Source organism: Stegodyphus dumicola, chromosome 10 (genome assembly GCF_044657685.1).
Source record: "Stegodyphus dumicola isolate Sdum_Otavi_A_Nest chromosome 10, ASM4465768v1".
In the NCBI taxonomy this organism is placed as follows: domain Eukaryota; kingdom Metazoa; phylum Arthropoda; class Arachnida; order Araneae; family Eresidae; genus Stegodyphus; species Stegodyphus dumicola.
In genome coordinates this window covers 140,983,511-141,105,406 of record NC_140777.1, presented here as the reverse complement: position 1 = coordinate 141,105,406, position 121,896 = coordinate 140,983,511, and the positions used below count along the sequence as shown (strand labels likewise).

Sequence of the window (121,896 nt, the reverse complement as noted above, 5' to 3'; positions counted from 1 at the left end):
ACCCCCGAAATTTCAAAACATTGTTATATTTGACAAAGTTAAAAAAAAAACTTTAGAAATAAAAAATTTCATATTATTTTTAGGGAATTTAGCAGCTGATTTTAACTGATTGGGGAGAGGAAGGTAACCCAAAATTCAAAACTGGAAGAGTTCTAGATTGAGCACAATAGTAGGATGTTACCTAACACTTTACTGCATCAATTAGTATTCCCTGAAACATACACTCAGCAATGCTCATCTTACATGTATGATATGTAGTGTTTTTTAATTAACATTTTCATAATATGTAAACAAAATGATAAAACATATTAGAGACGTATGTTTTCATAAAACATATTAGAGAGCAGGCCATTCTCGACTTACTGCCTCTCATTCCCTCCCCCCCCCATATATATAAAAATTCATGGTTTATTTTTATTTAATACATTCAGCAAACTCTGTGTAAACCAACCATGCCATCCCATGTGGTCTGTGGAGATGGTTACCTTAAAAAGAGAGACCCTGTTCAAATCAATGTTTTATGTTCACAGAAATACTTGTCACTTTACAAGATGACTGTGAAGAAAGGATTCATTGTGCTTATTAAATATAAATTATCACATTCAAAAAATGTAAACAATAATGTGCTTCTGTTGATTTCACTGTATTTATGTGATGGCTGCTTCTAACCTGAGGCTGACTTACAGATCTCCGTTTTACAATAGCTAAGGACATACTGCTTCTTAATGCAAACACTGCTGCATAAAGTACATTAGAGTCAAATATTTCACTTACTGTTATTATATGATTAAAAAAACTCAATAGACATGCAATGTACTGATGTTTATTATGATGAACAACAAAATGTTCCCAATATTCATACAAATCCAAAATATGCTGGGTGTGATAATATACAAAGAAATACACCATTCTACAATCATATGCATGTTATTTATGAATAATGTTTAAAAAAGTACTCAAGCAGAATTTTAATTTAAAACCCTTCTTGATATTGACGAGATTGCATTTTATTTGCAAGAAATTCTAATTGCCTCTTCGCTTCACAGGCTGGGAAATTACTAATATCATAATAGTTTGTTGCAATTTTCAATAGCCTGAAACAAAGGGGGGAAAAAAAGATTTAATGTAATTCAGTAAATATACAATATTGAAATATCACAGAGCTGAATTATGGAGCCTATACAGATTTTAAGCTAACTTCCACAAAAAACAAAAATTTCAACTACAGTAGCTTTTTGTTAAATTATTATATTTTAAAATAAGTAAGAATGACTAGAAAATATCAAAATCATTAAGGGGGCTGCTGCAGTCAGATCACTTATATCAAAGAAGTAGTAATAAGTTAGATTTCTAGTTCATAACACCAATGTGGAAATGTTGGCGTAAATAATTTAATAATTTTTTCCACAAACAGGGAATGAAGATAAAATAGGATATTTTCATCAGTTCTGCAAATTCTATGATGTGTTTAAAGTATAAGGGCGAGTCAAATGAAAGTGAGCCAACCCCTCCTCAGCAAGAATGGTTCGGTCCATCATCTGCGGCGCATGCGCGTAGCACAGAGACAGCCTTCATTTACGAAAGTGGCGCGAAAGTGTGAGGTTAAAGTTCTTTAAGGCGCTCTTACACTGGGTTGAAGACGGTAGCGTGACATAATGGACGCTCCAAAAGAGGAACAGCGTGGTGTGGTCAGGTTTTTGACAGCTGAAGGTGTTTCCCAACATGAAATTAGTCGCCGTATGACTGCTATGTATGGTGAACATTGCATCGCATTGGCCACTGTGAAGCGTTGGAGCAAACGGTTCAGAGAAGGACGTGAAAGTTGCAAAGACTATCCAAGACCAGGCCAAAGCCACCTTGCAATCACCCCCGACACAATTGCACAGGTTGATGAGCTGATTAGACAAGAACAGAGGATAAGCATCGATGAATTGGCAGAGCGTGTGAACATCAGTCACGGTTCGGTTCACACCATAATTCATGATCATCCAGGTTATCGGCTTTTGTGTGCTCAATGGATGCCCAAGATTTTGAACGACCGCCAGAAGACGGAGAGGTTCGGCGCTGCTTTGACTCATCTCATCCGGTATCACAATGAGGGTGACGACTTCTTGTCTGCAATTGTGACCGAAGACGAATCATGGTGCCACCACTACGAACCTGAAACACGCCGGCAAAGCTTACAGTGGAAACATTTGAATTCACCACCCCCGAAGAAAGCAAAGGCTGTCATTTCCTCGGGAAAGGTGCTATTGACTTTTTTTTTCGATCGTCAGGGGCTATTACTGATTGAATTTGCTAAACGTGGAGAGACTATCAATAGTTCGCGATATTGTGCAACGCTGGATCGGCTGCATGTCGCAATCAAGAACAAACGACCTGGAAGATTGACGAATGGTGTGATCTTGCTACACGACAATGCTCGTCCCCACGTCGCTGATGTGGTTAAGACACAACTGGCAAAGTTCAAGTGGGACACACTGCAACATCCTCCATACAGCCCAGATTTGTCGCCATGCGACTTTCACATTTTCGGGAAACTGAAAAAACATCTCAAGGGTACCAGATTCGTGTCGGACGACGCCGTGAAGGAGTCGGTTACAGACTTTTTGAATCGACAGCCCAAGGAGTTTTATGAGACAGGGATCACGCAGCTCATTTGTCAATGGGATAAATGTCTCAATGTTCATGGAGACTACCTTTAAATAAAGTACTCTGTTTGTCATATATTCGCACTGGCTCACTTTCATTTGACTCGCCCTTATACTTCATAAAAATGAAAACCAGTAAATTAGATACTTGATTTTTTAAACTGTAATCCCTCCAAAAAAGAAAAGCGGCGAGAAAACATGGAATTTCATTAAATTCAAACACAGCACCTAATGTTCTGTGCCACACACACACATGCAAGACCGGCACCACTGTGATTAGTGTAGTGATAACACTCCATCATAAGGATTCTATTTTACTTGACTACGGTTGGTTATTTCAATAATATATGACATATCATATTTTAGGATAAAAATATTTTTTTGGATAAATGATTAAATTTGAGTAAAAAGGCAATGATGACACAGATAACAGTACTACAAAGTCTCTTGAAGAAGCATGTGGTAATCTTTGTCATTTGTGATGGAATGAACCTGTCTGTTTAATTTGCAATAATGTTTTAGCTGTCCAATGTAAAAAATCCTCATAATTAAAGAGGCATCTTGAATCCAAGCATCCTTTGTACATGAACAAACCAAAACAATATTTCCAACAACTGTCCTCAAAATATTTTGAAATGTTTATGATTTAGCGAAAGATATTTCCTAGTGTCATATGAAGTTTCATATCTGATTGTTAAAATAAAAATTCATACACCATTGGAGAATATCATGCTATGAAAATGGCAGAAATATGGAAATAAATATGGTGATGAAATTCAGAAAATGTCTTTGTCAAACGGCATTGTCATTAATAGAATTTCTGAAATTAGAAATGGACAATTCAAATAACTTATTAAAGAAAATCCCCAAAATTTACAATTCAATAAGATGAAACAACATTTGTGAAAGCTGCTGGTAATTATCATGCAACTTTTACACAGTCTGATTATCAAGAGGTCCCCTACTGCTTATTAGTAATGGAGCTGAACAATGTGCTATCAAAATCATAAACTATAAATTATAAACAGACAACATTATAAACTTTTTTACTGGCATTAATAAGAAAAATCACCTGCCATATAAAACCCAAGAGGAATTTTTAAGATATCAAGTGATTAACTTAAAAACTTGAATTAACACAAAAATACTTGACTGAATTTTGGACCAGAGCTAGAACTGAATTTCTCACAATTTCTGAAGAAGTAAATGTTCTGCCAAACACAGCATCATATACTTATGTCAAATTAATGTTTAAGCTTCAATGCTCATTAAATTCATATTTCATTAAACACTGGAAAACAATGAAGATCCTTTATGTCCAGAAGTGTTAAATATTGCACCAAGATTTAATTTATTATTCAGCAAAAAAAATAAGTACATCTATCTCAATAAAACAATTTTTTTCATTAATTTTTGTACAATTGAAATACAACACTACTACTTTTTATAAGCATATTCTTTATCAAAGAAAATAATTATTTATAGGAAAATATTTATATTTTCATTTTATATTTAATATCTGAGGTCACGAGAACATTTTGATGATAAAAATTGGCAATGAATGAAAGCGCTGATTCAAAGAGTCCATAAAGAAACATGTCTTGCACTTCTATAAATGGTAATGAGCATTTAATTTAATGATCACAGGCTTATTTGCTACAGTTCCACCTATGGTATCTAAGTGCAATCACTGCCTCTATACTATTTGTGGAAACTCCACAAATGGTAAAACTACTGCCATTACTTCTAAATGCTAATCAAAAGTCAGTAACCACCATTTTGAATAAAGCTTGGCAGTTTTACTTCATCGCATATCTGGAGGGAATCATAGTTGAGATTTTTAATTCCTTCACATTTCTATTTCATCACTACATCATTCACTGTTGCACGATATTCGAATTTCCCAAAAATTCCACAAACACAATGTATGATTTGACGCACACCGATAATCATGCCCTTTTCAGCCTCATTCAGCTCTTACTGTATGTCCCCTTAAATGAGCAGGTAATAACACATATATGCTAATATTCAAGAGCTTTATAAGAAGGAATATGGCAGAATTCAACATTCATGTGTGCTGCCAGCTATCCCCATCAGCAATGCAAGTTATACGAACAGCTTCATCAAAAAAAAAAAAAAATTTTAAAGGTTTCAGATTTTAAATTACGTCCAGTTTTTTTTTTTTTTTTTTTTTTTTTTTTTTTTTACATTTTCTGTGTTACCTTTATTTATTAAATATCATGTTCTTTGCACTTAAACCATAAAATTCAGTTCAACAGCAATGTCGCAAAATAATTTTAAAATGAGCATATCTTTAGAATTTATGATAAACAGTTCCACATGCTGGAGATAAGATACACTTTTTTCTTTGAGAATAGGTCTAAAAAATGGGGTGTGTCTTATACGCCGATACTCAATTTTTGATTACATTCATTTAAGAAGTTATTTATTAAGTTAAATGATTTGAGAAGTGCGCATTAGTAATGTACTGGATGGTACAGAGGAAAATTTGTTGTATAAGGATTAAAATGCTGATTTAGAAGATGTTTCAAGAGACTCTTCATTTAGCTCTGGAGCATTTAGCATCTGGGTTTTTGAGGAAGAAGATTAAAAGGTGTTCACAGATAGACTGGGTATTTACAGAAAGTATTACTTTGTATTACTTCTATTTAAAATACTGTAAATTCATTATAATGATTAGTAATAAAGTTTTATGCTCCAAAAATGTGTATAAAAGAGGAGGTGCTGGCAAATACAGTACAGTCAAAAGTCGTTAATCCGGACTTGTTGGGACTTCGGCGATTCCGGATTATAGATCTTCAGTTTAAATCTTCTAAGATGGCATGCAGAAATCATAAAATTAAAAATATGAAATAAAGAACAATTATGATCTAACGGGTATCAAAATTTACAAAAAAAAGCTTAATATTTATTTGTTTACTTTATTAAAAATTTCTTTTAATGCAAGTTGTTTAAGTTGCTTCATTTTATGTGATAATACTTTCTCTTTAATTCTATAAACAGACATAATTTCTTGTTCAGTTACAAAGTTCCGCTGTTCAAGTCCTGTAATTGCCGTGTCGAGAATACCGACTAATTTGTCAATCGAAATTTTTTCGTTTTCAATAACCTCTGTGTCACTTTCTTCACTATCGGAAGAGAATTATAATGACGAGGAATTTGATTTAAATCATATCAAAGACGGAGTACATTGAGATGAAATACTACATTTAGTAAGGAATTATAAGCCAAATAAAATAACAACATCTGCATTGAAGATAAGGATAGTGCTGACAGATCAACTTCCAATTCATTGCGTGCTGCGGCGTTCAAGAGACTCTTCATTGAGCTCTGGAGCATTTAGCATCTGGGTTTTTGAGGAAGATTAAAAGGTGTTCACAGATAGACTGGGTATTTACAGAAAGTATTACTTTGTATTACTTCTATTTAAAATACTGTAAATTCATTATAATGATCAGTAATAAAGTTTTATGCTCCAAAAATGTGTATAAAAGAGGAGGTGCTGGCAAATACAGTACAGTCAAAAGTCGTTAATCCGGACTCGCTGGGCGATTCCGGATAAAAATATGAAACCGTAATATATGAAACAAAGAACAATTATGATCTAAAGGGTATCAAAATTTACAAAAAAAAAAGCTTAATATTTATTTGTTTACTTTATTAAAAATTTCTTTTAATGTAAGTTATTTAAGTTGCTTTGTTTTATGTGATAATACTTTCTCTTTAATTCTATAAACAGACATAATTTCTTGTTCAGTTACAAAGTTCAGTTCAAGTCCTATAATTGCTGTGTCGAGAATACAGACTAATTTGTCAATCGAAATTTTTTCGTTTTCAATAACCTCTGTGTCACTTTCTTCACTATCGGAAGAGAATTATAATGACGAGGAATTTGATTTAAACCATATCAAAGACGGAGTACATTGAGATGAAATACTACATTTAGTAAGGAATTATAAGCCAAATAAAATAAAAACATCTGCCCTGAAGATAAGAATAGTGCTGACAAATCAACTTCCAATTCATTGCGTGCGGCGGCGTGAAATTGATAAACAGATTTTGGAATGGTTAGAGAAACAAAGGATATGCCTTTATCCATTTTTTGCAGCAATTCCACTTTTTGTTTAATGGACTTCGAAACATACTTTCGCTTTGTAGATCCTTTACATATTAGTAAATATATATCAGAAATTCTATTTGACATAATCAAAAGTTCAAGCTTACTTTTATAAAGTTGCTCTAACAGTCTGCAAAAAATAATAAGCCGGATCCAATTCGAAGATTAAGGATTAACACAATCTGCAACATTAACTGAATTAAATAATTTTAGCTTAGCTTATACCGCCCATTATACATTACATGCGCACACGCATATTCGCAGCCATAAAGGTGTTATGAACATGCACAGAAAGTTTGTAGCTTTTAGGTCCGGATTATATATCATTCCGGATTATGGGTGTCCAAATTAACGACTTTTGACTGTATATTAAATAACTATACAAACATTCTTTATATACTTACCACTCAGGTTTAATATCTGTGACAGTTCGAATGTAGTTTTTGGTTGTCAATACAAATTCGTTGTAAACAACCCATTCAGGCTTATGGTCTAAACATGTGGAAGGATGAAGCTGTACAACTTGATTATCTTTAATGGTTAGATAATGTCCAGTGCGTTCCAAATGAGCAACCTAGAGAAAAGATTACATTAATTAAAAATAGAATGGGAAGGTATATGAGAATGGGAGTGTATTATGTTAGTTAAATATTCTGCATCTTGAAAGATACACATAAAATCCTTTAATTTGAAATCAATGCAAAAATAAGATTGAATTCTCTTGCAACATTTTTTTTCCTTGTGATAAACCTTGCATTGATCAGGATTGCCACTCAAAGAGGAGAATGAAATTTCCTGACTTTTTTTTATAAAATTCCAGTCAGTCTGTGTAGTGCACGTTGGCCTTGCTGAGAGGTAAATTAATTATAGTAACACTTGAACACACAAAAATTTGCCAATTACATATGATATATATATATATTATAATCCCTCAAGCATTTCTATTATAACTATAATAGGAGTTATTTTCTTCACTAGAGATTAGAATCTGCCCAATCTGGATTAAAAAATATGATTTTGTGGAGACATTTTGCAGCTAAACAAAAGAAAGAAATCTACTTGATGAAATTTTAAAATAAATTTAGGCATTTTATATTTATTTAGCAGCACACAAAAGCAAAAAATATGTGCATTAAATTTCATGATAGCATGTCATCATATTGCTAGAAATAGTTTCAGGATTATACCAGAGAAAATTGCCTGAAATTTGAATTTATTATTAACTAATAAATAAGTAAATTTAGAGGGAAGAAGCCACATTAAATTATACGAATAACATTAAAATAAAGTTAATTACTTAAAAATTGAATAACAATAATCAGCGATATTTTGGCAAATACAATATTAAATGGTTAGCCTAGATGACTGATTACTATTTTACTACAAAATGACTAACACAGCAATTATTAAAAAGTAAAAAAAAAAAAAAGTTTTAAAGATTTTGCGATAAAAATCCTAGTATACGCCACGGCCTTGGCACGAATTTGAATATTGTCACCAACACCAAAATGACCCATTTAATGCTCATCATAAATAATGTCACCAAATACCGTGTGTACCGTATACTAGCATTAAATCGATTTTGTTTTATAGGAGAACGGGAAGGTATTTTCTTTAGTTCAACATGCTCTGCACATGTGCAATCGAGTCTCTCAATTCTCAGGGCCATTCGCTGCCTGTGTACTTTCCTAAAATAGCCGCCCCCAGATTTAAAAAAAAAAAAAAAAAAAAGTGCTCAATGACTAATAAAACTTTTATTGCATACTCACTAAGCACTTACATATGATAAATTGTACAAAAAGTACATATATATGACAAGTACTTACAACGAATTTAAAATAATTAGGCGTGCTATCACGAGAGTTAGTCCGCCCGCATACGTGCTGCACCCCCATCAGGTACGGCCCTGCTGGTTCTTGAAGTTACTGGAAACCAAAATGCTTGGAAATTGCCTTTCTAAAAGACAGTTTGATTGGAGCTGCGAAAATCAGCTCTAAGCTAGCTGCCTGAATGACGCTGGCGCGTTACATAATTTGCCAAGAAAGTTATCTCTTCCAGTGCTGGTGCAAAACTCGCTTTTTGGGGTATCGTCGTATAAAATTCCTCCACTCTTCCAGATTTTGACTAAAATATTAAATTCCCTGACATTTTTGGTCAACTTTTAAATTCCCTAACTTTTTACAGTCTTCCAGGTAGCGTGGCAATCCTGATTAATGTTTGCTACGTCATAACTGGAAGGTTTGTTAATGTTTATTTCAATCCTAAAAATACATATTATAAAGATCTCAACAATTTTCAAAAACATTCACCTGCATAAAGAATCCAGCTACCAATGCTTTCCTAATATTAATGTAATAGTCTTTACTACTGAACTCTGTAGAGGTCCTCTTAAGACTGAACCTGTCCATAATCCTAGACAGTTGTTGCCGTACATTATCTGCACTCTTCAAAGATCGATAGTTCACAAAGTTGTCATAGCACCACTGAGGATCTTCATGATCTGAAAAAGATTTTTTATTTGTTCAAAAATAAAAACTTTATACAAACAGCAAGTCAAAATGCTGTAAATTTAGGTATTACATTGTTATACAGTCGAATTTCAGAAATCTGCAAAGCTTGGGACCAGAGGTTGTGCGAATTTTAGGATTTTGCGGATTTCAGGACAGAAAAGATAAAGCATAATATTTGGACTAAAAGTGCAAAATGAATAAGGCATATTAGATACATTTAATTAAATTATTATATACATTATTGCAATAATTTATTATATGCATTAAAGTATTATTACATATATAAATTGATTATATTATTCATTGTATTATTATAAGTACACAGCATTGAGGTTTGCCGATTTCGCCTAATGTAAAGATTTCTGGTTTCGTATTCCGGTGTTAGAATCACTGTTGCTGGAAAATTTCAACAGCTTTTCTATATTTTTCCGTATATCATACACAATCGTGTCGCAATTCCATACCATTCTGCTATAAATCGCGGAGTAGTACCTGCTTCCATCTTTTGCAGAATTTGCACTTTTTGCGTTACCGTCAATGCAACGTGTTTACATTTTTCAACTTTGCAAGCAGTAAAATCACGAGTACGTTACTTATCTGTCATTGTATTAAAAAAGGGCTGAAATTAAAAATATTCTTAATTTATCCACAAAATATCCAGATAAAAAAAAAAAGGCAGCGCCAAACAATCTTGTGAAATGAAATAACAAAGCTCAGAAAAGACAACAACGTGAATTGTGAACTTGAACAAAGAGTTGAGTGAATCGTCTGCTTTTTTAACCTCGAAGCAGATTAGAAGGGAAAAACTTATTTATTTTACCTTATTTTTTTTACTTTTTTATATCGATAATTTGGTACTTCCGTTTTGACTCATTATTATTCAGTAATTATGACGTCATTATTCGGTAAGTATTTTTTCTTCGACATTTCGTACTCGATGTTTCAGTTTCCGGAACCTATAAACTGAATGTTTATATTCTGAGAGGCAACACAGATTTCAGGTCGGTGGATTTTCAGTATTTGACTGTATTATAATCACCTTTTCAAGCATTTATGTTTTCTTATAACACATTCATGAAATTACTTCACATAATTTATTCTGAAATTATATATGAAAATTAAAACAAGTTATTTAAAAATATATAATATTCTCTTAAATTTATCTGCAATACAGCCTTTTTTTTAATTATAAATTAAATCCTTAAATAGTATTGTAAATAACAGCAGAAACATTTATGACTTAACAAAAAGGAGAAAAATCAAAAATACAGATCTTGTTCATGTTTATCTGGCACTTTTATTATAAATTGATATGCAGTACTTTTGTCCCTGATATCATTCTACATTAAAATGTAAGTTTAAAATTTAACAAAAGAATCATTTAATAATAAAAAATTACTTCCATGGAGGGGACATATCAGCTACATTAAAATCTTAGATACATTTATCAGCACATACGTAACAAGATCTAAAATTTCAGGGACTGTATTAACCTGGTGATAACACAGGTTATAGTGTCTAAAACATGATTACTTCTAACCCCCTGATTATTTCTTCCTGTCTTAACTGACAGTGAATTTGAAAACATAAAGCATAAAAGGATAATCTTTATGATAAAGAAATATTTCATGGTGTAGATGTGGAAAAATAAGAATTGCAGCGATGCTGAAGATGACAGTGAAATAGACAACATGAAAAATTAGCCTTACCTAAATCTCTTTTTTATTTAGATAATGGCCAAGCACACAAGGATTATCTCCCTAAAGGGAAGGATGCTATTATAGATGACTTTATAACTCTTTCACTCTGAAGTCACCCAAAACACCCAACCATTCAGACATCGGCAGGTCACAAGCATCATTTTCTACCAGGTGTTTTCCCCCCATCACCTTAGTGCATGGTTCACTTTTTTGGGAGTTGTTAAATGTCATGCCAATCATTCCTTTCAAGCAACTAAAAGTAGTTCTGTTATTCCAAATGCACCTTTCCTCTCCTTTGTTTAGCATCAATGTTTATCTACTGATGTTCACAGTTGGAATCCTGTCCTAAGGGGAAACTGCACAAAGATCCCAAGAGAAAAGCTATCACTTCACTTAAGTAGGTTATTTTGTTAGCGCTGTAGCATTGGCATGGGAAAAGGAAATCTATTCCAACAAAAATACGTATATACGAACATTTTATACTTTTGAGTGAAGCAGATTTTGGCCTCTACCAATGCGAAATAATTCATGAAAATTAGCTGTAGTGTTACACGTAAAAAAAACTAAGGTTAATGTGACATGTGGGAAACCATTTGCAGACAGTCCCTTCATTAGTATTGTTCCTAGTCAAACTACTAGTCTGATGGCTTTCACTACTCAACTTTAGTGGGCACTGAAGCCTTAAGCAGAGCCTTTTAATATTCACAGCAATGTCCTGATGCTTCTCCTATGCGTCTTCTGTTGATCAAAAATTGATATGATCATGCAGTAGCTGATAAGAGTTACATGTCTGTCGTAAAAAACAGGTAATAAACTTTTTCAAAAAATATTTAAAGGAATTTGACAAAATTTCACAATTTGTATCAATTTTAATGCAATTCTTTTATTCCAGATTTACCATGAAATGAAATCTCGTATGGATTATTTTTTCATTTAGGGAAGGGCTATACAGTTTCAAAAGAGTTTATTAAAATATTAATAGTTGTTTCTGTGCACTCATTTTTAGAACTTCAAATAAATAACTTAAATAAGGCTTGTCGAAGGGGGGGGAAAGCTATGATTTAAAACTTAGTCTCTATTAACTGAGATTTTGACTGTCTGAGATGGTAATGGATCCAGAGGTTCTTACTGTAATTAAATATTTTAAATGCTTCAATGCATTTCAAAATGGCATTCAAATTTTAATTCCTACTTGCAGAACATGTAGAGGTGTAGCAAGGAATCCTAGACTTTTGTGGAAAACAGTAACAGTTTGAACAATACTGAATTAAGTTACTGCTTCCAGAAGATGTATGAATACTGACAGAAATGTATAATTATCCAAAGGGATTATTTGAAAGATGGCCACATATTAGTAACTTGAATTATCTGCAGTAAAGAGTTACATGCAAAGTCCCATGAACTTTTTGATCTTATTATGTATATTAATGAAATATTTGAAAAATCAAAGAAATAATTTTTTAAATAAATGGTTATAAGATACAATAAAATAAAAATTCCAAAAAATTAAACTGAGCAAAATTATGTATGAAATTTGTTTAAAGAAAAGATGCATTTTTAATTATAATTTTTTTTTTAAAAAAACTAAATGCATTTAAATTTTTAAAAAATAGAGAGTATTATCTGAATTAACAATTTAATCAGCCATGACCTGAGAATAAAATACAATAAACTGAATATATTGCATATATCCCTGTCCTTAACCCTTTGCGGCTCAGTGTTCCACTAAATTGAATCGCTTCTGAAACCTTTAAATTCAACCGTAAATAAATAACAATGCCTTTACAATATACTTTGAACTTTTCTTTTTAACCCCTTCACGCCGACTGTCACGTATACGTGCCAGCAACAAACACACTTACCTACCGGCCGACACGCAGGCGTGCCAGAGCATTTTTGCGTTTACTACCTACCGACTGTCAGTACCCTGTGCCAGTACCCTGGAACGTTTTTCAAATTATAATTTCTGCCACAAGATGGCACTGTATGTCCATATGGTTTCAGATACATGTACATTAGACCTTCTACTCGAAATGAGAGAAGAATGACTCACATACACGTGTTTTTGATTATATAAACAAGCGGGGAACTAAATGTTTCCGAATGGCGTGATTTATGACGTCTCTTTAAATCGCACTTTATTCGCACGTGGTAGTTGTTTATTGTAAGTAGAAGTTTTATATGCGCTAAAGCGTTGAGTATTTTGGTTTACAGTTCAGTTTTTAGAAAATAATTAGATCTTGTTAGACGTGAATTCTTTCTGTTTTTGCTGGCTGTACTCCAAATTATCTGTTCTATATATTTTTTAATCTTTCAGACAAAAAACATACCCAAAATCATTGAATAAACGCGGGTGTTCCATTAGCGGGAACACTGCGCCTTTAGCGATCTCATGCTGTTAGGAATCAGAACATCTGTGCTTAGGAGAGAACATCCGTTGTTTATGTTTTCTGTTTCCGTTGCTTTGGGGGGGGAATGAATTCAAACAATGCAGTATTGAGGGGTGAGGTCTGTTTTCTGTTATGAAAGTCCTAATATTGGCATCTCGAATTTTTTGGAACTAGTTTTTAGGCGGGAATTTTATTAGTAGCTTGACTCATCTTTACTTAGACCTGTGCAAATTTTTTGCTGTCGCTTTTTAGTCTCATTCACGTTTATTTTTAATAATTGTGTATATATTTTTCGTGTATGTATATATCATAGGCTTATTTTTCTTCACTGTTAATATTAATCGTAGTTAATTTTTTTTATTATTAATTTTCCATAAATGGTGCGGAGAGGTCTAACTCTTTCCGAAAATTTATAAATATTTTTGTATATAGGATTTGTATATATAGATATTTATCTCATTTATCCGTATATATTCAAGAATATTGTGTATATCCAGAAAACCATGTATACAGCCATAATACAGAGTTTTTTCATTCTTATACAAATGCTTCTACTCATTTTCGTGCTTCACTGCAATGCTCGCTTAGTCGCACTTTTAAAAGCTCTGGCGGCGCAGTGTTCCACCCCATGGAACACCTACAGAACTAAAACATTAAGTGCATCTTTTACAAAATTTTACCTGTATACTCCTTTAGGACTAAATAGACAGCATACAACTTTTTTTGTTGAAATTCCGACGTTAACGTATAGTGCGCCGCAAAGGGTTAAAAAAAGAAGAAAAAAAAATTAAAGAAGTAATAAATTATTTCCTTTAAAAAATCCTAGCATTTATAAACTGATCATGAATTTGGAAATTTATCTATGCAATATAAACACTTTGCAAACATTCAACAACATTCACTTAAACTACTGTTCACCATGAAGTTTTTAAAATTTATTGTGCTCACATTCAGTAAGCTTTTATTTCTCAACAACTACTTCTTTCCCTGATGACTAAACATCTTCAAGGAGCTTCAGATGAGCTGAGCAGCACTTAAATGTGAAATTCTGAGTAACAAAATAAAATAACATTCTAATATAGAGTATTTCTTCTTGTGAGAAAGCATTAATAACTCTTAAATTTATATCATCCCGAAAATATAAACAGCAAGATTTACAAAGATCTAGGGAACGACGGAAAAAAATTACCTTATATAGCAGAAAATTTAATTTCTGTTTTACAAAATAATTTTTAAGCATAGTTTAATCTTTCAACACAAATATAATACTGTACAAATTCTCTAGTCCCTTAATAAATCAAATATATAACACTATTTTCACTCCATTTTGTATAAGTAGTCCAACCATCCCAAAAAATTTGCTATTAATACTAAAGCAGCAACTAAATATCTTAAATGTGTACATTTTTCTTATCACACATGATTTTAAAGGCTTCAGAGTTTTTCATATTTCTGATTTTATGCAATTAATATAATTAATTTATACAATTAATTAAGTTCTGAACACTGGGATTTGTGCTCATGCACCCACAGAAGAAAGGGATGAATTAGAAAAGGACAACTTTTATGATTCACTTGCAAAGAGCTATAAGAGACTAAGCTTGACATCGGAGACTTTGATGCCAAGATTGGAATAAAGCGATATATGAGATCCCAAACCCCTGGTGAGGGCCTTAATGCCGACACTACTGGTAATGAAGCATCAAACTTCTTTAAAAAATGAAGTCACCTCTCAAACAGAAAGAAGAATATGAGAGAAAGAATATGTTTCTATAAATTAGGTTTAAAAACTCAACAAAATTACAAAAATGTTATGCATAGTATGTCAAATAAGATTAATATAGTGTTTGAGCATTATTCCACAGTCTTTCATTCGTATGATACATTTGATGGTTTTACCTTGCAGTTTAATGCTGGAATAGTGTCCAATTTATTACTAGAATCACAGTTCATCAGATCAAGTCACATATTACGAATCATCTCGCATCAGATTCCAAAATTCAACAAGATGCAGAATCCTGTATTGTCAGCGATGACATGTGGGAAGTTAGAAATCCAGAATAGGCAGAATCTTTCTCAGTCCCAAAGTTCATGTTTCTGCATACTCCTTCACAAAATACTACAGTTATTTATGGCAATAGCAAATGACGACTAGAAATTACAATGCATATCAATTGCTGTGATGATCATTAATAGCTTTACTCTAGTATTAAATACCGTAGGTTCCCCCCCCCCCACTAATTTTCCAGCATACATACAAATTGCCAAATGAAGTGTGAATTTAATTGCCATTTCTAAATAGAATGATTAATCTCAGAGAAAGGTACGAAAACAGCATAATTCAAAGTTGCTTAAAAACCTAATATGCAACTTTAGCAACAAAAGCCTCAGAACCAACATATATCACTTCTGAATGTACATAATTTGCAAATAATACCATTTACAGCAATGATGGACTACATCCAGTTTATCTGGCACTGGTAACAATTATTCTTTTGAAAGTTCAAGCATTAAGTGCTATAAAAAATTATTTTACATTCTTTAAGATTTACATATATGATCTATGTTTAATCACTACATAAAACAATTTAAAACGGAATATAAATTATACTATTACAGCAAACATGGGCAATAACTAGTAAAAATGAGCAACAGTAATTAATTTTGAAAAATATAAGCATGCATGTACTTACTCTGCTTGAAGGCGTGGTATACATTAAGCAAGGTCAAGTGATCACCATCGATGTGGGCAAACCTCATCTTCGCATCATCTGCTGCTTTCTTGGCTTCATTAGGCCTCACAAAGCACTGTGGAACTAAATAGTGTTGGGTGGGGGGGCCGCAAAAATATCAGCAACCCCACATCCACTAAACTTAATGTGAATGCAAATTAAAATAATCTTAAACAAGCTCATGCTTGCTTAAGATTTGTAGTAAAAGATGCATTTTACACATCTGGTTCAAAATAAAATAAAAAACGTTCGATTTGCCCCCTTTCCAATTTCCCGATTTTTGTTCATTTGAAATGTTATGCAACCTACCTAGTTGGTATAAATAATATACTAAAAAATCATAAAATTTTGTGGTTATGGATTTATCGCCAGTAGAAAATGGCTATTTCTACATCCAATACAAATATTTAAAAGGATAAAAAGTATTCACTACTAAAAATTGCCTAAATTAATACAAATTTATTATGATGTACATAAATGAACTTTTAAATCTTCAAATTGAAAATAAATATTTCTCTTCTCAGTATAACAAATGGGAACAAGAAAACTATAAATTGTTTACACAATGCATATTTTAAACGACCCAAACTATCCAACTGTTAATTACATTATTTTAATACTTAATTTAAATCATACCCACATAACAAACAATGAAAATGCTTTGTTCAATTATAATATTTTATTTTAAGACAAAAATAAACCCTTCTTCAATCTTACCAAGGAATAATTTTGATTAAAAATAAAAGCTACATTTTAATTTGTCTCTAACTATTTAAAATAATTTTTCTCCATTCTAACATTTTTCGTGTTATTCTTTTTTTTAAGTTTAATAAAACAACAAATTCGTATTTAATTTTTGTTCTTATGTCTTTCATTAATATTACATTCTGAAGACATATAATAGTTTATACCTAAAATTACTATAGATTTAATTACTTCATGCTAATATATTATAGTTACAATAATAGTAAGAAAATCAAAATAATAACTGACTTTTGTCCACGGGAAAGAGATAATTCGACCTCCCATGAATGAATCTTTTATACTATTGAATTTAGAGTGTCGTTACATGTTCTGAATCATACTGCCTGCAAGGCTTGGCACATCATTTATATCTGGATAGAAATTCAAGGGTACCAACTCAAAATGTTAAAAACGGACTATGGAAAAAACATTAAACTGTAACGAGACTACCTTAAGTGAATTCTTAAATATAAATTTAGTTGAAAATTTCATAAAAACCTTTCTTTTAAAGTATTTTAATATTATTTTTCACGTACTTGAGCTATACAACATTTAAAAAAGCAAAACAATTAATCACAATAAAAGATTATTACTAAATTTAATTAAATATTAAAAAAATATGCTCTTAATCACGAAACAAACAAAGGAAAAATAATTTTCACCTACATTAAATTTTAGAAATTATATCCTTGCAAAATTACATTTATATATGTACATATCTACTATAAGAATCTTTTACATAGAAAAATGGAAGTACTTATAGAAATAATTTTAAAAATACCTTACACTTTTAAGGTGAATCCCAAACCAAACTCAACTTAGAATGTCGATGAGGATATGTTATCAAGATTATAAAAAGTCAATGTTAGAAACCTAGTATACAAAATAATGCTACAGAAATTTGCAGAACTAGCTTGTATATCACAAAATATAAATATGCTAATATTAAAGTTTTAATTACATAATTAACCCCTTTGAGTCTTGAATATCTACTGCTTAAAAAAAAAATGCGTAAACATAAAAGTACATCGAAGAAATATCAAATAAGAAAATACTGTCTTAACAAAAATATAGTACTTAAACTGAGTATTTCTTTATTTTGCTTACTTAAAAATTATACAAATGTTTATAAGAGTCAAAATAAAATGTTTATATGGAAACTGACAAATAAGTAATAATGGAAATTAACAAGCTAACAAAGCACAGAACGGCTGTCGGCCTAACGAAGGAATCTTAAATGGAGGAAAAGAATTTCTAAGGAAAAATGGCTCTCTTAATGAATGAAAAAATTTTTGTGGCACTTATGTAGCAAACTTATTTCACAAGCAATCAAACAAGAGATATAATAATAAGTATTAAGAGGTTTAACTCAGTAAATCAATGGCAAAAAATGCACAATATCTATATGATAGTCTAGCTACTCCACATTTATAAAAATCAGGTCTGAATTTCATTACCTTGAAATGACTTCAGGAACAAAAACATGAGGACTAACATAAAAGATAGAGATAAAAATAATTAAATTCAAAATTTTTGAAAAGAGATTGCTCCTAACAAAATGTAGACGTAAGCAACTTAAGCTATCGAAACATTTCGGGAAAAGAAAAGAATTATCTAAAAAATTCTTTATTATTAATTACTCCCATTATCAAATTTTTAATAATTAGACAAAAAAATAATATCAAATATAAGATTCCACCAGCTCAAAATCTTCTGTATAATAAAAATCTGATAGCTAGACAAAGCAATAATTCCTAAAAATAGTTATAAACTATTATTATTAATTGCTGCTGAATGGGAAACTGCATTTCTGAATGAGCCTGTTTGACAATTTGACAGAAAGAAAATTATTAATCTTTTAGAAAAAATTTTCTGCCTATAGTTAAAAAAAGTGGATTCAAATGGAAAGATTCTATTTATAACCAGCTTGCTATATGAATGAAATTAAATGTAGCTAGTATCAAAAAGATAATTTCCAAATGTAAACTACCATCTAATGCCCCAATGACTGATTTTAGATTCCACACATTATTAGAAATTTTATAAACTGCAAGAGAGTAGGAAGCATTTACTAAATGAAATGGTTAAAAAGTTTCACACTTTAAGAGCAAGATTATGCATACCATGAATGATGATTAAATGTTATTTATGAGCTGATGCATGCTGTTAATTAAATTTACTGCTTTTACAAAGGACAAAAGTTGCAAACCTTTGCAATTGTAACCCCCGTGACTTACTGTCAATATTTTCAAAAATATGCTGGTCAGATGATTTTTTAAAAAATAAATAGCCACCTTTGTCATCATATAGACAAACAATCTTCAAGCCTATTCGCATTACCTACAGCCATTTATTATGACAAACTTTATAATTTTAAGCTAAAACAATGCAGCAATAAAAGAACAGCCACAATCAAATAATTTCTAGAATGAAAACTACAGAATGATTTTTCCTCAGTAATTCCTTAAAGAATTCCATAATCTCAATCAAATCTCAATCAGTAGAATATACTAACTTATTAAAGATTAAAATAAATTGCTTCAAACTTATGTTCTACAATACCTGATAACATAGCTGTTATTGAGAGTATTTCATTTGAACAGTTGTAGTCACAGGAAGAAATCAGCATTTTTGCCAACTGAGGATCCAAAGGAAATTCTGCCATCACTGCTCCAAGATCTGTAATGTCTCCTTCATCATTCAAGCTTTGTAAATAATTTAATAGTTCTAATGCTCTCATTAACGTTTCTGGAGCTGAAATGCATAAATGTATGGCAATTGCATTACAAATTATTTATTACAAATTCTGTTTACTAAAAATTTATTTACCTTCACCATCAATAAATAAACCTTAAAAGCAAGCTTTACTTAAAAGCAAACTATTGTTTCTTTAGTTTCAATTAAAAATTTCATGGCAACTGGTAAGAACAAATTCAAAGCAAGTTTTTTTTTCCCACCCCCCAGCAATTTTGCAACAAAACAATGTATTCCTGCAGAAATTACACCCATAGTTTCTTCCACTGTAGATAAAAACCACAAACACATTTTAAAATTGAGTTTAACAAAAAAAAAAAAAAAAAAAAAATCTTAATTTGCCTATAGAAATCATTGAAACTTAGAATAGAACAAAAAGAATGCATATAAAATTGGTGTCTTTGCTTGCTGAAACTGAAAAATATTATTTCATGGTTGCCTGAAGAATGGTCACAAAATCACATGGTTGCCTGATATTATGTTCACAGTTGCCAGTAACATATTGTAACATAGTTGCCAGTTCATAGCTGCAAGTTTTAAACTATAAAATATTTTTATAAAATCTGCATTTTTAAAATGCAGCTATGAAAAAGTATCAATAACAATATATAAAATATTCAAAAAACATAACTAAAGTTGCTAACTGCAAAGCTTCTTAAAACTAAAAGAATATTTTAAAAGCGTTTTTTGAGGGAAAAAAGTCTTTAGGAAGCAAAAAATTAAGCTCCACTTTCTGATTATCTGCACACCCACCGAAAAGTCATGAAAACATATTCACGAGACAAAGAAATATGTCACCAAACTCCTAAATGTGGCCAAAATTTATACATGGCAACCCAAGAATGAAGAAAAACCTGGTGTAAAAAAATCTAGGGGCAACAAAATTTTACTTAAGTACTTAGGGCTCTAGCCCTGATGCTTTCCAGCAGCTTCTTTCTATGATAATGCTTCCTTCTGTGATACTTTCCATCAAGATACTCAATAATAATAAAGTTTCTGCCAATCAATTTGGAACACCAACAAAACCACATTCATTTAATTCTCTGCACAATACACCAAAAACACACAGTGACCAAAGAACACGCCTGATGCTGCTCTTTCTTCGAGTGAAATGGCTTTCATCTACTTCAATAACTTTGTCACCTCTGCCAATTTTCAACTAAATTAAGCAATTAAATATGTTGCACATACCTCACACATGTAACTGTTCCAGTCTACAGTTGCATTGTGGATATCTTCAGCTGAAATTAGCAAAATTCAATAGATATCAATTCCTTTTAATAGCTTTCATTTAAGAATTTATCCCTCTCACATGAGATTCATGCCTGTAAGGAAATGATTTTCAACCCTTTGAACTAGTTTTCTGTTCTTAATCCTTTCTTCTTATTACAGAATTCTTTCCTGCAGTGCTAATTTGCCGTTAAGTTATGTATAAAATAAAATTTCATTTTGTGATTCTTTAAACATAATTTTCTTCTATCATGAATAATGCCTTCTTTTTGAACAAAATCTATTGCAGACATTTTGCACTGAGCAATTAGAAAGTTGTTGGATCCACAGCATTATCAAAATATTCTTAAAATAAACCAGTATTTCAACATAAAAATCTAGAACTACCTAAATTAACGCAGATTCTTAATTCCCACGTACTTAGAGAAATCTAAATTTAGCTGCAATTTAAAAAGAAAAACATACCTGGAGGGTCCATAAAATCAAAATGCACCAGGTCATCAATTCCAAGTTTTTTGAGTTGTAACACAACAGTCCCAAGATTTGATCGTAGAATTTCAGGATAAGTTTGATCTTGCATTTCTACCTTGTAAGCTTTTTCGGTGTACAATCGGAAACACTTTCCTGGCCGAGTCCTTCCAGCACGACCAGCTCTCTGCTGTGCACTAGCTTTACTTATTGGTGATACAAGTAAGGATTCAACTCTTATTCTTGGATTGTATACCTAAAATAATAAAAAATTTAAAAAAAAATAAACGTTACATTTTCTTACATATGTTGTTGTAAATTTCAGAAAATATTTTAATTCATTGACTGCACTGCTGTCTTTATTTATTATTAAAATATTGTGTATTATTTAGTTATTTGCTGCTTTTAGGATAATATTTTTTTGGATTTATTTTATTTGTAACTGAATTTATGGCCACATATTTGGCATATAATTGTTGATTAGGATGTAAAACACAATCTTATCACTTTTAGTTAGTTGGTTATTTTTTAGATAGTTGAAACTGGTTGTTGTCATAATCATTTCTTTTTCCTGTCATTTTATCACATTCTAATTTAAAAATAGCATTTATGTGGTGCTATCTAAAGAATAATAAGTGTTTATTTCTAATACAGAATTGTGCATCTTTCAAAAATGAGTCCAACAGAATTTAAACTGTAAAAATAGCTCAATTAGAAAGCCAGATAAGGGCAAATATGCTCTCGACTGGCCTTGGTTAACACTTTTTGTCACCAATTTGGTAATTTCTTGCTGACTTTCCAACTTTTTAAAAGATCTAGGAAAACACATTTTCAAAGTCCTACAGTCAACTTTTTGTAAAGCTTTCAGAAGCCCGGGCTCTTTAATTCAGATATAACTTCCTGTTCATTTAAAGTTCTATTGCTGTGCCTAGTGCAGTAATTGCTATGCTGAGAATTCTGACCAACTTGTCAATCGAAATTTCTTTCATTTTCAATAACCTATCTACCACTTTCATCCCTATCGGTAGCAGTATTTTCTGGATCTACACCCATATTACAGATTTCGCTATCCATTAACTGACTGATGATTAAAGCACTGTCAAAACTTCTGTTATATCAGCATTTTTTACCACTTCTCTATATTTCTTTGCAAAATCTATTAATTGGAAAATTTCACCTTTGATTTCAGATATCCGAAAGCCTTAAAATTCGTAGCTACCATCTTCATGATCCTCACTATGAAATATGGTAGCTGGCCATAAATTATGCCAAGCATTTTTTAAAGTATCTGGAGATGCATCCTCCCACAGTTTTGGGATGCTCCCCACAACAGACTTTATGCTAAAATTTTAAACAAATTCTTGAATAGTCTTGCCATTATTCAAGAAATTTAACACGGATTTTAAAAATGGTACATCATATTTGCATTTCAGTGCACACACTATTCCAACATCCATAGACTGAATGATGGACATACTATTTGGAGGAAAGAATAATATAGACACATTATCTTCAACTCCAGCATTGGCTTTTCATTAGTGTTTCTTTTGTGAATTTTTGGATAAAGCTAGCAATTCTTAAAGGAACCCACCTGATTTTGATAGCATCTAATGAAGGTCAGTTTCTCATCTTTTGGCAAATCACAACTGTCGGTCAAGTGATTTTTATTACACTCAGGCACCTCAGAGAATTGTTATAAAAAATTCTCCGTGCCCAAACCTTTGACAGGGTAAGCACATCATGGTATTTCAAATAGAACTAAATATCTGGATACTAACTTGCAGGTCAAGAATAGTCCTCTTTTTATAGATGTTTCTTCAGACTTCATTTCTCAGAGATGTGAAAAATACTGGAAGTTTCATTTCTATTTCTTGCGATTTCTTGATAAACTGTGTGATAACACAGTGTCAATCATCACAGAGTTCTTTTGTAATGTCTTCAATGTTAGAGTTCTCAGGTAGTTTTCACAGGGTTCATAGCCACATTTTAGTTAAAAAAATAAGCACTTTTCAAGCACATTTGAAGGAAAAAATAAACACCTGTCTAATGACATTATACACAACTGCATAACCTTAAAAGAAAAATTAGACTTGTAATTTAAAATATGAGCAATGCAATATTTATTAAGAGAATGAGCATTACCCAGGGTTGCCACTCAAACAGGAGAATGAAATTCCCTGACTTTTCCAGGTTTTCCAGGTGCGTTTCAAGAAAATTCCAGTCTATCCGCGTAATGTACGTTGGCTACGCTAAGAGGTAAATTATGGTATTACTTGTATTGTGTAGCAAATTCACTTAATTATTCAATAAATCCCAGAGGACATTTATTCTTAATTATTCTTGGTATACTTTGTTTGATAATGTTGTTTACTTTTCCACTTAAGAAACTTAATAAAATTTAAGATATATACATTGGATAACAAATGTATGTTTTATTTAATTATTACTCATGATCATCACCAGTTCAACATGAGGCTAATCCGGTCCTTATAAATCACAACGCAATGCTAAATAGTTAGGTTAGATTTTAGGTAAATTTAATTTGTGTGAGGTATGTTCTTAAAAAAGCACCTTAACACTTGAAAACACAAATATAATTATAATACTTGTTGTTTTCTCCTTTGAAGATTGAGATTAGAATCTTCTCAATCTGGAATAAAATAAGGCTTTTTTTGCAGACATTCTGCAGCTAAACGAAAGAAAGAAATCTATTTTAATAAATTGAGGTATTTTATATTTAGTTCGCAGCATACATAAGAAAAAAATATGTGCATTAAATTTCGTGATGGTATGTCATCATACTGCTAGAATTAATTTCAAGATTATGCCAGAGAAAATTTCCTAAAATTTAGAAATATTATTTACTAATAATTAATAAATTTAGAGGGAAGAAGCATCATTAAATTATACGAATAACATAAAAATAAAGATAATTACTTAAAAATTGAATTAGAATAATCAACAATATTTTAGCGAATATAGTTATATTACATGGTTAGCCGAGGTGACAGATTACTATTTTTTTATTTTACTGCAAAATGGCAAGGTATTTATTAAAAAGAAAAGTTTAAAAAGATTTTGCGGTAAAATTCTAGTATACGGTAAGGCTTTGGCACGATTTTGAAAATTGTCGCCAAGACCAAAATGACCCGTTTACTGCGCATCATCATGTCGCCAAATCCATACATGGAGATTATTTTAACCAAAAAACGTCTATGCAAAGAATCTCTAATTCTATGGTCTATGTAGAGAAGAAAATTTTCCATACAAGTAAAATGCTATTATGCCGCTAGAATGTGGAGGGAAAATTTGCCAAGGGATTTGGCGACGGAACCTGGCGGCCAGAATTTCCCTCTCCGCGATGTGTACTGGAAATTGAGAAACGTGTTAAGAAGAAATGTTCTTTGACAAAAAGAAAGCTACGAAAATCCGTTTTTAAATTATTGCGAAAAATCCAAGAAGAAACGTTTTATCAAAGGACGTTTCTTCTTGGATTTTTCGCAATAATTTTAAAAACGGATTTTCGTAGTTCCCCCCCCCTGAAAATTACTAACCTATGAATTAATTTACTTGCGCCAAAAAATATTTTCTTTTAATTTAGAGTTTAACTACTTGCGCTAAGACTAAACTTCACGGTTGCGGTGCCGTGCGCTACAATATAGCAAGTGGTAAAGTGTCTCATTTACGCCGCTCCGCATCTGCGAGTGCAATCCAGAGCTGTAACTCGAGAAATAAACAATCTCGTTGTTAGGCGACGTGTGCACCATGTTATTTTCATTTTTGCGATAAATGCTTATCGACGTGGTGTTCACGTTGCTCGCAGTTTGAAGCAAAAACATCTCGACGTGCATGGCACTTCTTTTTAGCGCAAGTGGTTAAAGAAATTTTAAAGGATATTCATTTAATGAACTCTTGATAACGTGACCTTCGAACTTCGACACCGGTTTCCAGCTTTGGCGGCAGATATATCACGCATGCACAGCTGTTTCCCTCTATGATGGAACGGAGCCACGTCTGTTGCAGAGAGGTTTTCCTTCTTTACAATACATATTCTTTGATTCTAACCTCCATGGTACCGTATACTAAGATTAAACCCATTTTGTTTTATACGAGAACAGGTACTTTGTTTAGTTCATGCACTGCACATGCGATTCTCGAGAATACTGGAAACCAAAAGTTGCGGGAAACTTGCTTTGCCTTTCTAAAAAGCAATCAAATTGGAGCTGCGAAAATTGGCTCTATGCCAGCAGACACTCACGTGATAGGCAATTTGCCAAAAAAGTTATCTCTTCCGACGTCGGCGCAAAAATCGCTTTTTTTGGCGGGATCATCGTATGAACTTCCCTGACTTTTCCAGATTTTGACAAAAATACTTAAATTCCCTGACTTTTCCCTGAATTTTTTGGTCAATTTTCGAATTCCCTGACTTTTCCCGGTTTTCCAGGTAGCGTGGCAACCCTGATTACCTCAACAATGGAAAACAATTAACTTTTTTTTCTTTTATTTTAAATGACAGTTCAATTTACAGAATTAGTTTACAATGAGAGAAAAAAAAAACTATGCAGAACTAAACTATATTACAAGATTTAATGATGATATTTCAGTTGAAAATATAGAAAATAAATAATAATAAGCTATATTAATTGTATTCATTTGGCACCTAATAATAAATACAATTTATTTTTCCACTCATATTAATATTTAAATAATTTAACTTAAATCAAAATTCTGAACATTTTCTAAATTTTCATTGCATAACAGTTTTCCCTTAACATATATTCCAAGCAAAGTAATTTAAATAAAAAAAAGAGGCACATTTCTGAAATCAGAAGACGGGAAATTGCTTCATCCAGTCATCCTTTAACAGTAAAAGCTTAACTAACCCACGTTCTCGGAAATTCCCGAATATTCCAGATAGTAACTGGAAAAAGAGGAGTGAGGGAGATTGTAGCCGTTCTTTAGATTTCTCGGCCAAATAAATGATTTTGACGTTTCGATATGTGCATCATATAAAAATAGACCAATGGAACTGAGAAATATTCTGCTTAGAAAGTACAGTAAAACTCTTTTAAGTGTTCATAAACAAATCTCAGACTGAACATCAAAATTAATTATCAATGCAAAATACCGCAAACATAATTGCGCAATACGGCAAACGTTATTGCGCAATACGTGTGGCATAATTCTTCATCCATATGTGATATTACACAATCGGAATCAACACCTGCCGGTATTCGGAGAATAAAGAACTAAATGAAGGGAAAAAAAAAAGAGAAAGAAAGAGACTTACTAATCTGGGGTGTTTCTGATTCTAATTTTCAACAGACTGTATTAAATTTCCGGAATAGAATCAATCTTCGCTTGGGTTGGGTAGACCGCAAACTTTTAGTCCTATTCAATCCAGATTGGACAGTGACAAAAAAAGTCCGCTGCTTCAATATTCAAGATTTTGCCGAGAAACTCCCAACCTCCGTACTGTATAATGTATTGGCAAAGAAAATGAAATTATTTTGACTATTCGATTACTTTCCCTTTATTTAAGCCATTCCGAATATTATTCCTTAGAAAGCTAATCTGTGTAAAAACACACCCATTTTTGGAAGTTTATCTATACTTCAGCAGTTACTGCAACTATATTATTATAAATATTCATACATATGCTCATAATATAAGCATAACGATCATAATAAACATGAATATGAACTGACCACGCGGAACGAGAATGCAAATTATTAAAATCTTGATAGAAATTCAAACATGTGTGCAGTATTTGGGTGGGAGGAAAAGAATACCAAATGTACTGGAATTTTCTACCGTTTTCAATTCTTTGGCCAATAGAACGACGTGCACCTGTCTGTACTCTCGTGCGCACCATAGGTTGTGTTAATTCAGAGGAAGGGGGGAAAGCAATTTCCGGGGTTATGATTCACCATCTGACATTGCATATAAGGAAGAAAAGTTGTTTATTTAGTTTCGGCTTTGGTACGGGGAAAAAATGCGCGTTCATTAAAAACAAAGGATTAAAAAAAAGCACTAAAAGCAAAAAATAAGCACTAAAAACAAAAAAATAAGGGCTTTAAAGGAAAGGTAAGCACCTATAAGGGCCTTTATATTTTATTTTCAAATATAAGGACTTTTATAAGCACTTGTAAGGATTGCTACGAACCCTGTTTCAGATAACAATCTTGTTTGTAGACTCTTTTCAGCCTAAGCATGCTGAAATGAATTTCATTCTTTAGGAAAATTGCAAGCACAAGTTCACAATTAGTAGCAGAGATCATGGTGGTGTCTTATCCTTAGTCAAAGGACCAGTATAACCTTTGAAAACATGCTTGGAGAACAAGCCTCTGATTTCATTCCAGGTTACCTCCAGTCTGGGTCAAATGACTGGAAGCACTCTTTCATTCTTCTGATCAGTCACAAAGTTAATAATAATGTCTGTGTGATTCTCTTCCTTAGCTGAATTTTTCCCATTACAGTCCACATTTTCTCAGAAGAAGAAACTGCATTCACAGCTTCTGAATTTTTCATCGTTAAAAATGGAGGAACTTCCTTTGATGGGGGTGGCGTCATGTTGGTACCATAGAGCTGTAATGTACTAGAGAGAGAAACGGCAACCCTGAAGGGGAACAGGAATACGAACCACGTGACATTTGGTACATTTCCCAGATCGTATTTCCCACGAATCTTCCTTACCATTACAGTTCTATGGAGAATTTGTGAGAAGCAAGCGTTTTGCGTGTAAGCGCATTGTTTCGGACTTCAAAAATGATACTTTCGTGCTCCGCATATGGATGTAATTCCAGATATGTGAAAGATGGAGGAGTAACATTTCACAACTGAGCTTTTTCTAATGTTTTAAAACCTAATTTTATAAAATGTAGAGGTTTTTTTTATCCACTCTACTTGCCTTTTTCTAATAAAAAATAGATTTTCTAATTTTATATAATATATGCATACTTGAAATAACATTTAAATAAAAGTATCTTAATATATATGCATGTTTCTAATAACTGTTTTCTGAAAAATGTTAAAATTTTAGTAATACAATATAATTTTAATTAGTCTAGTATTCTGCTGTGGCGACATTTTTTATACGCCAACAGACTGCTTTGAATGCGTTTGTTTATATATTCTTTGCGTTTGCTCATGTGGACATGTGCGAAGTAGTAATGTATGTATTTAATACTTGGTAATGTTGATGTAACACTGTGTAAGAACTGCATAAAATTATGTTTTTTTTGGGGGGGACATGAATGACTTTATTTATATCCTTTTCTTGCATCCAAATATAACAAATTTGTTTACCTTCAATCACGTATTTTCTTTCTTATATCATGTTTCTGGCATTTATTCAAATATTAATAATTTGTTAAGTATTAAGAAAATAGCAATTATATAGCAGTTAAATTTCAAAACTTTAATAGTTTTAAGTTTCTTTTTAAAAATAATGAACATTATTTAAATTTTACTTCTAAAATTATTTAAAATAAGTGCGACTACATTGTGCAACGTGCATTATATATATATATATATATTTGCTAGTAAAAGGAAGTCTTAATTTACCACCTTTTTGTTTCATAATTTAATTATTTACCACTCTCTCTCTTCCTTTTAACTTATATCTGCTATATTGACATTCATTTTTAGTTCATTTTATTTAATATCTTTCTCACTTTGATTTGCCTACTCTGTAGTTCTCTGTAATACACCGTATTAACACTAAATTTCCTTTTCGTATTAACATTAAATTTCCTTTTCGTATTAATATTAAATTTCCTTTTTGTACTATTTTCTGTTTTCACTCATTCTTCTTATGTTATCTATTTTTTTATTTTTTATTCTGTCCTGAGTACTAAAAAGCCTTTTTTATTTATTTATTTTACTTATTTATATTTTAGTTTGCTATTAGTTTATTATTTAGTTATTAGTTTATTATTTAGTTTGTTCTCTCCAGTTTTTTTAATTTTATTTTAAATTTGGTAGACGCCGATGGACATATTGCAAAATATTATTCTACAGCATGAAAATTATTTAAATTTTAAAAATTAAAATTTAAAATAAAGTGTTCAATTTTAGGGAAAGTATTCATTTTGGCTGGTGTTTATCGATCTAACCTCTTCTGCAAATTCAACGGCAGCTTCTGCAAAATGACGTCTTTCCAAGTTCGCATTTCGAACTGAGAGAAAAGAGAGAAAAAAATCGCCAGCCGTGGCGATAGTACGCCAAAGTCTGGATTCAGTTCCATTTCATGCCCAAACTCCTGCAGCTCATTCCTGTGCCACTTTTTCACCCGGTTTTGAATGGCGATGCTCCATCTAGTATATAACAGGTCTATGGTTGGTACCTTCTTCATCTTGGATTAAACTGAGCAGGCAATGGCTTAGCAGCTGGTAATGACATAATCCATTATTCTTCATATGACTGCAGTGTAGTAGCTCTCGAGTCCAGCTCATAGTGACTAATAAAGCTGACTGCTTATAGCAGTGGCGCCCAACCTTTGGCCTCCCGCGAGCACATTTTGGCCTATTACGAGCACATTTCCAAAACATCAACATTTTTGTTAAACATATCTCTAATCTTATGTGATACATCTGACATATTAATTTTGGCAAATGGTTCTAAGATGAATAATAATATTGGTTGAACTTTATGGAAATCAGAGAAGCGGAGTTTAAAATTATTTTTCAGTGCATTTAGGTTTTCCGAGTATTTCTCTGTTTCAATTGCCTTGTGGTTATTACTATGGCTGGATATATTCTGAAAATGGGTGAAATTTCTTACTTTCATATGATTTATCCACAAATTTAACTTTATCTGAAAAGCAGTTACAGTCCCAGTCAACTGAAAAAGTTTTTTTTTTTTCTTTTCCCTGGAGATCTTCATTCAGTTTGTTCAGTTTAGCTGTTATATCTGTGATAAATTACAGATCAGATAACCAATTGTTATCGTTCAACTTTCGTTTCCGGACTCCAAAAACTGCTTTATTGGCGAAAGAAGTTCTAAAAATCGGTGAAGTGATTTTTCCCCTGCTGAGCCATCTAACATCGAAATGAAGCAATAAGATTCCATGTTCGCTATCAAGTTCATCAGTCAGCAATCAATTATGTTATAAAGTCTTGAACAATATCTCTTATGACTATAAATGCTTACCATATTTTAACAATTAAGAAATATAAATGAATGGTTATTTTAAAAATATTTTTTGTTCATAGTACCTACTCAAACTGGTGAGCACATACAAAATGATCAGCGAGCACAAGGTTGGGCAGCGCTGGCTTAAGGTCTCTTATTATTCCTTTTATTCTTCTTAGAATTGATTTCAATAATTAGAGGTTCAGTTTTCTGAAACTGATTAATGTACTGATTGCCAGAGAACTGGTCAAGATCCATATCTTTCGCATACACCAAAGCAAAAAGTTCCATTTCTGTTTTTAATAGATTCACTTTAAAAAGTTTTAATTCTTTCAGCTGCTATTGTAAATCCTCAACATTTTTAATTACTTTTTTATCCTTATCTTGGAAAAAAAATTAAGCAGAATTGCATATACCTGATTAACTAGATCAGAGCAGTATTCATGATGATATAATTAAAGCACGTGTATGTCATTTTTAATTTCTGCACAATTTTCAGTTTTCCTTTTTAACTCTAATATACTTCCTGCATTATTTCGGAAAGGTGGAAATTTTTTGGCAATTAAATATTTCATACACATATATTACAGCACCACTGAATTACTAATGCTATCAGCTGGCTACCAGATTTTTGACATCAGTTTGAACTTTCCTAGGCAGCTATGAAGCAATTAGCAAGGCAAATTAAAGATAGCTGATATTCTGGCAATACTGCATTTGAAAAATTGCAATGGAAAATTGCAATGATACATGTCACTGGGTACTCATCAGACCTTGTACTATATGTCAAGAGTAACATTTGATTGCTGGGTATTAAAAGATTTGAAATCACACTGCATTTCATCGCAGCCAGATTGTAGGGATCAGACATTATGCAGCATTCCATCCTTACAGTCAACGAGCTTTCCAAGAGTCACCATATCAAGAATCTATCATGAGTCTATGGATTCTGATAACAACATATTGATGAAAGAAATCTGCATTGGCAAGGCTGAATGGTAACAGCAGATCACCTATCAGCCCAGCACTGAAAAACAAGGGTGAATAGTTTCGACTGAGGGTGAGTCCTCATCTAGTACTATCTCATTACTACTGAGTATGGAAACCATCATCCCACTACACTAACTCTGTTCACTGATGCCAGTGGCAAAGTACAAATACATCACAAAGCTTACGAGGTGTAGATTCCTCTTTGCCATCTGGGTAGATGAAGGTGGTATCCTTGGGTAGGGACTATTAATGAAAAAATAAAATCTCCTAGCAACTACTGGTAACTATACCAAGGACCATATTAGATCATTTGCACTCATTTGTTCACCTACCACACCTTTTAGATCTTTACCTATAACAAAACAATGTGCCAGCCCATCACTCCCGAATTATTTCAGGAACACTCCGTAAGGGTGCTTGGCTGTGCCCTGAGGACAGCTGACTTATTAAAATATCTATGATGCTATCTACGATATTGAAATAGCTACTCCTACTGAAATACCCATAATGCTCAAGAGAGATATGAATGCATTAGATAACATTCTCCCCAATCGCACAGTGAAAAGCTATACAGCAGGCAATATGACTCTCCAATATTTCCATCACCTTACCAGTCTATGTCAAAATGCATCAACACTATCAAGAAGAAAAATTAATCATAAATGCAGTTTAATCATAGCATTAACATTATTTATATGATTCCAGAAATAACACTATATTAGACATTTTTACATTGTTTTACTGCTGGTACAAATCCATATTGCTAAAACTAATGCATGATATCTTTCTCCATCAGAAAAAAACTCCAAGAATTTTTTCCTCAAACAAGTAAATGAATGGGAATTATAGTGCAATTAAATTTGGGGGGAGGGGAACTAAACAAGAACCAAAAAAAAATCTTTGGCACTAGCTATGTAAGTGAGTGTAATTTTTGTAAAATCACCAGTTAAGAGACAGAATATTATTTCAGGTACAGGATATAGGTTAATGGGACAGAATATTCTGTTATAGGTATATGTGTGTCTGTGTGGCATTTTTTAAAAAATTCTGTTAAGCATTTCTTAAAAAAAAAAAAAAAAAAAAAAAAAAAAATCCTGACAGAACAAGTCAACAGCACATATCTACCATATTCTTTTTATCTGTACATCTGATCAAGTACTTCAAAGTATATAACCATAAACTTGCATGATTAACTCAACATATAATCATAAACTTACTTTCTGTTTGGCAAAGCCAGGGTCAATGACAAATACAACACCATCAATTGTCAGAGATGTTTCTGCGATGTTAGTGGAAACTACTACTTTTCGACCAATGGCACCACTTGGTTTATTTGGTGGAGGGGGTTCAAATATCTTCTGCTGCAAGTTTGGCGGCAAAGTTGAATATAATGGAATGCATTTCAGGTCTCCTACTTCTGCACTCAAACTATCAGTTTCTCGTTTTATTCTCTTGCAGGCCTCTTCAATTTCCTTCACAGAAAAATTTAACATTAAAATTGGTGTCAACTTGCATACAATACATACCTTAAATTCATTAAAACAAGCATATAAATTATTAAAAAAGGGTGGTAAAGTTGAATATAATGCATGCATTTCACATCTCCTACTTTCTGCTTATGTCTTTCCATGAACTCTTCAATTTCTTTCGGAGAAAAATTTAACATACATGAAACTGGTGTCAACTTACACATAATACATATCTTAAATTTATTAAAACAAGCACATGAATTATTAAAAACTGAAACAGATCATTAGAAGTACACCATTTTTCATAAAGATAGGTTAAGATTTTACATAAATTGAAATATATATATATATATATATATATATATAAAATTTTTAAAATTTTAATATGTGAAAAAACTGTATTAACATCGTCATCTACTACAAGTTTAAAAAATGTATTTGAACTTGAGTGGATGAATAAAAAGCCTTTTATTAACAGATTAAGATTAATTAATAATAAATTTTAAAAAAATTTTAAAAACTTTAAAGTCAATTCCTACTTAGGTCAACAAAGAAGAATTTTTAAAATACAAAAATTGAGTGGATGAATAAAAAGTATTTTATTAACGACTGAAAATCTGAACAAGATATAGGGAGTGTGAGCTAATAGTATGAATTTTAAAAAAAAAAAAGTTTAGGGGAATTTTTTCCCCCTAAACCTGCTTGCCTGATTATCACGAGTTATCTCGGGTTCATATTGCAGTTAATTATTATCCTGAGAAAACTCGGGCGAAACAATTTGTCAGTATGATTTGTTTTATCACAGTTTTACTACTCCTCAGCCTGGAGGAAATTAAAGGAAATATTCAGCTTTGATTGGCAGTTAGCCAAGTTTTGTTGGTTTCGCTATATGTGTTTTCCTTATTGTGTAGTATATATCAGCTTGTGCTTGTGTTACTAAACAACAAGGCTTTCCTTACTGTATAGTAATGTATAAAGAAAGATAGTTGCACTGAAAAAAAGTAAAACCATGTCGATGATGCAAGATAGTGAATGCAATGATTTATTTCCAGCATTAGTTCTTCATCACTCAGGTTAACTTTAAGGCATTTTTCAGATGTTATTTCTGCTACTGAAAATAAAATAAAATCCAACGAGACAGTTTACTCTGTGCTCCCATAAAAGAGATTAGAGGTAAAACAGTAAGGAAAGAGACCAGACATCAGTGTACAGAATGTCGGGTATCACTTTGTGTTGCCCCTTGTTTCCAAAACTATCATACAAAGACTAATATTTAACTTTTTTTTATTTGCCCGAGATAACTCCGGATAGCAAACTAACTATATTTAACTTTTTTTTATTTGCCCGAGATAACTCCGGATAGCAAACTAATGTTAAAACTAAATGCTTTTGTAACTGTAAAAAATTCAACTTAAAACCTACATATTTGGTCTTGTTTCCTTTCCTTACATTCAATAAAATAAAAAAATATGATTTTTTGCAATTTTTTTTCAAAACAATTTGTCAGGGAAGTAGTTAATAAAGGATGAACCTGAAGGCCATTTAATTCATAATCTTAACTGTACTTAATTTAAAGCCATGAATATTCATTACAGATTGGACATTTGCAATAAAAATACTTTCAAATGTTAAATGCTGTCAATTACAAAATCATTTTTTTGAAGTACAAGACTTATATTTACCAAAAAATGAACAGCAAAAGAATTTAATTATATGACAACAATGGTATATAAATTTTCATACCTCTTGTCCTGTAAGAAAAAGAAGGATATCTCCTTCTGTTTCCTCACACATGTGTATTTGAATAACTGTTCGAATAGCAGCTTCCAAATAATCTCTTTCTGGCTCTTGGGTATAAAAGATTTCAACAGGATGTGTTCTGCCTGGCACAGTCATTAATGGTGCATTGTCAAAATAATTCTAAATAAAGAAAATATATTGCAAAATCAGTAAATGCATGAAATTCATATTAAAATGATAAGTTCTAACAAAAATATTACTCAATAAACACACTGAACATGAACTGAAGCTGCATAAAACACAATCTAATACACAATACTATGGCAATATTTCTGACCTTTCTTACTCTAATAAACAATACGTTACCATTAATGTTTCATATCGCTTCTTACGAATAACTGCACACATTTGCTCAAAAGTTATAATTTTAGATGCATTCACCACTAATGAAATGACAATTGTAGATTACTAGTAAAGAATATTTTAAGGATATAAATGAAATAAAATAATAAACCTAAGTATCAAAATATATTTGCTGAGAGTGATAATGCAATTCAGAACACTAACAGACTCGGTAATTAGCTAAAATTTATAGCATTAGCTGAATTTTTGGATGATGGTGTATTTAATTATGGCAAAGCACACTAGGGCTATCTGCCTAAGAGGAGGGATGCCTTCGTGGAGGACTTTCTAAGGGAAACTGGCTCGTATACACGTTACACATGGGGAAAACCACGAAAACACCCATGCAGCCAGCCCGTTCGCGGGATTCGAACCTCAGACTGAACTACTAGTGTTCAGCGACTTTACCACTTAGCCGCTGGTGGGTGATTTTTTGGATGATAACAAGAGGCCTGAGATACATAAAAATATTCGCTCCATGTTGCTTAACAAGTAAATTACAGGTTCGAAAATCTGAGCCAACACTTTTTTAAAAAACCAACATTTATTTTTCACGCCATTTCTTATTCTACAAAATCTTAAATGCAACTAACTATCAAACAGAAAAGCAGACGTAGACGTAATGCATCTGGGCATGCGATCCTCATGACAGACGAATTCTTTAGGGTTGGCCACAGAAAGCAGCGTGTCACCACAATTCTCCCACCTTTTGAGTGGATGGCTACACACTCAAAACATAAAACTTCAAAACATAAAACTTACATCAATATAAATGAGGGTTATATAACAAAGAAAATTACTTAATACTTAAATCATAATAACTCAAAGACATGAATTACATTATTCGTGATTTTACAACTCTACCACTACTACTGGTGGTGAAAGGAACTTGATCATTTTGAGTATTATCTATTATACTATTCAGTTCCAATCTAAACAATCTCATTATTGGTCTCAAGAACTCTGAATTATTACTTTTTACAAGAGCAACTCTTATGTTGCCATCTCGAACAGGGATCACGCGAATAACGCATGCTAAATTCCAATATGCACGGTTTTTATTTTGATCCTCCAGCAAGACAATTTCTCCTACAGAGAGAGGTTTATTTTTGGAATTTCTGGTAGACTGCTGTCTTAACTGCCCTAGATACTCTTAACAATATAATATAGAAATCTCATTCTTAACAATTCTCTCATTCTTTGGAGATACTTTGCTCTTCTACTCAATTTTTCTTTGTCCAAATTGTCAATATCAGGTACACCCGACTGTGGAGTTTCATGCAGAAATTTTTCCGGAGTTAAAAGCAAGGGATCTTCAATATCGTCAGATACGTACGTGAGTGGTCTTGAGTTGACAATTCTTTCACAATCGCATAAGATGGTGAGTAACTCTTCATAACCAAGAGAAGCACAACCTAAAATTTTTCTTAATATTTGTTTTACAAATTGTATTAAACGCTCCCACCAAGCGGCGGATGGAGGACTAAATTTCCATTGTATTCTCTTTTCAGCAGCCCTAGAGCAGAGGCAGTCCCAGTCAATGGTTTGCAGAACTCTCCCTGCACCTACAAAATTTGTCCCATTATCGGAATATATGGTGGTAGGACGTCTACGACGTGCAATAAAACACCTTAAAGCCTGAAAAAATGATTCAATTGTTAATGAGGTAACCAACTCCATATGGATAGCACGATAAACCGCACACGTGAAGAGCACAATATATGATTTTCGTCCATCCTTTAAATGCAAGGGTCCTGCAAGATCACATCCTACGATTTCAAAAATGGCTGAATCACGAACCCTATCATTTGGTAAAGCGCCTGGGGCTGTCTCACCTCTTTTAGCCTTAAATCTCTGACATGTTACACATTTTCTTATACAGTTCCTTATAGTTTTACGTGATTTTAAGATCCACTATCTTTCTCTTAAATGCGACATCAATAATGTAGTACCTGCATGCAACAAATCTTTGTGTGCACTTAATATCAATAATTCGACTACTGGATGTTCAGAAGGTATGATGGGGAATATGATGGGGAACTTAAAGCTGCTACAGTCGTCATGATAAGCAACATTAGACTTAGCTCTTATTAGACCCTGACTATCGACAAATGGTCTCAGTCGTCTTAGCTTATCATCTGTTTCACCACTAAATGACTCTTTTTGTATTAATAGCATTAGAGCTATTTCTCCCCTTTCTATTTCAGATACAGTCGAATCCTTAAAATGGTTGTTATTATTATTCTTATGTACATTATTATAAAATCTGAATATCCATGATAACATTCTTATAATTTTCTTAAATGATGAGAAATACTTATAGTACCATCCAATACAATTATCATTCTTTACCAACATAACAATAACTGTCTTACGTATTTCTGAATTAACTAAATCCTCATCTGGTTCATCATTAGATTTAGGCCAATTTGCATCATCTTCTCGTAACCAATCAGGTCCCACCTACCATTTTTGTTCTATTAATTGATCTGCATAACAACCTCTAGAAAGTAGGTCAGCAGGATTGAGAATACCAGGGACATGTCGCCATACAGTGGGGGAGGTCAAAGACATGATTTCCTGCACACGATTAACAACGAATGCTCCCCAATGTTGATTTCGCCATATCCAACTTAAATCCTACTTAAAGCCGTCGAGGAGTCAGTCCAACAGTGAATACGAACTTCATGTAGGCCAATATCATTAATAACTGAAGACAATAACCTAGAACCAATATTACAAGCAAGAAGTTCTAATCGAGGAATCGTAATAGGTTTCAAAGGCGCTACTCTCGATCTTGCGTGTACCAAATTAAACCTTACCTTTTTGCCACTCTGTACTCTGTACTTTGCCACACTGTAAAGACGCATGCACCATACACACTTTTACTACTGTTACAAAAAAGATGTATACTCACAGCTTCATTAATAAATTTGAGACCTACCCATCTAGGTATTTGAATACTGGATAGCAAGTACATCTTTTTACGCCAAAACTTAAACTTTTTGGTAAATTCATCGGGAAGAACATCGTCCAATTTAAGCCTTAAATTCCAAGTTTCCTATAAAATTAGTTTTGGAATCAACATTACAGGAGCTGTATGCCCTATAACGTCAAACACCTGATGAGCTACTGCTAAAAGTAATCTTTTAGTAACTGGGTCATCCAATTTTATATCTTGACTTATTTTGCAAGATAAGGTATCTGTAACTGTATGCCATACAAGGCCCAAAACAGACACATCTCCTTCCATGGTGGAATCTTCCTCTGGCACAACACTTCTTATATTGGATTTCTAGAATCTTAAATTAAAATGACCTGAAACCATAATTATTTGTGATTCATTTACAAGCTTTCTCATTTCTATTTCTGAATCCATACTAGCCACACAGTTACCTACGTAAAAGGATGTTTTCAAAATCTCCGCTGTATGACTTAAGCTTTCGGGAACTACACTCAAATGATATTTTATCGTAGTGGCCAATAAATACGGACTACATGTAATACCAAACACTACCCTTCTATGCCAATACAATTCAACTTGTTCTCGATTATCCCTACTGAACCACATAAATCTCAAAAAGTCTCGATCTTTTTCCCTTATAGATATTTGAAAGAACGCTTTTTCTATATCTGAAGTGATACCAATGTAATTCTTGCGAAACCGATTAAGAATCGAAGGTATAATTTCAATTAAATTTGGTCCAGTAGATAAACAATCGTTCAATGATGGGTAACCATGCAATGAGAACTTGCGTTAAACACTGGTCTTATACTCGTGCTACTATTTTCTTTAACAACCGCTCTATGAGGTAAATAATGTACACCCTTATATTTATTCTTATCCGGTACTTTTTCAATTATCCCGAGTGCTAACCAGTTCTGGAAAACGTCTCCGTAAGCGTCAAAATTTCCCGTAGTCATTAATTTTCTTTTCGTACTTACAAGACATTTCGCTGCTTTCACTTTGTTTTCAGGTAAAAGCGAGCTTTCCGACACCCAAGGTAATACTACTTCATACCTTCCCTCTGAATTTACTGTAAGAGTCTCTTCAAAATATTTTTGCATATCCTCCTGTAACTGAGTTTTGGTTTTACTTACGGAATGTTCACTAATACACAAAACATCTAACTTCCAGAGATCACTTATACACTGACCCTTCACTAACAGAGAAGAAATTAGGAGGGATGCAGTATTTATCATAGTTGGCTCAGTGCCAGTAAATTTACCCATAACAGTCCAGCCTAACTGCATATGCATTGTGCTGACGCCACACGTAAGGGGAACAATTTTTCCAGTTAGCAACTTTCCGCACCAATTAGTAATTTTATCTCTTTATCGACATTACATGTACCATTTTCTAAATCACTTAATTTGATACCATGTGACTTAAGTTCGCGTAACCACAAACCAGATGGGAGTTGTTCAATTTCAGAACAAATTTTGTTTTGACCAAGTACCTTTAATTTACACTTATATTTACTATATATATTGCTTACTTCAATAACATAGTTTTTATATACATTTTCTGAAGTCTGAACTCCACCAAAAAGAAATTGCTTAATTTGAGATTCACCAATACACTTACAATTTAACCTTTGAGCAATATCATTACATAAATATGATTTCACAGAGCCACTATCATAAACTGCTCGTACAAACATTTCTTTAGAACCATTCTGAATTTTTACAATTAACGTTTGAAGATATACATCTGATACCTTAACATAGTTATTAAGAATTCCTGTTTTGTTTTCGTCATTCCCTAACTTTGTGACACTTTTTGTTTTGTTAAAAGACAAATCAGGGCACATAATCACAAAATGTCAATTTTTACATAAGGTACACCTATGTTTAGCTGTGCACTGATTTGCTCTATGGTTTTTCTTAAGACAAACAAAACAAACATTCTTTTTTCTTAATGAAACCTTTCTAACATTCTAAACTCATTAAAGATGCATTAATTACTCATTAAAGACAAACTCATTAAAGACAAATGGGATTTTTCACAAAAAATACAAGTATCAGACTTTTTATACTTTTGAAAATTTTCCTTACACTTATTACTATTTACGTTAATTAATTCACATGCAGTTGGAACAGGTTTTGTGTCAAAAAACTTATTTTTCTTATTATTTGCTTTATCAGAACCCAAAACTCACGGGTCAGTTTAACTCTAAATTCAGTTTCTACTTCCCTTTTTAGAAAATCAATTAATGACTCCAAATCACTCTTATCTGTTGTTTCAGGTGACATACCTCATTGTCTTTCCCAAATTTGTATTAAATCATTAGGAAGTGCTGATTCCACTAAAGGAAATAAAACAACTGCAAATTTATCTTTAGTTAAACCGAGTTAAATCATATCCGTTCTTCCAACTTATTAGCTGTTTTCGTAAATGCACTCCTAATTGCTTTTCGCTTCTGTTTTAGTGTTTCTAAATCCTCCATGTTTGCACCTAGGAACTTCTCTTACTTTCGTAAATTATCAAGCGTCGAAATCGATAATGTCACCCTGTGACATTAATCCTGGCAGGTTCGCCAAATTTGTTGCTTAACAAGTAAATTATACATTCGAAAATCTGAGCCGGCATTTTTTAAAAAAACCTACATTTATTTTTCCCGCCATTTCTTACTCTACAACAGTGCTCCGCAACCGGTGTGCCATGAGTAGGATATAGGTGTGCCGCAATCAAATACATGTATTTGACATTTTGCAATTTTTTATCATGTATTTAATACACAATGACAATTTTTTCCCTTAATAATGTCTATTTTAAATGTTTTTATATATTTCACTGTTGTGTGGTTGTGTGTGTGATTGTGTGTGTGTCAGCATTTGAATTTTTTCGGCACTTCCTTGATAACTCGAAACTCAAAAATATATAACTTTTTTTAAGCGCAGGTATCACATTGATAATTATTATGATTGCATATAAATAAATATGTTATGGTTTTATAATTGTATATTTTTCAAATTAAAAACAAAAATTTATTGCAAATTTTGTGTATAAATCAATACATACATACATTAGCTTTTGGTGTGCCACGAAATTCCAGAAAGATTTTTTGTGCGTCGCAGGTGAGAAAAGGTTGCGGAGCACTGCTCTACAAAATCTTAAATGCAACTAACTATCAAACAGAAAAGCAGACGTAAACCTAATGCATCTGGGCACGTGATCCTCGTGAAAGAAGAATTCTTTAGGGTTGCCACAGAAAGCAATGTGTCGCCACACTCCATTCATTTCCTTCCCTTTTATAATGAATTTGTACTTCCCCCACCCTCTCCTCCAAAAAATCAATTTTTCCTCACAATGCAAGGACTAAATTTGTGGGGGGGGGAATAGATATTTCATTCACAACTACATTAAAAAAATGTATAGCAAACTGCTTAAAAAACACAATGTATAAAATGATTACAATAAAATTGCAATTGTTGATTGCAGGAATTGCATAAGTCACACTTACTCAATAAAAAACTATTTGAGTAAGTGTGACTTATGCAATTCCTGCAATCAACAGATATACTTCTTCCATCATACCTAGGCTTTATTGCCGAATTTTCAGCTTCTTTAATCCTCATGACTAAAACTTTCAGACTCTTGACCTTTATGATCACAGCAATCCATTAGCTAAATAACTTTTTTTAAATAATAGATTATTTTTTACTTATATTTTATTTCCAATATTTAATTCATATCACAGCAAATTTAGACATGTAATTCCCTTATAATTCCCTTACTAAAAATTACCTGGAATTTTCCAGCATCCAAAGTAGCACTCATTACTACTATTTTCATGTCTGAACGCTTTGATACAACTTGCTTTAGCACACCCATTAAAATATCTGTTGCTAGAGTACGTTCATGAGCTTCATCAAGAAGAACTACACCATAGGCTTCTAGTAATGGGTCACTCATAGCCTCCCTCAGTAACATACCATCAGTCATGTACCTAAATTTTTTTTTTTTTAATTACTAAAAACAACTAAATATATAAAAAACTTTAAAAATAACATTTAAAAAAGCATTAAAAGGATATTAAAACTGCATGGTATTTGCTTACTTTAGTATTGTCTTCATAGAAGAGCAATCCTCAAAACGGATACTATAACCAACTTCTTGACCCAACATGACATCCATTTCCTCTGCAACTCGAGCTGCAACACTCATGGCTGCCACTCTCCGGGGCTGTGTGCAAGCAACACCTCGCCGAATTCCATTCTCCCGCAACCATTCAACACACCACTGTGGTATCTAAAATTGCAGAAATGTAATTTTAAATTATTGAATGAAAAATAAAAATGTTACAGAATGCAAAAATACTCTAAAAAATATTAACGCAACAACATGTATTTAAAATGAGTTTCTGTTTGGGAACTATAACAAATTACACTGCATAAAACTACGCAGGGAAAGATATTTTGTTACAAAACAAGTGCTAAAAAGTTGCCATAATCTATAAACACCAGTGCTTATTAACACATAAATAAAACATAATGGATATCACTAAGTAAAATGTTGACACATTTAAAAACCCTAATGATTTATACTTATTTTACACCAATTTTTCTATGTTTCACTATGTGCTAGGCAATGTAAAACAAGTAACCTCTTAAAAAAAAGTAAATATTTTTTTTAATAATCACAAGGTAGAAAATAAAGTAGCAGAAAAACATGCAAATCAGACAATTTAGACAGTAATTTGAATCGGACAGTAATTTGAAGCAACTTCACTGAAATATTAATAAAACTACATGTAGCGAGAGAAAAATAATGATAATAAAGAACTGTTTTATACAAGCATCTAAAATGTCATAGTGTCAGGATACTATCCAATAATCAATAAATATCTTATAATTACAGCAACCTAGAAGTTTGCTGCTAAAGCATTAAAGAATCCCCATACCCAATCAGCTATTAATCCTGCCAGTTGCTTCGAGTTCCCGAAGGCATACAAAAGCATAACTATCAACTTTGAAATATGAAAAAAAGGGATTTTCAGAAGATGTTCACGATTCAGAGAGATGCCATTTCAAAAGAATTATAAACTGACTTAAACACTTTATAGTGCTGGATTCAGATTACTGAATTACCTGTAATGTGATTATGATGTAAAATATATTAATACTGAATGAAGACTTTCTAAATTTTATGGACTTATTATGAACAGTTAATTTGCTTTTGTAATTTTCTGACTTTTAAACTGAACAAAAATTCTGATTAGGGAAGAAAAGCTTTTATTTATCAAAATCCTTTTAAATATGGTGAAAACAGAATTACTAATTAATGTACCATACTATTGACAGGGTTTGTACACATTTCTGCGCATGGAAATTAAGGACTTTTAAGGACCATTAATGAAAAAAATTAAGGACCTATGAGCAAATGTGAACTGAATAAATTCAATTACAAGCTTTATTTATGCCTGAATTTCATCTTTGTAATACCATTCTAAAAATACAATAGATCCCTAAGTATGAAGCACTATTATTAACCATGAATTAATTAACATTATTATTAATAATTTTGAGAATAAAATAACTTTATGCAGTTTATCAAGTAGCATTAAATACTTTACACTTATAATAGTTGGCCATAGTTGAAAGAAGTGACATTTACAGTTTATTAACAGTACATACTTGTTCAGTCTAGAGGTTTAGTCAATAGCAGGTAGATTTTACGTCAAGCGCCATAGTAGAATGGAGTGGCACAAGATTTTAGATCCATCATGAAGACCAGTAATTAAACAGCATTTATGCAGCAGTTTGTATTACTTATTTTAGTCTGCATGTTCATAAACTTACATTCATTAAGATGATATTTACATTATTAAAGAAAGTAAAGCAAAATATCTTAAATTATAAGCTAATATATACCAAGTAGCCAAACTTCTAATGACCAGATATACCCGGTCATAACGCTCCGAGGGTTAAAATGAAAAGTAAGATCATAATCAGCATGATTCATAACAAAAGACTGAATGTTGTCACTGCTGCTGCTTGTCTAGTAAGAGACCTGCTGATTAGAACAAAACCTGAAAGGCCTGATGTAGGCACATTTGGCAAGTTTTGAAAGTTAGTTGGGCTTTGTTTGATGCAGTTACTGCCGTAGCTTCATGTAGAGTTCCAGGAGCTGTAACCTAGTTAATAATAAAGCCTCTAAAGCACCAGAGATGATAAAATATTCTGTATTATTTTAAGTATCACTAGATGCAAAGAATAGTTTTCCATGAATTCTTACATTTTTCTGTTTTATCTTGTGACCACAGTAAGGATAAGGCGATAACTCTAATATACAGAGATAATTTTTAAAGGTAAGCATTTAGTTATAAATAATTAAATTAGGTAGTTAGATAACCTTCGTCATTATGGATTTGCATGATCACTATAAAATTTTCTTTCAAGCCATATTAAAATTATAATCTAATAAAATTTCAGTTTAAAATATATGTAAATTATGACATTGATTGTTAAGCAATATTAGGATAATTAGACATTAAAAGCTGCAAAACATTTATGTCTTTTAACAAAATACTCAACAAAATATTTATGCGTCATTTTAATTTGAAGCCTTCCCAGACATTTTGGCTAATTTTCATCAATTTCCTTCTCTTTACGCATCTTTTCTAACAATCAAAATTTTGTCTCAATACGCAAACCAATGTTCTGACTAGTTTCTGCATGCTTTACCTGCTAACTTGTCAACTTCTCCCCAATATACCTGTGAGGGTTTTACTTGATCTGGTAAAAGTTAAATAGTTCCAACCCCCCCCCCCCCCCGACAGACAAGAAGCAAATTATTGCTATGTCTGAAAGTAACTATAATATCAGACAAAGGTTTAAATAAACCTTTTATTTAAAAAGAAGTTAGAACAAAGGCATGTTCTGATGCTAACAAAATCAATTATAGCTCATGGTGATGTTATTAAACAAGAATAGTCAAATTCAAATTAAAAATATGGACTAGTGGTCAACGATTATACAATTTAATTTTAATTTAAGCTGGATCAGTAACTATCATATGAGGAAATAGAAACAGGAAATTATAAAAAAGGCTGAAATCATAAACAACTGGGTAATTTACAAAATAACTGTATATATTCTTTGAAGAATAATTTTCTTCAAGTACAGTCAAAAGTCTTTAATCTGGACTCGTCGGGACTTCGGCGATTCCGGGATTATCGGTTTCTCTGGATCATAGATCATCAGTTTAAATCTGGTAAGATGGCATGCAAAAATTATAAAATTAAAAATATGAAACCACAATTTATGAAATAAAGAGCAATTATGATCTAAAGGGTATCAAAATTTACAAAAAAAAAAAGCTTAATATTTATTTGTTTACTTTATTAAACATTTCTCTCAACGCACGCATGCGTAAAGCATACATTACGCATAGTCAAAACTAGAAAATTGCAACCAGAAAACTATTTGATGTGTATTCGTGATATTTATAATGACGAGGAAATTGATTTAAATTATATCGGAGTACATTGAGATGAAACACTACATTTAGTGAGGAATTATAAGCCAAATAAAATAAAAACATCTGCCCTGAAAATGAGGATAGTGCTGACAGATCAACTTCCAGTTCATTGGGTACCACGACATTTACCCCCTCCCCCCGCAGAAAGCGTGAAATTTATGAAACAGATTTTGGAATGGTTAGAGAAACAAATCACCTCTCTGTCACTTACTTCATGCCTTTATCCATTTTTTGCAGCAATTCCAATTTTTATTTAATGGACATCGAAACATGCTTTCACTTTGTAGATCCTTTGGCAGCTCCAGAATTGGAAACTCTTTTTGGCATAATTTTAAAGTTCAAGCTTACTTTTATAAAATTGCTCTAACAGTCTACAAAAAATAATAAGCCGGATCCAGTTCGAAGATTAAGGAACAATGCAATCTGCAACATTAACTGAAATGCCTTAGATAATTTTAGCCTAGCTTATACCGTCCGATTTTGGCAAAAATTAAGAACTTTTAACGACCAAAAATCGATTTAAAAAGACTTAAGGACTCTTAAGGACCATACGAAGCCTGTATTGTGTGGATAAACTTAGTAATGTATCATTTACTGAAGTAAAACAAAGTAACTGATTAAATATTGGTTGATCTACTTAAAAAGCTCTAGAAATTCTTTCAGTAGATTAAAACAATTCAGTCCATATGAAACTTAATACGAAAATTTCTGCTGAAAATCACTATGGCTGGAGTACAGACTCTGTACAATTTATGTTTCATCAATTCCTTAAATTTCATTCATAGCTAGGAAACATTTTCTTTGGCAGTTTTTCTCAGTAAAGATTAAAAATTTAAAAAAGGGGATAAACAGTGATCTACTGGCAAACTCTAAGATATGTAAAAAAAAAAAAAAAAAGCGAGAGAATTAGTGACTATGTAAATGCATTCAAATTCCACATAGATCAACTACATACGACTGATCATACACACAAATGCTGATTTTGAAATTTTAAAAAATTTAAATTTTAAATATTTGTTTAAGCAATAATAATTATCATCAAAACATTAAGTTCTTAGAATTTTTTATTAAAATAGATTAGCTATATATGTTATTTTCCTAGTGTCAAGTTTAAAAACAAAACAAAAAATATTTCTTAAGATGGTATATACATGAAAATACAAAAGAATATATCACATCAATTAGTTCCCATATATAAGAACTTTATACGTGCATTTACTGCACTAAATCACTAAGTTGTTAATCGCTATTGGAATAAATTAGAAAGAAGAATTATATATCTCATACACTGCTAAATCACAACACACTGCAGTGTGGAAGATAAAAATATTTTAATGCGGACGGTGTTAACACTCTTCTTTTAAATAACTAAGCTTGTTAATTAACTCTTAACTGCAGAGGAAAATTTGACTCGCTGCACAGTGCCACCGTTTTTTGTAGAGGCATATGTAATAATGTGGTGTATTGGGGAAAAAGTAGAGATACAGTTTGCAATATAAAAAGCATTTAATTTTACAAAAAGAAAATATAAAATTTAAAGTACAGAGTAACAGAATACAATAAAAAATAGGTGTTGAAACTTGGGTGCCATGTGATATATTCTAAAAATGGTTAAACACACATCCAACTCACATTCAGCGTACTGATAGCAGGATTCATAGCAATTTTTTTTCTTTGAATAAACAATTTTCTCAATGCATTTTGCTTTGAGGAATGATAGTACTAAGCCTGAAAAGTATTTAGCACTCAAGTTGCAAAGAACATCACTTTGTAACTTGTGTCTTCTGAAGGGCTGTGATACAGAAACATGGAGTTTCTCAACTATGCATTCCACCGAATTCATGTGAAAGTCATAGTTATCAGTGCTTGGGTGTTGTTTCTTCTATAAGATGATGACATTTCAAATAGTTATATCTAAAAGATGGTGAAATATTGTTATAGGATACTCCTGTATTTTTTGAGTTGTTGGATAAGAAACTAGTACCTGGCCAGATCTATTTACTTCATTTATCATCAACTTATAATCTACACCTGCAACTAGCTTCATAACTTTCTTATCTGTTTCACAACAGTTTGTAATATGAACAGAGCTAAGAAGTGAGACATATTTTTTTGCCATGCCAGCTTCAATACAGTAATTTTGCCTCACTGGAAAGCAGAATTTTGCCTTCCTACAAAAGTATTGTTAAAACTTTCCTGCAAATCACATCAATTAGGATGAGTTTCATATACTTCAATTTTCATTTGGGTAATTCCGCTAATTCTCATGACAGAGAGAGAAATTGTCTGCAATAACTCAAAAACTTTTTCCCAAAAAAAGGTTCAACGAGCGTCATCACAGATTTTATACTCAATAGTTCTCATAACTTTTTATTTAAGACACTTTCCCTGTGAACACAAGTGTATCATGAACATATCTTGATTCTGCTTCACTCAAAAGAAAGCTCTTTTCAATTCCATGAATTGTATCCATGATAGCCTGCCTGCCTTTCAAAAGCATCAAGCTTTCATCACTGCTAAGATCTCTTTCGGGTGTATGAACACTTGAAAATTTCTTAATTAAGTCAGAAGAAACAGGCCATATTTTTTTGAGAGTTTTGAGTGATTTAGGATGTGAATTTCAATCAGTGCAAAAATTTCATAATAAGCTGGAAACAATTTCTGCTCATTTCCCAAAATTTGTAGCTTCAATCAATTTACTTTTAGACCAGTAAAGTGTCAGGTTTTACTGTTATTCCTTATAAAATTAGTATACCTTATTAAAAAAAACATACATATCTTCTGAATATGTTGGATACTCCAACTTCATTCTTGATTTCTCTCTTCCAGGACATTGGCAGATGTAATCGTCAGCAAAACAGATTCCGCAATAATATGAAGTACATAGAATTATTGCATTTTGGCAAGTTGCAACACACTTCTTTGATATAGCTGAGTTTTCTGATTAAATTTGAAAATACTTAAAGCTTTGTAGAGTAGCAACACAAAGTTTTAAACCACAAAATTTTTAATCAGAAGTTTAATAAATTCATATGATATACTAAATAAAAACAAATTAAACATTCAGACTTTGAGATGCACTATGGAGAACTATGTGTGTTCAATATTTGGTGGTTGTAAGTGTTGCCATTTTTACACAATGCAAGGATGTACAAACATACAGATTATTCATTATTTAATAACAGATGTAAGTAAAATATATATTTTGTACCTGTGTCGTTTTCCCAGATCCTGTTTCACCAACTAGAACCATAATCTGGTTTTTCTTCAGCATTTCAAAAAATTTTGGCTTGTATTCCCATACTGGCAATGTTATCCTTTTTTTGAAAAGCTCATAGTAATGAGGTGTATGCGGCAAACCATTAAACTGGTTGATAGACTGGAAATACAGAAAATACATATTATTAAAATGAATACATAAATAGAAATCAGATTTAAAAACTTTGAGTTTCCAGACCAAAGGTTCCCAACCAGGTAGCATTCTATGAGGTGCAAGGTATTTAAAAAAAGTACATTCAATTACTGTTTAAAAATTATTCGCATGACACCAGTGTGCATGCAAATTATATTTCAACTTGCTGATGCGAGTCTGAATTTGGTGCTCTAAAAAAAGGGGGGATTTCCCCTTTTTAAATGTTAATTTTTGCAATGTTTTCTTATTTCTAAGCTTCACTTTTATTCATTAGATTGATAATACAACTTTTTTTTAATTGCTTTAGGGCATACAAGAACATATGATAAATTTTTAGGGGTGCAGGATATGAAAAAGGTTGGGAACTATGCTCTAGACATATTGCTTAGAACAAAACTTCAACAGGACAAAAAATCCTCCCCTTATTTTCAAGGTAATTATTATATATACTTATCCTAAGTAACAAAATTTTTAATGTTACTTATTTTAGATTCTTTATAATTTCAGCATTTTTAGTGAAATATTCATTTACACAGTTTTCTGGCTAATATGTAATTAACTAATTTTTGACTAATTCATAATGCCCTACACAAAATTATGTAAAAATATTTCACTTTATTTTATAATAGTGGCATTTAAATTACTTAAAAACATGTTTGAATTAGTTCAAAGTTATGATTGTATCAATGTGTTTTTTACAAAAAGTCTGATGCCTTTAAGATTACACCACAGCCTCGGGAAGTGTGGGAGAGAGCAAAGTTACATAACTAATTTTTCTTGAAATCAGTTAAAAATTGGTTCCATTATCAAATAAAAGTCCTAATCATGGAACATTTTGTGAAAAATCCATCATTTTCTTTTTTGTGGGAAGTGGAAGGCAAATGATATCGTATTTTTAAACCCATAAAAACTAAATGTACTCACATTTAAACACAACCATTGTAACAGAAGTCATGAAATTTTCAAGACACTCAAAATCATGTACACGGGAATTTTTCAGTTTTAATAAGTAACACGGCCATTTTTATTAAATTTTGTTGTACATTTTATTTCCTTTAAGGTCATAATAGAATGTTTTGGTTTGAGAGAAATGATTGTTTCATCAATATGGAGGTATCAGTGCTGAAGTGAAATTAACAACTGGGACTCTCCACATGTTTTATTACAAAAAAAGTATCAAATGCACATGCGTAAAGCATAGATCATTCCGGATACTGGGTGTCTGGATTTTGGACTTTGTACCATATTGCCAAGAGTGCAATCATAAATGCTGCAACTTTTTCTTTTAAATTCTATTTCAATATATATATTTGTGGAATTTATTTACAATAGAAGAAACTGGGATAAAATATCTGTAGAAACACAATAGCAATCATTCCAAAATTTCTACAAAAAAAGGGGGAGAATTAGATTTGCTTGCAACTTTTACTGATTAATTTTTAGGATAAATACCTAGTTAAAATATAAAATTCATATGTAATATATAAGATTTTGAATTATAAGTCACCATTCATCTTTAAAAAATCACCAGACTGTACCAAGGCTGTTATACTAAGACATAAATACCAAACTAATTTTCATCACTAAAATAGATAAAATAAACATTACTTACCTTTACAGTACCAGTAGTTGGAGCTGCTACTGGTGGTTCTAAATAAGGAGTATTAATTACATTTTCTTTGTCTTTTCTTCTTTCAATGTCCTCACCATTATTCTCCAGCCTACAAAAAAAAAAAAAAAAAAAAAAAAAAAAAGATTACAAATCTAATTTTAACTGGTTTCTTGAAATATTACTTTTAGGACTACACATTTTTAATGTTGCTCTAAATTAAAATGAATTTTTGATTTACTTTAATCAAAAACAGATTACAAGCAAATTAAATATTAAAAAACATTTGGAAATATGCATTCAAAAATAAAAAACTCATTTATCACATATCAATTCCAAATACTTTTATAGTATTCATAAAACACTTCTTAAAATCTCTATTTATATATCTTTGCTATCAGAAAATTAAACGGAAGAAAAAAAGAAATAAAATATATCAAAATGTATGTTCCTGAAATCGAAAAGCTTAAGAAGAAACCTAAAACTTTAACTACAGAGAATTTTTATTTTGCATTAAAAAAATATTTTTGAAAGAAAATTGCTGCAATAGCATAACAACTAATTTTCTATAAAATTCTGCACAAGACTTACAAAATATAATTACTCGGGAAAATTTACTGAATCTTATTTATTTACAACGGACGCAAAACTTTTGATTATAAACATACTAAAAATTTCACAAAATGATGTATTGCTTCTAAGCATAGATAGATGATATATACAGATCCAATTGTAAGCACCACAGAGAAAAAAAAAATTTTTTAAATAAATTTTAATAAAATTTCAAAAATTTGGTTAGCCTATATTTTAGGTTGCTCCTTGGATTATTACCAAGTTGTTTCATTTATGGTAACCTAAGTAGTTGAATATTATGAAAACCCTATTATGATGTGACTGGTTGTGTGATTGCTGTGAACTTGGCTGATGGGAAAGTATTTGTTGGATGTCAGTTAGGAAGTACATCGCATATTGTGTGCTTTGCATAGTAAAATGCCTGCTGTTGACAAAGTGAGTGTTTGGTGGTATAGAAAGAGAGTATAGAAAGAGAGTTTATCTATATATATATAAGTGTTCGAGGAAAAACTTTGTTGGACAGAACAAAAGAAACTTCATTGGATGTAATTCAACAAAATTATATGTGTCCTGTTTGTACGAAGGAAATGCGTATGGTCGAACGTAAAGGTTGTTCAGATCGCTTTGAATGGGTTTGTCGCAAGAAAGGTTCAAATGTTCATCATACAAAGCATTCCATTAGAAAGGGAACATGGTTTGAGGAAAGTTTTCGGATGCTGTTAAGGAATTTTGTGTGCCACAGTCTCAACACACAGAAATTTATAAATAAGGTAAGTGTATATTTCCTTTGTGTTGTGCGCAGATACGATAAGATGTATTTCCTTTATGTTATTTCATTGTTTGATTTAAAATTCAGTTTATTGAAATTATATATATATATATATATATATATATATTTTTTTTTTTTTTTTTTTTTTTTTTTGGCTCTAGTGTAGAATTGGGTGTTCATCCAATTTTTAAGTGAAAGTAGATCAATGTGTACATGGACAAAGTCACGTCAGTGTGCAGTGCTGAGTTTGTGCTATTAGCTGATGTTTTCTTAAGTGAAAAATGATCGATGTGTACATGGATACTGAGATTGTGCAATTCTTTGACTTGTTATTTTGGTTTTGTGTAGTGGCCATCTTGAAATTGCGGCCAATAGCCAAAAATTACCAACTTTAACCAAGGGAAACCCTTAAATATACTTTTACCAAAAATTCATCTGCAAAAATACTCACTTTAGCCTCCTAGGAGAAGAATCATCGAATTCTTTGGTTTTCCTATAATAAAGAGATCATTTGGTAAAAATCAGTGAATAAAATATTAAAACGAAAATAAATATATTTATATTGATATCCATGTACTTTATTCAAGGTTGAAAGCATAATGTTAATAAAAAAATTACTCATTAATCGAGAGGATCAACCTTTAAGTTGATGTAAGACAATTTACAATATTTTGGTAATCCACAATTATAAATTGCAAATTTAATATTTCCATTATAATGTACATAATACATAAATTATACAAATGTGTGATACAATGTGTTAAAGAAAAAGTGCAAACATCTACCTGTTATATTACTAATTTAAAATTTCAACAAGATGCAAACTAAATGTGGAAAAATCATATTTTAATTGAAATCTGACATTGAACCATAAATCAAACATATACTTTTGTTTTATATTTCTTTTCCCACTTATCATTAAAATCTAATTGTTATTACATTTTTTTTCTTTTTTTCCCTGACTCATTTAATGACAAGATTAGTGTATTTACAAAATCATTAATCTACTGATTAACATACACAGAAGAAGTGAATGTTTTTACGCCTGTATGAAATTACAAAATCTGTTACTTTATGTACAATTTCGAGAATTGGTTCCAAGTTCGCTGTCCTGTTTTTATGCAGGCTGCTGTCTAAAAGTGGTGCTGTAAAATAACTAGAAACAGAGGTAGCAAACCTACAATATGCACATCGTGACATACAAACCCATTTTGAGTGGCACACCCGATGCATTTCCAGAACAATCGATGGAGACAAAAAATTGCAAAATATAAAAATATTTGTCTCTTGCAACATCACTGTCAACATGTGGTATGCTTATCTCAGGTTCGCTATGTTCATGTTCATTTTGTTTTTATATCTAAAGATTCTTGTTTTTTATTTTCATTCGCTTTCCTTTAGCCTTTTCAATATTATCCAAAAATATTTCTCAAAATCTAATTCATCCATGGAAAAGGATGATCAAGACTCAATTGCAATGTCTGCAGTTTGACTGTCCTGATTCGAATTCTCCAATTTTTCTGAGAATAATTTCATTCTTAATGAATATTCATAGATGGCTTTCTTTGCCTTTTTAACATGTTCGTCAACCAAGAAAATTCGGTGTTTTGGATCTACATATATTGAACCCAGCAAGATCTCATCATCTAGCAAACTAGTTTCTCTTTTCTTCATTGAAAAAACTGACTCCTTCTGCAATAAACCCTCCCTTTTAGAAAGAACAAACATCCCATTCTTCCATTCTCGCTTCCGGTCGATTCTTCAGATTGCAGCTTTTTTGTAGCTATATACGCTGTAGAAAGAAGAGTTTCCAATTCTGCAAAATCATTCCACAGTCTTTCTGTTAGTGAAATTTTAGGGTTATCTACATCTTCTAAAAAAAATCTTAATTTTAAAAACCTCTTTATCATCAAATATGTATTTTCTTATCACATTGTTTGATCAATAATTCCTGCTTGCTTCCTAAGAATGGCATCAATTTTGGGAGTTCTTGCTGCTATCGCTGCTTACCTAAATTTACCAGCGAGATTTGTAACTAAATGAATTAGTTTAATCACTAATGGCAAATATCACATCCATCCTCCTCCCTTATACTTATTTATTAATATGACAAACTAAAAAATAACTATTTATTAATGTATACAGTCCATAAATAAAAATAATAACTCAGCTTGTCATTATTTTTTTTCAATTCATTTTAATTTAATTTCAAATTCAAACTGTCCAACAAAAACTGGAGTCAGAGTCGACCTGTTTTTAGCGACTCCAGCTCTAACTCCTTTTACCCCAAAATCTGTCTGACTCCGATTCAGACTCCACAGCCCTGCTTTCAGGGGACTTGGTCAGGAGCACCTTTAAGTGTGTGGAATAACTGGAATTCAACTTCTTTTTCTCTTTTGGTACTTAACTTCGCAACGAAAGGTGCAATGCGAGAATGACCTTCTGATATGGCTCACATCCCTGCATTAATTTATGCAGAAATTCATTTATTACAATAACAATTATTATATATGATCATATATTTTTCAAATGTCATTTTCAATAAATGAAAATAAGTTTAAAAAAAAGATTTTTTCAGCAGTAGGTTTATACTGTTATTTATTCTTAAAACAGGTTTGATATTTTAAAATGTCACATATATACTGCTAAAAAAATATGCTCTGCGTTTGAGGAGGCATTAGTAAGTGAGCACACAGCACAAAAGTAGTTCAGTCGATTTCCATCGAGAGATGAGGGCTTTCAGGACAAGCCTCGATATGGGTGTCGATCCACTATCAACAAAAAAGACTTGCTGAAGGAGGACATTAAACGTAATCCACATCTAACATGCAAGAAAACTAGCACAAAGGTTTTCAGTGTTGCAGAAAATCACTTGATTGCATCTGCAGAGATTTGGAAAGATACAAAAGCCGAATAAAGTAAGTTCCTCCCATTTTGACAGAGGAAATAAAACTCCAGTGGTTCACAATTTGCTTTTTACTGTTGTGTGACAAAAAAAGCCTCATACCTACAGCAGATATTGACATATGACAAGAAAAAGGGTATTATACAGTAACCGCAAAAGAAAACGCCATTGGTCATTCCAGAGTTCTGTGGCATTAGCCCCCAAACAGAACATTCTTTAACAGCTTCCATTACAAATTCTTTTGAAAAAAATTTCAAAAAATCATCACATTTTTTAATTTTATTATTAAATACAAGGAAACAAAACAAAATATACATGTTTTAAGTTAAATTTTTAATTTTTTACAGGTGTATAAGCATTTAGTTTTAATATTAGTTTACTATCCCTAGTTATCTTGGGCAAATAAAAAAAAAATTAACATTAGTCATTATATGATAGTTTTTGAAACAGGGGACAACACAAATACCTGACATTCTATACACTGGTATCTGGTCTCTTTCTTATTGGCTTACCTCTGAAATCTCTTTTATGGGAGCACAGAGAACACCGTCTCACTGGATTTGACTTTTTTTTTTTTTTTTTTTTTTTTTTTTTCTCAGTAGCAGGAATAACATCTGGAAAATGCCTTGAGGTTATAATCACTACCTGGAAAATCATCGCTTCCGGTACCTTGCATCATCGCCATTATTTTACTTTTTTCAATGCAACTGTCATTCTTTATATATTACTAATCCACAAGCCGAAGTATACTAGACAATAGGGAAAACACATCACCAGTCCCAACAAAAGAACCACAAAACCAACAAAACTTCACAAACTACCAATAAAAGCTGAATACAGTCAAAAGTCGTTAATTTGGACACCCATAATCCGGAATGATCTATAATCCGGACCTCAAACCTACAAACTTTCTGCGCATGCGTCGCGTTGACGCATGCGCGTAAGACCTTTACCACTGCGAATTTGCGTGTGCGCGTGCGCAAAATATGTTTACGAATGCGCGTTTAATGTATAACGGACGGGATAAGCTAAGCTAAAATTATCTAATTATCTATTTCAGTTAATGTTGCAGACTGCGTTGTTCCTTAATCTTCGAATTGGATCCGGATTATTATTTTTTGCAGACTGTTTGAGCAATTTTATAAAAGTAAGCTTGAACTTTCGATTATGTCAAATAGAATTTCCGATATATATTTACTATTTACTGATATACAAAGCGAAAGTATCTTTCGGAGTCCATTAAACAAAAAATGGAATTGCTGCAAAAAAATGGATAAAGGCATATTCTTTGTTTATCTAAACTTTGTTTATCTTTAACGCCGCAGCCGCGTGCAATGAATTGGAAGTTGATTTATCAGCACTATCCTTATCTTAAGGGCAGATGTTTTTATTTTATTTGGCTTATAATTGCTTACTCTATGTAGTATTTCATCTCAATGTACTCCGTCTTTGATATGATTTAAATCAAATGCCTCTTCATTATAATTCGCTTCCGATAGCGAAGAAAGTGACATAGGTTATTGAAAACGAAAAAATTTCGATTGAGAAATTAGTCGGTATTCTCGATACAGCAATTATAGGACTTGAACAGCGGAACTTTGTAACTGAACAAGAAATTATGTCTGTTTATAGAATTAAAGAGAATGTACTATCACATAAAAAACGAAGCAACTGAAACAACTTACATTGAAAGAAATGTTTAATAAAGTAAACCAATAAATATTAAGCTTTTCTTTTGTCAATTTTGATACCCTTTAGATCATAATTGTTCTTTATTTCGTAAATTACGGTTTCATATTTTTACTTTTATAATTTCTGCATGCCATTTTACCAGATTTAAACTGATGATCTATAATCCGGAAAAATCGATAATCCGGAATCGCCGAAGTCCCGACGAGTCCGGATTAACGACTTTTCACTGTATTTCCTTTCATTTCCTCCGAGTAAAACCGTGATAAAAACATGATACTGACAAATTCTGCTTCGCCCGAGTTTTCTCGGGATAATAATTAACTGCAATATAAAGGAACTCGGGATAATCAGGCAAGCGGTTAACAGAATTTAATCAATATGGTATATTCTGTGTATAGCGGACTAGTGCTCGTAAGGCACTCTAAACCACTAGAAAATGGTAAAACTGTCACAGCTGAGGTGTACTCACCCTAGTTGCAGTGGGCTGTAGCTGCATTAAATCAGAAGTAGCCAGCACTAGTGATCATTCTTTCAGACTACACCAGACTTTAAATGACGAAAGCAACAAAGAAGGTGATCAACAGGGTTGGGGAGATTTACCTCATCCTCCTTACTTCCAAATTTACTGCATAGTTATTTCTCACTGAATGCTACTGCAGAAACTTTTTGAATATTTGGTATAAGGATCAAACAGGAATCGACAATCGGGATAATTAAGGCTGCTCTTCTCTTTTTTCGTTTACTTATCTTTAGCCAAAGCCTGGATTAATAAACATAATTTTTACCATTTGGTCAGATTATACCAGAATCAGAACAATCACAATGTTAGAAAAAATGGTTTTCTTAAACTCTTCTTATATGAATCCTATATTTCCATGATCCATCTTTACATCTTTTCCAAATTCTGCCATAATGCAACATCAAGTAATGTAAAATCAAGTGATGACTTTATAATGTATAACAGACTAGTAACTTAACACCGGCAGGTAAAAGGTGATTAGTGAGTCAACAATCAATATAGTATAATAAAACAGAAAAGAAAATTTGGTCATCATTTTTGCTTTTGGCAATAAACTATGCCTACCCCCAGTCACCCATTTCCACAAAAAACATTTAAATTCCAACCCTTTGTTGAAACAAAATATCAATTCCAAGAAAAAAATTAAGCTTCCTGAAACCATAGCCATATCTACTTAATGGATAATATTTAAATAATTTTATTCAAAGTGCAAATTTATACCCTTCCTCCTCCACCAAAAAAGCCTACATACATATGGAAACACTCCAAAAAACTCTAATTAGAGAAATTTTATTTTCCAAAGAAAAATAAATACTACAATGCTGAAAATCATGACAATCACTGCTGAAAATGGCAGCATTTGAGGGGGAAAAATAAACATTTTTCCTAAGTAACACTTTACAATCAAATTTACTGAAACATTATTTTTTCAAGAATTGGTGATGGTCATCTTAGGCAAATTTCAATGTAATGTATATTGTTTGTATACATACATAATAAAAAATGCCATACATGCTATGTCCACAGGTTGATTCTAAAGAAGAAATACAACAGAAAATACCAACCAGTGTAACCATTAAAAATGCCTGAAAAGCATTTTTATTTTATTTTTTAAATAATTAAAAAAGCCCGTGCTAAAATGAGCATAATGAAATGAGGAGACAAAATCTGCTGCTAAATTTTTTATCTGCAATCAATTTTATAACACATAAATTACATTAACTGCCATTTCTGCCAATAACGCATTCTGATAAAATTTCAGCCCTATCCACATCATTCAACCTACTGTACAACTTATAATCTGCAAAATCCAGATAATTTTGGGGGACCATGTAAATGTTTTCATCTTTTATGGATAATATAAAAAGTACTCTTTATATCAAAGATTTTTAAAAACCTGAGACAAGGATACTACAATGTTACTGAATGGAATGGAGAAAATAAAAGAAATAAGCTTAAAAAATTATATTTCTGTAAAAGATACTGTAACAGACCCGGGCATTAGCTCATTTGTCACTGGTGTTTCTGTTAGTTATTCATGTCGTCATCTATAGCACAAAGTCTATAATCCGGACGTCCATTATCCGGAATGATCTATAATCCGGACCTCAAAGCCACAAACATTTTTTTTATTTGTATGCTTTATACATGCGTGTAATGTGTTTACGCATGCGTGTCTAATGCGCGCATGCGTCGCACTTCCAAAGAAAGTGAAAACGAAAATTTTCGATTGACAAGTTAGTCAGTATTCTTGACACAGCAATTAAAGGACTTGAACAATGGAACTTTGTAACGGAACAAGAAAATATGTCTGTTTATAGAATTAAAGAGAAAGTATTAGCACAAAAAATGAAGCAACTTAAAAGAAAAGAAATGTTTAATAAAGTACACAAATAAATATTAAGCTTTTTTTTGTAAATATTGATACCCTTTAGATCATAATTGCTCTTTATTTCATAAATTATGGTTTCATATTTTTAATTGTATAATTTCTGCATGCCATCTTATCAGATTTAAACTGCTGATCTATAATCCGGAAAAACCCCTAATCCGGAATCGGCGAAGTCCCGATAAGCCCGGATTACTGACTTTATACTGTATTAAAACAAGGTGGAAAAGGCAGCAGCACTGCCCAAGTGTCCCACAAAGTGGTAAATGACCTTGGCGATCAAACATAGGTCTTTTCCGTAATAATCAATTATCTTACTGCCATTGCAAATGTGAATTTATGTGACTGACTCTGATGTTTGAATTGTTTCATGGTGTGGGTGTCTGTTTGGCCTTCGGAACCACTACAGCCTCCAAATACTTTTAATGCATTATAAAGGTACACAATTCAGCACAAGCTGTGCATGTGGTTATGAACTCTGTGCATCAAGATGATTCATTACTGCATTAATGGGCTGAAGCATCAATGCATGGGCATGCCTAGCTAGGCCTGTTGCTAAACTGTGAGATGTGGCATGTGCGACATCAATTGTCTACCCTGGTAGGTGAAGGTATTTGTTCTTATCACATCCGGTCTGCATGAAGTAATAAAGGAATTAGCTTGATTGTTTGTTTTTGTTTCTGCTTGTTTCACCAGAACACAGATGGGAAGTACAGCATTATAAGGTGTCCATCTCCCTGTCAGTGATAAATGACCTTGATTGAAACTGGGTCTGTTTTGTAGTAGTCAGGTATTGTACTGACACTGCAAAAGTACACCCATGGAATTGCCTGTGGTATTTAAACAGTTTCATGGTGTGATTTTCTGTTTCTTTCTCAGGACACTTGCAATATCAATCTCTGAGGTAGATCTAACAAATACCTTAAAAACAAGACTGATTCCTTCAGGTCTTTTAGCAAAGCTCTTAAAAGTACTTTAAAAAGTAGTCTACTAAAAGGAACATGGGAATAGACGTTTAATGCTGTCAAAATTGCTTCCGATAAAAAACTTTTTTAAAACAGTAGATGTAAAGGCCCATCTACACGTAGCGATTTGGTCGGCCAACAATATCTGAGATAGCTCGTCTGTCCACACGGAACGATTTTCTCGTTAATACAGGAATGGACTCAGCCAATCACTGTGAAAGAAAGTCTTCCCGCCCTCTACAGCGTCACACTGTTTACGATTTGTAAACAAAGCTTACGGTGTTCTCAAATAGTCAAAATAATGGATGACTATTTTACATTAAATTGCTACTATAGATACAACTACAATTTTGAACTTAGCTTGAATTTGAAGGGGAAAAAAAAAAAGAAAATGCATTTAGACCAGGAATTGGGTCAAACGACGAGAAATTAATGGTGCCTTCGTAATACTCTGCTCCAGGAGTTGCGTATTGAAGACACGGTACAATTCGGAAAGTATTTCCGGATGATGCCACGTGATTTTGATTTTTTGCCAAATTTAGTCTGCAGCAAAATTTTTAAAAATATACTTTTCCTTTGTGTACTGAGTACACAGATTACTCCTTTTTTAATTTATTTATTTATTTATTTATTTAATTTCATTTTCTGGCACTCCTATTTGTGCACTTAAATCTTGAAATAATAAATAACCATGTTTCAGAAAAATAAGTAACTACTGTGCTTTAAATCAAAACCTTTATTAATGAGTAAATAGGCAATAATGTCATAAATATCAAACAAGTATGAGTAAAAAAAAACAGTATGAGTAATAAAGAATAAAGATTACTACATTACAAAGCAGCAATGTAATTTCAGTGCAAAAATTTCAATATAGTCTGAAAACTATGATCATATGAATCTATCAGTTAATCAGCTAATAAAATTTAGCAATATTGTATTAAATTTTGCTGTAATTTGTTTTCGCAAAACTCAACACAAAACTAAGTTTGTGACTTGTGACTTTCTTTTGAGCTGGTAACGCAAGTACTAATGTTTTCCACCAGTAGATATAAAACACGTGCCAACTACCATTCGAAAAATAAAAATAAAAGCGTTAAAATTCAATAAACACCACATTCGTAGGCGAAAAAATAAAAAGTGAGTTTTAAGTCATGCAGTTTGAATTTAGTGATGGAGAAACGAAATTAAAAATGTACTTGCAGGCGCAGAAAGTCCAAAAGTTAAGGTGGGGGACTGAACCCATGACCTAGATGTACAGAAAAAACCTGCTCTGCTCCTTACCACTGGACTACAATCGCTCGTGTAGGGGATGTCAGAAAAGCTATGTACTTCGTCACCTAATTAACTCCCATTTTCAGCGAAGTCAACGAGTCTCCGCGCTGCTTTAAACCAGCTCGTAATTTCTCGACTAGAGATTTTGCTTTTTGAACTCGACTGGAGATTTTCAATAAGTGCGACCACAGTTTCAAGTAGTTTCTGAATATTTTCATCTAGTACCCATGACATGGCATCATTAATAGTTTTGGGAACTTTTCTGGGGGGGAGTTAAAATAATTTTCACGCTGAATAAAAAATATTTGAATTTAAAAAGTAATGGGAAAGACAAAGCTTACCAAAATAAGAGAATCCCTTAATTTTTTTGTTTTTAAAATTAACATTACTCGTGTTCCACAACACAACATTTCCTTTATAGAAATCTATTAATTGAAAAATTTAAGTTTCGCTCCAACGAAATGCAGCCATGTTTATTATTCCAAATGAGGAGAAAAGCACGTGATCACTCAAAGCAATCTTATTGGCTAGAGACTCTGATTTTATCGTACGCTAGTGAGCAGTGAACACCAGTTCTGAAATCACGGCAGATAACATGACTGATTTTTGGTGCATGCGCAAATCCTTAAAATTGTTGCGCTACGAGAAAGACACCCGAGAAAAATCGCTTCGTGTAAAAAATTTATTGTAAAATGTATTTCCTTCTAAATAAGCACATGAAAAACAATAAATAAATAAAGGAATTTACCTCTTGGCTTCATCAACATCAAGCCTTCCTTTTTTGCTCGGGATATCATAGTCTCTAAAATTAAAGATACTTTGCTTTAGAATACATATTCAAACTTTATATTAACTTATTATTCAGATATAAGTTATAAAAAATAATATATATATGTATAAAGTCATGCCTCCATATCCATGGTTTCACTTATCTGCAGTTCAGAGCAGGAGAGAGAAAAAAAGTTTCATTTTTGAAATGAAACTAAAACACCTAACATTTGCTAACCTAACTGAAATATAACACCTTAAATGAATCCCATATCGCCTTCTCGCAATATGCGCATCAAATTTGGATTGATGTGATTAAACATGATGAAAAGAAAAACTCACAATCTTATATATACATGGTCAGATAACATGAAATCTCTCAAACTCCGAGCTCTGCTCTGCATAAAATAACATGGTAAAGGATCTTTTTTATCAGTCATACAGTATTTCACTTAATCTTTGTTTTCGTACCCAAACTTTACCTTTTTAAATTTTCATTGCAAATTTGCTCTGGTCTCATCAACATGTTATAGGCCAAAAAACATAAGAACAATGATGCTATACAGCAGTGGTCTTCAAACTTTGCTGACTCGTGGAACTCTTAAGAAGGGTACAACATTTTTGGAGAATTTCACCCCATGTTTAGAAAAATATATCTTAAGATGCAAAGACAATTTTAAAGAAAAGTATTGTATTTTTCATCAAAAAAAATTTTTATTTACTCATTAATTCATGCTCTAGGTGTCACCAACCCTTGCTTTATATTTAGTGACAAGAATGTGCTTCCCCTTTTTCCAGATAAACTATCAAAGTGTAGCTCTGTTCATGCTATCTGCAGTCACATTTCGTAATTTTGCATTTAATTTGTTTGTATACTTTGTTTTCGCTGCCCATATGTTCAGAGAAATTTTTCACCGAAATACAGTGTTCCGAATGCATCTAAGCATTCTGCATGAATATACAACCAAAAAATTTGAAGCTCCTCTTACTTAAATTTAGATTTTTATAGTTGAATCTGTTAATATGTAGGTAAGTTCCTTTCCGTAATCCTCTCGCTGCGCATCCCACGATTTTCACGGGAAACATAGAAGTAGCAAAATTTGCGCAACCCGTGATTTCCATGGGGATGAATTTTTGCCGTTTAACTGTGCAACCCGCTCTTTCCTAGTTCAGTAATTTTATAGCTCCATCTTTATCAATCAAAGTAGATGTCCCATCAGTTGATATTCCAAAAAGAATTTGATGAAATATGAAACACAGCATTATCATTAATTCGTAAAGTACATAGCTACTGCTTTATTAGGTGATGCTTCTCAACTTGTGATGCAACATTTTTCCATGCTTTCAGCATCTCCCTTATTTTATTTACTGTATCCACATATAACAACCACTTTTAATTTTAAAAAATGCAATCAAAATTTACACGTGCACACTATATGCCAGATATAAAAATTACAGATTTAAAAATAAAAAAAATATGAGAATATAAAAATGACAGGGTAGAGTAGACTTTAAGGTACCCCTTGTATTTTGGTGAAGTTGTTGTTTGATTTATCGCCAAGTTGTTTCATTTATTTATGGTAGCCTGAGTAGTTTGTTATGGAAACCCTATTGTGACGTAATCGGGTGCATGATTCTGGGAAATTTTGAATCATGAGATGTTTTGTAAGCCTTTTTGTGGTGTGTGTTGGTTTGACTCTTTAGACGGTAGAATGGCCAAATGTAGTAGTGTCCTGTATGTAGGAAGGATATGCGTCTAGTCGAACGTAAAAACAGTTTAGATTGATTTGAATGGGTTTGGAGGAAGAAAGGTTCAGATAGTCACTATGTGAAGCGTTCGATCAGAAAGAGTACCTGGTTTGAAAAAGTCATTTGAGTATGATTGATATTTTGATTTTTACGTGGCTCTCTGGGTGTACGAAGCAAACTCGAAAATCATGGAAAGTGAATATTTGCTTTTGGTAGTGCTTAAATGTATAACAAGTTTTTCCTTTTTTATGTTATTTTATTGTTTGGTTTAAAATGTATTTTATTGAGATTATGCATTTTTTGTTTGCCTATATTGTAGAATTCGGTGTGCCTTTGACTTTTTAAGTGAAAATATATCGATGTGTACATGGGCAACGTAAAGGGAGTGCGCATTGCAAGTTTGTGCAATTCTGGAATTTTTTTTAAGTGAAAATAGGTCGATGTGTACATGGATAAAGTTAAAAGAGTGCGCAATGCCATTTTTGCGCAATTCGAGGATTTTTTTTTTAAGTGAAAAATAGGTCGACGTGTACATGGATAAAGTCAAAGGAGTGCGCAATGCCATTTTTTTGCAATTTGGGGATACTTTTTTAAGTGAAAATAAGTTGATGTGTACATGGATACCGAGTTTGTGCAATTGCTTGTCTTGTTATTTTGGCTTTGTGTAGCGGCAAGTTTTGGCACAAAAATCGCTGCTTCGCAAGCCAAAATAACGAGTCAAAGAATTGCACAAAATCAGTATCCATGTACCGACAAAAATCGCCAAGTTTCGCTAAGGGCTACCCTAAACTATACTTTTACCAAATGAATTTAAACAAATCTAAATTTTAACAAACATGTATATACGCAAAAAAGTAAACAGGAAAGCACTATGGTGTGGTGAGATATTTCATGTTAAAATAATTAAAAAATGTGCAAACATATAAAAGATTTAATTTTCGAACTAATCTACAATATCATTTAAATTCAGATAGCATCTTTCTAACATCCATGTATTCCACTACTGTTTTAGATTTTCTTTGAATGGTTTATTGACACACACATCTAAAGGTTGAACTACAGGCATTAATATGTATGGAAAAACTGCCATGTCTGTATTACTCTTTCAAGAATTTCTTCATATTATTCATTAGATGGAATCTGAACATGCCTTAAAATAAAAGCCTTCTTGAACTCTTTAAGGTAACACGGTGATTTTGCCAAACAATTTCTTATTTACAATTTCACACAGTTTGTGTCCATTCATCTTTTCTCATGAACATGAATGAAAACTCCATTTGGAAAATTAGATTTTGGCATTGTCTTTCTTTTAAAAATAACCATGAGTTTTAATTTTATACCATCTGCTAAACAGGAAAGCACTATGGTGCGGTGAGATATTTTGTGACCTGCTGTTTTTATACAAAGTGTTTTTGTTCCTTTCACATCAACTGCTTTACTTACTATCAAATCAAACATTACTGGTGTTTGATCAATATTTTCAATGCGACAGTAATTCCTGCCCCCTTCGTGAGTAAAAGAAAAACAACAACAGCATACTTCTGGAACCTTATCAACTGATTGTCCAAATCTTTCGGAAGCCTTTAAAACTCTTGTTTTTTATCTAACTAAATTATTCCATGCCATCAATCCACTACACCAACTCAAAGTTGATTTAAAGTTCTTACTTGCATTCTCTTTTGCCCACGGCAAATAAATGCATGCTGTTCCTCATTACAATAAATCCATTCTTGGGATTTTCTAGAACCCATTTTCATAACACTTTCCTCTAAGATAAATAACTTTGTTGCTCCTTTATGAAAAGCACATTTATTCTTTGGTACATTTATATTAACCATTGTGAGTTCCTTTTTCTTCCACTCATGTATGGAACTTTCAGTAACACCAAACATCTTGCTGCACCACAATTTCCATTTTCTTAATCAAATTAAATAACTTTGCATTTGAAACCAGCACTGTGTTTGGTAGAAGCTATATTTACTACTCTGAGGTACACTTTATCAAATGTACTTCAACTATAGCAAATATGAGTTACTAGATGTTCACTTCAAAATCATGGTTTGAAATGGTTACAGAATTGTAAAACATATGACTCCTAATTCCATGAATTCATTCATGGAGGTGCATTTTTACCCCAAATTATGTCCCCATTTTCTTGAAACCCTTGAATAACATTCTTGTGCACACTTGCATTGAATAGAATCCAAACTCTTTGAAGAATTATTTACTCCCTGTATTTGAGTCATTGTTCGAAAGCCTAGGAAAAGTCTGAATAAATGACTTCAAAAGACAAAAACATTGCACATGTATCTTTCAGTCCCCCCCCCAAAGAAAAGGTTGCACTGAATACGCCTAAAATTTAAAAAAAAAAAAAAAAAAAAAAAAAAATTAAGTTTGAAATTATGCCTGCATGTTATACACCAGTGCACATTATTCATTGGAATATAATGCTTTATTTGGAACAGGGTTTTGGAGGGGGGGATCCACCAGCTTCGTCCTCCGTCCCTGACAAAATTTCCTTCACAACCTGTTACTCTGAAAGAGAATGCAGCTCCACAAGCTCTTTGGTGGTCAGCTTCTGTATATGCTCTTCCACTAGCTCATCGATGTCATTGCCATCCATCTCTAATCCATAATCTTAGCCAGATATGCAGTCTCTCCGATTACAGGCTCCACAAGTGCTTGCTCAAACCTCTTGGAGTCGTATTTGACAATTCTGTCCAGCTAAAGCTTCTTCCTCACAAAAATAAGTGTTCTCTTAGTGATCCTCTCTCATGCCCAGTTGATCATCTTGAGGCAGGGAACAATGTGAAAGTGTCCTTTCCAAAACTCTGAGAATGAGACTGGTTCCTCTACCTCAAAAGAATGCTAGAAGAGTGCTTTTGTGTAGTTTTTTTCAATTTGAAATGATTTGCTGCTCCATGGGAAGAGGCAGAAACTGGATCTTGACAAATTTAAAAGTGTTCTAGTCTTGAAAGATGGGCAGCAGCCTCACCCATAACAATAGAGTAGCAAATTCATCACAAGCAGTTTTTTTTTTTTTTTTTTTTTTTTTTTTTTTTACAAACAAACTATTCCTTGATCCAATATGTAAACATGTCACCCAAGTCTTATTGTTGGACCTCTATATGGCATTCAGCGTGCTCTTCTGGACGTAATACTTGAAGGCTCATGGATTGTCCAAATGGTAATGAGGTTTAATTTTCAAATCACCACTTGCCATTTGCACTGAACAGCGAGATAGTCTTTTACTGACTCACAGCAGTCCCTTCTCCTCTGCTGTAATATAAATTCACTTCGGCATCTTTTTTCAGAAAAGTCCTGAATTATTCTGTTTTAACGATCACTATTAAAAACCTGTTGCGACAGAAAATCATCAGAATTCTAAAGCTTCTTGAATACGTCAATGAAGTTGAATACGTCAATGAAGTTCTCAGCTGCCTTTAACTGGTCAATTTTTTACCAGAAATGTTCATAAAAAAAGCATATTTTTTACTGCATATAAATGAATTCCAAACTTGTTATAAAAGAAAAATGAAAGGTTTTTTTCCTTAATTTGCATAATTAACATTTTTTAAATTTTATATATTTCTAACACTTATGCCCCTAAATGTTTGCTTTTTGCAATCACAGAGTACATGCAATGAAAACTATATTACACATATCTCACGAACAATTATCTAAAAAAAAGCCATATATCAAAAATTCAGTTAATCTTTGGATTATGGTAACTTGGCGATTTTTTGGCGACCAACCCTGCAACAGCAACCTGCTAGTTTTGTTTTGGACGAAGCAAAGGCATGTTTTTTTTTTTTTTTACTCAACATTTTTTCAGAGTTAGTACACATTTCTGCACACGTAAATTAAGTACTTTTAAGGACCATTAATGAAAAAAATAAAGACCTATGAGAAAATGGGAACTGAAGAAATTCAATTAAAAATATTATTCTATGCCTGAACTTCACTTTTGTAATACCATCCTAAAAATAAAATAGATCCCTAAGTAGTATGCATTATTACTAAACATGAATTAATTAACATAGTTATTAATAAGTTTGAGAATAAAATAAACTTTATGCAATTTATTGAAATTTAGTCAGGTTCTGTTTGATGCAGTTAGTGTCATAACTTCGTGTAGAGTTCCAGAGGTTGTAACCCAGTTAATATACTTTAAGGTCCCAATAAGCCATTAAAGCACCAGAGGTGATAAGTTGTTTTGTATTATTTTAAGTCTCAGTAGATGCATAGAATATGTTCTTACTTGAATTTTTATATTTTTATATTTTATCTTGTGACCACAGTGAGTATTAATGAAAGGCAATAACTCACTTTAATATGTAGAGATAATTTTTAAGGGTAAGGCAGTTAGTTATACATAATTAAATTAGGTAGTTTGATAACCTTAGTCATTATGGATTTACATGACCAATATTAAATTTTATTTTTTAACAATATTTGTTAAATAAAGCCTATTAAAATCAAAATCTAATAAAATTTCACAGTTTAAAATACATGTAATTTATGAAACAGATTCTTAAATGATATTAAGATAATTACACATTAAAAGCTACAAAACATTAATGTTTTGTAACATTAATGTTTTGTACAAAACATTAATGTTTTGTAACAACAACACTCAACAAAATATTTATCCGTCATTTTAATTTGAAGCCTTTCCAGACATTTTGGCTAATTTATATCAATTTTCTTCTCTTTTAAGCATCTTTTCTAACAATTAGAGATTTGTCTCAATATGCAAACCAATGCTCTCGTTAGTTTCTGCGTGCTTTATCTCCTAACTTGTGAACCTCTCCACAATGTAGCTATGAGGGTGTACTTAATCTGGTAAAAGTTAAATAATCCCAAACCCTGCAGACTGATGTGAAGCAAATTATTGCTATGTCTGAAAGCAGCTACAAAGATTTAAATAAGCTTCTTATTTAAAAAGAACTTATAACATAAAGGCATGTTCTGATGATAACAAAATCAATTACAGCTCACGGTGACGTAATTAATAAACAAGAGCAGTCAAACTCAAAATGTGGACTAGTGGTTAAAGATTAAAATCAGTCAGATCAATTTAATTTTAATTTAATCTGGCTCAGTAACTCTTATCATTTGTGGAAATAGAAATGGAATTATAGTAAAGGCTGAAATCATAAACAATTAGGTAATTTACTTGATAATAACTGCATATACCTTTGAAGAATAATTTTCTTTATATATTGACTTTCTTTCTACAACCCCTTTACCTATTCATTTTAGAATTTTGGGATTTAATTAAGGATTTCTGTTGTTCTAAAAAACACTAAATGCATTTAGAATATATAGAAAAAGTGGCTAATTTTATTTTTTTAGTAATATGAATATTCAGAAGAAATATGAAATATATATGGTAAAGGTCGGTTACAGAGCTGGTGTGGCAGAATTTTTGGAATTTAGTGACACACCGAACAACAAAATTTAGAAGTGGCAACACTTTTAGAATTTAGAGCAGGCATTGGAAGCAGAATTTAGGACCCACAGAGATTGCATCAGGTGGGAAAATGCCTAGTATATGTATGATGCATTAAGACATATTAGATGAATCTTTTAAATTGTAAGTTTTCAATTTCTTTATTAATAAAAAAATCCCTTTCTATAATGCCTGCTCAAGTGATAAGATTAGAAACATTTTTGATATTTTCTATGCTTGTGTCTAGTGAAAAGTAGAGAAAATAAAGGGAAGATAAACATGTTAAGAAAAAAATTCTAGTATCAGGAGTAAAACATCCAAATATTATGTTTTCATTGTTCTTCCAGGTGTTCTTTAAAAAGTAAGAAATTCATCACAAATTTTCTGTAAAATACATCCATTGCATGTTGATACCATGAAGATATTTTTCATTTTGTCACATATTTCTCGAATCTTCTAGAATCGTGGGTCTATAACTCTTGCCTTCATATCCTTCTAAACTTTTCAAGCTGCAATGTCTAAAATACTACAGAAAAATTATCCCTACCAATTAGCAAAAAACAGATATATTTTTGGGAAAAAAAAGGGGGGAAAGTGTAAAATTAATTTTATAGAGAAAACTGATGCATTTTCTGAGACTTTTGAATATTATAAGACAATTGCATGTGAAAAACCCTTACTATGAAAAAATTAAAAAGAAGACATTTTTAATTAACTATATAGCTAATTTTGCTCTTGTTAAGAGCTCTTTCGTAAATTATGCTTTATAGCATTATACCTTGTTTATTTTTCAGATTCAAAATATTGTATAATAATAAGTTGCCAAAATGAAACTTTATAATATGACAGCAAAAAATAAAAATGTTTTTTAATGTTATTTTTTAAATACAATTTCAATATATTATTTTAATGAAATTTATCAATGTTATGATGTTTTGAAAAAATTGTCGAAAATTTTTCAGATCTGGGAATTAAAAATGTTCTTTAGAAACTGATCTTATAATTGCCAAAATGGTGACAAGTTGCCAAATTTAGAACCGTTTAATAAAAGAACTAACATCCCCAAAAGCGAAAACTTGTTTAAGAGCTCTTTATTAGAAAAAATGAATTTCGAAATGCTTATGTTTCACTTCTTGCTTAGAAACTCGAGTATCCAATCATTATTTACATTAGAAATAGAAACAAATTATAAGCCATGAACCCATTCAAAAGATTACCATATATACGGCAGTGAATCGCCGAAAATATTCTTCAAAATGCTAATTCACACTCAAAATGACAGTCGTGAAAACAGACAGAAATTTTAGATGATTAAAATTAAGGACCTTCTGTTGATTTTGACCAAAAATCGATTACAGAAAATTTATGGACACTTAAGGACCGTACGAACCTTGTTTTTCCAACAATCTGCTAGCCTAATTACGCTTATATTAGAACTTTTATGGAACAAAAGCGCTTAATCATGATGAAGATTAGGTGCGAAATTGGGAGAAAGTGCAGAATCGCAAACTGCTTGTCACGTTTTTAAGAATTGTACAAGAACGATAACCATGTACAAGTTGACCTATTTTCACTTAAAAAAACATCCCAGAATTGCACAAAAATGGCATTGCGCACACTCTTCCATGTATACTGCTAAAGTCCTAGCTAGTAACCTTAATCGCTTACCAAAATGTCGCCAAACTGCCTGTTACCATATTCCAAAGATTAGCCAAAAATTCATACTTTTCAATACTGTTTCTTTGGAAGTCCTTTTTCGTGTGGTAAGGTTTGAAACATGGTGTTAGGCAAAGTCCTACATCACTATCAGGACAGACATAACTTTTATTAAACGGTTCTACAGGACAGAAATAATGTGTTTCCTTTCGGATTCTCTTTCCATTATCATTCTTTTGGGAACAGCAAACAGCACATTGTCTGGTAGGTCTTTACTTTTGTAGAAGCAATAACAGCTGATCTTTGGAATATGGTAACTGGTAGTTTGGCGACATTTTGGAGGCGATAAAGGTTACTACCTAGGACTTTGGTAATAATGTGAGAAGTATTTAGTTCCGATTACGCATTATTTTGTGCGAGGGAAATGAGAGATCATGAGATATATCATGTGACATTAATGGACAAATTACAGTTCTTTAATCGGAAAAGGGGGGGATTTGGAAAACTGTAGTACTATATTATTTTGTATTAAGCTTCATTGTGTGTTGTGTGAAATAGTGGAAGCGTGCATGCCACGTAATGAAGATTCTGAAGATTAGGTAAGTTAGTATTTTTAATCATTTGAGGATATTATTTTTATGCATTGTTCTAAATGTAAGGAGTAAATAAATTAATATGATATTATTGGAAAATTGTTATTAGCAATGATTTAGTTTAAAGTAATTAGGATTGTAATCTAATTTTTATTAATTTAATGTATGTGCTTATTTATATTTTAAGTAGTGTTTTTTAGTTTAATTATATTTTAATTTAATGATCATGATTTTGTGAGTTATATGTTTGTAGTATTTTGGAATACGTTTGAGTAGAATACGTTGAGTATTTTCATGCATTTTCGTGAAATTTTTCTAATTTATGAGAAAAAGCAGTGTACATGGATATAGTGAAGAGTGTGCGCAATGCCATTTTTGTGCAATTCTGGGATATTTTTTTTAAGTAAAAATAAGTCGACGTGTACATGGTTTAGTGATATTTTAATTAAATGATAGTTATTTTGTGAATTTTATGTTTATAGGAATTTGGTATACATTTCAGTTGAAGTAAACGTGCATGGAAGTAATTTAAATATTTGACACTAAGTATTTGTAACCATTTGTAATGTTTGCGGTATGAATTCGTTGGTGACTTTTATAATATAATAGATAATTTAGAGGTAAAAGTTTTTGGATATTTTATTTATTTTATACGTGGAAATGTTCATCTTTGGAAAGGGTATATACTTCTTGCGATCAGGTAATTTCATATATGTTCTTTTTACCAGATTTAAAGATTCACAAAATTTTCATGCATTTTCGTGAAATTTTTCTAATTTATGAGAAAAAAGGGCTGATCTTTGAAATATGGTAACAGGCAGTTTGGCGACATTTTGGAGGCGATAAAGGTTACTACCTAGAACTTTGGTAATAATGTGAGAAGTACTCAGTTCCGATTACGCATTATTTTGTGTGAGGGAAATGAGAGATCATGAGATATGTCATGTGACATTAATGGACGAATTACAGTTCTTTAATCGAAAAAGGGGGTAAATTTGGAAAAATATCTGTAGTACCATATTATTTTGTATTAAGCTTCATTGTGTGTTGTGTGAAATAGTGTTGATTAATTTTCGGATTGCATGGCGCTATGTAAAGTGAATTCTAAATTTTTAATGCGTTTATCTGATAATAATAATAATGAGATTGTGTGAAAGGAAGGATATTACAGATAAGTTTGAATGGCAGTGCAAGAAATCTGGTGAAAATGGACATTTTGTGAAATGGAGTGTAAGGAAGGGTGCGTGGTTTGCTGAAAGTAGTTTGAGTATGGGTGAAATTTTATTAATTTCGTCTGTTAGAAACTAAACAGACAAGAGCGAGTTACTGAAGAAGCAAAACTGCCACAAAAGCCTTTGGCACACTCACCTGATTTCAATAAGGAGTTTATTTTGCAAATTGATGTTTCAGACTCTGGTATGGGTGTCATTTTAGCTCAAAAAGATGAACGAGACAATGAACATCAAGTATTATACCTCAGTAAGAAGTTTACAGAAACTGAAAAAAAGTACTCTACCACAGAAAAGGAATGCGCTGCCATAATATTTGCTGTAAAGAAACTTCAATGTTATTTAGACGGGTATACTAAATTCCTCATCATGACCGATCATGCCTTAGTTTGGCTCAAAAATAATGTGAGTTTAAATCCACGACTTATGAGATGGGCACTAGTACTACAACCCTACAATTACACGATCGTTCATCGAAGTGGTAAAAACCATAAAAAAGTAGACGCATTAAGTCGTACTCCCTGGTTTGATTAAATAATTTGTTTCTCTATGTAGATAAAAAAAATATTTTGTTCCTTCCTCTCTTCCTCAATGTATCTTATTATGTTATATCTTGTATTTCAATTCTGTATTGTGCCGATAATGTTGTTTTGAAAAAGAAAAAAAAAAAAAACGTAAACTTTAATTTATAAAAATATAAATTAAAGTTTATCTGGAGGGGGGAGAGGTTGCAATATCTCGTTATTTAATAAATAAGTATAATTATTGTTGAAGTGGCAACGCCATATTTGTATCAAACCGTTACTCAGCAACGAGAGATATTGTTAAAAAAAGATTAGTATTCTGAAGATTTTACAGCTAGGAGTTGGATGAAAATTTTGCCACTTAAGAATTGTATAAAATTTGTCTATCACCGTGAACTAGAAATAAAATTTATGTTCTACTAAGAAGATTGTCTGTTTTGTAAATTACTGAAAAATACATTACAGTCTTAATAAATTGGAGGTTCCACCGAGATACTGGAAATTAGGAGTGCAATTATCAATTTCGATGGTGCTGGTCTCCTAATCCCAGAAATTTACTGAATGTTTTAGAACAAGTTTGCTAATACCAATTGCCAAGTTTTTTTTTTTTTTTTTTTTTTTTTTATTTCAAGGAGAAATGGATGTAAGAAGTCTGCCGTTATAAAGCCAGATTTGAAGCGGATCATTCAAAGGTTATCTTCTGTGCTTCTGTAACTTGCGTCCGAGCAAAAACTGTCAAAAGTAGGATACTGCTGATCTCTGAAGATAAGATTAACTTTTGGTTTTCTTAAAAAAGCTTTAATTTTAATACTTTATTTCAGAATTATAGTTTATCATGTAAGATTTTGTTTAAAATAACTGACCCCAAAATTATTCAGCTTAAATTTATAATTGATATTCGTGGTTAAGAAGTATTTTTAAATTATTATTTATGCTTTACTTTTATTTGTATTGAAATTTTATGTTGATAACTGATATGTGTAAGCCATCCCGGCATTTATATATATATATAAAAAAAAAAAAAAGAAAGAAAGAAACTGCTAGCTGAGTTTTTGAATTTGTTGCCAAGCAGGCACGTGAAAATAAATAATAATGTCAAACTGACGTAGAGTGAATTGATTATACTGCAGAATTGGCAAAGTCTAAGTTCTCGCCATCCAGGCGTGTGGTAGATAGTAACGTCATCCCGACATATTACAGATTGTATATTCTAAAAGTTGTATTGCCAAACTGGCAAAAATTGTTTTTGTTATCGCCAACCAGGCGTGGAGATAGATAGTAAAATCGTCAAACTGACGTTGGTAAAATTCCATTGTATTGCCTAACTGGCAAAGGTGTTTATATAGTTATAGCTAACGAGGCTTATGAATAGTGAGTTAAAATGTCAACCCGATGTAGTATTAAATTATTTTGTGCCAACCTGGCAAAGTTGTTTAAATAATTCTCTCCAATTGGTTAGTGTGAATTTCGTATTCGAGAAATTAAATCTTGCCAGAAATTATATATTTTTAATACAAGTACGAGCTTTTAGATTGAATTTCAAAAGGAAGCCTATTAAAAGTAACGTGTCAACATGTCATTCTTAGCTAGGAGTAAAAAACAGGATTTAAAAGTACTAGCAGGAGAGTTAGGTTTAACCGTGAAACCTGAATTTAAGATTGCTCAGTTGCATAAACTGATTACTGAAAGTCCCGATTATGATGAGCAGTTTACTCGAGAACTACTGGCTGCAATTAGAGAAGAAAGGGAACGAAAAGAAGAATGCGAAAGAGAAGAAAGAGAAAAGGAACGCGAAAGAGAAGAAAGAGAAAGAAGAGAAGAACGCGAAAGAGAAAAGGAACGCGAAAGGGAAGAAAGAGAAAAAGAATGCGAAAGAGAAGAAAGAGAAAGAAAAGAAAGAGAAAAGGAACGTGAAAGAGAAGAAAGAGAAAGGGAACGCGAAAGAGAAGAAAGAAAAGAAGAGCTTGAAAGAGAAGAGCGAATTAGAGCCTTTGAGCTACAGAAACTTCAGCTGGAAGCAATGGCTGCCACAGCACAGCCGGCAGAAACTACGCAGTTACCTGAGCAGCCTTTAAAAATCAGAATTCACGATGTCATGCCACGTTTCAACCCTAAAGAAGATGAAATAAGTTTATTCCTGGTGTTATTTGAGCATCAAGCTAAAATAATGAATATACCTGCTGAAAATCAAGTGACTCAACTTATTTCATTACTGCCTCCTGACATCGTTCAGCTTATTGCTAGAGAACCAGAAGAGGAAGCGAAAAAGTATGAATATGTAAAAACTTTACTGTTACAACGATTTAAATTGACTGTGGAAAAATTTCGACAACTATTTAATAAACACCAAAAATCTACTGAAAGTACTTGGTATGATTTCTACTATGAGTTAAAAAATTATTTAGAAGGATGGCTTAAAGGATTAAACATTAAAACTTTTGAACAGCTAAAAGATCTCATGCTGGTTGATCAAATAAAAAAGCGTACTTCTCCTGATTTCAAAGAACATTTTATGGATCAATGGACAACCATCATTTCACCTACTGAAACGGTTAAGAAAATTGAAGATTTTGAAGATGTGAGAAAAACAATAAAATCGAAATTTTCTACCAATCGGACTGAGAAATTTAACAAATGATCATTTAAACCGCGTTATGATAATTTTGTGAAAAAAATAGAGCATCCGCCTCATTTTAAGCATTCTGATAGATGGGATGATTCAAAATACAAGAAAGATCATCAGCAAAGGAATCAGTTCCAAAACAAAAACCAAGAAAATTTATATGACAAAAGATATCGAACACGTTGTTTTGCGTGTGGATCATATGAACATTTTAAGCCTCAGTGTCCTCGCTTAAAACCAAATGAAAAGGTAAATTGCGTATCTTCAAATGATGATTTGTTAGAGACATATACAATTAACGGTTTAGTGAATGGGTATGAAATGCCTATTCTTCGAGACACAGGAGCCACTGTTGATGTTATTTCTCGGAAATACATAGATAACGCAAAAATGACCGGAGAACATGTCTGGGTACAATATCTTTTAAATGACCATTTAGTGTGTCTACCATTAGCGGAAGTTGAAATTAATTGCGAACTTGGTAATATAAAGACAAAGGCAGCTGTTGTTACAAATGATCCCGGAAGATATGTATTGGGTAACAAAACTGCACAATTGTTCAAAAATAAATCATTCTTAAATTTAGAAAAAATAAATGCAGTTTTGACACGATCTCAAGTAAAAGGATCTCCTGAAGATGATCGAAGCAGAGAAATTGAAATTGAGAAACTAGAAGAATTGACGTTTATTAACACTGACGAAGATATTTTACCGCAAGCTGATGAGGAAGACAAGGAAATTAAGAAAGTGATTAATGTTAATTCAAAGGAATTAATTGAATCTCAGCATCAAAGCAGAGATCTAGCATCATTGCTTAACGAGGCTAAAAATGAAAATTTCAGGAAGACAAATGATTTCAAAGTAAAAGAAAACGGATTGTTGGTGAAAAGGAAAATAGATAAAAACGGAAATGAAAGGGAATTAATTGTTATTCCTGAAAAATCTAGAGATCAAATGCAGAACTACACAACTTTGATGCAGAACCAAACAAATAATAGTGCTAAAACTCAGGGTAATTTGGTCAATACTCACCCTTCTAAAAGTCAAGCTTCTGTCAATGCTTCACAGAAATCTGACAAACAATCGCTTCTGTCAATGCTTCACAGAAATCTGACAAACAATCTAAGCGTTCATCTCTTGATGAGAAAACTGAAGTTATTTATATGAAAGTTGACTCACCTTATTTACTCGGTGATTCATCTTCTATGGATAATGTATGTGATTATTCCCCTACAAGTTCCCCAGTTCCTTCTTCTCCCAAAGGCAAAGATGTGTTTGACAGTTTGTTAACAGCAGATCAAAGCACTTCTGATAAAAGAACTCATGAAAGTGCTTCTAAGGCTAAGAAATTAAAAATACGTTCAGGATCTATGCACGCGTCAGAAAACTTAGCAAAGAGGCACAAACATGATGAAGGATACTCAAAGTTGCCACATTCAATGAGAGTTCAAGTAGCAGATAAGAACAAAGATTCATCTCGCAAAGAACAAAAACTACTTGACAAGAAAGAATTGACAAAATTAAAGGATTCTCAGTTACAAGTTCCAGATGAATTGCTAAGTTCTGGAGTTGAGATGCAAGTCAAGGAGAAGTTTTTAAAGAAACTAAACAGACAAGAGCGAGTTACTGAAGAAGCAAAACTGCCACAAAAGCCTTTGGCACACTCACCTGATTTCAATAAGGAGTTTATTTTGCAAATTGATGTTTCAGACTCTGGTATGGGTGTCATTTTAGCTCAAAAAGATGAACGAGACAATGAACATCCAGTATTATACCTCAGTAAGAAGTTTACAGAAACTGAAAAAAAGTACTCTACCACAGAAAAGGAATGCGCTGCAATAATATTTGCTGTAAAGAAACTTCAATGTTATTTAGACGGGCATACTAAATTCCTCATCATGACCGATCATTATCCCTTAGTTTGGCTCAAAAATAATGTGAGTTTAAATCCACGACTTATGATATGGGCACTAGTACTACAACCCTACAATTACACGATCGTTCATCGAAGTGGTAAAAACCATAAAAAAGTAGACGCATTAAGTCGTACTCCCTGGTTTGATTAAATAATTTGTTTCTCTATGTAGATAAAAAAAATATTTTGTTCCTTCCTCTCTTCCTCAATGTATCTTATTATGTTATATCTTGTATTTCAATTCTGTATTGTGCTGATAATGTTGTTTTGAAAAAAAAAAAAAAAAAAACCGTAAACTTTAATTTATAAAAATATAAATTAAAGTTTATCTGGAGGGGGGAGAGGTTGTAATATCTTGTTATTTAATAAATAAGTATAATTATTGTTGAAGTGGCAACGCCATATTTGTATCAAACCGTTACTCAGCAACGAGAGATATTGTTAAAAAAAGATTAGTATTCTGAAGATTTTACAGCTAGGAGTAGGATGAAAATTTTGCCACTTAAGAATTGTATAAAATTTGTCTATCACCGTGAACTAGAAACAAAATTTATGTTCTACTAAGAAGATTGTCTGTTTTGTAAATTACTGCAAAATACATTACAATGGTTACTACCTAGGACTTTAGGAATAATGTGAGAAGTACTCAGTTCCGATTACGCATTATTTTGTGTGAGGGAAATGAGAGATCATGAGATATGTTATGTGACATTAATGGACGAATCACTATTCTTTAATCGGAAAAGGGGGTAAATTTGTAAAAATATCTGCTGTACAGCATTAGTTTCATTCTATGTTCTGTGAAACAGTGTTGTTTAATATTTGGATCCCATGGCCCTATATAAAGTAAATCCGAAATTTTTATTGCGTTTATGCATAATTGAAAAGAATTGCTTAATTGCGGATAAGTATGAATGTCCAACATGTGGGTATGAAATGAGATTGTGTGAAAGGAAGGCTATTACAGATAAGTTTGAATGGCGGTGCAAGAAATCTGGTGAAAATGGACATTTTGTGATCCGCCATGCACTCAAGATTCTGTAGAAGATTAGGTAAGTTAGTATTTTTAATTATTTGAGGATATTATTTTTATGCATAGTTCTAAATGTAAGGAATAAATAAATTACCGTAATTTCCAGAAGAAAGGCCGCATCAGCGTAAATGCCGCACTCGAGCAAAATGGCGGGAAAAAAATTAAAATTACACAGAAATGCCGCAATAGATTCAATTGCGCATGACATCGTCGTGGGCCGTATAGATGCAAAATCTCAACCTAAGTCCTGCTATACGACATACCAGTTAAGAAAAATGCATGAAATGAAACCATAACTCAAAAATAAATTAAAGGTAAGAAATGTATAGCTTCTGTGCCGTTTAGAGACATTTTCAAAAATTTTCCGCACCCTTCTTACTTAAAAACTATCCAACAAATACTTGTACCCAAACTGATGGGATCTGTATTTGGCAGAATGCCAAGAAAAATCCATTCATGCTGAAGGGGAAATACATCAGAGTTCGTTATTGTGAGGCAGGTGGAGTCCTGTCCGCCTTTTAAAAAAATTGCAGAAAAGGCAGGGGGTGGGGAGAGGATGGGTCCTGGAAGATTCATCGAATGGCAGAGGAGTGAGACTATTTAAACTGATGAGAATGTTGATTTGAAAGGGGGAAGAATTTTATTGTTCTGAGATCTCGTTTAGGGTGAATAAGGCATGTAGGTCCATTCAAGGGAAAGAATGTAAACAAAATAACGTTCGCAAAAAGCAATGAGTGGTCTTTTGTGTGGGAACAGCACCAGTCTATGCACAATGACAAGGCCATCCAAACTATGTACAACGACCATCATAGGAAATATTTTATTTTTAGTGCACCTAAACGCTGCATGGGTAGAAACGCCGCACCCGCTGAAAATTTAAGTTTTAAACAGGTAAACGCCGCGGCGTTTCTTCCAGAAATTACGGTAATATGGTATTATTGGAAAATTGTTATTAGCAATGATTTAGTTTAAAGTAATTAGGATTGTAAGCTAATTTTTATTGATTTAATGTATGTGCTTATTTATATTTTAAGTAGTGTTTTTTAATTTAATTATATTTTAATTTAATGATCGTGATTTTGAGAGTTATATGTTTGTAGTATTTTGGAATACGTTTGAGTACAAGTAAATGTGCATGGAAAGAATTTAAGTATTTGACACTAAGTATCTGGAACCATTTTTAATGTTTGCGTTAGAAATTGGTACGTGAGGTTTATAATAGATAATTTAGAGGGAAAAGTTTTTGGATATATTATTTATTTTATACGTGCAAATGTTCATCCTTGGAAAGGGTATATACTTTTTCGCGATCAGGTAATTTCATATATGTCCTTTTTACCGAATTTAAAGATTCACAAAATTTTCATGCATTTTCGTGAAATTTTTCTAATTTATGAGAAAAAAGCAGTGTACATAGATATAGTGAAGAGAAATGCCATTTTTGTGCAATTCTGGGATGTTTTTTTAAGTAAAAATAAGTCGACGTGTACATGGTTTAATTATATTTTAATTAAATGATAGTTATTTTGTGAATTATATGTTTGTAGCAATTTGGTATACGTTTGAGTGGAAGTAAACGTGCATGGAAATAATTTAAATATTTGACACTACGTATTTGTAACCATTTTTAATGTTTTGTTACGAATTCGTTGGTGACATTTATAATAGATAATTTAGAGGTAAAAGTTTTTGGATATTTTATTTATATTATACGTAGAAATGTTCATCCTTGGATAGGGTATATAATTTTTCGCGACCAGGTAATTTCATATATGTGCTTTTTACAGAGTTTAAAGATTCACAAAATGTTCCTGCATTTTCGTGCAAATTTGTGTAATTTATGAGAAAATAGCAGTTTAGATGGATAAAGTCAAGAGTGTGCGCAATACCATTTTTGTGCAATTTTGGGATGTTTTTTTAAGTAAAAATAAGTCGACGTGTACATGGTTACTGTGTATGTGCGATTTTGAAAAACACAGCAAGGAGTTTGCGATTCTGCACTTTTTCCCAATTTTGCAGTTAATATTTGTCATGATTAAGCAGTTTTGTTCCATAAAATTTCTAGCATAAGTGTAATTCGGCTAGTAAAAAAATAGAGGGTTGCTGTAGCAGAGTTGGTCGCCAAATTTTCGCCAAAAAATCGCCAAGTTACCATAATCCAAAGATCAACCGCAATTAACTTCTATGAAGTGTCTCTCTGTCAGTCTCAGAGGATTAGGTTCAGAATCAGGTCGTCCACATTTGAGATTCATTCCAGAATTATATTTTTCAATAAGTCTGTCAACAAGATCAAGTCTGAACTGCAACTGCGTTTTTCTTCCTACTTTCTTACAATAAACGACATATGAGTTCCATATGGCAAAATAAAAAATGTGGGAACTCTCTTTCTAATGACTTCAAAATTTTTCAAATCTTAGTCCATGTGGTCTACTATTTTTGGTTTCTGTTTCATTTCACAGTGGACTTGGATTTGTACCATTTCAGTACAGTGAGTTGTAGACAGTAATGAAAGTTTTTTGTCCATCCACTTCATCACAGTAACTTTTTCTCTCTGAAACGCTATTGACACAAAATTAATTTGTCAGCTAATTCCGGTTAAAAATAGTAATTATTGTTTGTAAGACAGTATCCTTTATGAAGCAAAGGCTGCATCACTGTCATAACAACTTGGGGGAAACCTATAGATTAGAAATCTCTGGGTTCAGAATTGTGTCTTTACTTGTACAGTCAAAAGTCGTTAATCCGGACTCCTCGGGACTTCGGCGATTCCGGATTATCAATTTTTCCGGATTATAGATCATCAGTTTAAATCTGGTAAGATGGCATGCAGAAATTACAAAATTAAAAATATGAAACCGTAATTTATGAAATAAAGAACAATTATGATCTAAAGGGTATCAAAATTTACAAAAGGAAAAAGCTTAATATTTATTTGTTTACTTTATTAAACATTTCCTTCAATGTAAGTTGCTTTGTTTCATGTGATAATACTTTCTCTTTAATTCTATTAAACAGACATAATTTCTTGTTTAGTTACAAAGTTCCGCTGTTCAAGTCCTATAATTGCTGTGTTGAGAATACCGACTAATTTGTCAATCGAAATGTTTTCGTTTTCAATAACCTCTGGGTCACTTTCTTCACTATCTGAAGCGAATTATAATGACGAGGAACTTGATTTAAATCATATCAAAGACTGAGTACATCTAGATAAAATACTACACTTAGTACGGAATTATAAACCAAATAAAAACATCTGCCCTGAAAATAAGGATAGTGCTGACAGATTAACTTCCAATCCGCCGCGTGAAATTGACAAACAGATTTCAGATTTCAAAACATACTTTCGCTTTGTAGATACAAATTAGTAAATATATATCGGAAATTTTATATGACATAATCTTTCTAATCTATCATAATCTAATAATGACGTTTCTGCCACCTCCCTCTGCCGCAGAGCAGCGTGAAATTGATAAACAGATTTCGGATTTCAAAACATACTTTCGCTTTGTAGTAAATATATATCGGAAATTCTATTTGACATAATTGAAAGTTCAAGCTTACTTTTATAAAATTGCTCTAACAGTCTGCAAAAAATAATAAGCTGGATCCAATTCGAAGATTAAGGAACAACGCAATCTGCAACATTAACTGAATTAGATAACTTTAGCTTAGCGTATAACTCCGTTACACATTAAACGCGCATGCGCACAAACATATTCGCAGCCGTAAGGGTCTTACGCGCTCTCGTAAACGCCTGTGCGCATGCGTGAAAGCGACGCATGCGCAGAAAGTTTGTAGCTTTGAGGTCCGGATTATAGATCATTCCGGATTATGGGTGTCCGAATTAACGACTTTTGTCTGTATATATTATTATAGAAAGCACATAACCAGAAATTGACTCACACAGCATGAAACATTTTATTCCAAATCCTGCTCTTTTTTAGAGGAATAAATTGCTTCCACCCTAATCTTCCTTTGAAAAGCATAAGGTTTTCATCCATCATTATATCATGTTCTGGTATCACCATCGAACAAAACTTCTCATTCAGATATTCATAAAGTTTCCATAATTTCACTAATTTGGGACATTTGTGATTTTGAGCATCAAATACTGAATTATCTGAAAAAAAAATGTAAATACTGTTGCAAAAAAAGAGATTGATGAAGAGACATTACTTGAGAAAAAAAAGGTGTGTATGTGAAATGTCTTTTGCTCCAGTACTGATCAGTTCCGGGCTTCTTTATAATTCCCTGGAGCAAAAAATCAGTCAGGAGTCAGGGCAAAAAATATATGCATCTTTTCCACAGTCGTTTCTTCAAAAAATTTACTTCTTGGGAATTTTCCTGCAATGCTCGATTGGATGCACTGTTTCGCATATCTATTTGTTTCTTCTACAATTTTAGTCATCAGAAAAGAATCAATAAAAGTTTCATAAAACTGTAGCTCATCGAAAGTATCATCAAATTGTACATTTATCCATTGTATGGTATCCATGTATTTGTATTGTACGGTATCTATGTACACATCGACCTATTTTCACTTAAAAAGTCAAAGAAAATTGACAAAATTCCAGTTCTTACTCTTGTAAAAAGCGCCACACAAATAAGTGGGCGATTCTGCACTTTAGCAGCGAAATTGTTTCTAAGTGCTTATTAGCTAAAATCACGATCGGAATTTTCCGGAAAATGTCACATTACATGTATCATTATCTCTTATTTCTCTGAGACAAAATAATCTGTGATTCGAACTGTGTACTTCTCAGATTAAAGTCCTAGCTAGTAACCTTTATCGCCTTACCAAAATGTCGCCAAACTACCTGTTACCATATTCTAAAGATTAGCCAAAGTTTCATAAAACTGTAGCTCATTGAAAGTATTATCAAATTGTACATTTATGGCTGGAATACCAGTAAAATTAAACCGGGGACATGGAGGAGGTGGATTTTCCACATCAGTTTCGATAAAATTTCGAGCAGAAATCAAATCTTCATCTGAGATGAACTCACTAAACGAGTCAGCTGAAGAATAACAAGATGGCATGTAGAAATTATAAAATTAAAAATATGAAATAATGAAGTATTTATAATAAAAAGAGTATCAAAATTTACAAAAAAAGATTAATATTTATTTGTTTACCTTATTAAACATTTTTTTTTTTTTTATTTTTTTTTTTTTTTTTTTTTTATGTAAGTTACTTTATTTTTTGTGCTAATACTTTCTCTTTAATTCTGTAGACAGACATAATGTCTTGTTTAGTTACATTGCTGAAGTCCTGTAACTGCTGTTTCAAAAATTCTGACTAACTTGTCAATCGAAATTTTCTCGTTTTCAGTAACTTCTCTGTCACTTTTTTCACTATCGGTAGCGGTATTTTCTGGAACTAGAACCATACTACAGATTTTGCCATTCATTAATTGATTGATGATTGAGAACCATTGTCATCACTATGAAAAACTTCCTTTATATCATCTTCATTTATTACTGCTTCTCCACATTTCTTAACAAATTCCATTAATTGGAAAATTTCACCTTCATTTTGCCACATCCGAACACCTTTAAAATTAGTGGCTGTCATCATCAAATTTAGCTATCGTTCACTATACATGCATCATGAGCTTGGCAACTAACAAGTTATTCCGTTAAATTTTATCTTGCTTCTATGGCACAGCAAGACAATTAAGCCTCAATTGTATTAGTTTAGTTATTTATTATACTTATGTCTATTTCTCGCACATGCTTAAGGCTTATCAAAGTTCTGATTAAATAAATTCCCACATATACTTAAGCCTTATTGAGGGCTGGCGCTAGATAACTTACCACCTGATGCAGTCTCTGTAGCTCCTACATTCTGCAACTCCATGAAGTCATTAAGTGCTATAGTGCTGGTTCTGGGTTTATGTGAATAACAAATCGGTTATTCTTAATTCAAATAGAACTAAATGTAATCTTTGAGTCTATGAGTATCGTGAACTTCAACTTTGGATCTATGAGTCAATCGTATCAAATATATTTTTAGCATATACAAAGAAAGTTTTGGTAAATGTTTCCTCGTCAACATTTCTTAGCGCATTTAACACATAACATAAAATTTTAATTTCATGCACATTAATTACATATTTTTTCACAATTAACTAACTATATTCCCATATTTAAAATCCTCACTTCAAAAAAAATTTATATATATATATATATTTTCATTAAAATTTCTCTGACTATTATCCCTCTGCCATAAACTATATATCTTTTTCATTACTATGAAAATTTAACTTAATTTCAAAAAAAGTTTTTATTTTTTAAAGGAACAGAAAACCTTTGTCCACTAATCGAAATTTAAAGAAAGCTTACTATATTTAGAAAAAATTAACCATTTCTAGAAGTTATTTTATCATTTATATTTCGACAACGAATCGTCATTATTATGACCTATGACAACACTATAGGTAAAACATGCTTCACAAACAACAGAAAAATATAAAACAGTAAATGCATCAAGCGTTTGAACAAGATTATTTATCAAAATTATCAATATTTTCATCACTTTAATGTAGTATCAAGATACTTCATATTTTTGATATTTCGCATTTTTGGTATAAAAACGTATTAGCAATCTCACAACTTAAAACTAAATTTGGTCCGAAAATTACACAATTTTAAGCGTTAAGCCTAGCAGTTTACTAGAAAGTTACTTGAAAATGTTACTTACTTCCTAACAACATGAGAATCTTCTAAGTCAATTCTTGTCTTTTTTCGTGACATTTTATTAACTTAAAGAGTCCTATTCAGCAATAAATATATTAATTATTTAAAGATTAAAACGCACAATTTCACAAAATACACCAAATAAAAATAACGAAACAACGCTCTACCACAGTAACTTACACAACAAACGGCAAGACCTGATGGCTGACTGATGCATCAAAATACTGACGACAAAGTTTCTGAACGTTGAACCCAGATGTCGCAACTCACGTACAGACGCAAAAATGGTATGAAATAAAATACCAAAATTCCATTCATTTTTCGGATTTAATTTAAAGAGATAAGACTTTTTTGAATGATTAATTCCTTCATATCAATTAAAATGTCGGTATATTCTTGGGAGAACAAATTTGACGCAAAAAAAGGGTTTGGTTTGGTTTATTTAATTATGGCAAAGCACACTAGGGCTATCTGCCTAAGAGGAGGGATGCCTTCGTGGAGGACTTTCTAAGGGAAACTTGCTCGTATACACGTTACACATAAGGAAAACCACAAAAACGCCCATGCAGCCAGCCCGTTCGCGGGATTCGAACCTCGGACCGAACTAGCAATGTTCAGCGACTTTACCGCTTGGTCGCTGGTGGGCCAACGAAAAAAAAGGGGGGAACAGCTTATTATGGTAACAAGCGTCTAGCCCCTCAGGTGCTAGTTCCCCCTGGTTCTTCCCTGAACATCTGCGCAGATTACTACGCATATCGTCATTTTCCTGAAGGTGCCCCGTATTTACTGTTATTTACTCTGCTCTTTGCAGCAAGCGTCTAGCCCCTCATATTCAAGGTCCGTTCTTTCTACGGACCTTGACTTTGCAGAAACGAAAAAAAAAAAAAAAAAAAAAATCTGAAATGCTTCAGATTTTAAATTACGTCCAAAGGGGCGTTTTTAGTCCAAAAGGATTTGAATCCCGAAGGACTATTAGTTCGTTTTGGCATTTTGCGTCGGGCTCATAAATGTCGGTTCACTTTTCAAAATGTTGCCACAAAATGTTAGAGTCCTGCATTATATTTGAAGAAATTAAATAATGAAAAATCTGCATAAATGTATGTATATTTCTCGTATCGTGATAAAACAACGGTACATAGAGTCATCGAATTTTGAATAACGTAATCCTCCAACGAATATGAGCATGTGGAAGAAAATTTAAAGTTTGAAATTTGAAATTTGTTTTATGATCGATTTCCTATTTTTTAAAACTTTGACGAATTTTTGATTAACAAACTCAAAGATTTCAAAGCGAGCAATGGCAACGTTGTGCAGAAAAAACATTTTTATCTCCAGCGCGTGAGTCTCTGTATCGGAAATTCTAAAGATATGCTCGTTTTAAAACTATTTTGCGATATTGCTGTTGCACTGGATCTTATGGTTTAAGTGCGAGGAACATGATATTTAATAAAGAAAGGTAACACACCACAAAATGTTAAAAAACGCCCCTTTGGACGTAATTTAAAATCTGAAACATTTCAGATTTTGTTTTTCTTTTTTTTTTTTTTTTTAACATTTTGTGTGTTACTTTTCTTTATTAAATATCATGTTCCTCGCACTTAAACCATAAGATCCAGTGCAACAGCAATATCGCAAAATAGTTTTAAAACGAGCATATCTTTAGAATTTCCGATACAGAGACTCACGCGCTGGAGATAAAAATGTTTTTTCTGCACAACGTTGCCATTGCTCGCTTTGAAATCCTTGAGTTTGTTAATCAAAAATTCGTCAAAGTTTTAAAAAATAGGAAATCGATCATAAAACAAATTTCAAATTTCAAATTTGGTCTTCCACATGCTCATATTCGTTGGAGGATTACGTTATTCAAAATTCGATGACTCTATGTACCGTTGTTTTATCACAATACGAGAAATATACATACATTTATGCAGATTTTTCATTATTTAATTTCTTCAAATATAATGAAGGACTCTAACATTTTGTGGCAACAGTTGGAAAAGTGAACCGACATTTATGAGTCCGACGCAAAATGCCAAAACGAAACTAATAGTCCTTCGGGATTCAAATCCCTTTGGACTAAAAAAAAAAAAAAAAAAACAGAAATATTAAAATTAATTATTACATATAACAAAATTACAATGAAATAATCAATATCCCTTAATACAAATACTAATTATCCTAATAAATAAATTAACCAACTTCCCGTTGGCGTATTTTTACTTCCTTCATAGGAAACGCCACCCGCGACTAAATTTGGCGATTTATTGGGTCTTGGCGAAATTGTGACACCAAGCGCATGCGCAAAAGGAAATAATGCTGTCGGTTTATGTTTCAAATTTGTGATGGCCGCGAGAATCTCAAAGGAAGTGTAAAATGAACTTTATAAAATTTTATTTGATGGATATTCCTACGAAGTAGTGTCTTCCATATGTGTCAACATGCAAGACTAAATAAGAAATAGGCTAGTTTCAGAAATAAAGAATGTTTAGCTGCTTTGCATGTCAGAATTTTAAAAAATAATAAGTATACAAAATGTCGTGATGAGTATGTAAAAAAGAATCTGTGCACTTCGATTAAAATTTCATTTCGGCATACGCATCGATGTGATGTTGCTGAAGCGTGGAATTGCTTGCGCCCAATTGATTCGGTGAAAGAAGTGTTCATCAACTACTTTCGTGCCGGTAAAATAACAATTAATAATATAATATTTTTATTCTGCTATACATCCACAGAATTCACTGTTAGTAAATACCGTCAAAATGGTGACGATAAAGGCAGTCTCATAAACGTGTATCTGAACATAGAATTGTTCTACCTAATGAGCAATATGTTTATTACTTTTCGTGATATTCAGTATCTCATATTTCGTACAATGAATTTTACTTAAGATATCGGCATTATTTTAATTGACCTAGTTAAGAAGCTTTGAAGACATTTTCTGCAACAGCTGAAAGCACATTAGATTGCAATTGCTTAGAATTATCCATTACATTATGGAATAATGAATAAATTTATAATTTCTATATGTATATTGAAATGACAACTTCAGAATATAAAATTATTCAGACACTATAGAAGGAGAAATCACTTAACTAATTGATTATTGAATAATAAATTAATTGAATGTTGAAGCAATTAATAACACATAGTAAATTTTGATTTATTTAAATTCTAAATATAATTACAGACTCCTCTGATAGTAACATCAAAAACGTCTACGAAATCATTGGCCAAGAGTGCACTTGATTATGTCTGTCATAAGTTTAAACCTTGGACACATTATAAGTGACGATATGAATTTGCCCAGCTCTATCTCATTGTGAAACAATGACCAGGAGATAGATCCAAAGATCATCTACCCCTCTTCCGTTCCCATTAACTCTTGAGGACTTATTTTTCCATGCTATATACCAGGGCTTAATTTATAAAATTAGAAGTGCTGGAGTCCTATGGAAGACTGTGACGAAGGAAAGAAAAAAAAATTCAACTAGCTAATAATTAGATAATAAATTTTAATTTATTAATTTGATTAAATTAACTAAATTAAGAAAAATTTAAAGGTAATGAGAAACTTAATAAATTATTAAATTAATTTGAACCAATGATTTCGTAGTTAAATAGGAAAAAAGTATCGGACCTCGTCTTATGTGTGTCATTGTCCGGAATGACAATTCCACTTAGATGCTAAGAAGCAGCTCAGCTAATCTCCGTCTGAGTTAACCCTGATTATACATTAAAATGTACTATTCCAAGGGATAACAAGTATCACTCTTTTTTTGCAGCACCCCAAGGAAAAAAGATAAAACGATTAAAGCTCCACTAAGGAAAAAAGTGAGAATTCTAGAAAGATTATGAGGGTATGGAAAGCAATTTAAATGAAAAGTGTAGCTTTGAAGATAAAGCGGGAAGATAAGTTTGATAAGACCCTTGATAAGTTTGTCTCCTGCCTACTCAACAGTCATTCACTTATGCATTTTTAAAAAAAATGTTTGGATTAATTTTAATTTGCTAAATTAGTGAATTTATTTTCATGGATTGGTTTTGCACTTGATTTGCTTATGCTTCTGAATTTAAATGATATTGTAGATTAGTTAGAGAATTAAATCTTTTATATGTTTGCACATTTCTTTAAAAATTAATTTTTTTTTCTTTAAATTTGCTTTTTTACTTTTATACGTGTTTGTTATAATTTTAATTTAAATTTGTTTAAATTTAAATTTAATTCCTTGCAGCAATGGCGCAAAGAATATTTAATTAAATTTGTATTTAAATTAAATTTGTTTAATTAAATTCAATTTATTCTTATGATACATATATATATATATATATATCAGTTTTGAATAATAAAATTGATAGATTAATGGCATCCATAAAACGGATATATAATCCATCTATCAAATATCGGATTTGTAACGCAACTTAAATAAGTTTTTCCTTGTCTACATAAATATTAAAAAATCTTCTTAGATAGCAGAATGGTTTTAGCTTTCCAATTTACCGTTTTAGGTAAACAGTTCTAATTTAATTTAAAAAATTCTCTTTATTAAATCCAAAAATTGGATTTCTTAAGTGGTTCTAAATTTACACTAATATTATTGCAATACATGCTGTATTAAGCCTTCCATTTTTAGTCATTGAAGTTATTTTAAGGTTATTTACATTATTATTCTTACAAATTCCATATTTTAACACTAGAAACGTTTAAATATTTATTCTTTTCTCCAGTTACTCTACTTGATGTACTTTGGCATGCATTTAATTTCTAATACATATTTAATAAATAAATTGATAATTATGAGCATCTGTACAATTTTCATAATTAACAAAAAAATTCGAACTTCTTTATATTAATATCTTGGGATTTTCAGTTCCCTTTTAATCCATTCCTTTTTCACATATTGTTGCACTGTATTCAAGTTTTCATGTAAGTAGAATTTATATATTTTGTATTGTATTTATGCCAATTTAAATGATAATTTTTACAAATTCTTGCATTAACAGAACAGTTAACATAAGATGTTTTTTTTAACACCTTAGTAAAGCTTAAACTTCAGCATGCAGCTTATTTTCTAACCTAGTTTCAGGCTGAATTATTTGTAAAATTAATTATTTGAAATTATTTGTTTACAAAGATGGTCGCTAAATCACACTAATAATATTTCTAACTGTTGTAATTAATAATGCAACGAGTTCATGTGATTTATAATATAATTCATTTATAATTTTTTCAGCAGTATTGAAATTAATAGCAGATATTGATAATGTTATACATATAGATTGCAATGATTTAGTTTGCCATTGCCTTCTTCACTGATGCTTTTATGCTACATTCCTAATATTTCATAATGCTATACAGATAAGTTTAACTCATTCACTAAACATGTAAATCTCTAATTTAGCCCACTTTTGTTCTTATCTGTGCTGTATCTTCTATTTTCCTTAATATATTGTTCAGCCTAATTTCAAAAGGTCTTATGATCAAGCGGAAAAGTTACTAAACATTAGTAGTTCGACCTGAGTTTCTAATCCCTGAGATCTCCCAGCTCTTTTTTTTTTTTTTTTTTTTTTTTTTTTTTTTTTTTTTTGGTACTTATTTACTGTGTAAAAATGTATCGTAAAAATTTCAGTTCATGAAGTGAAAAGACTTTCTTAATTTATTCTTTAAAAATATTGCAAACATTTTCACCTTGGCATACCTTTTTACAAATCTCTATCATAAGAAAAAATAAGGAAAGAAATTAATTCGTTTTCGTGTTTGATTCCTCGGTGGAAATTACATGCAATTTTTTCCGAAAGCATACAGTTTATCTGGATATCAATAAATTAAGGATTATTTCTCCATCTAATTTTCTTAACATTGTAGTATTGTGTGGCCCCAACTTGTCAGCAATTGTGGTAGTGACTGCTATGAACTGTAAATTTACACAAACACGTAAGAAGGGATTAAAGCCCTTTTATTCCACTTTAGAAATAACAGCAGCGTTCACTTGACGCTCACAAACTACGCCGACCCGGCGGTTTAACAAAAACAGAAATGTGAAACTAAAAATTAATGACAGGATGAATAAACAACTAGATCACTACCTACGAGGCTCTGAAATCGTAACTAACTTAACCGCATTCTAAAATACAGCTGAGATTCAGCGAGCTTACTGATTAAACAGTTGAAAGATTCAGCGAACTGCCGAGATAGGCACACAGGCCGAAACGCGCGGTTCTTAAATTTCTACCTAGCAACCTTCACGTTCGCGATTCAAGAAGCACACTTACAATCTCGTTTCCCTTCTATTTAAACTCAACTTACTTCTGCTAAAAATTTGATTATACTGCGCGTTCTACTACAATTTACATACTCTGGCATTGGCAGTTCTAGGGGAAAGTAAAGGCTTGACAGGAAAGATAGCTTAAAATAAATGTTAGTTAAAATAAATATAAACCCTACAACATGTTTATTTCAGAATTCTTTTTCACTCTGTAACTCTTAACTCTTTGAGTTTTCTAAAATCATTCAATTTCTCTAGCCATGGCAACTTTGCATACCTTCTGACAAGTAGTTATATTTTTGACCACTGTATTTTAATTCCTGTTGACCATCAGTACACTATTCACTTGTTTCACAAGTGCAAATATTTATTTTATACGCAAATCTACGTAAAATAGAATAAAACATCAGTTATGCGGAGCTCCTGATCGATTGCTTGTTTTAGATTGAATGAAATTAAGCTTAATGTTACTGTTAATTAGTTTGTTATTAATTTAATAATACATTTCTAATTAATTATATGTTCAGATATTTCCAAGTATATTACAGAAACTTTTGCATCCCAATTTTTAATTTTTGGTTAAAAAAATAAACTTTTATTTATTGAGAGGCCTGATTGATTACATTAATTTGCATTACTGTTTATCTAATTCTTTTCTTCTAGATAAATTTTAGAAAAAACTTCTTAGCATAATAATTTAAATTTATTTACAATTTATACATCAGTGTTCCAAACGGATAGTAATGTTGTTACAATAGATTTCATGCTAAGCTTTTTATAAATTTAACTATTAATTTCTGCAAACATTTACATGATTACTTTAATTAACAAAAACATTTTTAACACACTTTGATATGGAATAATCTTTTGCACGCCAATGAACTCTATTAAATTTTTCAGTCTAGTTCAGACATCTTGACTATTATTGATGTAATTTATAAAAAATATAATTGGTATGCTTTGTAATTATTTAATTTATGATATTATTGTAATAAATGAAAGGTGTTTGTAATGCTAATATGTATGTTTATCAATACCTTTTATTTTCTTTGTTAGCTCTCGCATTTATTACTGTTATTCAAGTAATTAGCCTGCTTGTTAGACATTTTTTACTTGTTCTTGTGATATGTAATTCTATTTCTTTATTTTTATTTTCCTCTTGGCTACAATTGGCTTCGAAAAGTTAAATTGTAACCCTGTAGGCAACATGGGGAAGAAATTCTGATGCGCGCAGTTGGACTATAGCAGGACCCGAGTGGATTTTCATTCGAGCAGTTGGAGTACACCCCTCCCCCAAAAGGAACAGACACGACAGAACCAGTACGGTTGCTGCCAAGCCTGAACCAACCTTAGACTGAACTAATCCTGTGAAGTCAAATTATGTGGCCCCCGTGGTTGAGATTGCCTAAGTACAGATCCTAGCCAGTAGTTCCCAGGAATTACCTAAGTCAACCCTCGGGGGGGGGGAGAATTACTAACAGAGTTGGCCTTTATTTAAGTTCGGCTTGCGAATACTAGCAACCACGTAACAATACAGCCGAATAACAGAAAGTTTAAACTGGCAGCAGTAACCTGGCCGAAAGTCAGAACACGCTGTGCTATGCTCTTCTACTGAACTGACCAGACTTCAGCTTAAATACTCGTTTCTACCTTATTTACATAAATAAAAATCCTGAAAACTCATTCTGGAAGAGAATAATAGGTGGGAACTTTGGTACCAGAAGATTGTATCCTGATTTGCTCCGTAAGTATTATCTTTGATTTTTCTGATGCAATCTCTCTCAATCACGAATGTCTGCTAAAGAACCTCCCGATAAGCGACCGACGATGGATATTACCATGAATGAAACGATGGACTCACCGCTTAACTGAAAAATGAGTAAACGTGAACAGGAATTTATTTTTAACTTGACTGTTGAAAGCTTTCATAACGAATACGGACCAAAGAAACTTATAGGTCCAGACGACCCCATGTTTAAGCAATTTCTTGCTGCCTAAACTGAGGAATTTCTTGAACATAGGCATAAAACAAAATTACGTAAATTAAAGGAAGCTGTTAAAGAACAAGAAAAAATCGAACAAAATGAAAAACTTAAGAAAATATTCCCTAGCCTAATGAAAGGTATTGCCGAAACAAGTAAGAGAGCAGAATCTACCGAAAGTAGTTCAGATTGGACACTCCCCCGAAAAACAGCAAAAATTACCGAAAATGATTCCGCAAAATTAGAAATCTCACAGTAAAAAAATTTAGTAGTTTACCTTCCGAAATATCGATTGAAAACCGCACTGAAATCATCCCCAATACCGAAAGAAGCAAGATACAGCTGATAGCCATTACTCAGGAGAATCTTAATTGGTTAGAGTTATATAGCATTTTAAGTTACATCTGCATTGCTGAATATGAATCCCAACTTAGAAGAAACTCCATATTTATTTTTCCGAAAAATACCGAAGATCATAGGAATATTACGTTTCGATCAACTAGAAAGAAGTTATACTTACTTATTTGATCAAGAAAGAACCATCAAAGCCGTTCTTAAGAACATCCCAGAAGTCATCCCAGAAGAAGAAATTTTCCAAACTTTAACGAACAGAAAATTCCCTGTAAGGAAAGTAAAACAGTTTACACGAAAATCCGGAGATACCTACGAAAAATTATCTCTTTATTTTATTGAATTAGAAAATACACCAGAAGAAAACGATATCTTTAGTTAACTGTATTCATACAAAACTGCAGCATAAGCATTTTTGTTTTTATACAATACTGTGTTCTAAAATCTCCAGACTCCTCTTCCCCTTAAAAAAAATTATTATAATAACTACTTGTTTTCAATACTGGAATTTTTTTTTACAGATGCGAATATTCAGGACACTTCAATAAAAATTAATTTCAGGGAATAGATGGCTTACAACGTGCAAGTTACACAAGTTTGCATGGAAGATGAAAAACTAAAATGAAGGAATGAAAAGAAATTTAAAAAAAAAAGTATTAAATTTTCAATAGAAAAGACTTAATTTTTTAAAATATTGTTTTCCACCTTTCCAAAAAAAATACATGCGATTAACGAAGAATGAACGTAAAGTCTACGATTTTCCATTTAGAAAAGTAAGATCAGGAAAAGTCGTCTTTCCTCAGCAAACAGACGGCGGGAAAGTACTTCGAAGGTTATGTGACACTTTGAAGTCGTAAAGCTTTTGTTCCTTTACAGTTTTGAATAGTCTTCCGTATTCAGTTCCACTTTCCCTTTAGCTTTCAAGCTTAATGTCACTAAAGAAGAAAAAGCTCTTTCATTTCGGACCGAGCCAATCTGAAAGCGTAATGATTAAAAGAAAATTGTACTATGATTCTAAACTAATGAGTGGACTGTATAGCAAAAGAAATAACTAATTTATTGACGGTAATTAACTATTCAGATCTAATACATGCTCTGGCATGTTGCTTAGCCGAATCCAGATGGCCAAGGAGATTTTCTCTTCTTATACAATAGGTGGCGCTGTATTCTAACTTAACATATTCAAGAACAACTAATTCTACAATACAATATGAAAGCTAATAGATAATCTTTCATGATGAACATAATATAAAATTATACAAACATTCAAGAACATTAACATTCACTATGCTACAATTTAACTTACTCTTTAAATAGTTCCATTTTAATATAAAGCACAATTTCAAATAAGAACACAATAATGTAAGCTAAGCATTATTATCCTGGGTAGGTAATAAACAAATTTTACTAATACATCGAATATACACACCATTTGATGTTTTCACTTTAACAACTCTGGCCTTATTATCTGTACCAGGTAAAACTTCTAGAATTCTAGCTAAAGACCATTTAAATGGGGAATATTATCTTCCTTTAACACAACTAACATACCTGCCTTTAAATTTTCTTTATTAATAAATCATTTGGTGCGTTGTTGGAGATGATTTAAATAATCAGTTTGCCAAAAGTCTATTATCTGTAAGATGCGACAAATCTGGTTCAGGATATGAAGTAATGGAATGTCCAATTAAAACGTGACCCGGCGTTAAGGCTTCAAAGTCATTCGCATCTGTTGATAAAGGTAAAATTGGACGAGAATTGAGAATACCTTCAATCTGTGTGACAACAGTCCAAAATTTTTCTAAAGTTAATTTATAACTGCTGATTATATGTTTAAAATGATATCTAAATGACTTTATACCTGCTTCCCATAAACCACAAAAATTTGGTGCTCTAGGTGAAATTAGTTTCCAATTTATACCTTCAGATGTTAAGAAATTTGCTATGTCAGAATTAGATGTAAGGACTAAGCTATACAATTTTTTCAGTTCTGATTTTGCACCAACCATAATAGTACCGTTATCTGACATTATAGTATTACATTTTCCACGTCTAGCAATAAATCTTTTAATAGTAGCAAGTAATGAATCTGTGGTTAAATCAGTTACTACCTCTAAATGTACTGCTTTAGTAGCTAAACATATGAATATAGCAACGTACACTTTTGTATAATTACCCTTTCTCTGATTTTTATACTTAATGAGGAATGGACCAGAAAAATCGAGTCCACACGTATTAAATACAAACCCTTGGTTAACTCTCTCACCAGGTAAATTTCCCATAAGTTGTTCACATACAGTTGGTTTAACCTTAAAACATGTTACACATTCATGTACAACCTTTCGAGCTATATCTCGACCATTAATAACCCAAAATTTACTACGAACCTGATGCAATAGTGCTTGAGCACCAAGATGTAAATATTCAACATGGTAATACTGAAAAATTAATCTAGTAAATACATGATCTTTTTGCATTACATTGTAAGGATCTTAAGTTTTACTAACGTTTATTTTATTTTAAATCTTTACTATCACTTCTTATTTTCTACTTCCGGCCAGAATTATATGCGTTAAGGTTTTTATGCAAAGTCTGTCTGGCGAACGCCAAGTATTTAAGTTGTGGCTTTTTGCCAAGCGAGAGAGAGGAAGCAGTGAGTCGAAGCAGGCCGCTTACCTTAGAAGTTACGCACTTGCTGGTTGCCTTCCAGGCCAGAGGTTTTAATCCTCTTGATAATTTTTAAACGTATTGTTCACAGTTCTCTGTACTACATACGCTTCCTGTTAATATAAGGCCAATCTTCCACGTTTATTATTTTAAAGTTAAATTAGAGTTTAGTTCTATTTTTATATTTTACGTTAGACCCCAAGTAGCGGGTCGGTGTATTCCGAAGTACGGAAGTTATTGTAAATAGAGAAATTAAGGGTTTTATATACCCTTCTTGTGTATCCTGTCTACTTCCCACAATTAGTGAACATAGCTTTAGTTAGCTCTCTGTTCCGAGTCAGGTCCTTGCATGTTCCCGAAGAAGGTAAGAGAAGGAACATTGACCCTGATAGTGGCGCCCAACGAAGAAGAATAACCATGGCCGAGTTTCAAGAAGAACCTGTGCTGCCTGCAGAAACGGCTCAGAATCCAGAAATGCCAGCTGCCGCCCAGGAAGGATTTGGTTACATCGTCCAGACCATGCGCGCTTCGATGAAACCAGAAGCAACATTTAATGGAAACTCACCGGTAACCAGTTTTTTGGAAAAATTGGATGACCACTTCATGCTCTACCCCGTGCATGAATTTCAAAAAGTTACCTTAGCTACCAGCGCTTTGAGGGGCCAAGCGCTTAACTGGTTCAAATGTATAGGCAGAAGTCTCTTGGGTCAAGCAGGAAGTCCCACCTATACTTACGAGAATTTCAAGACTGCCCTACTAAAAGCCTTCCCTGTTGTAAGGGATCGTGCGAAATTAGAAACGGAACTTTTTAGTATATATCAACAAAGAATCGAAAACCTCTCAAGCTTTATTTTAAGAAAACTTCACGTCTTCAAGTTCTTGTATTGAAACCGTCCGGATCCTGAAATAATTCAAGTGATTTTGCCGAGGTTACTGCCCTAAGTGCAAGACTTTATTGAATTAAGAAATCCGACTACACTGGAAAGGTTATTTGAGCTAGCAATCCAGTTTGAAAGTAGAAGAACGGCGGACGTCGAAAGAAGACGCCAATATCAACAGCGAAACCAATTTCGTACGCCAAGACTACAGCAAACTCAAGCACACGGCTATGGAGGCAAAGCGAATCAGTGGCCAAGGAAACCCGAGCATTCAAAAACAGCCGGCGAACGTCGACAGTTCAATAGCAACCCAGGAAAAAAGTCACAAGGCCAGTGGAGAAAGAAGGAAAGCACCGAAAGGAAAAATAATTTAAACTAAAACGGATTTCTGCTGACGGGAGGGTGTGGAAATCCGAAGGCCAAGAAAACCCCTCTTCCTTCAAGTTAAATACAGTAATGGTGAAAAATTTGACTCTTCCGAAGATTGAAGTGCTGGTGAATAATATCCCAGCCACCGCACTCCTGGATACAGGCGCGCAGTGTTCCTGTGTGGCAGAAGATTTTTTTAGGAAGTATTTTCGGAAATACCGCATATATAATTCGGATAATACGACAGTGTTAGCGGCGCAAGGAGAAAAATGTAAGTGCGTAGGTAAAGTACCTTTGTATATCCGTATCAAGGACGAACAAGTAAAGGTGATGTTTTTAATAGTAAAGAATCTGAAAGCACATTTAATTTTAGGAATAGATTTTCTTTCAGACGCACAAGCAACACTGGATTTTAATGAAGCGTCCCTTAAGCTGACAATGAAACCAGTTCGTGCAGAAAAAAATGAACCGCCGATGGTAAATCTTGACCACCTACCTAAGGACGAGCCAGGAAGAATCCGACAAGTGGTAAGTGAATTTGCTTCGTTATTTAGTCATATTCCAGGATTTACTCAGGTTACTAACCATAGTATTGACACCGGAGATTCAATGCCAGTTCGTCAAAAACCATACCGGTATGATAAGAATAAGGAAAAAATTATAGAATGGCATATTACCGATATGCTACGTAAAAAGATCATAACGCCCATCTCAAGTAGTTATGCTAGCCCGGTGGTTTTATGTAAGAAAAATAATGACTATCCTTTGGCGCATCCAAAAAGGTGGAGATTCGCTATTGATTACCGTAAATTAAACTCCATTACTAAATATCCGGTATATCCGTTACCTATTATTGAAGAAATTCTAAGGAACATAAAATCAACCAAATTTATGACGACTTTAGACTTAACGACTGGTTATTTTCAAATAGGGCTTGGGCCTGAGGACGTGCCTAAGACTGCTTTTATAACCAAGTCTGGCACTTATGCATTTTTGCGTATGCCGTTTGGCCTTTCAGGGGCCCCGGCAACATTTCAGCGATGCATGGACATTGTGTTAAGACCTGTTCTTGGAAAGTCCACATTTATCTATTTAGACGATATCATTATTACTAGTGATAATCTCGACCAACATGTACAGGATTTAAGACAGGTGTTTTCTTTATTAAATGAGGCCGGTCTAAAAGTTAATGTCGAAAAGTGCAAATTTGCAGCCCCTGAATTAAAATATTTAGGTTACAAAATATCTCAAAAAGGAATCGAGACAGATGAATCAAAAATAATCGCTGTACAAAAGTATCCGACTCCAAACACGGCAAAGAAGCTTTCTTCTTTTCTAGGACTTTGTTCATATTATAGGTCCTTTATAAAAGATGTTGCAGCTATCGCTGAGCCATTGTTAAAATTAAAAAGGAAAAAGGCAAGATTCTCGTGGACGGCCGAAGCCAATAGTGCTTTCGAAAAATTAAAACAAGCATTAACGCAAGCCCCTGTGTTGAAATTTCCTGAAAAGGATGAGAATTTAGAAATTTCAGCGGATGCTTCGGATTATGCGGTAGGAGCGGTACTTTCGCAAAATCAGCAGCCCGTGGCATTTTTTAGCCGAACTTTAAATCAAACACAAAGAAACTATTCCGCGACCGAGAGAGAGGCACTTGCAGTTCTGTTAGCAGTGCAAAAGTTCCGAGTCTATTTTGGAAAGGCGCCAATAACAGTGTACTCTGATCATGCGGCGGTAACTAGATTGTACTCAGGGAAAAACTTATCCCCAAGGTTAATAAGATGGGCACTCAAGCTGCAAGAATATAATCTGGTAATCAAGCATACCCCCGGAAAGGAAAATATCGTAGCAGATGCCCTATCAAGAATTAAAATAGATGAACAAGGTAATACCGTAAAGGTGGCAATGCTCACAGCATGTACAATAAATTCCCGAGAAACTGTAATAACCGAACTGGGTAAGGATCCTGAGTTTGGAAGCATTTATGAGTATTTGAAGGATCCTGAAAATTTTAGGCACCAAGATATTGTGGCGATAAGAAATAGGGCGGCCCATTACGAACTAATAGATGGTCTATTATTCTATACAAAAACTACGAATTCCAACAACGAAATTTCGACCTGTTATCCCAGCTGGTCTTGAATTAAATATCCTACAGGAGCTCCATGACAGCCCTTTAGCTTCTCATGCTGGTATTCGAAAAACTATCCAACGCGTACGCGAGGCAGTCTACTTTCCTGAACTGCAAAAGTTAACAAGGGCGTATGTCCAGTCCTGCCCAACATGTCAAGCAGTTAATTATATTAATTTCCGCCCGGCCGGGTTTCTAAATAGTATTAAATCCGAATTTCCAAATGAAATAATTGGCATCGATTTATTGGGCCCTTTCCCAAAAAGTCAGTTAAATAAAAGTCGCTATCTCCTTGTTATGGTTGATCATTTTAGTAAATGGACCGAAATTGTTCCCTTAAAACGAGCCTCCGCGAAATTAGTTACTGATTCTATTTTAAATAAATATATTTTAAAATACGGGGCGCCCGTAAAAGTTATATCGGATAATGGTCCTCAATTTGTAAGTAATATATTTGAAGACATGTGCCAAAAACTGGGCATACGTCATTTAAAAATGGTCCCGTATCGGCCGCAATCAAATATAGCGGAACGGGTCAATAGAAATATAGTGAAAATTATCCGTAGTTATGTTAAAAATTTTCATAAAAGCTGGGATAACTATGTCAATGAATTTGCTTTCGCCCTTAGGACCGCAAAACATGATACAACGGGCAAAACTCCTGCTGAGTTATTTCTAGGCAGAAAGATTATAACGCCGTTAGATAAATTATTTTATGTGCAACAAAGAGCCCCAGAATTTAAAATGGGTGATATAGAAAAACTAATTAAGGAAGCAAAGAAAAATACTGAAGTAGCACAAAGAAAACAGAAGCTCTATTATGATTTGAAACGACGGGGAGTAAATTATAAAGTAGGGGATGAAGTTTTAAAAATTAAGCATTCACTTTCTTCAGCACCAGAAGATAAGACTGCCAAATTTTTTCCACGATTTGAAGGACCATATGTTATAGAAAAAATAACTCACGCTGTAGTAGTGTTAAAAGCCAGAAATGGTGAAACCTGCTCCGCAAACATTGATCAAATTAAACCCTACTTTGATCGTAATAAAATGCAAATATTTTCAGATCTTTTGCAGGATCCGGCACGGCAGACACCGCAGGCACAAGCTCCAGAGGTGGAAAAACGACAAGTACAAGGGCAAGCCATTAAGAGGCAGGAGCAAGTGAAAAGAAAATTTCCCCGCGGAAAAATTGAAGGTAGCAAGAAAAAGAAGCCGTTCCACCGTCCAGAAAAGAGAGTTCACGAACACCCCCAGAATGAAGAAGGGAGAAGGACGACGTATGTGAAGAGAACCAGGAGAAATGACGGCAACTATAACCCGGCTCTAAAACGGCAGATCCACTCATCCGACAGGACTCTCCGCAGCAAATATCGCCGAACTGCGGAAGGGCCATCAGCGGCGGAGGAAAAGTTACAAGGAAAATTTGAACGGCCAGCAACGAGGTTTAAGCAGGAACACGACAGAAGTTTCCCGGTTCCGCCAAGACCAGCTGCCATCAAACGGCCAAGACCACAAGCAGAGGAGAAGAAGAAGGTATTCAAGGGTGACCGAACTGGTGAAAAAAGGAAGCTTCCAGAGGAAGGCACTGAAGGGCGAGCCCGTACAAGAAGGAGGATAAATCAAACGACTATCTGCAATACCTTTAAGGACTGGGCCCAGAAAAGGATGTCCGAATATCACAAAGATAAGTAAAATTTTATGTTACTTTGCAAACATTAAGTTAATATTTCCTTCTTACTGCAAGTGGCAGATTTCAAGAAGTTTTACCTCATGCGAGGTCTACCTTTATCGCCAAAAGGGCGAGAAATGAGTTCTTACCGATATTGGTATTATGTTTTTCAATTACTCGCGCGTAAAACTAAAGTTGATGTATAATAGCGTTGTGTAAAGACTTAAATATTATAAAAAGTTATTGTATAAATTTTATTTAAATCATTCTAGCAAGAAAGAAGTTTTAGTCTGAAAGACTTTTTGAAATGTAGTATTTCAATGTAGAAAGAATTGGCACTTGCTTTGAAAAGAATAGAAGTTAACAATGTACTACTAATGTATGTTTTCAAATGTGTAAAATTAACGGCATGTTAATATGTTCTTATATACAAAGTGAACTGTTATTTTAAATGTTAAGAAATACCGTGATATGGTAAAAGTGTATGTTAAAATTTTTTTATTCGCGTGACTGTAAAAAGACTAAATCATGGCGAATATGTGCTAAAGGTTGAATGATGTAGTTAGGCTCTCTGACGCTACACTTCAGAGTTAGCCACATTCAGAATAGTACCTCAGGGTTTAGAGTTGAAATTAGGGTGTGTTAAGAGGTCTTGTATGTTGAATTTTAACACGTTAGTGTTTTGATTGTAGGAGGAAGTGTGGAACACGTAGACAGAAACACATTCGTGTTTGGTGTTCTTTTACAACACATGTCAGAGAGCACGGGGAGAGATAATTAAAATAGTTATGAATGAAATAAGAATGTTAAGAGAAGTATAATTATACATGTTACTTGCCATTTCATTGTGTAACATTTCATTAAACTAGTTTTCCTTCCAGATCTCTGGAAGGAACCAGATTTGAATAAGAGCTCCTGTTTGGATGCAGTACGGATGAAAAAAAATTGTGTATCCTGGGAGCTGCTTTTGTAAAAACAAATTTCTTTCTTTTAAATTTCTAGTTTCTAGCGAAACATATTTGTAAAAGATTGGCCTCGCGTTAGATTCTAGAGCTAAAAGTTTTCAACAAGGTCGTTTTAGACCTCAGTTTCAAACTAATTAACTCTGGCGGGAAGTATGTAAGGATCTTAAGTTTTACTAACGTTTATTTTATTTTAAATCTTTACTATCACTTCTTATTTTCTACTTCCGGCCAGAATTATATGCGTTAAGGTTTTTATGCAAAGTTTGTCTGGCGAACGCCAAGTATTTAAGTTGTGGCTTTTTGCCAAGCGAGAGAGAGGAAGCAGTGAGTCGAAGCAGGCCGTTTACCTTAGAAGTTACGCAGTTGCTGGTTGCCTTCCAGGCCAGAGGTTTTAATCCTCTTGATAATTTTTAAACGTATTGTTCACAGTTCTCTGTACTACATACGCTTCCTGTTAATATAAGGCCAATCTTCCACGTTTATTATTTTAAAGTTAAATTAGAGTTTAGTTCTATTTTTATATTTTACGTTAGACCCCAAGTAGCGGGTCGGTGTATTCCGAAGTACGGAAGTTATTGTAAATAGAGAAAATAAAGGGTTTTATATACCCTTCTTGTGTATCCTGTCTACTTCCCGCAATTAGTGAACATAGCTTTAGTAAGCTCTCTGTTCCGAGTCAGGTCCTTGCATGTTCCCGAAGAAGGTAAGAGAAGGAACATTGACCATGATAACATAAGGAAATTTTTGGTTGTATATAAGATTACTATTGGCAAGTCTGCCTCCTACTCTCAAAAGAGAATCATTATCTAAAAATGGACATAAAAATTTTAACTTACTTTTGGAAGAAACACAATTCTTATTTTTTAAGGATAGAATATTCTTGCTAAAATGTTGTAACTGAACATGCCTGATCATGATTCTCTCAGCGTCATCCAATTCTTTAACAGTTAGAGAACCTATTAATTTTTTTCCCTTACAATTGGCTGTAAATCTACAAACAAAACTTAACACACGAATAATACGAATATAGTTATTACTGATGTTAAATATATGATCTAAAATAAGGGAATTAGAGTTCACATTTAAATTAACTAAGTCATTATCCTTAAGTTTGAGTTCTTTGACGTATTCCACATCAGTCATATCAAATGAAATTACTTCACAAGGATTAGTCAAAAACCTCTCCTTAGTCAAGAAAGTTGATCCATACCACCATAAATCATTATGAAGAAAATCTTTAGGTTCAACTCCACGTGATATCAAATCAGCTGGATTATTGTGAGTGCTAACATGGTACCACTCATGAACAGCAGTCATGCTTCGAATAACAGATACTCTATTAGCAACAAATGTCTTTAGTTGATAAGGTTCCTTCTTAATCCATGATAACACTATTGACTAATCAGTGAAGTAATACACCTTGACTATAGGCAGCTGAATGGCCTCTAATATTCTTTTCATTAGTTTTACCAACAGAACTGCACCACAAAGTTCCAAACGAGGAATGGTAATTGACTTCAGAGGGGACACACGAGACTTGCTGCACAGAAGTCTTGATGAACATTCATTCGAAAATGACATACCTTTCACATAAATTGCAGCACCATAGGCTTTCTGACTAGCATCACAGAATCCTATAATTTCTACTTGCTGTAATCCATTGGTTAGAACAAATCTGGGGATGCGATCGTTCTTGTTTCTTCAAAGTCTGGTATCTTTAAATCGTAAGAAAAACAGTCTGTATACGTATTCCATGACATTCCTAAGGTCTTTGTAATCTGAGGCTTATCCGTAACTTTAAATGAGTAATCCTGAGTAGCACTTTCTTTATTCTTCAATAGTTCTGGATTATTTGAACACCATTTGTGTAACTGCATTCCACCACGTTCTAGAAGACAGGTTAACTGTGTCTGCAACTCCTTGGCTTCATGCAGCGTATTAGCTCCAGTGATAATGTCGTTCACGTAACAGTCTTTCAGTATGGCTCTTAAGGCATGAGGAAAGTCAGTTGCTTCATCCATTGCTAACTGCTTCAGGGCCCTTGTTGCAAGGAATGGTGCACTTGCTGTTCCGTATGTTACAGTCCTTAGACGATAAGTCTGCACAGGACTACCAACTGATTCTTTCCACAAGATCAACTGCAGGTTTCGTTGAGATGGTTCAATAAGTATTTGTCTGTACATCATCTGAACATCAGCTCCTAATGCATAGTTGTACTTTCAAAATCTAATAATAATAGAAAATAAACTTTCTTGAGGTATTCGCCCTTTCATTAATATTGAATTAAGTGATTTTCCATTGCTAGTAGCCGCTGATGCATTAAACACAACGCGAAGCTTGGTAAAGGTTTTCTCTGGTCCATAAACTCCATGATGACTAAGATAATTGCAAGTCGATGTTTCAATTTCTTGAGCTTCTTCCGTGTGATTTAGATCCTTATATTCCTTGATAAAATTCTTATATAATGTTTTCATATTCGAATCGCTTTCTAGTCGATTCCACACTTGATGCAAACTTTTCTCAGCCAGCGTTTTCGATTCCCCTAATTCTACACCTTCCCTTATGGGTAACTGAAGTACGTATCTTCCATCATTTTGTCTATAGTGAGTACGCTTGAAATGTTCTTCACAGTATTTTTATTCTTCACTCAAAGCATCCTCGATATTTTCAATGGATTCAACTTCCCAAAATCTTTGCAAAATTTCTTCCAACTCTTTTTTCGCTATTTTGAACTAAACCACAATAATTTAGTTCTGAGTTACTCTTGCATGCACCAGACGCGATATATCCAAAAACTGTTTCTTCGAATACCAACGGTTGGTTTTGTGAAATGAACTGAAGTGATAACTGGCGCGAAGCGCTGCTGTTCGTGACGTCAGCCTGCGTGCTGAGTGTTTCGAATGGTTTGCTTGTAGACGGAACGAAAGCTGATCTCGGAAGAGAAAGACTGTTTTGATGAAAATAAAGAATGGCTTATTAAGAACTTTTTGTCTTTATTCATAATGAACCCAGCCTCGGGTAGAGGCAGCCCGCAACTGAATGTACTGTTTTGAATATATTTGATTGATATATTTTCTGTGTTCTTCGCAACATAGTGGTACCCTCGGCGGGACCGGGTGCTATGGATTAGTATTTTCCGATTGAACTTTTGATTTTGAACTTCGATTTTGAACATACTTTGAAGATGGATTTGATCGCTTTAAAGGCTCAAAGAAGAGGACTTAGAATTGCGTTTTCGCAAACCTCAAGGAAAATCGAAAGTGAATTAACTAAAGAAGTAAGAGATTTAAAAATACTTTCGATTTTGAAGTGTCAACTTTGTGATAAGTTCCAGAGACTTGACGTATGCCAGAGTGCTATATCGCAGCAGATTTTGCAGACTGAAGATGGAGAAAAATTATTTAATGACGATTTTCAGGAAGCGGAGGATTACCGAGATAAGTTTCTAGAACAGTGTACTCAAATAGATGCGGAAATACAAGCCTCCTCTCTTCCAAGTAACTCCGAATCTAGGAAATTTAAATTGCCTAAAATTGAGCTTAAAAAATTCAGTGGTGAAGCTAAAGATTACTCGACTTTTTGGAGTCAGTTCCAGAAAATCCACGACGACAAAAGTATCGCTGATGAAGATAAAATGCAGTATCTGTTGCAGGCCATGGAACCCAAATCGAAGGCAGAACGCCTAGTTCTTAGCTTCCCGGCAACGGCAGCTAATTATCTTAAAGCCATCGAACAACTAAGAGAGCGCTTTGGACGCGAAGATTTACTTGTGCAAATCTATGTGAGAGACTTGTTAAGCCTAGTGATGAAGAACGCTGTAACCGGAAGAGCAAAAACTGATCTACCCTCCCTGTATGATGAACTAGAAGGAAAGTTGCGAGCGTTGGAAAGTTTGGGGAGAACCCAAGAAAAATATAGAGATTTTTTTACCCCCTTAGTGGAAAGTTGCTTTCCAGAAGACGTACTGATGGCATGGGAAAGAAGCAGAAATCACAACTCCATTGAAACTAAAGGGACTCGATCACTGCAATATTTAATGAATTTCTTAAAACAGGAAGTCAAGGGGGAAGAGATGGTTCAACTCGCAAGAACTGGTTTCGTTTCCCAACAGAACCATCGGAAGAAAGACTTTAACCAGGAACAGGTAAAACAAAATGAACCCATAACAGCGTCAGCTCTAGCAAGTCTTGAGAATTCAGGTAAGAGTGTTCCGAACTGTAATTTTTGTGAAAAGAAACATTTTAGTGAAAAATGTTACTCCGCAAAAAAAAAATGACTTTAGCTGAAAAACAACAATTGTTGTTGAAAAAAGGTGCTTGTTTTTCTTGTCTGAAAAGAGCGAGTCACATTGGTAAATTTTGTCCTTTGAAAGGTAAGTTAAGTTGTTCTATTTACAAAAGTTGTAATCATTTTGATGTAATGTGTAATCAAAAGCTAAAAAATAACGATCAGATACATGTTTCAAAAGAGAGTTCTCTTTCTTACTGTGGCAGAAGTGAAACTGGATTTTTGAAAACGCTGTGTGTTCGACTTCGGTGTCAAGGTCGTGAGAAAATTATTCGCTGCATAATTGATAGCGGAAGTCAAAGTAGCTACGTTAGTGAAAGTATGATGAGTCAGCTTAAAGCATCTCCACTTGACAGATATACATGCACTGTTTGGGGGGGGGACGAAACGAAACCTAAACAACATGAAGTGTTTTTGGTCGAGGTCAGCAATTTAAAAGGAACGTTCGCATGTAGTATTGAAGCACTTTCTGAAAAAAGTATTTGCGGTTTTATTCCTAAAAGAGATTTTTAATGAATTAAAAGAAAAAGAAATCGAATTTTCTGACCCATTGCGACAGGAAATTGAAATTAACCTTTTAATCGGAGCAGATGTTATAGGAAAATTATTGACGGGAAATTCTATTGAATTACAGTCCGAGGTAACGGCTGTCGAAACGAAACTTGGGTGGACGATATTTGGAAAACGAAATTCGGGTGAAAAGGATAATATTTTGAAAACATTTTCAATGCATGGCAGGAGAGTTCCCTTGAATGAGTTATGGGAACTCGAAAAAATAGGAATATGCGCTCCAATCGAAACTGTTAAAATGAAAGAAAGTTTTAATTTATCTGAATTTGAGAACAAAATGAAAATTCTTCCAGACGGAAGATATGAAGTAGAACTTCCGTGGAAATGTGATACGACACATTTAACCGATAATAAAGAATTATCCTGGAAAAGGTATCAAAAGATGATCTATAAACTCAAATGTAGTAAATTTTTCGATGATTATCAAAATGTGTTCAAGGAATGGGAAAGGTTGAGTATTATTGAACGCGTACCAGAAAACGAACTGAATAATGAATGTTATTATTTGCCGCATAGGCCTGTAATCAAATTAGGAAGTGAAACCACGAAAATTCGTCCTGTTTTTGACGCTTCTGCATCTGAGAAAGGGAAGCTCTCTTTGAACGAATGTTTGTGTAAAGGAATGAATCTTATTGAATTAATACCTGATATTATAGATCGTTTTAGGATGTATCCGATAGGTATTAGTGCCGATATTGAAAAAGCTTTTTTAAGGTTATCCGTCGCATCTAAAGATAGAGATTTTCTCAGATTTTTTTCCCCATGCAATGAAGGGCAATTAATTTATAGGCATTGATGAGCTGTGGAGTTTCTTCGAGCCCCTACTTGTTCAACGCATCTATAATGCATCTATTAGAAAACTTTCCGTGTCAGTATAGTGAAGTTGCTCAAAAATTTAAATCGTCATTTTATGTGGATAATTGTTTATCTTGTGTTTTTAGTATTGATGAATAGTTTACGTTTATTGAACATTCCAAATTAATCATGTCAAATGGATGTTTTAACTTGCGCGGTTTTGAAAGCAATGTGGCTGGTACAAATGATGACAAACATTCAGGGGATACTTCCGTTTTGGGGGTAATTTGGAATTTGGATAATGATACGCTGAGGTGCTGTACAGATAGAGATACATTGACCTGTGATACGAAAATCACAAAGAGGACAATTTTGGCAATTGTGCAGACAATTTTTGATCCTGTTGGTTTATTAACGCCAACTACATTGCTTCCGAAACTGTTGTTGCAAAAATTGTGGAAAGTGAAAATTGCATGGGATGATAAATTGTCTCCAAATGATGTAAATACATTTTTGAACTGGTTTAAAGAACTTAATGTTTTGAAAGATGTTACTTTGCCTCGATACTTGTTTATGAATGACACGTCTGAACTACATGTATTTGTGGATGCTTGCAAGGGGGCGTATGCAGCGTGCGTCTTTGTTCAATCAGAATTTAATTCTGAAGTAAAAATAAATCTCGTACGGGCGAAGTCTAGAGTATCGCCTTTGAAACCTTTAAGCATTCCTCGCTTAGAATTAATGGCCTGTTGTATAGGTTCTAAACTTGCAAATTCTATTATCAAGGCTCTCAGTTTGCCCTACTTAAAAGTTACCTTCTGGTCTGATTCCACCACTGCCCTTTGGTGGATAACAGAGCAAGGCAATTGGTCCGTTTTCGTCGAAAATAGGGTTAAAGAGATTCGAGAGTTGACGCGAGATCATTCATGCAGACATGTCCCAGGGAAACTAAACATTGCCGACTTGTTATCGCGCGGATGTTTTGCGAAGCAAATGCTTCGGTCTAGATGGTGGGAAGGGCCCTTGTGGTTGCGAGAAGGCCCTGAAAACTGGCCCACTGGTGAGATTATTTGTTTGCATAAAGAAATAGAATTGGAGAGGAAAAAGATAAAAATAGTGAATATTGATCTATCCAAAGATGCACCCCGCTTGGCATCGAATCAGTGTATCCAATTATGATAAAATGATTAGAATATTTGCATGGATATTTAGATTTGTAAATAATTGTAAAGATGGTTCTGAAAAGAATAGAAACATTGAACTTTCACAGTATGAAATTGAAAATTCCAAGAAAATTTTAATTCGTTTGGTTCAAAATTATTATCTTATAATTTTATTGAAACATTTATTTTATTGAAATTTAAATCTTATAATTTTATTGAAACGCTCATTGATGATGATGGTGTTCTGAGAGTTAAAACGAGAATACTAAACAGAGATGACCATGAATCTTTTCTGTATTCAATACTGTTACCAGAAAAATGTGATTTCACTAGGTTATTAATCAGAAATGTACATAATAAGAACTGTCATGTTGGTCTTCAGATGATGCAATGTATATTAGGAGAAAGATTTTGGACAGTCAGAGCTAGAAAGGCCATTAAAAAGTCCTCTTTAACTGTATCGTTTGTAAAAGATTTAAAACTAAGGCTATGTCAAGCAAACCGACACCTCTGCCACCAGACCGAGTTACGGATTGTGCGCCATTTGAAATCATAGGGATTGATTTGGCTGAACCGCTGTTTTTAAAAAATGGAGGAAAGGTGTGGATCGCGCTGTTCAGCTGCGCTGTGTACCGTGCGATTCACCTTGAACTCGTAAATTCTCTTTCTACTGGTGCTTTTCTTCTGGCGCTTCGACGATTTGTTGCTAGGCGCGGACGCCCTAGAATAATCTATAGTGATAACGGGACAAATTTTCGGGGTGCATCTAATGATTTATCAAAACTAAATTGGGCTAAAGTATTAAAGGAAACGGGAATTGAAAGGATACTCTGGAAATTTATTCCACCTACTGCAGCTTGGTGGGCGGCTGGTGGGAGAGGTTGGTTCGTACAGTAAACGAATTGCTGAAACGTACTTTATATAAATGTGTTATCATATGAAGAACTTATCATATGAAGAATTATTTGTGATTGTGAAACTATAATTAATTGTATAACCCTTAACGTATATTTCTGAAGATCCGCAGGAATTAGTCCCTCTGACACCCGCCATGTTTCTTATCGAGAAGAGAAGTTCCAATGTTGAAAATCTTGATGAATTAAATTCGTCAAGTCTTAATAAGAGATTAAAGTATAGAACTAATACGACCAATACAACACATCTTTCCTCTGAAGATACAGGCCAATGACAGAAACATAATTCCTGATAAGAAACTGGGTGCAGAGGAATCTAATTCAGCTACTGGATGTACGTTAAAAGAGGGAATTGCACCTGATAAAATGGTGATGCAACAATATTCCTCCTCTGGACGACCTGTAAAAGCTTCAAAAAGACTTGATCTTTTAAATAATGTTTGTTATGATTTTGAGACTCAACCTGAGTCTCAAGGGGGGGGAGGATGTTGTGAAATGAACTGAAGTAATAACTGGCGCGAAGCGCTGCTGTTCGTGACGTCAGCCTGCGTGCTGCATGGACCTTATAAGAAAATAAGTTAAAATTTTTAAATATAAAATAGTCTGTAACAAATTTATGGTTTTAATGAAAAAAGTAATTCTGAATATTATTTATAAAAATATGTAAATTAAGATGCGTTATTTAGGTATTTTAATTTGTACTAACTTGAGTACTTAATTTTGTTATGTACATTGCTTAAATCATCGAAAACATCAAAACATGATTAAATTAACGATGCCACTTTTAATTGAGCTAAGCTAAATGATAGAAAATCGAATATTTGTAGTTCTAGTAATTCGAAAGAAAATTATATTTAAATGATATTTAGATATACACTGGTTATCATAAATTAAGGAAAAATCACAAAAATAGCGATAACTTCCTCAAAAATAAACCAAACCGTGTAAAATTTGAATATATTGCCAAGTAAGAGTAGCTGAGTAAAACTGCGATATGCAAATTAGTGGCGCTGCTTTCGGAATACGTCATCTGCGAGGAGCATAAAAGTTCATGTTTGAGAGCAAGTCCACATATTTCACTGTGACAGTGACATCAGAAATCTGATATCATGGACCTTATAAGAAATAGACTAACCAAACGGGTTTTCTCGCTCGTCCGAGGCATTGCCGGCTGTCACCTTGATCACATCCGAAGGAGTAGGGACGACTTGCAGAAATTTAACATTGGTTGCCTATTGCAGCGTGTATAATTGTCAAGAAAAAGCTGGTTGTAGCGCCTCATTTCACAAATTAGAACTTCTATATATGTTTATTTTTGAAATTGAGATTCATTTTTAAAAATTTACCATATTTATTGAACATCATTAGCGTTCCAAATAATTATAAAGCTATTGCATGCTTTCAGGACTGGATATTTTTTTAGCTTTTCCTATGCTGTAAGGAAATATGTAACTACTTCTTTTAGAAAATAATATTTTAAATCTAAACTAATAGAAAATTTCAAACAAGCAATTTTCTCTTGCAATTTTTATGCTTTTTATTGGTGTAAATAAATAAAAATACTAAAATATTTAAAAACGAATTTTTGAAAGTTTTGTTTAAAATTCTAAATTGTGCTGCTTTTTTAAAATTATAGATGAGTATTATAGCACAATTTCTATAAAGGAATTTTATTTCAATTATATTTCATAATACATCATAGTGATAAACACTTTTGACTCCTTAAAAATTTTTATACAATTAATTCTAATATTAAAATTGTATTTAACCGTAATAATTAATTTTGCTTGTATTTTATAGTGATCATTTTTTTAAATTTATTTTTAGTTCTGCATAAGATTTTTTTATTTACTGTTAATTTAATTTATTAGCCCAAAGGGGCGGTAGCCTAGAAAGGCTGTTAGTTTCGAAGCGGCATTTTGTGCTGTTTTACTATAAATGTCCGTGTCTCCTTGCAAATTGTTGTTACCAAATATTATCGCCCTATATTATATGTAAAGAAATTAAATAATGAAGAATCTGAATGAATACATGTATGTTTCTCGCATTGCGACAAAAACGACAATATCTAGAACCATCAAATTTTGCATAATGTAATCCTACACCCGAATATAGGCATCTGGACGGCCGAATTTCGAATTTGTTTTAATCTATTTCATATTTTGTAAAACTTTAACAAATTTTTGATTAACAAACTCAACGAGTTCAGAGCGAGCACTGTACGGAAAATAACAGTTTTATCTCCAGTGCGGAAATTCTAAAGATATGCTGTTTTCAATTGTATGTGGTTTACGGGCGAAGAACATGATATTCAATAAATATAGGTAACACGCAAAACTTTAAAAAAAGAGTGCTTCTAGATTTTATTTTATCTTTTTATTTTCCTTCATTACGCTCAGAAAATTTTATGCTCCAAATTTTATGAATTATTAAAATAACTAATCCACTTTAACGTTAATAATTTGATGATCATATAATCAAATAAATATGACCGTTTTGTAATGCTATTATAGTTTGGAAAAATCACTGCCTGAAAATGTACATTAAATTTTAAAAAAATTATCAGATCTTTTTCAAGTTTACCTTATTTATTTTAAAGCATAGCCTACTATCAATCTTATTTAATTTTACTTTATTTTTACGCAAAGTTCATAAATTTTGCGCTTAGAGTTTTTACCGTTTTACCAAAGTAAAGATGTTTGTACAAGAATTACGCGTGAAAAAAATGCGCGAAATGCAGTAAAACGTGCCTTAATGAGATATATTAAATCCTATTTGGATAAAACTGTGGCTTTCATAATGTCATCACTATACAACGCATCACATTTAACAATTAAAAAGAGTTAAGTGATACAAACGCCATAGGTTTCAGTGTTAAAGTAAACCAGATCGTCCCTACTCTTTCTTCCCGACATGTCGGTGACGCCCGACCCACTGGGTTAGTCTATCTCTTATAAGGTCCATGGCGTGCTGAGTGTTTCGAATGGTTTGCTTGTAGACGGAACGAAAGCTGATCTCGGAAGAGAAAGACTGTTTTGATGAAAATAAAGAATGTCTTATTAAGAATTTTTTTTGTCTTTATTCATAATGCGCCCAGCCTCGGGTAGAGGCAGCCCGCAACTGAATGAACTGTTTTGAATATATTTGATTAATATATTTTCTGTGTTCTTCGCAACAGTTGGTTTTCTAATTGAAATTTTCTTTGTTTTAAAATCTCAAAGAACAATTCGGCTCTTAATAACATATCTATTTTGTTAGGTGTTCCAAATTGCGGATCCGCCAATTCAATATTAATGGGAATATTTAATGACTGCACATCTAAACTCCTTGATGGAGTTACACTGGTTATTTTAGAAATAACCAAACAATCAACTGATCTTACATATGTTAAATCCTTATTCGAAATCTGTACATCTAGTTGATAATTAATATTTATAACGTTCTCATTAATTCCAGATAAAGATGCATAAATTCTTTCTTTCTTTATATTTAACAAGTTAGCAACTCCTTCACATAGGAAACAACTCGTGCTGCCGTTATCAAGTATTGCGCGAACTGGGATTCTTTTTCTTCCTGAACTGCATTGCAGTCGCCAATAAGACGTTTTTTCTGCGTGTCAAAAGACAACTTGATTGATTTCATTAGAGACATCTGCGTTCTTGTTTATAATTTCGTCACTCGCTGCTTCCGTTTTTATTTTGTCTAACTTATGTTCGATGGCGCCATTTCTGAGCAGGCAATGTATTAATGAATGGTGTTTTTTATGGCATTCCGAACATCTGAACTTAGAATTGCATTTTGTGATTAAATGTTCGTTACTGAGACAGTTTAGACACAGTTTATGGTTTTTAACTATTTCATATCTTTGATTTGGATTTAGTTTTAAAAATGAATCACATTTATGCAGTGTTGATTTGGATTTAGTTTTAAAAATGAATCACATTTATGCAGTGTTGATTTGGATTTAGTTTTAAAAATGAATCACATTTATGCAGTGTTGATTTGGATTTAGTTTTAAAAATGAATCACATTTATGCAGTGTTGATTTGGATTTAGTTTTAAAAATGAATCACATTTATGCAGTGGATGATTGTTATTTTTACATATAACACAAATCGAAACACTATCGGTTTTAACCATCACAGCCTTTAGTTTCGAACTTTTTTCTAATGGATATTTCACTTTATTCGTATTACGGTTAATATTATCCACTAACTGACATCTTTTCTCTAAAAACGAAATTAATTCATCAAAAGTAGGAACTTCCGTAGTATTAATGCTTAGTTCAAATTGTTTGCGCGTTTCAAAATCTAGTTTCTGAAGTACGATATTTAATAACAGAATATCCGATAAATTATTTTTCTCATATTTTAAAACATTCAAAGCCCTAACGTTTTTAGTAACATTATCTATTACATATCTTATACATATCTTATTCCTTTAGACCAGGGATGTCAAACTCATAGGTACACTTGGGCCAAACAAACAAGGTTTAACTTTAGGCGGGCCGCAAAAAAAAAAAAAAAAAAAAAAAAAAAAAAAATCAATATTCATAGAAACGTAGATTTATTTCGAATAATACAATAATAAACATATATATATATGTAGTATCTGTAAGTGCGACACAACCACCAGAGGGCCTCACCGATGCGCCAGCAGCGAGGTGAAAGAGGAGTATGACAGAGACTTTCTTCTGCTAGATGAGATGTTTGTCTACACGTGAAGGTGTAGAATAAGGAACTGTAATTTTCCACGCGAAGGTGGTAAATTGACTGTATAATACATCAGCAAGTGCGGGTAGGCACTAATCGGTTATGTGATAAGACTGGCAAAAGCTATACAGAATCCTGTTTGTATCAAACGGCATTTGTTATTAATCTAATTTGTACCTTCTTCTGATTATCTTTATTAAATGTTCTGTGGTGTGGAAAACAACGTTGGAATTGTTATTTAGCATCTTCAACTCCCCCACTACATATATTTATATAGAAAAGAACAAGAAAAATTTAATGTTTACGTCCTGATACTTGACATCTCTTCTCTTTTATTATCTTTCATATTTCGGGAGAAATTTTGTTTGCAGTGATAACTTTCAACGCTGACCCAAGGTGAGCATCATTAATGCGGTTTCTAATAGGAGACTTATTACCTTTCATGACTGAAAATAACTGCTCGCACCGATAAGTGCTACCAAACATGGAAATAATTTCATATGCGAATTTTCGAGTATTTTCAAACCTGGCTGGTAGATATTTGTAAAATTCAGGCACGCCCACTTCAATGAATTTTGCTTTCAAATTTGAGTTGCATTGAATCTCGATCACCTCCATTTGCGTATGGCTGGGTACTGAGTTAATACTTATTGAGAAAATCGAAGAAAACAAAAAAAATTTGTCTTCGAGGGAACTAAAATCATTAAACCTCGTTTCAAATTCAGTTGTTAAATTTGCAATTTTTACTGCGTATTTTTGATACGAACAAGTATCATCTAAATCTATTTGTTCATGCTGCACGTCGGGAAGTGCGTCAAATCTTCACTTTTAAGCTGTTTTTCCCAAAGAATTAGTTGACATTTGAATGCTTTAATTATGTCAAACATGTTCGTAATGATATGATCTTTTCCTTGTAACGATAAATTTAAATCGGTTAAGTGTTTGGTTATATCAACCAAGAAAGATAAATCTTGTATCCATATTGGATCGTAAAACAAACTTACGTCTTGATTTTTCGTTTTTAAAAACAGAAATATTTCTTTTTTCAAATCCCAGAATTGTTGAATTTCACTAAGTTTTTTTCTTAGTAATGCTACGAAGCCCTTGTTTTACCCGGTCATTGGTGGAGCGCCATCTGTAGCTACAGAATTTAATTTTGCCAAAGGTAGATTGTATTTCTGCAGAAGTCCAAAAACACAAGTAAATATATCTTCTCCTGTGGTAGTACCAGGCATCGGTATATATTATTATTTGCCGATATATTGGCCGGGCCGCAAAAATATTTGTTGTGGGCCGCATGCGGTCCGCGGGCCGTGAGTTTGACATCCTTGCTTTAGACGATTCGAATGTTAAAGTACGTAAATCCATTATTGACTTTATATGCGTCTCAACTAATATTCTTTTATTTTCATACCTATCTTGAAGAGCTTTAACTAGAGGACTAAAAGTATCATCAGCAGTTTCAAGATTTTTTGCTTCATCAGTTAATGCAGCCTTTAAATAGTAGAGTTTCTGAACTTCTGTCAGTTGCGTGTTATTTGCTATGATGTTTTCGAATTGAAGCTTAAAATTATTCCATTCGGTATATTTACCAAAAAATTTAGGCATTGGTAATTCTGGCAAACGTGCTTGTACTTTAGGATCAAATTTACTACAATCATTTTCATGTTCAGAATGAGCAATTAGATGATAGAATTTCCATAAATCTTACATCTAGAACTTCCGTTCTTTCTTCCATTTCGGCGATTTCTTCATCGATGGCTGCGACATCCTTTTCATCAACGCTTTCGAAATATCTATTCCTTAAGTTTCTAATATTCATTTGAATGCTTTGAAGGGATCTATACTTTATTTGAATTTCGTTCTTATTCGAACTATCATCATATTCCTTCACAACATTTTCTAATCTAGTTAGTTTCGCTTTTAGCGAAGTTTTATTTCTATCTAATGCCAGCATTTTGTTCATTTCTCCGGCTCGACGGACCATGTACTATGATTCTAAACTAATGAGTGGACTGTATAGCAAAAGAACTAACTAATTTATTGACGGTAATTAACTATTCAGATCTAATACATGCTCCGGCATGTTGCTTAGCCGAATCCAGATGGCCAAGGATAGTTTCTCTCCTTATCCAATAGGTGGCGCTGTATTCTAACTTAACAAAAATAATTGTTAAAAGAAGAAGAAAGAAAGAGAAGAGAAGAAAAATTAATTTGGGGTATTTAATTTTAAGATTTACTACTTATTATCTAAAATAACGCACAAAAGTGATACACGGTAAAATAATTTTGAGTAATTGTTTTTTACAATCATTTCGGTTTTCAATTAAGTCAATAAATATAACAAAAATATTAAACTTTTTGCTTTATTATCTATTTCATATTTTGTAAAACTTCAAAGAATTTTTAATTAACAAACTCAGCGATTTCAAACAGAGTAATGGCAACACTGTACGGCCAAAAAAAAAAAAGTTTTTATCTCCAGTATGCGAGATTGTGTATCGGATAAAGATATGCCTTTTTTAATTTATTTTGTGATATTGCTGTTGAATTGAATTTTATGGTTTAAGTGCAGAGAACATGATATTTAATAAATAAAGGTAACACCTAGAAAGTAAAAAAAAGCCCCTTTGGGCGTAATATAAAATCTGAAAGCTTTTAGATTTAATTTATTTATTTGTTTTGTGCGCGTCTATGTTTGAAACAAATAATCAGGTAATTACTGATTAAAAGGAAGTATGAAACAAGAGAATTTAATAGAATGAAAAAAGTACATAACCCATTATTGAGCAAAATGTATAATATTGCTGAACATTGTTAGTTTGACATAGGTTAGAATATCAGAGAACGAGCTTTTATGGTTTTCCTTATGTTTAAGGAAAATACAAACCAGTTTCCTCAGAAAGTCCTTCACAGATGGGATGGCATCCTTTCCCTAGTCATGTCTATGGAAACAGATAACCATTGTATGCTTTTCTGTACTCATTTAAACAAACAGTAATATATAATATATGATAAACAGAAAGCATATATGAAATACTAATTATAATGATAAAAATTTGATGTAATTGTAAGATCATATACATCGTCGACATCAAACCGAAGCCGCGAATCAACAACATCCCTTTCCGAGGGTAATAATTTTATTGATATGAGCTTTAGTTTGCGAAAATCGGTGTTCTACACTGTAGTTCCACTATGGCTATCAAAAACAAATGCATTTTACTTTTTGATCATATTGCATAACAGAAAAATAACAGAACAAAATCCAATATTAATATTAAAGGGTATCACCGTCGTCCTCGGAAGGGAATGCGAAAATACTGTTCACTTTTTTCTGGTTCATTTACATCATATAATGCGATAATAACTCCTCTTATTCAGCAGATAAAGCATTGCCTGAAATCCATTTTTATTTAAATTCAAATTATGGTTATAAATAAAAATATTATTACTTACATTGAGAGAAGAATTGTGAAGTGTATCTTATCATTACCATTATACGTAGTTTAGATTCACAGCCTAAAATTTTTAAATGATATTTATTCTATTTTAAATTCTATGGTGTAGAACATCGATTTTTGCAAAAATTCTTAAAACTGGGTTGTTGTTTTTTCCCCAGTTTTATAGCATCTGTTCCTTTTCAAGAAAAAAAGTAAACATTTAAAAATAACATAAAACGTAGGCACATACTCTTTGCTCTCTTCTTCTCTTCTGTTTAAGAACAAAGGCGTCTGGACGAATGGAACCGAGACATTTTACTAAATTGTGGGAATCACCATTACGAGGTCCAATTAGCCTTTAGGGATAAACTATGAGGGATACGGCCAATCTGATCATGAGAAAATAAAAAGTAACGGATCAGATCTAACGTCATCAAAACTTACTTTTTTCGATTAAGTTCTTCCTGCAAATTTTGCTGTGTGTTGTGTTACTAGCAATAATGCTTTATCTTATGCTAATATAAATTAATTAATATGGGGCGCCCTGAAAAAGGAAAGCATAACGTCGAAAAAAGTGTAAAAAAATTGAGAGTTTCTTTTCTCCAAAAACTTATACATTTTCTAACGAAATGAACGCTACCTGAAACATTTCTGCTGTGGGAAAAGGTAAGCAATCTTCCCCTCTCATTTGAAAATTCTGACTATTATATAATTATAGCTATTATAAAAATAGCTATAATTATAATAAATAAAATAACTTCTTATACCATTCAAAATTCATGCAGTATTTGCTATTGTGTATTTAAATGTATTTATTTTAACTGAAAATTTTAATAATTAGTAAACTTGTTCAATTATTTTATGATTTTTACTCGAAACATTAGTTTCATTTTCATTAATCTTAATCCTATTTAACTATACTATTCAGAGAAATTATCATGTTGTTGCTGCTTATACTCACTTGTCTGACGTAGTCAGCCCAAGGTGACAGTGCGGTTTAGCTTAGTTCCATCCGCAGTTTCGAAGGAGAACACCCCAGGGGGACGGGTCCTATGGTCTCTAAGGTGCTCTCCCACCCAACTCCCCTTCCACGAAACCGCTCGAGAGGACTTTCGGCTCGCCGCATATTTGTAGTGCCGCCATACATTTACAAACATCCATGCCTTCTCTTAGATTCGAGCCCGGGCCCTTGGGAGCGACAGCCAGCGACGTTAACCACTATACGGTTTGGACGCCAGATATTATCATGCAGATAGTTAATGCTTCCAAGTTGCGCAGTTAGAGGAAGTAATTTTCATCACAAAATTATTTCTTTAATGTATGATATTAATAAGGGGACAGTTATTTTAATTCTTATTTGAAGTTTTTCTTCGAAGAGCAACACTAATCACAAAGGAATGACTAGATTCAAATATGCTAATAATACACTGGTTATCATAAATTATGGAAAAATCACAAAAATCACGATTACTGAAAAAGTTACATGTAGAATTTTAAATTTTATAAAACTTACCCACAATATACAACACATAGTAAGGTATCAAATAACATAAAAAGAAATTACCAGACAATTATGGTAGTATAGAAATTAGCACATGTATAAAATGAACAAATCGAAGATGTCAGTTTGCTATAGTAAAAGTACCTTCAATATGGAATATAATCGCCTCTAGGAGCAATACAGTACACTCATCGATGTGCGATGCTTTCAATTATGCGGTCTATCAGTTCCATAGGTAGCGAGAGCCATTGCTCTTGCAAAGCAGTTGCAAGCGCGGCAAGGGTCTAAGGGGGCGGGTTGAGAGCAGCTAAACGTCTCCCTAAAGTATCCCAAACGTGCTCGATAGGATTCAAGTCCGGGGATCGAGCTGGCCACTCCATGCGCATAATTGTTTCCTGTTGAAGATAATCATATACGATGCGAGCCCTGTGTGGTCTGGCATTGTCTTCCTGTAACAGGAAAGCATCATCTATTGCCCCGGCATATAGGCGCACAGAAGCATCAAGGATGTCATCTCTATAAACATGGACATTCACGGTTTCCCTTGGAAAAACATGTAGGTCTGTGCGTCCACCCAAAGAGATGCCACCCCAAACACAGACACTGCCTCTTCCGTATGCATCTCTTTCAAGGATGTTTGACGGATGATAACGGGTTCCAGGTTCTCTCCATATCAAATAACGCCTACTATCGCGTTCTAGACTAAACCTGGAATCATCCGTAAATAACTCCTCCTTTGCTTAGGCGTCCAGTGGACATGTTGTCGTGCCCACTGCAAACGGTCCCTCCTATGGCGTGACATGAGCAGCACGCAAATGATTGTTCGCCTCGCATACAGACAACCTTCGTGAAGCCTTCTACGCACAGTTGACGTTGACACCAACCTTCCGGTGGCTGCAGCAAGGGAGGATAAGAAAAGTCGGAGTAGCGGTTCTATTCCTGAATGCACATAATGTCAAATACCGGTCATCGGCGCTCGTCGTAGCAGTTGGCCGTCCATGGCTGAACCTCCTAGGTGCCGAATCTGTGATTTGAAATTGCCTCCAAAGTCTATGAACCACAGAAGGACTCACATTTAGCCATCTGGCCACTTCTGTTTGACTCTGTCCTGCCTCTAGTCTCCCAATGGCTTTCTGTAGTTCTGCAGGCAAATGATGCCTGGAGATCATTGTTACGAATTGGCTATCTCGGATTTCTGATGTCACTATCACAGTGAAATATGTGGGCTTGCTCTCAAACATGGACTTTTATGCTCCTCGCAGATGACGTATTCCGAGTGCAGCGGCACTAATTTGCATATTGGAGTTTTACTCAGCTACACTTACTTGGCAACATATTCAAATTTTACACGGTTTGTCTTATTTTTGAGGGAGTTATCGCTATTTTTGTGATTTTTCCTTAATTTATGATAACCAGTGTATTTCAACTTCATCAATTTTATAGAGCTTTGAAAGGAAAATGTCTTATACTACAAATCCGTATGCTGTGACATATTTCTTGCTCCTATATCCAAGAGTTGAATTGTTTAATCTCATGCTCTATTAAAAATTCTAACAAATGTTAGCATCATTGATTTAGTGTCTGAAGAAAAAGTCCCAAGCCCTCTTTCTAGCCTTTTTACATTGACGAATCAACTGTGCTGCTTCTGTCAATTAAAAAGACCGAGTCTATATATAATTTCACTTATGAAAAAGTTTAAATGTGATCGAGTATATCTGAAGTGTTATTGAAGCTTTTATAAAAATTCTAATCCATAAGCTAATAAACTCAGAATTAAAATAAAAGTTTAAAAATAATTTTATACTTAAATGATAATCTCAATGACATAAAAGTAAATTAATAAAA

At 32.8% G+C, this 121,896-nt stretch overlaps 1 protein-coding gene across 7 annotated transcripts; it reads right to left on the bottom strand.

Moving 5' to 3' along the window:
- Nucleotides 1–807: 807 nt before the first annotated feature.
- Nucleotides 808–85,586, bottom strand: LOC146995116 (putative pre-mRNA-splicing factor ATP-dependent RNA helicase PRP1). 7 transcript variants are annotated; one of them, XM_085825610.1, is made up of 16 exons: nucleotides 85,569–85,586; nucleotides 85,393–85,464; nucleotides 61,893–61,946; nucleotides 52,354–52,395; nucleotides 50,564–50,672; nucleotides 48,751–48,918; nucleotides 42,118–42,308; nucleotides 41,805–42,006; nucleotides 34,655–34,831; nucleotides 32,660–32,914; nucleotides 21,315–21,573; nucleotides 19,428–19,619; nucleotides 16,083–16,205; nucleotides 9,099–9,289; nucleotides 7,194–7,363; nucleotides 808–1,094 (listed from the first exon to the last, which is right to left on the bottom strand). In XM_085825610.1, the coding sequence occupies exons 2-16, from the start codon at nucleotides 85,443–85,445 to the stop codon at nucleotides 974–976; spliced, it is 2,307 nt and encodes a 768-aa protein (XP_085681736.1). In that variant the 5' UTR covers nucleotides 85,446–85,464; nucleotides 85,569–85,586; the 3' UTR covers nucleotides 808–973. The 7 variants fall into 7 exon arrangements, 3 of the variants coding, with proteins under 3 accessions (XP_085681736.1, XP_085681735.1, XP_085681737.1); XM_085825609.1 differs by lacking the exon at nucleotides 85,569–85,586 and having other exon boundaries at nucleotides 85,393–85,562; XR_015043568.1 differs by lacking the exons at nucleotides 808–1,094; nucleotides 7,194–7,363; nucleotides 85,569–85,586 and adding an exon at nucleotides 14,338–14,437 and having other exon boundaries at nucleotides 9,151–9,289; nucleotides 85,393–85,562.
- Nucleotides 85,587–121,896: the final 36,310 nt, after the last annotated feature.

Bases quoted from the DNA above. Each gene is read 5' to 3' on its own strand.
- LOC146995116 (XM_085825610.1), bottom strand. From the start codon at position 85,445: ATGTCACGAAAAAAGACAAGAATTGACTTAGAAGATTCTCATGTTGTT. The intron at 52,396-61,892 runs GTAAATTCCTTT...TCTTTATTATAG, and splicing joins GATGTTGATGAAGCCAAGAG to GAAAACCAAAGAATTCGATG. The intron at 48,919-50,563 runs GTAAGTAATGTT...CTGTATTTCCAG, and splicing joins CAACTACTGGTACTGTAAAG to TCTATCAACCAGTTTAATGG.